Source organism: Brassica napus, chromosome C9 (assembly GCF_020379485.1).
Source record: "Brassica napus cultivar Da-Ae chromosome C9, Da-Ae, whole genome shotgun sequence".
Lineage (NCBI taxonomy): Eukaryota > Viridiplantae > Streptophyta > Magnoliopsida > Brassicales > Brassicaceae > Brassica > Brassica napus.
This window is the reverse complement of record NC_063452.1, coordinates 22643367-22787545: the sequence shown is the minus strand read 5'-3', so window position 1 is coordinate 22787545 and position 144179 is coordinate 22643367. Positions and strand designations below refer to the sequence as shown.

Sequence of the window (144179 nt, the reverse complement as noted above, 5' to 3'; positions counted from 1 at the left end):
CTCTTGTAAGTTACTGAGAGTAGTTGACTTTTAGATAAGAAAGCATGTGGTGCAGAATATGTTTCCACCTATAGTGGAGCCTCGTCTCTTACATGCCTGAAGCTGAGCCCCTAGAGCTTCATACACGCCAAGCATGTGAACTCTCTCTCATACATCTGATATTAATTTCCTTACCTTTCTCGCCCTCCTCTATTGTGCCTTTCAAGTTTCAACAATGCATTGTGGTATGTGTTGTTGTTAGCAGGAGCTGATGGTATAGTCTTCAAGGCTGGAGGTAAGCATGTGATTAAAGCACGATGGGATTAATGTTCTTTCGTGCAGTCCTTCAGATGTAGCATTAGATGTGGTAAGGAGTACCATTGATTCCTCTGGTTAGACGTGATAGTTTCTCATAGCTCACGGCGATCCTTTAACGCTGAATGTTTTTGGAGCTTTGAGTGAGTGGTCGGTTCTTCGAGGAGCGGTTTCTAGTCATCTTGTGAGAGAGATGGTGTTGTTGCAGTGAAGGATAAGAAAGTATGTTATGAAAAACACATGAACTGGTTAATAAAATGGGAGTTAAGGAATTCATATATTTGTTGGAAGCCTTTTGGGATTGCTTTTTTATTTAATTGCTTGTAGTATTTCTCTAATTGTTGGACGTGCCCCACTTGTCAGCTTTGGTACTATCAGAAAACTCAGCGAATGAAATGATAGTCTCATGTGAAAATAGTGGTTGCCTACTATGTAACTGAATCTCTCTAATGACCATATAATGGATTTAGACTGTTGTATCAATATTTATGATGGGTTTTGGGTTTGTATTTGACGTGGGGAGGCGCAATTTGGTAAACACTCTGATATGCGATTAAGGGTTTATGAATCAAAGAAGAAGAAGCAAAACGTGAAGGAGAGAGCTTAATTTAAGTGATGAGCTGGCAAATATTAGCTTTATAATAAAAAATAGAAAAGTTGCACATGAGTCTTGTATATAAAAGACGTATTAGTTTGTTTCATTCATTCATTATGTTGGTGAATCTTGTGGCTTGTTTCTCGGCTTGTGAGATTCAAGATTTGGCTTAGTCTCTAGTTTGTGGAGATTAAGAGTGGGCGGTTGGGCGGTTCTTGATCAATAAACTTCTTAGTTCTTATCAAATTGGTGCGTTGGATCGAACAATCGTGACGATGACGAGAGCGACAACGTTGGAGTCATTATCGCAGACGGTGGCGACGAACTATGCGGAGCAACAGGAATCGACGGTGCAGTTACGAGCTTCGATGACGAGTTTGGAGGAGAAGTTCACCTATCTTTACAATCTGTTGACGAAGGCTCCAGTTCCGCTGGTGATAGACGATCTGAATCGGAGTCCGACAAACAGCCAAAATCAGGTACGCGATTCTGAATTGGAACCTGGCCGTAGTCTTAGATCTGATGCGAATAGAGATAGACCGCGACTGATCGACAATCGTGATAGTTTGATTCGTCGAATCGAACTACCGTTTTTTAACGGAGAGGATGTGTATGGCTGGATTGCTTTGGCTGAGAGATATTTTTGGATTGGAGGTTATAGCGAAGCAACGAAACTCGAGTTGGTTTCAGTCAGTTTGAGTGGGGATTTATTGAGTTGGTTCAACAGTGAGATATTGAGGCAACAGTTTGTGAATTGGATGAATTTTAAGAATCGGTTGATTGCAAGGTTCAGTGAGGTGAAATTGAGGCATCCAAGTCAACTGTTCTTCAATGTTCAACAAAAGGGAAAAAATTCTGAGTATATACATAAGTTCGAGGATCTTTTGACTCATGTTTCGGGATTAACGGATACTCAGAAGGAAAGAATATTCATGAATGGTTTAGTGTTGTACAAAAGGACTCAAGTTCTCTGTTTAACGTTGTACAAAAGGAGATGCAACTACGTAATAACAAGAGCGTGGGAGGATCACCTACTATATCAAGATCATACTCTAGTTTCAATCCTCACAACGGTTGGAAACAGAAACAAAACTCACAAGAGAAGATTCAGCAAGATAAAAACCAGCAAACGAAGCAACAAGTTAACCGAAGACCAGCACTACATTTGAAAGAAGCTCAAATTGCAGAAAAGAAAAGGTTGGGGCTTTGCTTTACTTGTGATGCGAAGTGGAGTAGACAGCATGTATGCCCTAATGCGTCTTTGTGAGTGTTGACGGTGATTAATGGAGTGGAAATGGAATTGATTGGTGCGGATAATACAGAGGTTGATGAGGATGACATAGTGTGGGAACCTCAATTAAAGACTATCACATTACAGTCTTTCTACGGGATTTCCTCTCCTACTACAACGAAGCTGAAAGGGGTTATCAAGAAGCATACAATGGTGGTCATGTTGGATAGCAGGGCTACTCAAAATTTCATCTCACCGACGATGGTAAGACAGTTGAAATTGCAGATTGAGAGAGCAAAAGGGTTGGAAGTATTATTAGGCACTGGAGTGTCTGTGAATGGAACTGGAGTATGGAAGAACGTGCAGATAAGTCTTCAAGAAGTGTCTTTCACAGCAGACTTTATTGTACTGGAATTGGGAAATGTGGACGTCATATTGGGTATGCAGTGGTTGAGAACCTTGGGGAAGTGTCAGATCGATTGGGAGAAACACGAGTATGTGTTCTGATATAAAGGGAAGCAGGTGATTTTGTTGGGTTATCCCTTGCTACACGTACCAGTAAAATCTTTAAAGATGGCACAAGCTAGTGAAGACGTTCAAGAAGAGTTGAGAGCAGTTCTGGAGAAGTATAATAACATTTTTCAAGAGCCAACGGAACTTCCACCAGTGAGAGGTCGTGAGCATGTGATTACGTTGTACCCAGGGCTAGGTCCTGTTAGTGTGCAACCTTACATATATCCTCAGATGTATAAGGAGATTATGGCGAAGAGCGTGCTTGAGATGCTAGCGACTGCTATCATAAGACCAAGCCATAGTTCCTATTCAAGCCTGGTGCTTTTAGTAAAAAAGAAGGATAAAAGTTGGTGATTCAGCGTTGATTATAGGATGTTAAACCGAGCAACAGTTCCAGATAAATATCATATTCCCATGATAGACCAGCTTTTGGATGAACTGAATGGAGCCAAGTATTTTTCTAAGTTGGATTTGAGGTCATGCTATCATCAAATTCGAATGAGAGAAGAGGATGTGAAGAAAACAACTTTTAGAACTCATGAAGGTCATTATGAATTCAAGGTAATGTCATTTGGATTGATGAATGCTCCGGCGACAAATCCTTGATGAAAGAAGTGTTTCAAAGTTTTCTGAGGAAGTTTGTGTTGGTATTTTTTGGTGAAATTCTGATTTTTAGCTCAACGATGGAGGAGCATGTCATTCATGTGGAAGAAGTATTCAAGGTCATTGAGAAGCACAAACTATTTGCTAATAGAAAGATGTGTGCTTTTGGTCAACAACAAGTGGAGTATCTGGGCCATTGTATCTCTGAACATGGTGTCTCAACGGATCCTCAGAAGATTGAATCAGTTGTCAAATGGCCTACGCCGAGAGTGGTTAAGGATGTGCGTGGCTTTCTTGGTTTGACTGGGTACTATAGAAGGTTTGTACAAGGGTATGGGATGCTGGCAAAACCTCTCACTGAGTTTTTAAAAAAGGAGCAATTTCTATGGTCACATGAAGCAAACTACATTTGAATGTTTGAAGATGGCGATGACTTCAACACCAGTACTGGTGCTTCCTGACTTCACACAAGTCTTCATATATAGTGGAATCAGACGCTTCAGGGTATGGCATTGGCGCAGTATTGATGCAAGGTAAACACCCAATAGCTTATTTTAGCCATGCGTTGACTGATAAGGAATAAACCAAACCCATATACGAGAGAGAACTGATGGCAATAGTCCTCTCAATTCAAAAATGGAGGCACTATTTGCTGGATAGAAGATTTATTGTAAGGACAGATCAGCAGAGTCTGAAATACCTATTGGAACAGAGAGAGGTAACATTGGATTATCAACGTTGGTTGACAAGAATCATGGGGTATGATTTTGATATCGAGTATAAAGTGGGAAATGAGTATAAGGTTTGATAGACCATGAATTTGACCCACTTTTACCCATGGTTTATAAGTGTTTTAATTACTAATTATTATATTATAGATACGGTTTAGAGTATTTATTGGATCAGAAGTGATTTGGAGGAAAGTGATGATTTTGGAGTATTTTGGAGATATTTAGAGTAAGCACCTGAGATGACCATTAAGCTCGACCATCGGTCGATATTGAAGAGGAATAATCGATCGATGCTCACATCTTGACATCGATCGACAGCGAAGCGCGCAGAAAGCCCGTTTGGTCACAGCCGACTTAGAGCCCAAGTCTTCACCAATTTACAAGATTACCCATGACGACTTTTAACCTAATTATATAAGCTTTGCCAACATGCTGGAGGCAAAGTGTGCTTTCTTGTTTTACTATTTTCACAGCAAAATGTTTTCTAGGATTTTTAGTAGATTGGAGAGAAGATCCAAAGTTATTTGTGATTGGAACTCCATTGATACTTATCTATTATTCTAATGCAGTTTTCATACCTATTTACTGTTATGAATTGCTTAGCTATGTCTGAGTAGTTCCCTTGTTAGATTTTAGGGTTTAAATAGGTTATGAGGGATTAGCCCCAACTATAGATTGCTAAGTTGTGATATTAATCAATAGGATTGTCATTAATGTCTGATTCTAGATTAGCTACCTATAACTTGCCCTAGGATTGTTAGGTATAAGCGATAGCTTTCATCTCATCCTGAAACCATTCTAATTGAGCTAAGATCTTGCTAAGAGTAAGGCGAGAGCTGATCTAGTGAGCTTAGTGAGCACATTCAACCCGCGCATTAACGCTTGACCAACAGCGTCGATCGATATTAAAATAGAATACTCGGTCGACGTTTTGAATAGTGCATCGATCGATATTCATATAGAATCATCGATCGACATTGAGTCAATAGACAAACCTAGAAAGCGAGAGCGTAGTGGTTCGTTTATAAGTGTTGAGCTCTACAATATCATGCATGCAACTTGTTAGGCATATATAGGATTATAATTCCAAATTTTCTGAATAAAAACCCTAAGTCTAGCTATTTCCTTTTAAGCACCAAAACCTCAACCAATCAATCGAGCAATTAATTGCTCAAACAACTACAACTTTACATTTAAACAATTAAACCGTCTAGCTTAACAAGTCTGATTAGATTTATTAGGTTTCATAGCTCCTTGTGGATTCGATCCCTAAGTACTACAATTTAACCTCTTATTTGAGAGAGTAAAATCACTCTTATGGTAATTTGAGTGATATCAAGGTTGCGGATGGTCTCTCTCGAATCGTTCAGTATGCTGCTACTGAAGTGCAGTCTCGATGTTTTTCTTTAACACTGCCATCTTTGTTACAAGTTCATGATATATATGCAGAGATGGATAGGAGTGTACAGATTCAAGGGTTGATTGCTAAAATTAGTCGTGGTGAGACGGCAAAAATAGGATACGCAGTGATTCAGGGCAGACTGTATTATAAAGGTCATTTGGTTCTTCCGTCTGATTCGTTGTATATTAAGTTGATCTTGAAAGAATATCATGACAGTCTTTTAGGAGGACATTCTGGTATCTTGAAGACGTTGAAGCGTATTTGTGATGTGTTATATTGGAGGAATATGAGGAAGCACATTCAGGAGTATGTGGCGGCTTGTGAAGTGTGTCAAACTCGAAAGTATATTACATTGTCACCAGCTGGGTTGCTGCAGCCGATTGACATACCGAAGCAAATTTGGGAAGATATATCAATGGAATTCATTGTTATGGTCGACAGACTGAGTAAATACAGTCATTTTATGACTTTGAAGCATCCGTTTATAGCATCAGACGTGGCTCAGAAATTCATTCAGGAGATTGTCAGATTGCACGGATATGCTCTTTCTATTATATCTGATCGATATAAATTTTTTCTCAGTAGCTCTTGGAAGGATTGTTTCAAAGCATCAGGGACTCAATTGCATTTCAGCACGGCCTTTAACCCCCAAAACGGATGGCCAAACTGAAGTTCTTAATCGATGTCTTGAAACAAACTTGCGCTGCTTTGCTTCTTCACATCCTAAGACTTGGGCAAAATAATGATGTGGGCTGAACTGTGGTATAATACCTTGTTTCATACTGCGATTTAGTGCACACCTTTCAAGATGGTGTATGGGAGAGAACCACCGTCTTTGTTACGGTTTGAAGAAGGGTCAACTAACAACTTTGAGCTGGAGACTATGTTAAAGGAAAGAGATGAGTTGTTGGCTGATGTAAAGCAGCATTTGTTGCGAGCACTGTAAGTGATGAAGAACAGTGCTGATAAGAGAAGGAGATATTTGGTCTTTGAAGTGGGTCAGATGGTGTATTTGAAACTGAGACCATATCGTCAGCAGAGTGTTAGTAGGCGTATGTGTCAGAAGTTAGCAGCTCGCTATTATGGACCATACGAGGTACTTGAGTGGACAGGACAAGTGGCTTATAGACTACGATTGCTAGTTGATTCGAAAGTGCATCCAGTCTTTCATGTTTCGCAATTGAAACCAGTGATTGGTCAAGGGAAAACAATCATGCCACTTCCTCCGATCTTATCTCAGGAGGATGAATTGATCGTGGAACCTCACGAGTTGTTGGAAACACGTTATGATGAGGAAGGACAATTGGAGGTCTTGGTTTTTTGGAAGAATTTGCCTTCACACGAGAATTCATGGATGCTGCTGGGAAATTTTAAGAAGCAATTTCCCAGTTATGCGCTTGAGGGCAAGCTCGTTCTTCACCCTGGGGGGTATTGATATGCCATTAAGGGTTTACGCATCAAAGAAGAAGAAGAAAAACGTGAAGGAGAGAGCTTAATTCAAGTGATGAGTTGGCAAATATTAATTTTATAATAAAAAAAATAGAAAAGTTGTACAGAGTCTTGTATATAAAAGACTTATTAGTTTGTTTCATTCATTCATTCCGTTGGTGAATCTTGTGACTTGTTTCTTGGCTAGTGAGATTCAAGATTTGGCTTAGTCTTTGGTTTGTGGAGATTAAGCGTTGGCGGTTCGGCGGTTTTTGATCAATAAACTTCTTAGTTCTTATCACACTCATACTGTGGAGCAGCATGTATGCTACTGATACAACATTGCTGCAATATTAGTTTCACTCTTACTACTAAAAATATCACAGACGTCATAAGTCATAACAAACAATGCAACTAACTAATCAATGTTTTTGCTGGTAGTTCCCAGTTTGTGCTCGACGTTCTGCGTGTCGATATTCCTAAAGTTTGTTATTCAACTATATAAAGGCAGATTGTGTGTAGAGAATTTGAAGAAAGTTTTATTTATAAACATATAATGAACACCTTTCCTTTGTAACAACGACAACCAAAAAGAAAAATTTAAAACACAACCAGCAGCTGGTTTAATTTCAGGAAATGGTAGACAAAGTCAAAGTGGAAACATTTAAAAACAGAAATGCGAAAGAGTAGAGGTTGTCCATTCTGAGCTTTGGCTCTCCTTAGCCTGTGAAGTTAAGCCACATGTGGCTTCTTCCCTTCACGCTTCTCCTCCATAAGTGGTTCATTCTTATCTGTTGATTTATGTAGACAAAACAGTTGGAAGAGCAGGGTCAACATCACTTTCGTCAAGCATTCCAGCATTATCACCATCAGGTATTTTCTCAGGCGATGCACTGTTAAACCTATCAGTACGATTGGTTTTAACCGCTCCAGCTCCAAGCATGTCCACCAGGCTGGCTATCCCTTCCCTGCAGAATAATTAATAAGACAAGAAGGGTAGTTAAGAACAGTTTATGTCAATAGTTGAACTTACATGACCTCCAAAGTTTGGAAGTGGTGGTTGGTGGTGGCTAAGTTGTTAAAATCACATACGTTATAAAAGAGGTTGCTGTTTATAAAAAGTGAACTAACAATCGTTAATCATACCAGTAGCTTGCGATCAACTAAAGGAACCATATATAAAGGAGGTTGGCGAATCCATCCAAAACACTGACACCAACGTTTGGCCTCTGCAATATGGTGAAGGTGAGATATTGGAAAGTTAAGAGAACTAACAGAAGAGTTATTGATGAGAGACAAAGTTTAAAAGACACTGAGACTTTAACATACCCTTCAATCCGTATGTTGACCATAATCCTCTGAATTGTTTGGGTTTCATCATTGTATGTGGTTTTGATGACGAAAACTTCCCCAACAATATCTTGCATCAAAGAGCGATGAGTTAGGAATTATTAATTTTCTAGGAAATGTATTCAATCAAACCACTATAGAGTTTAAGTTTAGAGACAGACTTTGTAAGTGGGTGTTCGTGTCCATGAAGACCTCTGATGGTATAGGGTTGATGGTCTCTTTAACCTCGAGAAAGGTGGTTTGATTTGAAAACCTAATAGAGATGGGTGACGTGGTTAGTTTGGAGTACTGATTAGCCCTCGTAATATCGAATGAATTTAGCTCATAAATCACAATAAAACATAAGCAACCAAACTTTCTCCAATAAATCCACACCTATAAAGTTTTTCACCTTTTTCACATTCCTTGCTTCCCAAAAACAGTGTCAGAACAGTCTCCTTACACCAATCAACCTTCAACTCATACAAAAGAAGTTGAGTTTGCCATGGTTTTCGACGCTCTGAAATATATTATGACAAAGGGTTTGTCCGCGCTAAGCGCGGGCAAGTTGTAATTATTTTTATATTGATTTAGTTTTAATGTGTTTTCTTTATGTTAATTTGCTACGATGATTTAGTGTATTTTATTTTATAGTATAATCCTACTATGTTTGTTTGATTTTTATGTGTGTGACAATTTTTTTTTTCTGATTGTAGATGATCAATTTTAGTTTTGTATAGTGGTGGTAAAGTGTTTAATATTTTGCATTAGACTTTCATGTTGACCATAATGTTGCCAACACTGATCACCCTTAGCTTCACATTGTCGGCTTCTAATTTGTCTAAATATCTTTTCCGATATTCATTTCTCCTCTGCATAACATTAGTATGACATATACGTAGAAGACATTTATATACGAGCTTTTAGTAGCCAAGTGAAGATAATGAAGCCCTACATCAGTGTTTTGTGATGAAAATATTCTTGTACACCTTTGACATAGTGAGATTGTGGGTTACCAGATATCTACCAGATATCTACTCATTAGTCGATCAAGATTGAGAATTCTATTTATTGGTACACCTTGTTGTCTTTACCGGTGTGAGTTAACGTTGTAGACGATCGCATGATATCACTGACAGTTGACGTTGAAACTTTAACAACAAGTGATCTTATTTCAATTTGGATATCCTGTGGGAGCTTTTCTATTGTTGATATGGTATGATTTCGCCTAATATTTTTGTAATTTTTTCAAGTAATGTGATAGTTGTTTTGGATGGATGGGTTTATGCTAATTTCAGTGTTTTGAAATTGGACCGACCAGTCGGACGGGTTGGAATGTGACTTGCTACTCTAGAAGGTTTCGGGTTGTGTTTAAATTGTATTTGAATTAAACCGGTAAATCCGGTCAAATACCAGTCAAACCCGTTAAAATCTGTGATTCGATTCAATATTAAAACCCATTTTTCTCGAATTCAAGTTAAAAATAAATAAAAAGTTACAGATTTTAAAAAAAAAATCATAAAAATATCATCTTGTTTTTAGTATCTATCTAAATAAATTAGTTTTCATTATAGTTTAATATTATTTTTGAAGTTATCAATTTAATTTTCATGTGATTTTTAGATTTTAACAATGATATAAAGTTTTTGAGAAAAATAATTTTATAGTTATACATATATATAGTTAATAATTAAATTAAAATTTAAAACTCGGTTGAACCTGTCCGACTATTGACCCAGCTAAAATTTTGAATCATGTCCGGTCCGATTTTCAACACATTGGTTAATTGTTTAATTTATCATTTGTAATGCACATTATTGTTTTGTTGTTATCGTGAGAATATTTTTTTAATTTAGTGTATTTACTATTTTCATTCATATCAAGGGTTTGTAACGTTTAGAAAATATTAAGTTTGTATTTTCTTGTTTTTGGTCGAGTGATTAATATTGTCCATAAATTTCTACCAGGTCTTTTGTGATTTTATATGGTTTTGGATGGTTTCGGAGTGAGTTATTGTAAATCTACATTTTAAAAAGATTTATTTTATGTTGTTCTGATTCATAGTATTAGTTTGTAGCAATATCTTTAAATATTAAGGAGTATTATCTTCTAAAGTATGTTAGGATTTCTGTATAAATCATATGCTAAACTTGTAATTTTACGACTTTCAATCTATTAGATTCAGATATGTTAATTGTAATTAGTTTTTGATTATTCAATATCCATCGATAATTTATTATAGATTAAAAAATTTAGAATTTTCAAAAGATATGGCACTTGTCGCAAAAGCCTCCTGCCACTTGTTTTTTTTTTTGACATCGAACGGTCATTCTATTACTCAAGCTTGAGGTGGTCTGGTTAACCAGACCGGAATAGAACAACTAATGAAAAGTAACTCCGTACGAAAGGTCTTAACAGTCTTAGCTAAAAAATTAGAAAACTGGTTGCGCACTCGTGGCACATGGATGATTTTGAAGAAAAAACACTCCTGCCAGTTGTTACGAGAAGAGAAAAAACTAACTTTATAACTTTATATATATAGATAGACATGGAAGAAGGTGTTCAAATATTTATTTTCTGACTGTGCCTAAATAGCTTTAGTGGTGGGTCTATCAAACATCGAAAGAAATACAAAAGCATACAAAAGCTTCTATTGCTTACAACTATATTTGGATGTGAGTGATCCTTGAGAAGCTTAACTGTAACACCCGTCACCTCCTATATGGAGAACGGCGTGTTACTTACGGTAAAATATCGAATTAAACCAAATTATTCAAAATCGAACAAAATAACATAACATTTAATAAAAGAATTTCAAAAAGAATACATTTTTGAATTGAAGTATAAAAATATATCAAATAAATCGAATGTAAAATTCGTATAAATCATTAGTTAAAACCGAAATAAAATACGATCATCCCAAAACCCCAAACAGTCCAGATATCCAACTACTCGGCAAGCTCACCTGCAAAGGGAAGAAGAGGGTGAGCAACAGGGGAGTCACTCCGTGAGGTATGGGATGCTAAACACGCAAACCACTGACTTGAGTAAATAGAACTCCCACTATGGAAGTTTAGCTCTAACATGAACACACACGACGCCTAGCGCATCACACAAACCAAACAATGCGATGATAGCATAAAGCTAGTCCATACACCCCGCATCTCCTCATATGGATATATAATACGTAGCGTCGCTAGTACAGTATGTCTCTGTACCCCCGCCCTCTCAAGTAGCGTCCATGGTACAAACGTCTCTGCACCACACGCCCGCACAAGTAGCATCGCAAGTCCAGACGTCTCTGAACCCCTGCCCGCACAATCAAAGTAGCGTCGCTAGCCCAGACATCTCTGAGCCCCCGCCCGCGCACATAGTCCCTACTAATAACTATGTATGCATACATATATATATCGCATCTCTTAACATCACACAATCCAATCAACGGTTGAATCATCTAGACCCCTAGTTCCAGTTTACAATGGATGAACTAACTAACAATCAAGACTCAAACAGACACAATTCAAACAGACGGATCATGATTCGAAATCTAAACTAACATAGGAAGAATTCAACACTGGTACGGGATTTACGGAATAGACCCTCACCTTAGTCACTGGCTGGAATGATCGACAGGAGATGGTCAACTGCAACACGAGAGTCAATGACTTAGGCTAAGAGTCTCAGAAAATAAAGTTTCCAAAAATGGAAACTTTCCTAAAATAGAAATTTCCTAAAATAGAAACTTCCCTAATATAACTTATTTCCTAAATTAGAAACTTTCCTAAAATATTCCAATAACTAGAAATATGGAGGCGACAAACTTACTAGAAAAACCCGCCAGAAGCTCGTCCAGAAATCCCGTCGGAAGCTTGCCCAGAAATCTCGGCGGAAACTCACCCGGAAATACCACCGGAAAAATTCACTAGTGACTGGTCGTCGGATAATTCAACAACAACTCGTCACGCGCAAAAAAATACTTTGACTTGATGAGAATAAAGAGAAAGGGTTGAGTTCCTTATATAGGAGAAGGGAAGGAAGGAAGGTTTTCTAAACTTCCAATGTGGGACAAAATAAAAAGAATGGTTTTGGGTTTTAATTAATAAAAACAAATGGGCTTTCCCACATTGGGTCACGGTCGTTACAATTCTTCCCCACTTAATCGGGAAGTCCCGAATTCCAAGACGGAACCCGAGAAAAACTTCAACGAATACGAAGGAGAGAAGAATACGAGATGAAAACAAAAGGAAACAAACAGAAACTTGATTTTCATCCATACCAAAAGAAAAAGTCAGAAACGCTAACTTCTAAACGAATGATTCTGGACAGAAGGGTGTCACTTTTATTTTGAAATTCCCAATCCCCAACAAACATTGAAAACCGCTGAAATCCGAGTCCCATAAATCGCCGTCCCGGGTCAGAGCCGGGACGGAACCCCGCTCTGATACCAAATTGTAACACCCGTCACCTCCTATATGGAGAACGGCGTGTTACTTACGGTAAAATATCGAATTAAACCAAATTATTCAAAATCGAACAAAATAACATAACATTTAATAAAAGAATTTCAAAAGGAATACATTTTTGAATTGAAGTATAAAAATATATCAAATAAATCGAATGTAAAATTCGTATAAATCATTAGTTAAAACCGAAATAAAATACAATCATCCCAAAACACCAAACAGTCCAGATATCCAACTACTTGGCAAGCTCACCTGCAATGGGAAGAAGAGGGGTGAGCAACAGGGGAGTCACTCTATGAGGTATGGGATACTAAACACGCAAACCACTGACTTGAGTAAATAAAACTCCCACTATGGAAGTTTAGCTCTAACATGAACACACACGACGCCTAGCGCATCACACAAACCAAACAATGCGATGATAGCATAAAGCTAGTCCATACACCCCGCATCTCCTCATATGGATATATAATACATAGCGTCGCTAGTACAGTATGTCTCTGTACCCCCGCCCTCTCAAGTAGCGTCCATGGTACAAACGTCTCTGCACCACACGCCCGCACAAGTAGCATCGCAAGTCCAGATGTCTCTGAACCCCTGCCCGCACAATCAAAGTAGCGTCGCTAGCCCAGACATCTCTGAGCCCCCGCCCGCGCACATAGTCCCTACTAATAACTATGTATACATACATATATATATCGCATCTCTTAACATCACACAATCCAATCAACGGTTGAATCCTCTAGACCCCTAGTTCCAGTTTACAATGGATGAACTAACTAACAATCAAGACTCAAACAGACACAATTCAAACAGACGGATCATGATTCGAAATCTAAACTAACATAGGAAGAATTCTACAGTGGTACGGGATTTACGGAATAGACCCTCACCTTAGTCACTGGCTGGAATGATCGACGGGAGATGGTCAACTGCAACACGAGAGTCAACGACTTAGGCTAAGAGTCTCAGAAAATAAAGTTTCCAAAAATGGAAACTTTCCTAAAATAGAAACTTTCCTAAAATAGAAACTTCCCTAATATAACTTATTTCCTAAATTAGAAACTTTCCTAAAATATTCCAATAACTAGAAATATGGAGGCGACAAACTTACTAGAAAAACCCGCCAGAAGCTCGTCCAGAAATCCCGTCGGAAGCTCGCCCAGAAATCTCGACGGAAACTCACCCGGAAATACCACCGGAAAAATTCACTAGTGACTGGTCGTCAGATAATTCAACAACAACTCGTCACGCGCAAAAAAATACTTTGACTTGATGAGAATAAAGAGAAAGGGTTGAGTTCCTTATATAGGAGAAGGGAAGGGAGGAAAGTTTTCTAAACTTCCAATGTTTGACAAAATAAAAAGAAAGATTTTGGGTTTTAATTAAAAAAAACAAATGGGCTTTCCCACATTGGGTCACGGTCGTTACATTAACTTTCTTTGCCAGCTTCTGAATATGATGAACAAAAGTAGGAAAGTCATGAATAAATCAAATCATTGTAGATAAAGAAATAACTAAGATAATGTGATGAAAGAGAAGTCGGAGGACAATATCAACAAAGAAACATGTATGTTTATTAGCAACTAAAATCTAGTCAACAAAAACAACAACAATAACGCTAGAGTAAACACCCAAAAAAAATTTATAGAATAAGTGAGTAATCAAACAAATTAAGTTGATGGGATGTAGAACGAACGAGCTTGGAGAGTCCACAGATCACCGAAACGCATCTTAGGAATCAAACTTCAGGGAGAAAGGGGAAACTAAAAACAAATTACAGAGTAAGATTACAGTATTCAAAATCAGAGACGGAGTTTTCAAATTAACCTGAACAGGCAAGAGAGATTAATAGCCTAATATAAGTCGATGTAGAGTACCCATATTGAAACCAGATCAAGTATCAAAAGAGAAGATGTACCTTTTGCTGGAGCCATTACTCAAAGTCAGGCCCGGTCTAGGGCCCAAACTTTTTGAGGATTTTTAGCTTAAGAAAAAAAGCTCAAATGTTTTACCTTAAAAAAAAGGGTCCAAGACTTTAATTCTGAGTAGGGCCTTTAATAAAGATGGGCATGTCCATGCTCAAAGTGAGATCCTTTCCAGATAAATCACAGAGAACACAATCAGTTAGGAACTAATCACCATGAGCGTAGCGTAGCAAAGTAAAAAAAAAAAACACAAAACAAAACAAAGATTGAAGCTTGGGCGGTAAACAATAAAGATCATCGTTTGTTTCATATTTGTTTTGGAGTCATCAAACTCATCCTCATCGTAGACATAGAATCATATAAGGTCGCTCCTGAAAGCCAAAATCCACACAGAAAAAAATATCAGAAAATAAAAAAACTGATATGGAAGAGAAATCATCTTATAGCTAACATATATATTTTTGTCTATCAAGCTAGCCGATAACAGCTAACATATATAGACTCGACAATCTAAGAACATGGGTCTTTACATACTTCATTAGCTTCTCGTCGTCTACCTTCAATCTCTTGAATCTCATGATAACACAACGAAACAGAAACACTGGAAAGGGTTTCGACGGAACGAAGTGTAGAGCGGTGGGCATTAGATTTAAAAAGGAAACCCGATATATTGCTCGATTTCTGGTTAGGGCCTGACGAAAATCAAATAAAAAAGGGAGTTTTGAAGGAGGTGACAGGAAAGGGCAGAGCCATCTAGAAGGATATGAACCGAGATGATAGACTACCGTTTTCTCTACTAGGAGAAAACACATCTCTACAATGACGTGTTTTTTGCCAAATATTTTGATTGCCTAAGCTTTTTTGCCAGATGTCACAAAAAGCTCTATGCAAAAGAATGATATGGCGCACGGAGAAGAGAGAAATCTAATTTATTGTTATAGATTTGTAGCCAACACAAATTTACTTTTGATTTCAAGAAATTTGGTGAAATGGTCCATCACAAATATTAGAGGTGCATATAAGTAGCTAAAAAGAATAAAAGTAAGCTAACAGATTCTCTTAGCAAAATAAAGTAAACTAACAGATTCATATTCATAGCCACTAAAACCTAAAGTCATTTTCATTAGGGGCACTAAAACACTCATTTTAGTAATTTTTCCATAAACAACTTTCAAATTGGACATCTATAGTCATACCATTTTGTTATGAATGTAGAAAACTTCAGCAAATTTTGTGCTATAATACTCACAACACTGAACACTATTAACATACTGTCTTTAAAAAAGTATTAGCTTTAATGAATATCTGATATGCTCATAATTTTACTTGTTTACAAACATTCAAGATTTTGAGGTGTCTTTTGAATTCATTTAGAGGCCAAATAAGTCATTTGGTGTCTAAATTCATCAACTTATCATTTTAAGTTATAGTTTTCAGTTTCTTTGATATGTGACTAAGAGAAAAAATAAATCATTTTTTTGGAGTATCAAAATGGTCAAACTGAAATGGTCATTTGGTTTACTGTATATAATTTTTGCAGCAGTACACCGAGTCTCCTTGAAAAATTAAATGTTGCATTTGCCTCTTCATCTTCGTCGCACATGTGGTCTTCAGCTGGCTCATCATCCGTTTCCTTTCTTGGGCTTCTTTTTGGTTGGATCTGTTACTTTGTATTTAGTTATGTTTGTAGGATTGGTTGGGTCTGATGGGTTTCATATTGTTTTTTTTTACCTTTGTAATATTTGGGCATGTTGTAATAAAAAGGCCCAAAAAACAAAAGATGTAGATTTTGAAAGTGTACACGTATCGTAAAAGTCTACAGTCAAGTGGCAGGAGAAGATGCAAAGTTAACTTTATATATAAAGATTTGAATATCAGAAAGAAAAAAATTCATTTGTGAACTGTACATCTATTTAGAGTATGGACCCTTTTATAATTTCATAATACTTCAGGTTAATTAAAAAAAAAACTTGTCATTTTACATGTAAAACAAAAGACCATTGTTTTCACAGTATCCAACATGGTTTTCAGAGTCTGTTTGAATCCGTTAAGTTGATGACTAAAAAAAAAAACCATTTTTTTAATTCAAAACCAAACCAAACCACAGCTAAACTGAACTAAAATAATCTTCATCATTACCGAAATCAAATGTAGCCAAATAAATAGAACCCGGTTATCGTTGGACACATTTGGCTGATCGTACCAACTAATTTGTCATGTTTATCGACCCATCTTCCCATGTCTTCACCAACCACTTAAAAAAAAAAGGGAATAACAAAAAGCTTCTGTCTCAACGAAGCTTCATCTCCTCCTTTGTGGCGTAGAAAGCAGTTTGAGTGATTAAACTTTTTACGTCCACTTGAATTTTTTTTTTCTATATTCTTTTTGGACTTTTTCTGATCACTCGTTTGTCTCTGAATCTATCCCTTGCATCCGCATCTCAATTCGTTTTTATTTTATTTTAAGGAGAAGCTTTCTGAAATTTGAGATCCATTCTATATCGATTGCCCTCTCTCTAGTCAATCCCTGGTAAGCCAAATATCTCCTTACTTTCTAATTGATTCTTTTTTTCAAACTGATATCGAATATGTAATCTTTTATTGAATGTTTCATTGTCTTCTGAATCTTCCACATTGTATGTTATTTTGATAAATATTCAAACTTTCTCTGAAAAAAATCTAATTTTCTAAAAAAAAAATCACATCTTTTTTTAGAGAATCTGAGTTTGCGTATATTCAAATTAATCAGAAATATCCTTCATTAACATAAAAGTTTTGATTTTTAGATATTTGGTTGCTAATCTTGCAAGATTCTTACGCTTTTTGATTTTGGTTGATTTAAATTGTTTAGGCCAAAAAGCTCTTCATTAACCAAAAAAAAAAAAAGGTTTTGATTTTTGTTGGTTGGTCTTTTTGTTTTTTTTTACTGGAGATGGCGGATGCAGCAAAGGATTTAGCTTCAGGGACTGTTGGAGGAGCGGCTCAGCTCATTGTAGGCCACCCTTTCGACACTATCAAGGTCAAACTTCAGAGCCAACCTGCTCCAGCACCTGGACAGCCACCTAGGTACACTGGCGCAATCGATGCGGTTAAACGGACCTTTGCTGCGGAAGGACCTAAAGGTTTGTACAAAGGTATGGGAGCTCCTCTTGCAACCGTCGCTGCCTTCAACGCGGTTTTGTTCACCGTGAGAGGTCAGATGGAAGGGATGTTTAGGTCTGAACCTGGAGTTCCTTTGACTATTAGTCAACAGTTTTTGTGCGGCGCAGGCGCTGGTTTCGCTGTCTCGTTCCTTGCTTGTCCCACCGAGTTGATCAAATGCAGGTTAGCTATTCTTTTGATTTTGATTTTTTTTTTTTTTTTAATTTTAGAATTTTTTTTTTGTTGTTTTTTATATTACCTAATTATCTGGTCCAACATTTTCATTTTTTTTAATGCCCTATAGGCCTATACTAACCTAAACTTTGTGCCCTTATTGTTCATGTAAAATTTTTATAGTACCTTATATACAACTAAATTACTAAAATTATAGTTTAAAATCCTGATGTCCTAAGTGGTTGGTTCCTTTGCTGCTCTGTACTGGCCCTGGTACTGGCTAGACAGAACTGAAAGATGTCTCTTTGTGTGTGTTTGTTTAGGTTACAAGCACAAGGTGCATTAGCTGGTGCCTCTACCACAGGCTCAGTAGTTGCAGCTGTGAAATACGGTGGACCAATGGACGTAGCACGTCATGTGCTGCGATCAGAAGGTGGAGCACGAGGTCTATTCAAAGGTTTATTCCCTACATTTGCTCGTGAAGTCCCTGGAAACGCAACAATGTTTGCAGCCTACGAAGGTTTCAAGAGGTTTTTAGCTGGTGGTTCAGACACTTCAAGCTTAGGACAAGGATCATTGATCATGGCTGGTGGAGTTGCTGGTGCATCCTATTGGGGGTTTGTGTACCCAACCGATGTGGTGAAGAGTGTTCTTCAAGTTGATGATTATAGAAACCCTAAGTACGCGGGTTCGATGGATGCTTTTAGGAAGATTTTGAAAGCTGAAGGAGTTAAAGGTTTGTATAAAGGGTTTGGTCCAGCAATGGCTAGGAGTGTCCCTGCAAATGCTGCTTGCTTCTTGGCTTATGAGATGACAAGGTCTAGCTTGGGATAAACCGGTTTGGTTTTGGGCTTTGACTGTTGGTTCGATTTGTTGTTGTTCCATTTGATTAACGTTTCGGGTATTAAATGATTCTTTTAAATTTTAAGAAAAAAATTCATCATCTTATTACACAATTTGTTTCTGAAACACGGAAGAGGTTATTAAAAATGATCTTTAACAGATTAAATATATTAGACTATTAATTAATGAACATTTTACCAAACCGAATCCACACTTACGCTTCATTTAAACATGGGCTAGGCCATATAAACAGAGGCCCAACTAAAATATGTTACGTGGCGGATAACAAACTAGCGTATGACTAGTGCCTTGCACAGTAGAGTGTCAACAGGAAAAAGGAGGGAACTCATAACTGCTTCATCCTTTTTCTTCTTACATTTTGTTATTATTTGCATCTTTTTCACTATAAATCCGCAAAAAGAATATCATAGTACGAGAAAAAAATAGCAAGTCTGATGGAGACGATGGAGCAACAAAGATATTCACTCTCTTCATTGCCTATGCTCTCTAGGCTTGAGCATTTGGACTTCGTTGTAAATCGCTCTATTACCTTTGAACTTTATGTTAAAAGATGGTTTACTTTTGTGATGGATTTACTTTTCATTACATTGTTCCGACTACGATCTGTATTGTTTCTCATGCAGATAAAGAACTTAGAAAGACAACAGAACCTTCCGAAATGGAAAGATGAAAGTGCATCTACTACACGCGGATTAATCGATAGAAGCGCGGCTGTCAGAGAAGCTTATTTCAAAGGATCATTACTAGATAGAATTGCAGCATTGGAGACCAGACTTTTTCAGGTATGGTTTTACTACAGGTTTTAGACAAAAGTTCTTTACAAGTTGAGTAGTCTTAAGGTTTTTGTATATAATATTGTGTTTAATGGTTTATATAATGTTTATAAGATATGTTTGGAATTGGAATCGAGCAGTGCATCTTCTACTTCAACTGGAGGGTCCGGTGAAACATCAAGCCAAAGGATTAAGAGAGATTTGACAAAGACATTACCCATTTTCAGTAGCAACATTAATCCTTTTCATATTCCCTTACAGCATTCACTAGACCCTCGGGTATATATATTTATCATCTTGTCTATTTTCACATATATATGTAGTTAAACATATATTAACATATCATTATTTTTTATTTTTATTTTTATTTTTTAACATATATTAACATATCATTATGATATGTAGGAAACAGAAGAGAAGATTGAAGAAGAGGAGAAGGAAGAGGAAGAGGAAGTGATAAATATTGAGAAACCATCGCTGGAGAAGAAGGATGCTAATGAAACTTGCAAACCAAACAAGAAGAAGACAAAATCTTCCAAGAAATGGTCCTGGTTTAACTTATTGGGTTGCTAATTTTTTTTTTTATTGTTTGTACTATGCAGTATTTCATATTTCGTTTTAAACCTAAGTTTTCCTTCTAAACTATGCAATCCATCAAACTTAGAATTAATTAAAAATTTTGCTTAACATATTTACTTATTTAGCAAACATGATTATCTATAATAAAAAAAAGAATCTAGTGTGTCTTCCAATAATGCAGTTTTTTCGTTAACGACTAGTTTAGCAATATCATATATAAATTGATTACATATAAGGGTATTTATAGAAAAATACTTCCAAATAGTAACAAGAAATACTTCCAAATAGCAAAATGGTATATAAGAGTGAAAATCACAGAATAGCATTCAATTAAATTGTAAAATTAAATATATTTATATAACTTTAACTACATGATTAAATAATATATTAAAACTAAAAAACATTAAGAACTTGAATTTTAGATATAAATAAGGAACTATGCAATATATATATACATATATATATATATATATGTTATTGAGTTTATATTTTAAGGTTTAGTGTACTTTAATCTTTTTTTTTGTTTAGTGAGTATTATTTTATAATTTTTTTTTCGTGTATATTCTTATGACAAAATATTTTAGTGCATAAGATTTGTATATGCTCTCTATTATAGCTCCAAAAGTGTAAACAAAAATGTAATATGCCCTAAAATATTATTTGCAAAGTAATTTCATATCACATCTCTACAGTCATTCTCAACAAAGAAAAACGGCATGGCTTAAAAGAATGACATTATTTTTTTTGAAAAATGTGACATAAATTGTGACATGTACAATTTCTTATATAAAGACTTATTTTTTAGAAAGTTTTTTCAAATATGGTAATTACTAATAATACATATATGACATTAAAGTAAATTATATGTATAAATGTATGTTTTTGCAAAGATATTTAAAATATATTAATAACTCGTAATTCAGATATCACTGTTACAGTAAAATATGTCCTACACATTATTTAAGAATTTATTTTCAAAATTTTGCTTATGTGTCGTCACCATTTTTTTCATTAGAAAAAATATGACATGGATTAGTGAAAATGATGATATGCCTTAATTCTTTTTATGACATATCAAATTGCATTTAGGAAGTTTTCGATTTTATTATGACATATCAAATTGCATTTGATTTTAAGTTCATACTTAAATGGGTTCTTATAGGATCAGAACTTACAAAATGGTTTTATAGGATCCAGTTTAAAATAGAATAATTTGGAATCTATAGAATTTTAGATCAATTTCATTTCAGATTTTTTTGAGATGGTATAAAACTAATAAAATAGAATATTACCGTATCATTTCAACTGCTTTTAGGTTGTAGAAAATTAAATAGATATATACTACGATTTCCGATAATAGTATGGTGTTTGAATTGACAAAAAAAAGTAGGGGTTTTTGCCAAAACTAACCCACAACTTGATTTTAACCCCAAACTTATATCCAAACTTGAATCAAATGCAAAACTAACCTAAAAGCCTAGTGAAATTACAGCTCAGTCCCTTGTGACTAAACAAAAAAACAGAAGTCATTTTTACGAATATAGCCCTAGTAAATCGTCTGAGTCGTCTGAGATGTTGGAAGTCGTCTGGACGACTGAAGTGTAAGTTGTCTGGTACCGGTTTATTTTAAAAATAATTTATAAATCTTGTAAAAAAATATTTTGATGCGTGAAAAATAAAAATCAAGTAATTATAAACAGTTTTAAGTGATATAAATTAAGATATGATAAAATTGATTTGTTTTGAAGATAGATGAGTGGAAGTAGTGAATCATGAAATACTTTGGTTTAGGAGTTTGGCAAACATATGTTGTAGTATTGTATGTATTGTTAGGGTTAGATTTTGGAAAACTAAAATGTTTTTTTCAAAAATTAGTTTTCACCTATATGTGTTTATTTATGTGTATAGTAAACACTTTTCAAGTTTGATTTGATTTTATGAAGTCTTTAATTAGATAATTAAGTTTAGGGGTTATGTTTAGGGTGTGGACGACTTATATTTCAGTCGTCTGTTGAATAATTTACTCGGACGACGTATATTTTAGTCGTCTGTTGAATAATTTACTCGGACGACTTACATTTCAGTCGTCTGGTGAAGAAATTAAAACAGATGACTTACATGTAAGTCGTCCAAATATTCCCGCCTAAAATTTTTTAAAAAAATTATTTTCCCGCTTAAATAATTTAAACCAGTCGTCTGGAAAGTCTTCTATTTTAGTTTCCCGCTAAAAATATTTAATTTCCGCTAAAAATATTAAACTCTTCTGGACAACTTACATGTAAGTCGTCTGTTTTAATTTCTTCACCAGACGACTGAAATGTAAGTCGTCCAGGAAGTCGTCTGAGTAAAAAATATTTAATCTAATTGGATTTTTTGTCTCCCTATATAAAGAAAAATTTACACATTCTCTCTCCTCCTCTCAAATGGCTGCAACAAAAATGTAATGTTCATCATTCTAAAACTCTCCAACCTCTCTCTAATCTCTTTGACTTGAAAACACCAAACTTTATATGAATTTTTCAGTTTTGTCTCATGTATTTCTTACTAATCTATCTCTTTTACAGGTTTTTAATCAAATGGTACTCATCTTCCATTAATTTAAAGGTAAATCTATTAATTTTAGATATGTATTTTTGTGTGTTCTATAAATGTAGATTTATCTAATCTTCCACTCATTTTCTCTATTTTTAAGTCATTTGAACGTTTTTGGATATGCAGGTTTTTCAGATCTGGATTTGATATGCAGGTTTTTCAGATCTGGAAGACTTCTTGGACGACTTACCTGTTAGTCGTCTGGAAGTCGTCTGGACTTCTTGGAAGTCTTCTGACAAGTCGTCTGGACTTCCAGGAAGTCGTCTGGACTTCCAGGAAGTCGTCTGGACTTCAGGAAGTCGTCTGGACTTCCAGGAAGTCGTCTGAACTTCATGGAAGTCTTCTGACGAAGTCTCCCTTTCATAATAGATCTGAGCGTTTTGGTAAGTTCTTATGTCTGATTTTTCTTCATTTGGGAACTTCTTGTTGTATAAAGTTCTTACTTTTTTCCCAAACTAAAACTCTCCAAACCCACTCTAATCTCTTTGACTTGAAAACACCAAACTTTATATGAATTTTCCAGTTTTGTCTCATGTCTTTCTTACTAATCTATCTTTTTTGCAGGTTTTTAATTAGATGGTACTCATCTTCCACTAATTTAAAGGTAGATCTATTATTTTTAGATATGTATTTTTGTGTGTTCTGTAAAGGTAGATTTATCTAATCTTTCACTCATTTTTTCTGTTTTTAAGCCATTTGAACGTTTTTGGATATGCAGGTTTTTCAGATCTGGATTTAATATGCAGGTTTTTCAGATCTGGAAGACTTCTGGGACGACTTACCTGTTAGTCGTCTGGAAGTCGTCTGGAAGTCGTCTGGACTTCTTGGAAGTCTTCTGACAAAGTCGTCTGGACTTCCTGTAAAGTCGTCTGGACTTCCTGTAAAGTCGTCTGGACTTCCTGTAAAGTCGTCTGAACTTCCTGTAAAGTCGTCTGGAAGTCGTCTGAACTTCCTAAAAGTCTTCTGACAAAGTCGTCTGAACTTCATGGAAGTCGTCTGGACTTCTTAGAAGTCGTCTGGACTTCTTAAAAGTCGTGTGGTCTTGTCTACTCAAGTGGAATCCAAGCTTGTCTTTGTAGAGGAATGATCTATAATAGTTTTGTTTGTGGTCTGTTTTGTGAATTGCATGTCTACTCTTTTAGTTGTGAATTTTTTGTAAAATCAGTAATAATGTTTTCCAAGATGTATTAAATGTGCTAACAATGTGTTTACACATTTACAAATCAATGAAATAATAGACTTCAGTAGCATTTTTCTTATCTTTGGATCTCTCATATGCAATAATAAACTCCAATGGCCTTTTTCTCATCTTAATAAACAAGAATGTTGGTAGCTTTATATTGATACAACATTTTAAGAAGTATTTTAACCCTTCTTCCAACTCATAACAATAGTCATCATTATTGTCTATAACAATAATACTTAAGAGATGGAAACAAACAATAGTAACTAGTCAAAGCATATCATATTTTATTATAAGTTTGCGTTGAAAAACTTAGTCAAATTTAGTAAAACTAAGGGAGAGAACATATTTTGTAAATATGAGTTTTACATATCTTGAAGTTACTTATCACTCTTAAAAATACAAGTTATTCAAAAACTAACGTAGAAGACTTAAAAACTAGCGGAGAAGACGCGGACGACTTCAATCTAAGTTGTCTAGACGACTAAACTATACGTCGTCTGGTCAACACAGAGGTTATTTTTGCAATTGACTTTGAAATCTGTTATTTCGGACGACTGAAAAATAAGTCGTCTACTATTGTTTGGCTAAAAAAAACTCCAAAAAAGCTAGACGACTTACATTTCAGTCGTCATAGGTTAGTTTTGCATTTGACTGGATAATTTCAGAAGTTTGACTTTTCTGGACGACTTACATTTCAGTCGTCTAGTGAAAATTAAAATAATAATATTTTTTAAAAAGTAGACGACTTACAGTTATGTCGTCGTAGGTTAGTTCAAGATTGAAAAAAACTTCAAGATTTAATTATATACAGACGACTTATAATTCAGTCGTCCACGAGACGACTGAAATGTAAGTCGTCCAGGATTTACGAGGTTTGACCAGAATCTCAGAAAAAAATCCTGGACGACTTACAAGTAAGTCGTCTCGTGGACGACTGAAGTATAAGTCGTCTGTGTATAATTAAATTTTGAAGTTTTTTTTTTCAATTGCAAAACTAACCTATGACGACTTAACTGTAAGTCGTCTACTTTTAAAAAAATATTATTATTTTAATTTTCGCCAGACGACTGAAATGTAAGTCGTCTGGGGAAGTCAAACTTCTGAAATTATCCAGTCAAATGCAAAACTAACCTATGACGACTGAAATGTAAGTCGTCTAGGTTCTTTGGAAATTTTTTTGAAACCAAACAAAAACAGACGACTTAACTTTCAGTCGTCTCAGGTTACAGATTTCAAAGTCAATTGCAAAAATAACCTCTGCGTTGACCAGACGACTTCCAGGTAAGTTGTCTACAGCCAGACGACTTCCCAAGTAAGTCGTCTGACGAACAGATCTGGAAAAAAACTCGATGTCATACCTTAAATTGGTGAGATAAGTTCCTTAGCATACATAAGGCTTCTCCAAGCACACAGAATCACAAACGAAAGTAACCCACCCAGAATCGTTAGCTTCTATGACTCTATGAACCATAAAAAATTTAGAATCAAAATCTTGGGTTTTTTTAGCTCATTGTGGAGAGAAAGTGAGAGATATGTTGTGTTTAGTTCACAAGAATGGAAAAAGAAGAAGGGTAAATCGATTTTGGGAGCATTAAGAGCTTCAAATTGGTTGTTCATGGTGGTTGTGGTATTGATGACAATGGCAATCTTGTAATTACTTGAAGATGATGAGGGTGAGAGAGTAAAAATGTCATTTTCGAAAAAAAAAGAAAAAAAAATTGATGGCATTTTCGTAAATTATATGAACTTCTGGGGTGAATAGGGCAAAACCAATTTTCAAAAAAAAAGAGGTTAGTTTTGTGTTTGACTTTAAATTATAGGTCAATTATGCAAAAAGCCCAAAAACGTACGGGGTTTGACGATGATATAAGTTAACTTACAGTACGTCAACGGAACGAAGTTGTAATTTTTAAGCTACTTCGAATATCTGTACAATTTGAAAATGTTGATTTATTCACTGTTTTCGAAGGGAATAAAACAAATCCAAACTTCTAAATTCTGGTATTTATCTCACAAAAATCTAATAGGACTTTTAGTTTTGACGATATCTCCGTGCGATTCAAATTAATTATCATTTTAAAATTTTACATACAAATTAAAAAATTAGTTAAATGTTCAAATTTGTTCTTGATTGACCATTATAATTAAATAACATTTATTATTTATCTTAATTTAATTAGAAGTAAGAAAAATAAATTAATAGAAAAATTCATTGGAATTATTAAACGACATTTATATTGTAACCAAATTTATAAATAACAATACTGTAAAGTTTTACAAACAATCATGTAAAGATTTTTAAAAGTATCTGAAGTTCTCAACTAAAGTTTGATTACTTTTTGCATGCTACAGATGGTTTGATTTTCGTTTAAGAGGAATCACCAAACCAAGTACAAATGATTAATGTCTCCATACCGCCAAAAAAAACGATAGCCGATGGATTTTATGTTGCGTTTTTTTTTTCACGTTGCGTTTAGAGCTGCATTAGTAGTAAATTGAAGTATTGAATGGACCTAACAAATCATAAATAACTTGAAAAATTGTTATAAATTATATCGTGGATGTCCATAACCGGTCTGGTCCATGACCGGCCTAATACCTAGAGAGGGAGAGAGGCGGCCGCAGCAGGAGAGAGAGAGAGAGAGGCGGCTTAGACTTAGAGAGAAGGGAAAACCCTAGTTTCTTATTCCTTGTATTTGTACACTTTCCATATTTATGTCTTTCTATTTATCTCTTTGTAATTCTCATATATAAGGGCACCTTATGATTGAGTAATAATGAGAAGAACTTACAGACTCTAAACCATTAAGTTTATAACACGTTATATGAACGAAACTCTAAATCCCTGAGCTAAGAAACCAAATCTAAAAACCCCTAAAACCCTAACCTTAGCCGCGACCCGACGAACCCTAATTCCCGATCGCGTCTCTTGCATCCCAACCGAGGCGTTCCCGATCCGATAGCCTCAGCTCGCGATCCGTCTCAGCTCAACACTCAGACGACCTCAGCCTCAGCTCGCATCCCGGACGGCCCGCGTTCCCGATCCGACGTTCGCGAGTCGATAGGAGCGACTCGACCCATTCCAGCTCGTGTCTCCGATCAACTTCAATCCGCGCGTGTCCAGCCCGCAGTCAGCACGCATCCGACGATCAAGGCGTTCCCGATCAGCTCTTGTTCAGCGCGCGGATAGCTCGCGTTCGTTCCTGTTCGTATTGCAGCTCGCGGTTCATCCTTCTTGGTGGTCCGGTTTCAACAATCATCTAGGTTAAAAGGTAATTCGAAATGTAAGAACCAATGATCGAATTTGGATTGTTTGATAAAGAATGAAACCCTAAAATCCTAATCTTTATGATAAAAGCCATAGGATAATAGATCAAACCCTAATGAGTAAATCGAAGCTCAAAAGTTCGATACCCCAAACCCTAAATCGAGATTGATCTATTGATCAATTAAAATCAAAATCTTTGATGGTTTTGAATCTCAAAACAATCTCCTTTGATCTAAGATCAAAATCGAAACCCTAAACCCTAATTTGAAAATCGGTTTTGATTGTTTGAATTTGAATCTTGATTGATTGTTTTGATAACCTAGAACTGTTGCTAAGATTGTTTAAACTCGAATTTGGTATTGAATTGATTGAAACCCTAATATTGATAGCTTTGATAGTTTTAAATTTAAATCACTAAGACCATATCATCTTGTGGCCGTGCGGCCTTGTTGCATTCATACCTAACTTGATCACATTGATTGATTGCAATTACACTTAGAACCTTATGCTAGGATGGTATTGAATTGAAATCAAATAAGCCGTGTGATTGTTCTTTGACTTGGCCGAAAAGTTTTGATTGCATCATGAACTGATAGAAATCATCTATGCTAGGATTGCAATGAACTTAATGCATTAAACCGAACTGATTGCATTCATAGCCGTGCGGCTTGTTATCTGTCTTGGCCGAGAGGCTTCATTATTGGCCGTGAGGCTTCCTCGTTGGCTGTTAAGGCTTATTGCTTTGTTTGATCATTAGAACTGCTAAATTATGTAATCTATGATTTGAGATGTCGAAAATCAACCTGGATTTTGCTGCCCTAAATCTCTCTGGAGATAATTATTTACAATGGGCATTGGATACAAAGATTATCTTAAAGCCAAAAAAGACTTGGTGAATGTATCATAGAAGGCAATAATGCCAAATGAGAAAGATTGATACAGGGCAATATTAATTATTCGCCATCATCTTATTGAGAGTCTCAAAGATCAGTATTTGACAATTGAAAATCCTCTAGACCTTTGGACATAATTCAAATCGAGATATGATCACCAAAGAAAGTTGTTATTACCAAAAGCTATGGAGGAATCTCAGAATCCAGGACTACACGTCCGTGGATGAGTCTATTGCTAGTTAAGCCTCCAATACTGATAATGAATTGAGACCTCCTGGATCAACCCCATTACCTGAAGCCAATAAGGTCGCAAAAGAAAAAAAAGAATCCAAAGAATCTAACCACGTCCAGGATGATAGACCACACGGCCATGGCCGTGGAGGGTAGAAAGGACGTGGCCATGGCCACTATTATACATTTTTCCGTGGGAACCACTATGGCAAAGGCCGTGGGTATCAACCTAATTTGATACCATGGTCAAGGCAGAGACCGTGGTATATCCTTTAAACCACAAAGCTCGACCAAATCAGTGTACCATAGATGTGGAATGGGGAACCATTGGGCTAAGATATGTAGGACTCCCAAACATTTTTGTAACCTCTATCAAGAGAGTCTGAAAGGAAAGAATCCTGAAGCCCACTTGATATATAAAGATGATAAAGATGATTTTGATCATGAAAAAGATGATCTTCAGAATATGAAACTTCTGATTGCCTAAAAGAATAATGTTGATTTTGACTTCTGTGTTTGTTTTGCTTTTATACTTGCTTTGTTTTATCACTTTGAATTTATTTTATTGCTTTGTTTGTTCCGAACTTAATAAAAGGAACAAATGATTTTTCAAATATATAAGTTTATAAGAAATATAGTTGCAGGTATAGTTATTCTCATGATAAGCTACAACCAGACTAAATAAATTTAATGATTTATATTCACTCATAGAAGCCCATTGAGTTTAAAGGATATAAGAGTGGTTTCAATATTGAAACAATGGGCAAAGGAAATAAAAAGTTCCTTTATAAAATTCGCCCAAGACCATAAAAAAAAATGGTTGAAACTATACATGCATTCTCTACTGGTCTTTACTATGCCAAGATCAGGATGATAGAGGCTAAATGCCTGTGAAAAATATTCACTTTATAGCATAACCAGATTGGCTATCCTGGTTCAAACATGATGTCAAATTGATATACAAATGAGCACACATTGAAAGAAAGAAAGAGTTATCCCAAAGAATCTCACGTATGTAGCATGTACACAAGGGAAACTCATTGATAGGCCATCACCAGTCAAAGAGACTAAGTAAATAATAAACTGGTGAATACATGTCTCAAGCGTATAAATGATTATGGTATGTCCATGGGGGTAAGTGTGGACAATTCTGTGATACATGTCCATACCAAGTAAACACATACAGTTGATTGCTAGACCATTACTTATGAGGTCAAAACTCCCAATCACAGCTTGGGCCACATGAAATTTACATGCATCTAAGTTAATACGCATCAGGCCATTTGGTGAGCATAGATATTCCCCATCGATTAGATAACGGGTCAAGAGCCAGACATATCCCATCGTAAGACATTTGGATGTGCCGTCTATATACAAATTACTCCACCACCGAGAACTAAGATGAGACCTCAAAGGAGGATGGGGATATATGTTGGATATGATTCTCCCACGATTATTAAGTACCTTGAGCCAAATATGGGTGATCATTTTGAGGCCAGGTACACGGATTAGGGGGAGAAAGTAATAAGCTGGTAAAAGAGTAAAAGAAATTACATGGAATCATACATCCTTATATTGGCAAGATCCTCGGACTCAAGAATGAGATTTAAAAGTCCAAAATATTATACAAAAGCTAGCTTAAACAATTGCCAGATTCCGCTAATGACCCGAATAGAATGACTAAGTCATATATACCAGTTGTAAATGCACCAAATTTGAATTGATGCTCAAGAAGGACACAATCAAGTTGCTACTGAGTCTAAGGCACGTTTGAAACGTGGTAGACCAATAAGTTCCAAAGATAAGATCCCTCGGATATTAAAGAAAATTGCTAATAAATTTGTGGACAAGGGAATCCTAGACATGGTCGATCCTAAGATGGACAAACTTAAAAGCCACGGCCGTGGATGAGGAAACCATAAACATGGTTGTACCTAAGGTGCCTAACAATGAGGCTTGGGACGCCAAGCTTCAAGGTACTGAAGGTCATTATGAAACCTCAATAAATTATGTCATGTCCGGGACACAAATGGAACAAGAGAAAGAATGTCGACATTGATGATATATTTGCATGCAGTGTAGCACTTGAGATTATGAAATGAATGAGGATCATGAACCCACGTCATGAGTGCACTCAACAAATCAGATTAGATCAAATGGAAAGGGGACGTGGAGTTAAGTTCATTAAGAAAAGAGAGGTTTTGGTCCCATAGTTCGGACACCTCTCAATGTGAAACCAGTTGGACAAAAATGAGTCTTTGTGAAAGAAATGATACATGGCGAGATAGCAAGATATAAGGCACGGCCATATGCACAAGGATTCCACAAAGACCAGGAATCAATTATGGGGAGACATACTCTCCTGTGGTGGATACAACAAACATGTAGATTCCTAACAAGTCTGGCCATAAAAGAAGAAATATAGACTTGCGGTTAAAGGATGTAGAAACCGCCTACTTGTATGGTCCACTGGATAATGAGATATATATAAATGTCCCAGAGGGTATTGAGTTGTCAAATGCAACAGGTTCTCTAGAACTAAAGTATACAAGCATATGTTAATGATCTAAAATATACTAGGAACCTCTGGAGAGACTTTCAAACGATTATCTAAAGAAAGAGATTGAAATGAAAATTTGGGACAAACAAAGTATTGTTTAGGATTACAAATTGAACATCTTAAAAGATGGAATCCTTGTGCATCAAAGGACTTATAGAAAGGTATTCAAACGGTTTTAACATGGACCAAAGCTCGCCCATTAAGTTGTCCCATAAGGTCCCTTGGTCCGGACACAAACCCATTGTAAGTCCCAAGAAAGACATGGTCGTGAGTACCCCTGACTTGGACACGGATCCTTTGGTCCCAAGAAGGACAAGAAATATGTCCTTGGTCCGGTAAAGTCCCTTACCTAAGTGCCATTGGCGCCTTGATGTAATAGGCAAGCCATACTAGGCCGGACATGTGTTCTTGCTGTGAATCTCTTATATATGTTTAGCTCATGTTCGACCATGAGGCACTGAAAATAAAGACATACACGTCCCTTACCTTAAGTACTATTGGCGCCTTGCCCTGATGTATTTGTCATGTCATACACATCCGGACATGAGTATTGATGTAAACCTATTGTTTAGGTTTAGGTCATGTCCGAACATAAGGGACTGAGACAGGATAAAATACATCCTATGTTACCTATAAGGAACTAAAATTTGAGATTACATTATACTAACCAAAACCCAAAGAAGGGTTAATATGTTTTTGATTGATACAGGTTATCTCTCGGATCCACAATGACAGATCACAGGCAAGTTATGTCTTTGCAACACGGTAGCACTACTTTACCTTGGTATTGAGACCATTAGCCATTGGCGTCCATGAAGCTCAACCATCAGGTTGGGATGCGCCAACTTGAAGAACATATACGGAGGTACAAATCAGGGGGAGTATACGTGTTGTACTCTTTTTCCTTCACCATGATTTTTTCCTACTGGGTTTTCTTTGCAAGGTTTTAATGAGGCAACATCCAAAGCGTATTACAATCCCTGTATAGTTATGGCATCCAAGGAGGAGTGTTATAAATCATATTGTGGATGTCCATAACCGGTCTGGTCCATAACCGGCCTAATACCTAGAGAGAGAGAGAGAGGCGGCCGCAGCAGGAGAGAGAGAGAGAGAGAGAGAGAGGCGGCTTAGACTTAGAGAGAAGGGGAAACCCTAGTTTCCTATTCCTTGTATTTGTACACTTTTCATATTTATATCTTTCCATTTATCTCTTTGTAATTCTCATATATAAGGGCACCTTATGATTGAGTAATAATGAGAAGAACTTACAGACTCTAAATCATTAAGTTTATAACAGAAAATAACATTGTAATGTAACTATCCATGTTTTGAAAATTATGTTATAGAAAACTCTAATAGAGCACCTTTATCCCCGTCCCTTAACGCTTTTCTTAAGTTAATATTGGTTTAAAAAAAATAAAAAATACATAATTACATAAGAACCGTGTCATATTTCTTAAGTTAATATTGGTTTTAAAAATATATATATAATTACATAAGAACCGTGTCTTATTTTGGGTCAAGAAGAGGCGTCTCTTGTTGCCACGTGTAGGCATGTAGAGAGGGTCTTCGTCTCTCTCTCTCTCTCTCTCTCTCTCTCTCTCTCTCTCTCTCTCTCTCTGCACAAAGAATATGGCGAGCAAGGATCCGAATCGCGAGCAACCTCCTCCTCGGAGTATTTGAAATAAAAGCCACTCGGGATCAATTCTTTGGTAAGTGCCAATCCCTCGATTCTTGGATGATTACCTTTACTTAATTTAATTTTTCCGGTTCCCGATTTCAGATTACTCGGAATGATTTACAACCGTCGATCTAAGAGGAGAGATCATCATGCAGGCGATTTTAAATGAGATCGAAGCCGCCATCAACGAGCTCTGATGTTTCCCCTTGCGGTGAATTTCTTCTGTAAACGTATTCACTCTCTGATGTCAAGTGATCAACCACCCGAAACGTCGTTCCTCGATTCAAATCAAGAGCAACAACCTCTCTCCGGCGTCGTCGAGGACAAAGACGACGACCTTGGTCAAACACTCCAGTGACTCGAGACCTTTCTAACTCTCATTGGGTTCAACTGATATCTTGCATATTTGCATTGTTTTAAGTCCCCATTTTGCACATAATGATCATATAGATTAGGAATTTAGCATCTTTGGAATCCATTTTGCATTCATATGTCCTAATCAGGTAGTGGAGTGTCCTATGGAGTAACTGGAAGTGTTTAGAAGCATTATGGCTCAAGAACAGATGGAAAATGATGTTAGTTTGAGTTCAAGCGAGCACAACTCGGGTTGAGCCAACGCGGGTTCTCTTACCCGCGTCGAGGCATCGAGAGGAACCAACGAAGAGCTCCAACGCGGCTTGGATCACGCGGACACCGCTACCCGCACGCACCGGGAGAAACGAAGCATCAACGATCTCACGCGAGTTCGGTGACGCGGGGTCGCATACCCGCGTAGGAAGAGGAGAAGCTGACGTTCTGACACGGGATGAATCCACGCGGAGACGCCTACCCGCTCGTATGAAGAAAGAAGCTCGACGACCATCCGACGCGGGTGGTGTGACGCGGAGTATGCCCAGTCGTTTCAACCCGAGTTGAGATTTATCCTTAGTCGAATTTTAATGTTTTTAAGGGCTTTTAAGACTTTTTAATGGAAACCATTAGGTTTACCAAAGACATATAAATACTTTTGTAATCCCAAGAGATGATCTTATCTTGTTTTCTATCTAATAACAAAGAACTTTTAGGTGAAAGATCTTACCTTGATCATTTTCTTCTTGCGATTTGCTTGATTAATCTGATCATTAATCATGATCAGCACCACCAAATCTTCATTGATTCTTGGGCTCATCATGAAGAGTAGTGAGTAGTCATCTTTGGATTCATGGGTTAGGAAGACTAAGGGTGATTAAGCTAGATCTAAGGTGTTTTAGTATAGATTCATCTTGTTCCTTGCTAGTAGAGTGCTTTTAATGCAACTCTAGAGTTGGCCTCTCTAAAGTTGAGCTCTAGGCATTTCATGCCTGAAAGGTGTTTGATGAAATGTCTGAACCAACTCTCCTAAGCTTTTAACATTATTTACCAAAGAGATTTGTTGTTAAAGGTGTTAAGATGGCTGGTAGACTTGAGATTAATGATTACTTAGATAACATACAACCAAAGAGATTTGATGCTAAAGTTATCTTAGTAAATGAACATTCATCTAAAGATAGAGTTTGTTTAGGATGGTGTCTAGGTTTAAGGTAGATAGATTGGTTGAAAGTTAACACCTTTAAATTGAAACTTGATCACCCAAGGTCAATTCCTTTAGCTCATGAGTTCTCTTATATCATAGGAAAGAAAGCTTTGTCCTTAATTGCATTTTAGTAGCATTCTAGTTCAAAAAATCATCTCACCAATTGATAGCACTTAGATTAAGCATGGTCTTGCATTCCCTTTGCTTTAAAATCACTTAGAACTGGTTTGACATCCTTTATTCTACAACATTTGATTAGGAGCCTTGAAACTCCTATCATCAAATCGCTCCTATCATCAAATTGTGTAGAATAAAGGATGTCAAACCTGTTCTAAGTGATTCTAAAGCAAAGGGAATGCAAGACCATGCTTAATCTAAGTACTATCAATTGGTGAGATGATTTTTTGAACTAGAATGCTACTAAAATACAATTAAGGACAAAGCTTTTTTTCGTATGAGATAAGAGAACTCATGGGCTAAAGGAATTGACCTTGGGTGATCAAGTTTCAATCTAAAGGTGTTAACTTTCAACCAATCTATCTACCTTAAACCTAGACACTATCCTAAACAAACTCTATCTCTAGATGAATGTTCATTTACTAAGATAACTCAAGCATCAAATCTCTTTGGTTGAATGTTATCTAAGTAATCATTAATCTCAAGTCTACTAGCCATCTTAACACCTTTAACAACAAATCTCTTTGGTAAATAATGTTAAAAGCTTAGGAGAGTTGGTTCAGGCATTTCATCAAACACCTTTTAGGCATGAAATGCTTAGAGCTCAACTTTAGAGAGACCAACTCTAGAGTTGCATTAAAAGCACTCTACTAGCAAGGAACAAGATGGATCTATACTAAAACACCTTAGATCTAGCTTAATCACCCTTAGTCTCTCTAACCCATGAATCCAAAGATGATTACTCACTACTCTTCATGATGAACCCAAGAATCAATGATGATTTGGTGCTAATCATGATTAATGATCAGATTAATCAAGCAAATCACAAGAAGAAAATGATCAAGGTAAGGTAAGATCTTTCACCTAAAAGTTCTTTGTTATTAGATAGAAAACAAGATAAGATCCTCTCTTGGGATTACAAAAGTATTAATATGTCTTTGGTAAACCTAATGGTTTCCATTAAAAAGTCTAAAAAGCCCTTAAAACATTAAAATTCGACTAAGGATAAATCTCGACTCGGGTTGAAGCGACTGGGCATACCCCGCGTCACACCACCCGCGTCGGATGGTCGTCGAGCTTCTTTCTTCATACGAGAGGGTAGGCGTCTCTGTGTGGCTTCATCCCGCGTCAGAACGTCAGCTTCTCCTCTTCCTACGCGGGTATGCGACCCCGCGTCACCGAACCCGCGTGAGATCGTCGATGCTTCGTTTCTCCCGGTGCGTGCGGGTAGCGGTGTCCGCGTGATCCAAGCCGCGTTGGAGCTCTTCGTTGGTTCCTCTCGATGCCTCGACGCGGGTAAGAGAACCCGCGTTGGCTCAACCCGAGTTGTGCTCGCTTGAACTCGAACTAACATCATTTTCCATCTGTTCTTGAGCCATAATGCTTCTAAACACTTCCAGTTACTCCATAGGACACTCCACTACCTGATTAGGACATATGAATGCAATATGGATTCCAAAGATGCTAAATTCCTAATCTATATGATCATTATGTGCAAAATGGGGACTTAAAACAATGCAAATATGCAAGATATCAACTCCCCCAAACTTGTTCTTTACTTGTCCTCAAGTGACTTTGCAAGAACTCATAAGAGAAAGAGGTTTGAAGGTGGAAACTCATAGCCAAAAGTAACACTTCCTAATACTCAACTTAACATCCTAAGGAAACATAGCAAATAGCATGAGCAACTCCCTTATTATACTCTAGCTTCTCTAGGCCTATCAATACTCCTTATGCCTCTACACAAGTTGCAATACTCATCAACCAACAAGTTCTTTAAACCAGCTCTCACATTGATTCACACACACACACATGGTGAGTTCTCACAAATGGGCACATGATCTCAATCACTTGGCTAGGTAAGTATGGTCTAATATGAATGAAGAGAGAAGGGTTCAAATGTCATCATTTCAAGGTGGCTATCACTCAAAAACAAGGAGCTTGATCAGCAAAATTTATCTAAGATTAGAAGCAACTCATGCATACATAGATTCATTTTCATCATACTACCCCTTTTGTTATAAGTAATCACAAGTTCTACCCTCTTTTTATCATCATCTCAAAATCAAAGTAAACCCCTCACATCACTCACCCAATGAGCAACTCTCTTTTTCTTTTGACTAAACCACTAGAGATTTTAACTCACTTTTTATAAGCTCTAACTCTTTTTCATTCCCTTCCCCAACTTCTCCTTGATTCTTTTTTTTTTTCACTTAAAAGTTCTTTGTTATTAGATAGAAAACAAGATAAGATCCTCTCTTGGAATTACAAAAGTATTTATATGTCTTTGGTAAACCTAATAGTTTCCATTAAAAAGTCTAAAAAGCCTTTAAAAACATTAAAATTCGACTAAGGATAAATCTCGACTAGGGTTGAAGCGACTGGGCATACCCCGCGTCACACCACCCGCGTCGGATGGTCGTCGAGCTTCTTTCTTCATACGAGCGGGTAGGCATCTCCGCGTGGCTTCATCCCGCGTCATAACGTCAGCTTCTCCTCTTCCTACGCAGGTATGCGACCCCGCGTCACCGAACCCGCGTGAGATCGTCGATGCTTCGTTTCTCCCGGTGCGTGCGGGTAGCGGTGTCCACGTGATCCAAGCCGCGTTGGAGCTCTTCATTGGTTCCTCTCGATGCCTCGACGCGGGTAAGAGAACCCGCGTTGGCTCAACCCGAGTTGTGCTCGCTTGAACTCAAACTAACATCATTTTCCATCTGTTCTTGAGCCATAATGCTTCTAAACACTTCCAATTACTCCATAGGACACTCTATTACCTGATTAGGACATATGAATGCAATGTGGATTCCAAAAATGCTAAATTCCTAATCTATATGATCATTATGTACAAAATGGGAACTTAAAACAATGCAAATATGCAAGATATCATCAACCAATCTTCCACACAAAGCCTTGTCTTGTCTTGGATCGTGTTCTTGACCATCGGGTTGGTGATTTCGATGACAGTGTTGGAGCTAGGGCATTGCAAAGACTGTGAGAGGTATCAGTACAAGAGCTTCGAGCTAAACATTGTCGTCTCGCATGCGTGTTTAGCTGTCGTCTCTCTTCTTTGCGTTTCTCATAACTTGAGAAAGCATGGGATTCGAAAGTTTCTCTTTGTTGATCAGCTCAGTGGTCGTATGGGACGGCTCAAGGCTCAGTATATTCAGTAAATCTCGGTGATTCTTTCTATCTTTGGTTCAGAATCTCTGTGACAGATCATTAGTTGCATGAAAGTTGAAACTTTTTTTTTGTTTTTCCATATTACAGAACTCTGTGATAGTTCATGGGTTGTCGGAAAGCTGAAACCTTTTATGTGTTTCCTTATTACAGAACTCTGTTAGATTGCTTGTACTTTTGTCACTCCCCTGTTTTGGATTGAAAGCTGAAACCTTTTTTTATGTTTTTCCTTTATTAGAGAACTCTGTGAGACTGCTTGCACTTTGGTCTCTCTCCCCTGTTTTGGATTGAAAGCTGAAACCTTTTTGTGTGTTTTCCTTTATTACAGAACTCTGTGAGACTGCTTGCACTTTGGTCACTCCCCTGTTTCGGACTAAAAGCTGTTCGAGAGATTATTAGGATGCTATACGTACCTCATGACCAGCCATGGCTCTCTGTTTTGATTCTCTTGTCTATAATCTTGTCATGGACTTACTTAAGCACAATCTTTCTAGCCGCAAGTGCCATGTTTCATCTGGTCTGCAACTTGCAAGTCATTCACTTCGAAGATTACGCAAAGCTCCTAGACGGAGAGTCTGAGATCTCTCTTTTCATCTATGAGCACATATGTTTGCGTCATTACCTCTCTAAGATAAGCTACAGGTTCCGCATCTTTCTGCTTCTACAGTTTCTAGTCGACACTATTAGCCAGTTTACCACGTTTTTCCAGACCACTGCGTATAGCGGACGTATCACGTATATAAACGGTGGTGATTTCGCGGTGAGTCGAGCTTTAGTTTCTTCTTTGGTTTCTTGTTATACGGTGATGTTAAAAGCTTGGGATGATTATGTTTTCAGGTCTCTGCGGTGGTCCAAGTTGTTGGGATTATTTTATGTATGCACGCAGCAACGAAGATATCTCATAGAGCTCAAGCGATAGCATCAGTTGCAAGTAAATGGCAGTTGCAAGTAAATGGCACTCAGATAAGGACTTCTCCTAGTGGAGTTCACTTGGAAGCCACCACGAATCCACCCATCTGCTTTCAGAATTAGGTACGCCATTGCTGAATGACACCATCTTTGATCACTTTCTCATTTTGAAGGCTTCATTTACCTTGGTGCAGGATGTTCAGCTTGATCCTGAGTTTTTCAAAAACGTTGGACAAATTGTTCTTTTTGGTGGAGCATTTGCAGTAAATGGAAATGTAAATCCAGCATCAGAAGCTAATGTAAGTTCTTGAATGCGAACATGTGATCTCCATACACACTAGTGAACTAGTTTATATATCATCCCCACTATCTTTTTGTGTAAATTTTTGGTGATCCAGAAGCTGCAGATATTGTGTTCACATGTGGTGCCGATGTGATTGCTGTGGGAATCAACGTGACTCATCAAGTTATCATGACAGGTTATTTGGAAAAATATTTTTGCCTTCTTTGGTGTTTTTGCATATGTATACAAATGTTTTTCTTACATTCTTTCTTATCATCTGAACTTCTTGTTTCTTTGCTGTGTTTCTACTTGTACTTTAAATCTATGTTTAAAATATTATGTTTAAAATTTTAATAAATAAATTTGAAATTTAATAAATTAATGTTTAATTTTTTTAAAAAAAAATCCTTAAATAAGAGATTTGTAATATATCACATAAATATACCCGTCTCTTTACTAAGTCTCTTAAATTCACTTTTCCAACTAAAATTTATTAAAAAAAAGATTAAGAACCCAAATGAGCACGTACGTGGGATAACGATGCTTTTCGTGGTCATTGTTTATTTCTATCATTCTGGTTTAATCTATTTATCAATTTTTGGTTCAAATGGTTCAATTACAATAATTGTGTGATCAGTACACAGCCTTTGCCATTTCCACAAATTAATCGAGAATTTATTTTATTTTATTCAGCCTCTTTTATATCTCTCTCATCTTTTCCTTCCTCTCATCTCCATCTTCTTTCTCTAATATCATCTTCCTCGCAAGAAAGTTATAGACCTTGTTCAAGAGAAGGGTTAGTGATTCTTTCGAGAAGAAGAGTTCTGGATTAGTGTGAGAAGGTCTCGTTAAGCTGCTCCTTTAGGACAATCGAGGTTAGTTTGATCGATCTTGTCACTTAGATCCAAACTTGGGTCATAACTTGTACTTGACAGTTATGGTTCTAACTTATAGTTCAACTTGTGTTTGGTTTAGATTTCAATTCAACAAGTCAATGGTGGTTTCACAGCCAATCAGAGAAGAGGAAGAAGCAACCCAAACAGCCTCTACTCTCCATCACCAAATGATTCCTTCCGAGTTAACTCAAGACGAGTTCGCCGAGTTAACCGACTCAATCACCGAGTTCCACACCTACCAACTCGGTCCGGGACGCTGCTCTTCCCTCCTGGCCCAACGCATCAAATCTCCGCCGGAAACCGTTTGGTCCGTCGTGAGACGCTTCGACCGGCCTCAGACTTACAAACACTTCATCAAAAGCTGCTCCGTCGACGAAGGGTTCGAGATGCGAGTGGGATGCACACGCTACGTGGACGTGATCAGCGGGCTGCCGGCGAACACGTCGAGGGAGAGGCTCGACCTGCTCGACGATGATCGGAGAGTGACGGGGTTTAGCATCACCGGAGGCGAGCACAGGCTGAGGAACTACAAGTCGGTGACGACGGTTCATGGGTTCGAGAGAGATGGACGGATCTCTTCCGTTGTTCTTGAATCGTACGTCGTTGATGTGCCGGAAGGGAACACGGAAGAGGATACTCGTTTGTTTGCTGATACTGTGGTTAAACTGAATCTGCAGAAACTCGCGTCGGTTGCTGAAGGGATGGATCCTAACTCCGGCGACGGGAGAAACTCTCCGGTGATGTGAAATATTGGTGGAGAGAAATAAATGAATACGACAAAAGTTGGGGAATATTCTTCTTTTTTTCTCTTTTTAATTGTAATATTTCATTTGAAAGAACATTCTTACTGAATTTTAATTGGCTCCTTTGATTGCTATCATATTTTCATTTTTATCCCTATTGTTTTTGTTCTCTCCTAGATAGTTGGAATCTGGAGTTTAAATCTAATGTTAGATAGCATTTAGGGAGCCGTTCAAAAAAAAAAGATAGCATTTAGGGATAGTATCTTCGTTTAGCAAAAAACTGGTTAACAATGTATTTTTTTTGTGATCTGAATTTATACTTAACACAGAAATACATAAGATCGGAACCCTAGCCGACGATTACATTAATGCAAATCCAAAGACACAAGTTAACGGTTAAACAAGTAAGTACATACACATAAGCCGGAGACTTAATATGATCAGTCTCTAGAGCCAAAATGACAAAAAGCCTAAACCAGTCACCAGTCTACCATAATAAGAAAACCTTAAAGAGAACCACCCGAATAAACTACGAGAACAAAAACCCAAAACAAAAAAATGAACTCGGACTTGGTTACAATAGAATGTCGTTGCCACATAGTCAACTTCTTGATCCACCGAGATCACACGAAAGAGAGTCACCGAAGCTCCCACACGCCCACCCATGTGTCTCTACATGTATTTAACTCATGAGATAGATAAGCGAAGCACAACAGCCAAAAGATGTAGATCCATCACTGTTGCGGCCGGATCCCATTGAAAAACTTTTACCGAATTCAAAATTAACGAGATCTAAGTCGGTTAAGACATGTTTCCTGCCTCACATATATAAGAAATTACAGAAGAAAAAACAAAAAAAAAATAAAGCCCTCTCCTCACAGATCCTATCCTACACGACAACAATCATGCACGGATCACCGGTGGGAAATGAGACAATCGCTCACTTTTCCTCTCGCTACTTAATTTAATTACATTTATACTTGAGTTTACACTTTTAGTAAAAATTTAGGGATTTGTATTTTTTTTCAAGTATTGTTATATTTCTCATTTTATTGTATTGTAAGATGATTTATAAAATAGCTTAAACTTTGTAAGCCATATGAGAAAAACTTGATCTACTATACTCACGGCGCTTTTGACGTGTGCTCATGGAGCAATTGCACATGGCCCCACAATTTTTTTTGCAAATTTCTTTTATACACGATGGCCCTAGAATTTTAACTTCTTGCAAGAAAGGGCCCTAAATTTTTATGTGTACAAGAAAATACCCTAAATGTTTTGATTATGCACTGGGCCCATATATGTTTTGAGCCTATACTCGTAAAATAGCAAATGCGTAGTATAACTTTTCATCAACAACTAGAAAACTGGAACACATATTTATAGTACATGAAATGTGAAACTATTGGTCATTTGTCAATATATTTTCCCAATTTTTAAATTGTTTGAAAATAAATATTCTATTGATTATTTAAACTTTTCCATTTTTTTGTCGAAGCTATGACGGGTTACCTTTTTATCTTTTTTATTTTCGTTGGTGCTTCGTTTGTGGTTCTAAATTCATCTTGAATGCAGCTTTTGCGGTGAATATGGATTCTCTATACGGCTTTATCTAAGTAGTGGTTAAATCTATGTTTTCTTACATGTCCAGATTTATTGAGGATAAGCTCCAATGTATTTTTGTTCTTTTCTTACCGGTGAACATATTGGATCTTGGATTTTTCTTGTCAGTGGAGGGGGGAGAGGTGAGCCATAGGGGGTGTGTAGCTCGAGGGAGGTTTAGAGGAGCTTGAACTTCCATGATTGATGAGTATTCCTCTGGTGATGGCTGATTAAAGAAATAGTTTTGTTACGATTAACTCAGTTTTATCATATACTTTTCTTACTCAAGTAGTCATGTACTATAGTTTTCCCACTCATAGTCATTCGTCAGTGAGTGGTGGTTTGTATCTCTTTGGTGGCTGGTGCAAGTATATTGTCATTCTTCAGCGAGTGGTGGTCTGGATCTCTTTAGTGGCTGGTGCAATGGTGTATATTGTTCAATTCTTTCGAATTTATCTTGAGTTCTGTTGTTATGGTAGTTTTGGCGGCGGTGTGGTTGTTGACGACAGTTTACTTGTGTGGTTAGATTCTCATTGGTGTTTTTTATTTTGTGGCTTATTGTGAGTTAGTTGTAATATAATTTTTATTCTCGTGTGGTTTGGTTTCCATTGGTGTTTTTTTTTATTTTGTGGCTTATTGCGAGTTAGTTGTAATAGGACTTTTATTTTTTGAATCTATTACAAGTTTGGTTGGATATCATATTTTTTCTTTATCTTATTTTTTTTTTAAAAAATCTCTCTTTCAAGTAACAAACAAAATTTAATATGAAAACTTTTTTAAAAAATATCGGTTGATTCACTTTTCTCTTGAACGTATGTACTCAACTTGTTGGTAAAAAAAATGTAAACTTATCATGTAAGTTATGTCAATCCTTATTTATGTCAGTTGTATGCAGGCTTTGCAGCAACATTTTTTTCTTTTTGAAACACAGTCGCAGCTACAATAAATTCCGAATTTAATCGTGTATTTTCGGGGAAGAGAAGTTGGGCACTTAATGGGAAGGCCTTATTAGATAACTACGCCCATTTATGGATAAGTGATATTTCTACAAAGTTGGAGTCAGATTATTTTTCTCATTTAATTGGACGCAAAAGAAAGAGAAGCTAAACCAGAGCCGTTGAATCATTGCTTCTCGTATTATTCCACTAGGGAAGATAAGGACGAATCTAGTGGGTACTGAGAGAGAGCAAGTTGCCAACTTGGTTGATGCTAGGCATGGGACGGATTGGGTAGCCAAACAATTTTAAGGTATCTGGATCCGGATCCTTATCTGGCGTATCCATAATTTTACTATCATTATCCGGATTCGGGATTCTCGGATATCCGGGTGTCGGATATCCTTCTAAAAATTGTAATATCCGGCGGTTATCCGGATCCGGATTTGGATCCTTAAAATAAATAAAAAATAATATTAATATATATATATATATAATATTAATAATAATTTCAAAAAATATATATAATGTCTTTAATTATTTCTATGTATAATATTATAAAATTTACATAAAATTTATATATATTATTATAAAAATGAAAATATATTAAATAAAATTAATTTTTATATATAGATATTACTATTTTTGTAATATTTATAAATAAAACTTACGGATCCGGATATCCGAACTTAAAAATTAAGATATCCGGATCCGGCTTTGACGGATCTAACATTTTACTATCCGGATCCGGATTTAGTCCCTCCGGATATCCGGATTTTTGGATCGGATCCAGATCGAATCTCGGATCGAATCCAAATCGAATTTCGGATCGAATCTAGATCTCGGATAAAAGTCTCGGGCCTAGTTGATACCCATAAAAGAATGTCAGAAAGTGAAATTTTAGATTTATTGATTGGACAATAAAAACAATATAAAAAGGGAAAATCAAAGGCTCACACTCTAATGATAAACTTTAAACTTCTTTATTTGATACAGTTCTTTTAGTTTTTTTTATATCAACAGTGCTATTAGTTTTAACTTTTTTTTTGTTTAAATGTTAAATTTTATACCAAAGTTTTGCTTTTTGACAGAGGTTACAATGATGAACTAGTAGCAGAAAAATGGAAAACAAAACTAAACAACGCAAAAAGGAAAAGCAACCCAATGACCTAGAATACATGAAACAAATAACACTAGCTGACATGCTAGATAAGAGGCAAGACCAGGACCATGAGAAGAGCATTGCCAAATGGAGAGAATATCTTTGATATAACATGCGACCACGCTCGGTAATTTTGGGCTCCCCGAAAACGCTACTCCAATTGATTGATACCGTCTCATCCCGCACCCGAAAGCTAATCCGCGCTCTCTGGATAGTCACCACCAGATCACTGGAATCACTTTATAAGATCGACTTCGGAAGTAATGCGATCCAAGCATAAGACCTATTGTAAGTGCCACCAAACCCTCGACCTGAAGCCTTGTAATCTGCAAAGAGAGGAAATGCTGCACCACTGCACAAGAACAATTGACCCTCTGCAGAGCTGGGATGTGAGCAGAACCAAGCGAGCCACTGAGCGATCAACGACTGCAACCGAGAATCACCCCACACTTGAAGTCTTCGAGAACCGAAGAGCAACACTCTTAGCTGTAAGAGTCCATCTCCAGTGCCAAACAAAGACAAATAAAACATAAACCACAAGGTGATACTCCATAGAGAAAGCCGAGACCTTTACACAGAGAGCAAAGACAAGGGCCGAATAGTGGAGATTCGAAATTAGGAAGCACCGTGAGCAGCTATCGAGGAGCCATAGACGACACCTTTCACCGCTGCACACCGAAACTTACACGAGTCAGAGCTGAGCCAAGTATCATTTACCGCCTGCACACTTGACTCAAGACTCGCCACCGTGGTAGAAGAATCCACCGGAGCTCACCAGACGCCCGACGAAGAGGAGTCTGACTCGCGACGACACCGCCAGGAGCCGAGACTCCACCCACATGAGTCACCTATCCCCTAATCAAAACTGGAGAAACCTTCAGACCAAATTGACGAGAGAACAAGCGAATCAACCACCACCCGGGCAACGAAAACCAGAGAGACCCTAGTGGAAAACTGGTCTACTCCTACACCCAAAAGCCGGCCATTACCTCGAGCCACCGATCCAACGTCTCACCACGAATCCAGTAGAGACCGAGTCGCCACCAGAACCGTTGCTCCTCTCGAGCGGAGAACTTCCCGGAGCGAGATCCGAAATCCAAATACGCGAGTATATCGACGAAGACTTGGAGAGAAAGAGACAACAACAAAAGAGACGCAAGCAGAACGTTAAAAGTGAGCCTCCGGTGCCGGAACGCGCTCGTACGCGTCGTCGGACGCCGGAACGGACATGAGCGACTTTATAAACCGAGGAGAGAGGATAGAGCGTATGGGAGGAGAGAGGAGAGAGGAGAGAGGAAAGAGTTCCACCAACAGAAGCGAACTTGGTTTTAACTTTTAATTTTATATAGTTATATAACTTTTTACAGTAAAAGAATAATATAGTTATAGAATTTAGTGCTAGTAAAACACGGCCGGAAATATTCACAGTAAATTTTTCATGATGCACCCTTGTTTATAAAACAAAATAATTGTTTTTAACGATTTATTTTTGTTCCCAAGAATTAATCACGGTGACCAAATTATCAAAATAATTCCTAATTAATCAGGGCGACGCCATTATCATGGAGTTTTGAGAAGGCTAAAAGTAAAACACGAAGTTAGCCATGTCAAATGCACATTATTTTTCGAAAGTACGGAGTGAGAAAGTTAAGGCCGAATTGTAATGATGGTGTTCTTGACTTAAGTTGAGTGACAGAATATTGAAGATAAGCTTTGTTTTCTTTTCGGATTTCATTTGTTACTCTTTTTTGATAAATGGATTTCATTTGTTACTCTTTTTTGATAAATGGATTTCATTTGTTGTGTTGTTAATTGATAATTTTCTGGACGATAGTAAACTCCATTTCATTTTCAGTTTGAATACTACAAACGTATACACCAATATGTTGACAAAAAAAAAAAAAAATATACACCAATATGTGTCTAAGAAAGAAACGTAAACCAAATACGATTTACTGATACAATCATGGAATATGCTGATTTGAATTTTGATAACGACATATTGATTATCTACTTCTAATGCAAATCATTAGCCTATATATCATGGTCATCTGAACAAAATTTAGAAGAACTTGACATGTTATTTTATATGAATATTTAAATATTTTATTTATAATCATTTAATTATCACGAAATGCTGCAAAAAAAATTCTTTCAAAAAACATACCTATTAAAAAGGAAAAAATATATATACATAATTATTGAAAGATAAAAAATGTGATAAATGATAGGTAACATAATTTTTTGGTCAAAATAATACCATTATATATGTCACATATTTTACCATGATTTATAATCGAAAATCGGGATTCAAAACTGTATATGACATTTTTTTGGGCAAGTCAAAACTATATATAACCAATTTCAATTTTTCTTTCACAAAACCTTAGAATCATATAAACCACTGGTGACTATTATTAATCTTTCTCTTCTCTTTTATCAATCCTTAATATTTTAAATTCTCGAAACTTCGATTCCTTTTTATTCCACTGTCCCTAACAAGTTTTGTAGTTCGGATTGGAGCGGTCCATTGCTCGGGTTAGAACCAACCGGACCACTTAGCCTAATGTGATCAATCTTTATCACCTTCATTATCTTTATGAAGACGATCCTAATCATCCAATCTTTTCATGCATCCTAGTATTCAAATCTATGACCAAATTATTCTAGCAACGTGATCATCACAATGAATTTTACTCAAGACATGATTAATCTCCACAGCTGGTGGTCGGGACAGCAGAGAGAGTGAACTCTGTTGAAATATAATATGTTCGTGACAAGAAAGAGTGAGTTGGTTTTATTTGGTTAGCGACTTTATTATAGTAAAGACTAACAAAACTATTTTTTTAACAAACAAAACTAACTTTTTAACAAAGTAAACTAATTTGGTTGATGTCAAAAAAAAAAAAACTAATTTGGTTAAAATCTAGTTTTTTTTGTAAATTTGAGTTTTACGTAAACCTACTATAAGATATATTCCCTCCGTTTCTAAATGTAAATAGTTTTAGAGAAAAATTTTTGTTTCAAAATATAAATTGTTTTGACATTTATTGAATACTGTGTATTCATAAAATAATACATGTTTTTTTATGGTTGGTTGAATTTAAACGTTAAATGATACTTTTTAAAAATTAACAAATTTATTAAAATTGATGTTTTTAACTAAAACTACTTGCATTTAGAAACAGATGGAGTATTAACTTACACATTTATTTCAACAACTAAATATATAGATTCGATAAAGTTTCTGTCTTTGATCGTGGGCCAATTGAGACAAGTTTTGTAAGAATTAACAATAGTTGTTGTCATATTTTATAACAATATGTAGTGTGAACGAACGAGTGAATTATTTAGTAAACATAGCCAAAGATAGATCGAAAGATGGCTATTAATTAATATCCTTAAGAAAGGGATCAATTTGATTGTACTAAATTAATTTTCTGTCTACTTGATTGACAAAAGAATAAAACAAAGTTGGCACAGTTTTATTTGAAATCATCAATAATATAGAAAAGTAGTTTTCTAGATCTTCTTACTATATTACTATGAATAAATGCTCATCGTGCTTGTGGAAATATCAACAAAATGCCTTGACACTACAACTCACACTTGCGCAAAACTTTGGTTATGACATGATGCCAACACTAAGACAAACCACTAAAAAGTCTAAAATACAAACCTTGGTTTAAACATGCGTGTGTTCAAATCTTAGTTTCTTCCCCCGTATGTTTTAAGAATTATAAATCAGTCTTAATATTTTATAAGACTCTAAGTCACAGATAGATAGATCACACGGCTCTCTCAACATAGAGATATACTCAAACACACATAAGATAGACACTAAAAGGTTCTTACCCATAGCTTTAAACTTTAAACACTAAATCATTGCTTTTTATTGTTGTTAGATATACTATACATAGTTATAGACATATACAACACACATGACGCATGTTTCCACATTTTTGCACTACAAACAGAGTCTTCATATCCCCTCAAAAAGATGAGAGTACCATACCATCCTCTCCAAAACCCATTTAAGACCAATTATTTTCCTTTGCTTTTTGTTACGTTACAAATCATAAAGTTGGACCAGTATGGTCTATAATCTAATCTAAAAGTTTTCATAACATAAAAGTGTACACAAAACCTTCATTCACAGAACCGAATCCAATTCAATAGAAATGATCTCACTTATTATTCCATACATATATACAAACAAGTACAACACAAGATTTCTTACATTACTACCTCTCTCTGCTCCTCCAACTTCGATCTCGCCCTAAACTAAGAGCTAAACAGGTCTATTTCTCCTAGTGAACAACAATGTTAACAGCATGAAGCTGGAGGTGCATCAAAGAAAATAAGAGTTGCATCTAATCATGATTTTGTTCAACTGTCTTCTCCAACTTTCAACATTAAAGCAGCCTTGAGCTGATCATGATTGAAAAACTGGCTTCCCATCTTCACAGTAGCTTGTTGAATCATCAAATCATTCACCACAGATAAACTAGCATGATTCACTTCCAAATCCAACTCCTTAAGGGCTTCCATGAACCTCGCACCAGGATGATTCTTCTTGCCGCATTGTACACGTATCATCACATCCCAACCTATGATCTTCACATCAATCTCCATTTCCACAGAACTCGCGGAATCTCGATTCGATTTTCGCTCTTTCGCCCTCCTAGACCCGCCACCTTCCTTGCTCATCCCATCTAGCTGCTTCTGAACCTCTTCCTTATCCGTTTCCGCTTGCTGCAGCTTCGTTTTCAGCTCGTTGATATACGAAATGGCGTCTCCGAGAAGAGAAGCCTTGTCCATTTTCGAAACGTTGGGAACCACAGCTCTCAAAGAGTAGAATCTCTGGTTTAGCTTCTCTCTTCTCTGCCTCTCTGCTTCCACATGGTTCAACGGCTCTTCTCTTCCGTTAGCCGGTTTTCTCCCCCGTTTCCTCGGTTTCTTCTCCGGTTCGACGATAATTGCCTCCTTAACCACCGATGCTTCGATATCGGAATGATCAGAGTCCACTGACTTCGCCGCGGATCGAACCACCGTGCTGAAAGAAAGCATTTCTTCGTCTTTCGAAACCGGAGATCTCTTCTTGTTGCTTGACGAACCTTGCTTAAAGTTACCGTTTTGGTTCAAGCCTGAGCTCGAGAAGTTCAAATCAGCGGCGTTTTCAATCGCCGGCGCTTCCTGAACCGGTTCGATTCCGGTTATGTTCGGTTCAGATAGCCACAAAGAAGGATCGTTCTCTCCTTGATCGGGATTGAGATTAAACCCCCAAGAAGAAGCTTCTCCTCCACCGTTACCGTTGAAAAGACCGTTGACTTTATCCATCAGATCTGAGCTTTGACTTATCACCTCCGACGAACCAAGCTCAACGACGCCGTTTTCCGCAGCGATACACACTATCGTCTGCAACCCGTAAACCTCGCCTTGCCTCGCCCGCTCGCAGCCCGACCCGGTTAACGCACCCGACCCGGATAACCAAATCACGCGGGAGTTTAAAAAAGACTCTCCGGGGAGCCCAACGCCGTTTACGAAGCTCTGAGTCATCGAAACCAAGAAGAACCACTCTGTATCCGTAACTTCCTCGTCGTTGGCTTCGTCGGAAACTCCGGCTCCGCCGGCGATTAACGAGTTAAGCTCCCGGATTACTCTTTTCCGATGCTCCTGCTCCGCCGGATTCGAGCTCGAGCTCTGTTTCTTCTTCTTCTCTTTGTCTTCCTCTCCTCTGTAGTACCCGTCTCCCCACCCGAGAATCACCGTGCTCTCTCCGGCGGGAGAGTCGAAATCGTGCGAGATCTGCCAGAAGATCGCGTACGTCCATCTCTCACCCGCGGATTCGATTAGCGTTTGGAGACGTTGCTGGAGAGTATCTTCGTTGAACTGAGACAATGACGGAGGAGGAGGAAGGGATGGTTGTTGTGACCAGTGATTTGTTCCGATGAAAGCTTCCATCGAGGCGGAGGCGTTATCGTCGTCGGTGGCTGTTGACTGGTTGATGAAGTAGTTGCTCATGTGAGCATCCGGTGGAGAGAGAGAGACACGATTCCGATGATCATCCATCTGAAGCCTTGATCTTTATAGTTGACGAGAAAGGGAGTTTACGTGTGTTTCTTGTGTTCACGGGAAAGATGAAGATCTGGAAAAGAAGGGTGAAGAGGAGAACAGAGAGCTTAAAAGATAGAATAGAACAAAGGAATGAAAGTATGACTTTTTTCATTATTACCCTAAAATATATAATCAAAATGAATTTTCTCGCAATTAAGTCATATATACGAATTAATAAATAAATAAATGTTGGAATTATATGTTGTGTAGTTTAATTGTCTGGGTCCTGACTTGGCCTAGTTCTGTCTGCTTTTCATTATTTTCTCAACAATACTGACATTTTTATTTGTTAAAATCTAGTTGATTAGATACTCTCTTCGGTTAAATTGATTAATAATAGTTCATCGATGACAAAAAAAACTAGGCCAAGTTGAATAATATAATTCATCCTCCCTCCGTTTCATATTAAATGTCATTGTACATAAATTTTTTCGTTACAAAATAAGTATCGTTTTTGACTTTCAATACAAAATTTATTAATTTTATTCTTCAATTTATTTTTCTATTGGTTGAAATATAGTTAGATGTATAGATAATTGTATTTTTATATAGAAAATATACAAAATAATTGTTTCCTTAATTTGTATGCATAGACTTAAAATAACATTTAATACGAAAAGAGAGAGTAGATTACAAAAAAGTACTCTGTTCTAATAAATATCAATTAATAATATTTAATTAATTCAAATATTTTTAATTCTTTTAAAAAAGTATACAACTTATTAATATAAATTACTAAAACTATTTTAAATTTATATAAAAAAAATGAATTTATGAAACAAAAACTAAATATAAAAATCTTCTCTTTTCAGAAATAGAGAGTATAAGTTATATGTTATACTATCAGTTTTAATCCACACTGTAGTTTTTTGCCGTTTTAGTGCGACTTCCATGACCACGAAAATATCATTTTTGAATAGTTACACACGAAAACGACAAAACAACTGCACATGATATTCAAGAAAAAAAAAGAAGAAAAGTATTCAGTGAGAAGGACAATATATGTTATTTTAATACAGAATATCAAATGGTTAATCACGATGGCTAAACATGCTCCACTTCACGTGTTGCTCGTGGATGATGTAACTTACAACAAACATTAGACGCACTCATCATAGACTAACAGCATATGATTATAGTTATAACTTTTAAGTTATCTCATAATAAACATAATAAATTATTTGTATTCCTTCAGCATACTGGCCAAAAGGCCCAAAACCATTGTATCAAGTAAATTCGTTTTTAGAGAATTAGATGTCATAAACTCTTTTAATAACCTAGTTTACTTTTATCACAAATTTTTTTTTTGGATTTCATAAATAATTGATTTATTGTTTTAAATAAACTTTTTACATATATATTCTAATGATTTATCTCATATGATCTAATCTACAAGAGAATAGTTCCATACATACCACAAGATAGATCAAAACTTTTTCAAAAAAACAAAAAAAAAACAGATAGATCATAATGACTAAAAAGTAACACTTTTTTTTAAAGACGATATTGGATTGTATTCATAGAGCTAAATTTTGAATTCACGATTAAATATCAATAATATTATGATATTGGGGGCCATTTCACTTGTGGAACTAACGGACCACAACTTTTCACTTGTGTCCTTTTACTTTAGTATTTATCCGCTAATCAACTGTTAGGCTAAGATTACAACTTATAAATAGGGTAAAGATTGGTTGATATATAATTATAAATTTTTTCTAAAATTAGAAAGTAAGATTTTTTTTTATTTAATTGTATCTGTTTAGCTGTAAAATTTAAACTAAGAAGTAAAAGATATTGGTAAAGCAATATTTTTTCTCAGGTTAAAATATATTGCTTTTAAAAATAAACATTTTACAATTTTTTTTATTTGAAGGTTGTAATATTGAAAATCAATATAAAGCATGATTAATAAATTTAAAATTTTTAGTTGAAAAATAAAAGAAAAATTGCCAAAAAGGAACAAAAATTTAACATGGTTGTCCTTATGATATAAAACCAACATGAAATTGTTTCTATAGTATAATTTTTTTCATCCCAAAACTAACTATTTGATTAATCAAATTAATCAAAATTTAAAACTTTATTTGAATTTAAAAAAAGTTAATGAAAAAAAGGAAAAACATATTAGAAAAACATAATAAAAAGGCGAAAAAAAATTAAAACAAAAGAGGGAACAACACTCCCGTAACCCTAACCATATTGGGTTCTCTGCCTCTCTCTCTCTGTCGAGGCGGTCTTCTACGGTGAAATCGAGATTCACGTCTGGTGAAACCCCTTCGTCCGTCTCCGACATCACTGGCACCAAAGGTAAACACCAAAATTTCTCCTTCCAACATTCAGTTAATCTATGTTTAAGAGTAGATGCATACCATAATCCAATTAGATGCTAGATAGTAAGCACTAATGTGTAACATGTTAAATAGTTATTGATATCAAGTGACTTTCATCTTTCTCTTGCGGAAGCTATAGGCATAGTAGCTTTTGGACTTGTATTCTGGGGTTTTGTACTAAGTATAAAGTAACATTTTTTCGTTAATGACTCAATTGTAGGGCCGATGTTTAGCTCCGGGATGTTCACTAAAGTGTTTCCGTTCGATTTCTCATCAACCTCCGGAGCCATTATACCTGCATCTCCACCAGCCAACGTATCTTCTGAACACAGTAAGAACACCACAAACATGCACAAGGGAAAGAACAGAAAAACCCTTCGTGGTCTGCCCATTCCACTCCCAAGATCAGATTATAACTTCACCAAAGAGCACCAAAGAAACAGCTCTAGCAAAGAAATTAAGCCCGCTTCATCAATGGTTGTGTCAGTGCTTGTTGATCCCAGAGAAGGTGGTGATGGAGATGTCGATGGGATGATTGGGGGACCAAAATCACTGTCTCCATTTTTTGTTGTCGTGCATGTGGACAGTGCAAAGTATGTAACATACTCTTGTGTCCTAGTATGTAGAAGAATAAACAAGCTGCCTTCCTATGGAATCAAGTAGTATCCTTAGTTATTACCGTTTTGTTTCCAGATGTAGAATCCGAGTGATGTAACTTTTTTGTATATATACTTTTCATCAAAGAACGTTAGTACACATGTTTGAATATCTGAGCCACTTTTTACCTCTAAACTGTACTTGGCTCTTAACGAACTGCGGTAACCACAAACATAACATGACATAAAGAATCCAGGTAGACCTAGTAACATGCCACTGGTTGCAAAACACCAAATGTTGTTGACTAATGCCCATGAAATACAATGGGTTAAGCAGGGTCCCTACTTTCACATGACAGTTCAAAAAGAGGCACATTTAACAAGAAAGAGGCACATTTAACAAGTTTGGAAGATAGAATATGTGTGCACATTTAACAAGAAAGATGCACATTTAACAAGTTTGGAAGATAGAATATGTGTGAATATTTTCTTAACTGAAATTTCCATAATTTTCACCAAAACCATATTTTCTTATCCGTAGAAGGCACTTTCTACAACCGTAGAAAGAAGACAAAAATCTCATAAGTAGATTCTACTTTATGTAGCCGTTTGAGTAGTTTTTAGATTCTGCATTCCTACTATTGTAGAATACCTCATAAAAATAGAAACTGCATTCAAAGAAAAAGTAGCGAACTTTACAATTTGTAGAGTTCGCATTCTACATATTTAGAAACTTAAGTAAAAGTAGATTGTTCGTTCTAAAAAAAGTAGATGTACTTGTTTGATTTGGAATTCAATTTTTACTATCTCATTTTCTGTAGAACACGAATTCTACTTTTAGTAGAACGTAATTTAAAATTTTAATTTATTAAGTTTTTCAACAAAAAATAATATCAGTTTGTGTATATGAGTGTTTTATCAATTGTTTATATTTTTTGATTCATAAAACTATTTATTTCATTAATTTTAAGAAATGGAAAGGGTAAACGTGAGAAAAATGGACAAAATGGACAAAAATGGTTTTATACTATAGTAACAACCATGTTGACTTTTTGTTATGTTTTTGCAATTTTCCCAAAATTAAAGCTAAATACAGATCTTACAATCCAACTAATCATCCCTTAAATTTGACACTTAAAAAAAGCGAAATCATTTTTATTTAACAAAAATACTTAAAGTTTGAGTTTCTGAAGAATAAGTTTCAAAACAAACTGTAAAATCTATATAAAATTATGTTATTATGAACCGTAAAAAAATGTAATTTTAAAATAAAATAAAATACTCTGAATATAGTTAAGATCATTTAGTATTCTGAAAATTGCAATCATAAAAATATCATCCATAATCTGTCCATCACATAATCCAAGAATGTAAATATTAGTTAACTTTTAATATTTTATTTTGTATCAAATTAAAATATATTGATATAATTTATCAATAAAAAATTGTTTGTCAAATTAAATATTTGAACTTGTGCACTGCACAACAGTTTAGGATTTTTAAATATTTGACATTAATTTATTTGAGTAACTAGGTGTGGATCTGCACCTTGTGCGGACTAATATATAATCTCAGTATAAAATTAATATTATTATTTTTATTATAATTAAGCTCTGAAATTAGATATACATATTAAATTCATTTTGACATGGTTTCTTCAATTTTCTTTAGTTAAACTCTAATAGCTATTAATTGTTTTTACAGTTTTATACACAATTCTTCTATTTATAAGTTTAATTATTTACTTGATTGAATTCGATTTTAACGAAGTTTATTTCAATATCGAAGAGATGTGATATTTGTTTTTTTTTTTTTTTTGCTTAAGTCGGGTAGTTTCTTCTTTATATAGTATCTTCAAAAAAAATCTAGGGTTTATAAGTTCAACCCACATTCGATAGCTATAACCAAAAATATCTAATAAGCACAACATATTTCATTCGATACATTTATTCCACTTATATATTTATTGGATTTTTAAATAAAAATTCATCATATAAATCTACTTTTAAAGGTGTAGATTTTGGATCAAAGTATTCTCTAGAAATAACCAAATCATTAGGTAACTTTGATTTGAAATCAAATACTTCTTGTAATTGTGGATCAAAAAGAATTTCAGTGGCATTAAAGTTATTAGGGGCATTGCCTCCGCGCAAGCGCGGAGTTGTGGACAGAGTTTTTGTTTCATCTCAATATTTGTTAGGGTTATTGTAGTTGTGAATTTTACGTTTTGAGTTGTTTTTCAAGTTTTTTTTTATTGTTATAAGGTTAGAGTTGTGATGATGAATTGTGTATGCATTGTTCTCCACTTATGAAGTACTAAACTGTGTTAGTAATGTGATTGATATAGTTCGTGGTATTGTTTGTTGTGTCACTGAGACTTATTGTTTGTTTGTCTTTTTAATTTGTTTCTTGTACTATTAAAAGTATATAAATTATATTAAAGTTGTTGAGAGTACCTTTTGTTTCTGGATATTTTTTCTCCAGTATAGTTATGTAAGTTTTGTGTATTAAGTAATAATTTTTATTATCCTTATTATGTTTGTTATATGTTTCTTTTTTTAAAACTTGTTGCTCTTACCAGACCTTTAAAACAAATACATGAAGACTTGTAGAAATAACTATAAAATGAATGACAGTTCGGAGTATTTGGACCTTAATGGATTTTAAACGAATTTATGTATTTCTCATAAGAAGACAATAACATTGACCTGTTGACATTGGGCATGTAAGCTGTTTTTATAAGACAAGAGGAGTGAGCAGGTGGAGATGTTGTTGCCGCCTTTGTGTCTGTCGGGATTTTATCTTGTATCTTCTGGTTTGGTTGTGTTTGTTTCTCTTTTATTTGATGGGTAATATGTAAACAAAAATCATTGTTAGTTGTATTTATCAGAGTTCGTAATTTACTCTGCTTTTTTGTTTAGGTAATTTCACTGATCTTGGTTGTCGTCTTCGTCTTCTTTTTTGCGAAAGTAAGTTTGTAAATTGTTAAATAGTTGACCGTGTAGTTTGTATTTGTTTAGCTGACTCGATGTATGTGTCGTTGAGTTTTAGTTGAGTTGATTGATTTGGTATATTTGTTTTGAAGTTTATTTCTAAGATTAGACAAAAAAGAGAAGTGATCATTAATGATTTGTCTTTTTTGGAATTCTAGTTTTTGGTGTTTTGATTGTTTGGGATGTTGTGGTTTCTTTTAAGTTGTAAAATAAAGGTTTGTGTAAAATTAGTTTGATAAGTAAGGGAGATAAATAGATGACCACATATTTTGGGTAGGAAATATTTTTGATTATTGATGTTAGCACAATATAGATAATAATATAAAGAGAATTGTGTGTTGGTTTTTTCTTACGGATCAATGAGGAGACGGATAACGACTCGGGTTGTTTCTTTGGTAAGGTCAGAGCCCTGGACAGAACAGATTTGTCCAACCACATCTGCGAGTTTAAATATCACTTATGATATCGAAACATAATATAAACTCAGATGCAATATGATAATAAACCTGAGAGTTCTAGGTTTGTGTTCGCAATCACTTGTAAATTGTCGAACAATCTAATTATGACTGGAGATTGATCTTAGGAGCATCTGTGATGACTTCATCAATAATCGTTGGTGAGATGAAACAAATGAGGAATGAATGATCAGTTATCTTGTACATGCTTGAGCACCTATCAACCTCAAAACGATCGACTTACACAATGGAACCGGCTTTCAAAGATGACATGTAATGATTAGCACGTCCGGCGGGAATAAACTCATGAATCACAGAATCTGCAAATAATATTATTCAACAAAGAATCAGGAAATCAATTAAAAACAATCTATATTATTTTTCTTCTCTAGGTCCGGCCCACAGAGAAAGCCAAAGAAGCAAGGGTTTCCGACTTTCATAAATATATATTAGTTTCGGTCATCAATGTACAAAGTATCCTTTAGTTTAGTGGTACAAATGTTGGTGTTTATATGTTAATAACCCGGATTCAAACCATGGACTTGACATTTTTTCACACTTTTTAAAGTGTGACCCACAAAATGCTGACGCACTGAGGAGAAAGCAAAAACTCAATCATTATAATATATAGATTAGAAATAACACAGCTCTTGAAACATAAAAATTTAAAATAGCTGATAAACATAATATATTATCAGTAATTTCGATTTTTTAAAACAATGAAAGAAAAATAATACCTTTGTTTTCTCGTACAAAAACAAATCGAGCAACACATACAAACATGATACTTATTTTGCATACCCAGAAACAAAAAGAACATAAATAAAACACATCAATAAAAATACAATATAATATTGAAAACTCACCAACTAAGCTCCTTTTCATATTGACGTCCAATATTTCTTTAAATTATTTGAAATAATTATTTGGCAACTCTTTTATAAAATCATGATAAAGAGTGACTTTGGTTATTCTATAGAAGTGTAATTATAAAATCATGATAAAGAGTGACTTTGGTTATTCTATAGAAGTGTATCTTAAAAGTCAGATGATTCGTTTAATATTATGTGGTGTAGTTACCATGGTGAAATTACTCTGAATAAAAGAATCTTTTTAAGATAACTTAGATTAGAAGTTACCAAGATAACATTCATCAACAAACACATAAATCTTTGTTCCTAAATTGATTTTACAAAAATAAGTGACTAACAACAAATTGAATAATTAATGCAAATCAATAACGAAAGAGAAAAATACTATAGTTATAATGGTACCAACCGATACCAATTCGATCGAAAAGATTTTTTGAATTTCCATGTATTCCAAAGTTTCAATATTTAAATTTTAATTTTATAACAATCTCTAACCATATCTCCAACAAGAACAAGAGAAGCAGACTTCTTCTTTAAAAAGGATTCATTTTTTTTTTTTGACAAGTATTTAGTAAATGCCATATTTCATATATTTGTGTTTTACTTTATAAAAGATTTAGGGAGGTGTATTCAACCAAGAGTTTCAAGTGATTTATATTAAAATGACAAATCTACTGTTATTCAAACATGGATTAAAAAAATACTTTAAAATCTAATGTTATTGAATTTGTCATTTCGTAAAACACTCTGAAATCCACTGTTATTGAACAAAATTTAAGTTGGAGATTTTAGAGTATTTTAATTTTTTATAGAGTGTTTGAAGGGAGTTCCTTAGTTATAAAAATAAAAATCCAAATCTCACTGTTTTAGATGAGATTCTAGAGTGTTTTAACAAAAATCATACTAAATTCTTTAATTCTCCTGCAATCATCTACAAACTCATTAAAAATCAAATTACTTCAAATTTCAGATTCAATACAGTCCCCTTAAACTTTTTATCTTTCTTTATCGCGTTTCATTTTAAATGACTATTTATTTTTAAAAAAATTAAACTTTATTTTTTTAATGAATTAAATTGGTATAACTCTGATAAATTAATTTTATTATGTGGTTAATATTTTTAATAAAAATAATTATATACTTTTAATAAAGATTTATACTTTTCAATGAAAAAAATCAATTTTTTTTATGAATGCTTAAATTATATTAAGAAAAAAATAATAATTAAGAATGGTTGAAAAAAAATTATTTGAACTTGGACTCAATGGTCCAAAGGAAAAAAAATGTGAGAATTGGATCTGATTTCTTAATCGGCCCAAATGGCCCAAGAGAGATCTGATGTGGACAGTGGGCTGGATCCGAAAAAATGGCCCAATATAGATGTGTTATTAATATTATTTGATTACCCTAAATGAAATATGCAATGTTAGTAAAGAAAGTGTAGACTAAGGTAAAATTAATAGTATAAGATTGTTTGAAAGTTATTATTTTATGTTCAGAAGTTTTGTAAATTTTGTTTGTATTGTTCATGAATGATGACAATTGTATTTACTAAACATAGAGTTGATACAGTATTATTATAATATAAATTAAGGAAGATGCTAAAATATAATCGGCATTATAGATGGGTTCAATCTATTAGCACTTATATATTATTATAATATAAGATAGATTAAGATAAATATCACTTACAAATTATATCTATTCTATTATTTAACTATAATATAAGATAGATTATATTACATATGGAGTAACAAATATGTTTTTCTAAATTGGCTCTCAAGCAGAATAATTAAAATTTTGTCTTAACTGGTTACCTGAACTAAACTCCTTAAGATGACCGTTTTTTTTTTTTTTTGCTTTTGTTTTTGTTTGGAACACGATTACCAATTTTATAGAAGCTTGATTTATAGTATAGATTATCTACTAACTCTTACACATACTTATTTTAAAATAAAATATTATTTAAATAAATGAATTATGAGTCAACTAAAAAGTACTAAAAACATGAAAAATAAATAAAATTACCTAAAATTATAGAAAACAAATCATAGAAAATATGACAAATCAAAAAAATTACTTTTCAAATAATAGTACGAATATACTATGTTTTATCCAAAAAGTTTTGTGTTTGTTAAGTCATAACTTGGTAGTTCATATTGAGTAACTCATAAACTTGTTTGCTATCTCCTTCAAATATTGACCTTTCGATAACCTCTTATCAACGTATGTTGCATTGCGATTAATAAAGCTTGGATTTCAATCTCCAAACTTCCACCACTTGTTACTCTTTTGCTCTGTCATCCACCTAAATAGAAACCATGATCATCCCTCATATATAATCCAGCCTAATGTTGACATTAGATGATTTTGTCTCTTGCTCCCATCACAATTAACCTTAACGTAACCTTCTGGCGGTGGGTTCATCCATTGAGAAGTTCTGATCATTCTGTTGTCTTGAGTCGCCTCATTAACAACTTCATCATTGTACAACATTTCATCCCATTCATTCGCCTCATGTATACCTATAACAGTGTTTTTGTTAGCTTATCTGTGGAGGATCTAAGAAAGATAGTTAGATAGGTGATTCCAATACAAACCTATGTTAAGGCTTAACGAACTGATATGAAGGCTTTGTTCTTGTTTTGTTTGATTATATGTACAGCTGAGGAGAGGGCTATCAGTGGTGAAGTTTATCAGCCGAAGCTAAAGATTCAAAAACCATTTTTTTCCGAAAAGACAAGGTACTCTACTACGTGTAATTTAATAAGCTTTAGTCTAAAACATGTGGAAGAGATTACTAAGTAAGATTGGGGAAACTATGTCAAAAAAAAAGTAAGATAGGGGAAACATCATGAGGTCTGAATGTTTGTGCGACTCTGTATATAGGAACCTTTCAAATTCAGCGTCACCATTTTGCAAAGTAAGAAAATGAAAGAAGAAACTTGTGGAACAAAGCCGTTTAGAAGCATTGTTGTTGCAGCTTCTGTTGCAGATCCTAATGAGAAAGAACATATTGTTTCATTACTCATGAGCATGCCTCATTCGCGCTCTCGAATGTTTGCTGCAGCTTTGGGTGTTGAGGTCAAGAAGAAGAAAATCTCTAACATCAGAAAATGGGATCTTCACAGGAATCTCTCTGAACGGCTATCCAATGAGAGCTTAGGATAAAAACTGGAATCTGTTCAACTTTCTTAAACTTGTTATGAAGAATATTTAGCTATAGACAAAATGAAAAGTTCATCTTCTGGCCTTTTGTGTTTGTGGTTCTTGTGTATATCACTCTTATCAGATTTTGTAAAGCTCCAACCCAAAATCTATAAAACATTACTTTATATAAACTAATGTTTTTAATGATAAAATAGTAAAGATAATAAAAATATTTAATTATCAGGAAATACAACGTTCAATAATGGATATAAAATGTTTTCAACCAAGGCATTTTAATTTGTATACCCCTGTCTCCACAATCATCTTTTATTTCCAGCCTCTTTCTTTTTTGGTTATATCTTGAGTTGGTTTCTTCATGGGGCATGGTTTCTTCATGGGGCATAGCCTCCACCGCCTGAACCACCACCACCACCGTGACCGCCTCCACCACCACTTCCATATCCACCTGCTGCACCACCATAACCACCACCACTTCCATAACCACCTCCATGTGCTCCACCTCCCCCGTAAGCTCCTCCTCCACCACTCCCTCCACCGCCACCACCTCCATACCCTCCGGCTCCTGATCCACCTCCAGCTCCTCCTCCTTCACCGCCTCCATAAGCACCACCACCATAAGACCCTCCACCTGCTGATCCTCCACCACCTCCATGTCCGCCTCCACCTCCAGCTCCACCTCCATACTCACCTCCACCCGCGCCGCCACCTTCACCAGCTCCACTTCCGTAACCACTAGCATGCTCACCTCCACCACCATAAGCCGATCCTCCGCCGCCTCCACTGCCACCACCTCCCCCACCAGCATGACCACCAATTGCACCACCAGCTCCTTCACCACCACCACTTCCATAACCACTAGCATGATCTCCTCCACCGCCATAAGCAGCTCCACCACCACCACCACTACCTCCACCGCCGCCACCAGCATGACCACCATAACCACCAGCTGCTCCACCATAACCTCCACCTCCGCCTTCTCCTCCTCCACTAGCATACCCACCGGAAGAAGAAGCTCCACCACCCCCTCCACCCTGACCACCACCACCAGCATGACCACCATATCCACCAGTTGCTCCACCGTAACCGCCACCACCTCCTTCTCCACCTCCGCTACCGTATCCACCAGAAGAAGAAGCTCCACCACCGCCACCACCGTGACCACCACCACCGCCACCTGCATAACCTTCAGCTCCTCCATATCCACCACCACCACCTTCTCCACTACCGCCCCCATAACCACCACCACTCACTCCTCCATAACCTTCACCACCACCATGTCCTCCACCGCCACCACCATGGCCAGCGGGCATATCCCCGTATGTTAAGAGATTCCGGCTAGTGGCGTAGCAAATGCCAACGCCGAGTATAAGAAAAAAGACAGTTGAGAGAGCTTTGAGAGAAACCATTGTTTTGGAGTTTGATGAAGTAAAATGAAAGGGCTCAGTGAGGTATTTATAGTGATTGGGGTTTGGTATCTTAAGCCGCGTTCAGTGTAAAATGAGTGGTTGATGAAGCACATGCCTATGACTTGAAAAGTGAAGATTTACTGTCCCCACCATTACTCCTAATTTTGTTTTCAATCCCTCGATTTTTCTTCAAGTTAATCAATAGTCTTATAAGATGTACGTATTATAGACCAAGACGTCAATCTAAATCGTTAGAAACAAACCCTAGTTACAAATTAAAGGTGAAGATGTCATTACGGATCGGCCTTATTTAGCTAACACGCGAGTATATTCGACACCTAGGAAGAAGGTCTCCAGCTCTAACATCGACCATGAAGGAAGTGGGAATAATTTATTTAGTCCTCGGCCCAAAAATATTATAAGCCTATACATCTGTCATTATGTGGCTAAAAAGTGTAAAACAGCATATTTAAGTCCTTTAGTTACTGAAAACCAAAGAAGTATAGGATGGATTCCGGTTGAGAGGACATATTTTCCAGAGAGTTAATTGCATGGTTTGAAAATTGTCTTGAGAAAATGTACATGCTCATGAGCTTAGAACTTGTATAAATTAAGTCCGATTTTGGCATAAACCATACTCTAGAATGCTTCTTTTTTTTTAAATCAAACTCTAGGGTATCAACCATTGGAAATCTTCGACTAATAAAATTAATTTGGTTTTGGCCTAAACCATACTTCTAGAGTGCTTTTATACTTTTATTAACCAGTAGAAATCTTCAACTAAAACAAATTAGTTTGTTTTTTTTTGGCACTATGGATGTATTAAAATAGAGTGTCACTGATATACATTGTTAAAATGGATACAAAAGTATCCTTAACAAAAATATGGATAGAAAGGTAGTTAGAATATCATTAACAAGATACAATATCGTGAAGTATGGTGTTGAGTATTTCAATTTGACTTCTATCCTCCATTAATCAACTAAGAGTTTACCAACCCATTTATTCCCAAACCAAATCCTCTTTTCGATAATCTTTTACTTTCACCTAAACTTTTCTTTATTCTTTACTTTCACCAAAATGTAATTATGGTCTTGCGTTGTCATATAATTAATTAAACTCCATTGTTGCATAAACGACTTAGTCGTTTGGTTACTCTGAAGATGAACAATGCTTTAGTTTTGACTTTTGACGATAAGAGTGTCCAAGAAACATGTATTTAGGTAAAGTACAGAACCCAAACCTTTAATCACATATTTTACACAGACAGTTTAGACTCCAGTATACACAAATAACAAAAATCTGATTTCGACGGAAAATATTATATAAATTAGTCGAATTTACAGTTATGGGTTATCAGTAGTCCTTTGTATCATATTTCCTCCATTGCTCACCGAATTTTCAGAGGACCATTGTTTCTCAAACCAATTTATCTTTCATTTAATTTTATTGCAATTAAAATTTTGATTGCAATTTATCTTTTCTTTCTCTATCTTTAAATCTTTTGCTAAGACAGATATTGCATTGAGCTATAAAAGCACTTAGTTTCTCATCATTAAGACATATATCTTGCACTGACTGAGCTAATCTCTTACTTCTGTATCTTTTTTTTTGAACTGTCTTACTTCTGTATCTTCTAGATTTACCAAGTCTATATTCTATATTATTTTGATTACGTAAATACATGCTTCGTCTTTTGGCATGATCACGTAAAATATTAATCACCTATAGAAGAATGCGTAGGCTTATCACTCCAATGTGATGAGATCTCTCTTCTAGAAAGTTGAAATCAAATCATAATTATTATAACGCACAAAACATTTTTTTAATGCACGAAACTTCGGTACCGAAACATATACGAGTAGAACAAAGGTTTTTGTGAAAGACGTCTGAGAACATGATTAACCCGGAATTCTTAGCATGAAATTATTAGCGAAAGTTAAGAAACTGTTTCTTAACTTTTAACTAAAAAAACTTAATTTTTAACTTAAAAAAGTAAGAACCGGTTCTTAAATAAAGACTTTAAGAACCGGTTCTTAGTTTTTTTAGTTAAAAGTTAAGAAACAATTTCTTAACTTTCGCTAAAAATCCCACTCTAAGAACCCGACTTAGGTCTAACAATCAAAACACTTATTAATGCTTCTTAGCATTACCACTAAGATTAGAAGAAGACCTATCAAGATTTGAGACTTTGGTGCTGTCCAGCCAATGACCACTTCTCTATTATGTCTTAGAGATAACAATACAATGAAATAAATATTTACAAAAATAGATCAATAAGTGTATACATTACGCGTTTTCATTAAGAAAACTGTATGCATTACGAACTATCCAAATAACATTCATTTATTAAAATAAGAATAAAGATTATTGTTATAATATGAAATTATATGTTTGAAAATGTAAAGGCTAACTGGATAGTCTCTTGAAATTTAGTTTCTTTGATGATACAGTTACAAAGGCTACAATTAATAAAATTGCAGAATAATATATATATATATATATATATTGTGATGAAATATTTGTGGAACTATAGTACATGAAAGTTTTTTACTTTTTTTTACAAGATGGTATATTAACATATTTTTGATAAAAGGCACTATAGTAGAATGCCGTAGTGTACTTCAACACTGTAAAAATGTGATTTGTAACAACCTGCATGATCGCATAATCATATTTTCATTACGTGGATTACCAATCAACGTTTTGTTATTTAATCATATAATTTAATAGAACATAATTTCAGATGCGATCCATGGTTATTCAATAGCTTATTCTAAATTATGCGTAGTAAAATCTTGTGTTGTTAGACATGCTATTGCTAAATTATGTTTTTTTTTTTAATTAAGACTAGTTACATACTTCACCAAAGAATGGTGCTATTCAAACCTAAAACTACTTGTAAGATATTCGTCTTCTCTACCAATTGAAATGAATTTCAATGAAATTTCATACGTTAGTAATTATTTTAAAAAACAATCAGTGTATAAAATACACAAAGATTAGCATACACACTTGAATTCTTATGGATACTATAAGATTTATATTTAAAATTTTAAGTATAAAATAATTGATCAAATTACCTCCTATGATCCATACAAATATATCATGTTATCCCACCACATATATAGACGATAATATCACAAATAAAGACAAACCTTTTGTTCATTTGACTATGCTGATGGGGTAAAAGTTACTGTATATATAAATTTAACAAATATTTTTTTTTAACAAATGACAACTTAAAGAAACAAATAAGTTGTTCATTTCACTATGGTCATAGTGTGTAAGAACATTGACAAACGAAGAGCTCAAGCTTTTGGCATTGTCCAAAGATAAGCACCCAATTTACCCATAATTGGTTTCCAGCAAAATGCAGTTTTGTTCCATTGAGAGATGAAGGTAATGATGATACGTAGATACAGACTTATACATATGACTGGGTATATGTACAGTTTCATCCGCAATACAAAGTGGGAAAAAGCACACACAGTCGTTGTTGAAGATTGGCGTGGAGAAGTAGTAGGACCAGTACTAGCTAGTACCATAGTGCTACTTGTTCTTTCACTTATCTTCACACGCTTCCCCAAAAATGCTTAATTACTGTATTTTCTCAATCGAATCATAAATTCTATAGAGGAGTTGATGATCAAGAAAGTGTATTCATTTGAATCATTAATCATGAATCAGCAAGTTTGTCCGTAAGAGAGGTTTAACAATCTTTAAAACTCTTTTTCCTTTTGAACATACATTTTTTTTCCTTTTGAACATACAATCTTTAAAACTCCATCTACCAATATTGAGTACAATTACTATCAACTAATTAATACTAGACGTAACATGTTGGATTAGGTTACCATATGCCACAATTCATAAAACGTATTAATTCCTCGTGAATGGTGTGGATAGCATGTTCTGATGAGCTCGATCTAGTTCAGCTAACTAAGTCTGATATGTATTTGATCCGATGGTGATTTAGTGTGATCCTGATTTTACGACTCGGTTTGGTTTAACGGGGTTGGTCCAACTGTTAGGCCTATAAGTGAGGAACCGAGCCCAACCCTGGTTCTCTAAAAACATTACAACTTTGGACGTATCAGACTATGGGTTTTGAGTCCGTAATAACTCACCGATCTTTTGCTCCTCTCTAGCTCAAATCATTATTGGTCGGAACGTAGCGTTTTTGTATTTGAGAGTCTTACCGAAAATTGCACTAGCAAAAAAGCGTTTGGTCCCTCACCGACAATGGAGATCACGCAGCCTGACAACAACATACAACAACAAAAAGTCCACTACTTGATTTTATGGTTTCTCTCAGACATGACACGTACCGTTAAAACTTGAAACGACAAGAAAAAGAGAAAAAACAAAACAAAGTGCGTATAGATAGGATTCGTTTCGGGCTTTATAATGCCTAACCTATCCTATCTTCTTCTTTTTTTTAGCTACTTCTCCTACTACCACTCATCAATTGTCGTTTGGGGGTCTGTATATAAAGCTTTTGATTTTTATAAACCGAAACACCGAAAAACCGAAAAAACTGAACCGAAATCGAACCGATATCCGGATTGAACGTCCCTACTTTTGACGATAATTATTGTAACATCTTTCTTGTTTAGAAGCTTGAGCTTGAAAAATATGAGAATCACAGTACTGTTAAATTCTCTAAACCATAATCATCTAAACAATAGATCATTTCATTACAACTCTCTAGAGGTCTTCTTACTCCAAAATTATATCAAAGATCAAATATTTAGCTACACACATTATTTAAAGTTACAAAAGCTTCAGTTTTCATCAAGAACAGAGCTTAACATAATCACAATCATCGAAAGCAACCAATTATTCCAAAATAGAGATCTTAACTCCAACAGTAGCAGCAACGATCGAATTTTGAGCTATACGACGCGTTGTGTTATATTTGGAATAAACCATTGAATCAATCATTAGTAGAAGACACAAAAGCTTCAATTTCATCAATAACAGAGCTAAACCTGGGCCTATCCCTGGGCCTAACATACGAAACGCCGTCGTTTACACCGAACTCACACATCCCAAGCTTTCCTTTCTTCTCCCACAATCTCTCACCGAACCTACGATGAGCAAAGTAAGCCTCCGCCAAAACGACGCCGTTAGACTCCTCCTCCTCCTCAACCACTTCCACCGGCAGCCTCTCGTAGTGCTCGACTTTGATCCCTTCCAACTCGTCAAGCCTCACAAGCCCGCGTTTTGAAACCGAGTAAAGCTCGCCGCGGATCCGTTGACCCGACCCGGATTGGTTGATCAAGTAAGGGATCCCGTAGAGACCCGTGACGAGCGGGTACGATAACCGGGTCGTGCGTTGACCGACGTAAACGGCGTCGTTCTCTGAGATGAGATCCTCTAAGAGGAAATGGTTCGGATGGTTTCTTTTCAGCGTTCCGTACACGAAAATGTGGTTCGCCAGTGCTCCTCCTCCCATGGTTTCGCGACGCGAGGCTCGGGATTGAACACGGTGGCTGCCTTGTTGTAAAGCTTATCTTACTCGTTTATTGTGGGCTTTTTATTTATCTCTAATGGCCTTTTATGTCGTGTGATTCAAAAATGGATATATATGGGCTTAAAATCACAGTATTAGACTGTGTCATGCGTATGACATTTAATTTGTTTTACTCCCATTTCAAATTCATTTTCAGTTTAAACGTACTAAACACTGATTGAATTTGACTTGTGAAGAAAGAAAAACTTAGAATCTTATTATTAACATAATCCAAAATTAGGCCCAGTAAATGTTGCAGAAGCTGTTAAGGCTCTTGATAAAAAAAAAAAGCTGTTAAGGCTCATGCAAAATGAAATAACAAATACATAGAACAACGGCGAGAAAATTGTTAAAACAACTCACATGTTCTAGCTCAATTCAAACTAGGAGTGAAGGCAACCAGAAGACTATGGGGTTGATTTAAAGAGTCTTTAGCTTTGGATTTTTTGCTTTAAAATTTAAACCGTAGATTTTGTGACTTTAACTTTAAATTTTATTGCTGTAGGTTTATTTCAAAGTTTTAAAAGCACTATACCTAAAGCTCTAGAAAAATTGATTTCTAGAATCATTATATTTCTTTTTAAAAATTTTGGGCTCTAACTTTAGTTTTTATTAATAAAACTTGATTGTTTTGATTTTATTGTTTTAAAGAGAATTATGAATACGTAGAGCATTCACAGCCAACACGAGTCACTTCCTATGAGTGCCTATGCACTCAGTAATTTTCATTTTTGATTATTTTGTAAGGTAAATGAGAGGGAATTATTAGATAAGCTATATGCAATGGACCGATGAATAATTTTATTCAACAACTCCAGTGGTGAATTGAATAAAAATAAAATAGGACGTAGAATAAACACGGTGAAAAAATTCAAAAGTAAGGACAAATCAGACATGTGACAGTGATAGATTGGGTAGAAAAAAAATATTTTTTTGATTAAAAATTAAATGGATATATATGGTGCTTTTTTTATTGATTGTAGTGTTTTTGCTCTTTCTTTCTCACCTAAATCATTTGAGACCAACTTTTTGTTAGTAAAATATTTTATTTATTTATTATGTTTTTACCAAAATTTATTATTTTAAAAATTCTACGAATAGAAACTTATTTCATTTGATTTGGACACTTAAACTTCATCTCTTTTTATGAAATAGATTTAATAATAATTTTAAATTATCTTATGTTTATTACTTGGAAAATATAAAAAAATATTTATTGTAGAATTTATGTAGAATTATTTATTTCGATATATATATATTGTTAATAGAATATATGTTAACCAGCGGGGTTAGCCTAGTGGTACTTGAGGGAGCTTCGGCCCCGATACGGTCCCGGGTTCGATTCTCACTGGCCACTGGTGGATTTAAATGGGGTGATCACTAGTCCTCGTGGATGCCCTGAGGGACCTTTGGGTCCGCCCTACGGGGTCTGGTCTACCCGGAGTGTCATTGGGCGCTAGTCGGATCCCCTCGGGGCATTCGGATACCACGGTCATCAAAAAAAAAAAGTATTTTTAAAAAGTCGTGGAGTGTTTTAAATAGATAAAAGAGTTTTTAGTGATAAATCCCCTCAACTAAATATTTTTCGTAAAAAATCCCCCCAACTTATTATCTTGTAATTTAACCCCTCAAGTTCTTTTCCGTTAGATTTTGTTACCCTCCGTCTATTGTTATGTTATTTATGGACGGATATCGTTTACACACAAACCAAGAGTTTCATTTTAGTGATAAATCCTCCCAACTAAAGATTTTTCGTACAAAATCCTCTCAACTTATTATCTTGTAATTTAACCCCTCAAGTTTTTCTGTTAGATTTTGTTACCTCTGTCTATTGTTCCGTTATTTATGAATGGATACCGTTTACACACAAACGGAGAGTTTCATTTAAACTATAAAACATGTTTTCTTTATTAAATGAAATAGAGCAGACAATGAAACTCAAAATCCCAAATCGAAAGTTAGGTGGTCCAAAATAGCAATGCAAAGACCATAAAACATTGAAAAAAACCCATAAAACAGAGCATTGAAAAAGACAACGCTAATTTAGACACAAATTAGCGTTGTCTGCTCTTTATTTATGGTCTTTTTCAAAGCTCTGTTTTATTAGGGGTGGGCAAAAAAATCCGGACAGAACCGAATCAAATCGAACGAACCGAAACGAAAACCATTCAAACCAAACTAAACTAATTATCAGTGTTCTAAAATACGGTCTAGGCGCCCGCCTAGGCGGCGTTTAGGCGCTATAAGGTAGCCAACCATATTGTTTTTATGTTATACAATGTTTCAAGCGGATTTACATAATTCGGGGGAATAATAGCGTTTAGGCGGAAATTATGCGGTCTACGCGGACACCTAAGCGGATTTTAAGCATTAATATTCAAAAAAACTATTCATATTATTATATATTTATTAATGTTATTATTTATATTACTTTTACTTATTTTATGTGTTTATATGATTGTAGATATTAGTATAATTGTTGCAAAATTATTTTAAAATTATCATCTTTTACATATTTAAAATGAATTTAATTTTTATAATTTAAAACTATTCATATATGTTAAACTATATAGTTATACATAAAATTGGATTTAAAATATATTTATGTTTAAATTTTTCAAAAATAATGTATATATATTAATATTATACTTATATTTCGTGTAAAAATATATATCAGTATATACCCCGTTTAGGCGTCCGCCTATACGGCTAAGCGCTATACAGTCATCTAACGCGTAATGAAAGCCTAGCGCGTTTTAGAACACTCCTAATTATGGTTTACTTTGGTTGAAAAAAAATTCTAGAAACGAATTAACCAAACCAAACCGAATCTATAAAATAACCGAAATGCCATTCCTACAACTTATAATATTTATATTAGGTTCAAAGATAATAATCTAAAATAAGAAAATTACATCTTTATGTTTGGTTTTACATTTAAATACAAAACATTAATGATTTAGTGTCAAACGATGATTTCTTTTATGTTTTACAAATTAAATTTTCATAACTAAACTAGAACAAAAATAAAAATCAACTCGACTAAACACATTTAATAAAGAAAACATGTTTTTTTAGGTTTAAATGAAACTTCGCATTTGTGTGTAAACGGTATACATTCATGAATAACGGAACAATAGATCGAGGTAACAAAATCTAACAGAATAGAACTTGAGGGGTTAAATTACAAGATAACAAGTTGAGGAGATTTTCTTCGAAAAATCTTTAGTTGGGGGGATTTATCACTAAAATGAAACTCTGCGTAAACGATATCCGTCCATAAATAACGGAACAATAGACGGAGGGTAACAAAATCTAACGGAATAGAACTTGAAGGGTTAAATTACAAGATAACAAGTTGAGGGATTTTTTACAAAAAATCTTTAGTTGAGGGGATTTATCACTAAAAACCCTAGATAAAATAACAAAATATGAGAACTTCATTCATTCATTTTTAACCAAGAAAAATAACTCTTCATTAATCTGGGTCCACCGATCAGTTATCTCCACATAGTGAGAGTCGAGTGTGTAATGTGCGTTCACATGGCTTTTTCATCTTTTGAATAGAAGAGTGAAGAGGTCGGCAGAATTTGCTTGGAGTTTTGAAATTAATACATTATTTTAATACTAGAAGTTGATTGTTTAGCAGTGGCAGCATTTTCTCATTTTTATCACACGCATGTTTCTTTTCTTGAAAAGGCGCTGCAATAGATATTATATTTGTCCTCATTCCTCAAGCAAATCCAGTATCTATATATTGATTATCCATAATTTGTTATAGAATATAAATTAATGAATAAAAATTCTAGCATAGAAATGTTATTAAGATAAAAAAAATCACAACTAACGTTCCTATCCTATGTACATAATTGTTTTTAGTATTTTCCGGCCAGAAATATTCTATATAATCAAAATGATGGTGCAATAACATTTGACAACCGCCATGGTGGATACATCTTTGTTTTTAGTATAATATTCTTACAAAATTACCTCTTGTAACCAGACAAATGATTTGTTTGAGAACACGGATCATAGACAACACTGGTGTGTAGTTGCTGGAAGCTCATGGTGTTTGGGTTCTCTAGCTGCCGGTGGTGGTTCGCGAGACTCGAGCTTCCTTGACTAAGCTCGACAAAGCTGCGCGGGATCGATACCAATCAGTTGGAGTAGCGCTGCGGGCAAGCCAATATCTACCAAGGCGTGGTCTCATGGTATATCAAAGGTATTCTTCCCATGCGGCAATGTCAACTCTCGGTCAAGCTTCTTCTCTATTACCTTTAGTTAGTTCTATATGTTTAACTTTTTTAATTGCCTTTGCTCGCTGAGAACTGTTTTTTCTTTCCTTCTCTGATGTTGCTTTAGTTTATTTTGATCTGCTACTAATTTACTATGTAACTTCTGTCGCAAACAAAAATTGGTATAAAACTTAACATTTTTACCAAAAAAAAAAAAAACACTGAGTTACCAAGGAAACAGAAGTATAAATATACATGTCATAGTAAAAGTTAACAGGTGAACAGTGCCGATGACTTGTTTCCTCCGAGACATTGGACGCAGCCTCCATTGGATGGGACCGTTGGTAAGTTTTTTTTTTTCGCACTGAAAATATGATTATATTAGATTGAGAATTACAACATGGTCCGGCGAATCCCATCCCGGAAATGCAAAGGCCGGCGGACAACGAGAAAGTTCCCGGAAACAAGAGTCCACAAGTGGGAGATACATGAAACAAGAGACAAACATAACAAGAAACAACATCCATAACTAGTACAAACCTAAAAACAGATCGATTTAATTCCAGAATCTCAAGGAAACAAACAAGCAAGAGACATCAACGAGACATCTTTGAACTAAGGCCAATCTTTCGATTTGTGAATCCTCCTATGCTTTGGTCTCTAATAGCACATGCAATTAGAGACCAAAGCTTCAAATCACCGGCTAGCCAGAACCACTTTATTGTTCTTGAGCTTTCAACCGGAGACGGCGATGTCGGAGAACGACTTGAAACGCCTAAAGGAAGCGAGACGAAATGGAAGATCTCGATCTGACCTTATGGTTGATGACAAGGAGCGAAACAGAACACCACCAGATTCAGCCACTCTCGAGAGCTCGAGAAGGAAGAAGATCGAAGACCAGAGGTGAACCAACGAGGCTCGAAATCAACATGCAAGTGTTTCAATCGATCACTGGAATTAGGACAAAAGCAGATCTTGATATAATGAAATCAAGAACAGGGTAGACTAGTTAATGCATGCATCGGAACCACTGATGATCAACAAAAAAATAAACCCGACTCCGGCTCTGAGTGAGCAGCCGGAGTCGGAGAAACGGCAAGATCTATTTGGCGAAGTTAGAGAGAAGGCAGAGAAGAAGGGCTAGAGAGAAGTTTTTTTTCGACAGTTGGTAAGTTATAAGCGTTAATTTATCAAGTAATATTACACAAAATTTTCAAAAGAGTATCAAATAGAATGTGGAATTTCTAGTTAACTCTACTGAAATTTGAGATTTTAAGGTTTAACATTTCAAAAACTTTATTCAAATTAAATATTATAGATATATTTTGATGAAAAAAAAACAGAGTGGCACCTGTTAAGATGTGACGGCGAACAATAATAAAAAGACAAAAAATCGTTCATAGCTGCACCAAGTAATAAGTTGCGTTCGAACACTATTTCTGAATGATGACAATATAAGCTTTAGGTGAATTTGGACCGCTTTCAACGCTTAAAAACCCTACCATTTTACACGCTCGTACATTAGTTTAACATTTTAGTCCACCGAGTATACATTGAGAAAGGATGTAATATCCGTACAGAAGACTTGAGAAATAAGAATTGGATAGTAAGTCAACGGCCAACGCGTAGAAAGCTGCAAGTCCCACAACAACCAATGCCGGTTTGCTTAAACGGTTGGGTGGCCTATGAAGACCAGTTCGTTTGATAAGTAAATTCCACACAAGATTATTACTTAGGAGGTGTTACTCCTTGATGGATTTGAATAGAGTTTAAATACAAGGATAATCTACTGTTATTCTTTTTCTTTTTGTCAAGCAATCTACTGTTATTCAATAGTTGATTTTTTTTTTTTTTTATAAATCTAGTGTTATTGATTCTTGTATTTAAAATATTTTATTTTAAAAACTTAAAATACAGTGTTATTGGTTCTTGTACTTATAACTAGGATCGGTCCGCCCTACGGAAGGGATATACTTTATTTGTGATCTATATTATTATTTTGTACGATTTTATGGTTTGTGTTTTAGGTTTGCATTTGCAAAAAATGTGTATAATAATGATTTTTTTCTTTTGGAAAATTTCAGGTGAGGAGGAATTATATGTGATAAAGATATCTTTTGCTTGTTTACGATAGTTGTTTGGCAAAAAAAAAAGAACAATAGTTTTTTCTATATTAAAGCGATGTGGCATTATATGTTGCGAGTGCGTCAAATGGTCCTCATGTTGTTTCCATTTACAAAATTTTGATCCCATATTCGATGTGTTTGTGGTTTGTAATATATTAGATTCAGAAAGATTGGGTTGTGGGCAATTTTTTTTTTTTTGTATGTTATAAGAGTAATTACTTTATATGTTGAAATCATAGTGTCTTTTGACATGCTATTGGAGTGGAAGTGGTGATTATTTGAAGTTGTGTTTCTTATTAAAAGTAGAATGTTATATTGAATGCGAAGAAGGTAGTCAAGCAAAGAATAAAAAAAACATTGAAACTGGAAAACGTGAAAACTAAATAGTGGTCGATGAGTGTAGACATTTCTTACTCACCGTAAAACCAACTCAAGCACTTCTCCATTTGTGTATAGTAATAACAATCACGGCTTCGATTTTCCAGATTATTGAGATGACACTTTCTTTGTGGCATTATAAAGATCATATTAGTTCGTTCCATAACACTTTTTTTTCTCAATATAGAGACGTCGCGTATTGAATGTTTGGTTATTATTGAGATATACTATTTTATTAATTTAATTGTTTTTTGCTAAGATTTATATATTCAAGTTGTTGGTTAGTTTGTTTGTAAATAATTTTTGTTTTGAATTTTTGCTTCTATGGCATCACCATGTGAGTTTTTATGTCATTTGCAGTTGAATAATTTATATCTAACAACTAATGTATATGAATCTTTTTGAGGTTCTCGCCAGCCGTAAGACCTTTGCATATTTTCCGAAAATAAAATTTCAACTTTGGTGAGAAATTGGCAATCCAAACATTAGCCATCCAGTTGGGTTGGAATATGGTGTTCCTGGGTTGGGAATGTTGTTTATGGTGTTCATCGGTCTCATTTCTTAAGTTCATTATTGGGTGATATTCGGTTTTGGTAAAATAAGCTCTATTGTTTGTTAGGAACAAATATGAGCATCTCTGGACCATTTCTTGCTTGGTCTTAACTCTTACGCATAGGATTTCAGATTTTGAGAGGAGAGATTCATAATGGTTTCTATGTTCCATTCGAGATCAGCTACCAAGATGTTTTTGTTGTTAAGATTTGGAGGACCCATTTGTAAAATTTGGTTTCTTTGAAGAGATCTGAAGTTGCATTCGAACTAAATTAAATATTTTTTATTCTATAAACAGAGAGGAGGATTATTTTTCTAAAATAACTAACATACTTTTTTAAAAAACCTGAAATACATAATATTTTGATTTCCATTACTGAAATACTAAAACTTTTACATAATATTTTGCCGAGATTTAAATCTTATTTATAGCGTAAACTATGTATTTATTATGCACATATATGTATATTATTTTAGTCAAAGATTGTTGTAAAGATATTTTCATTTAAAATCATTTTATTTTTTTTTAAATTTTATTTATATAAGCTAGGAAAATATTTACAACCAAATAAATGGGAATATAATCTCTTATAAGATTTCAACAACATGACATAGAATCTACGTTTTGACACATCAACACAAATTAAACCTGATTTAATAAAATAATATTCTTTTATTTTAATTTATATGCATATATTTAACAAACTTAATATACAAATACAGTATTAACTCATTTTTATATACAGATAGAATTTGAATGTAATGTTATTTTAAAGCTAAATCCGGTTTGAATCAAGTTTCAATACCAAACCGAACAAATCCAATAGGACATCAATTAATCAACGCGTAAGCTAGAACGAATTACAAATGGTTCCACACATCATTTCATTTTATCTATTAAATCGATAAAACCAAAAACCATTAGATCCGATGTAAAACGAAATAACGTTAGATGATTATTGTTTAAAATGCTTATGTATCAACTTGAGGGATATGCAATGTTGAATTGACTCTCTAAGAAGAGACCGAATTTTATTTTATTTTTATAGATAAGATTGATTGTGTTTCTATTAACAATTAGCTAGATCTTGCATTAAATATACATATTTTCGACTAAATATAAATATTTATTATTTTATAAATTTAATGTATTAAAATTAATGAATTTTATATAATAAAATGTTTGAAATATCATTATACTATACATATAGGTTGAATTTAAAATTTATTATAGTTATATCAAAATATAAATAAATAGACATCAAGAATAAAAAAAGACTTCGACTCTGAAACCCTTTTTACTTTGATTGTCTGGAAAACAGGATGCAAACCTTTATAAGATGAAAAAACTATACATGTTTGTTTAAGTCCTAAATGTTTGAAAATAAAATAAATCATGTAATCTAAGTAACTCATGATTATAATTTTAAAAATAATGGTATTGGCAATTAGCATGGTATAATTCTTACACTTTATTATATATATACACTTAACATATTATATATTAAATAACATTTAGTTTTTATTATATGTTCTGATTTTACTTGAAATAAAGTATTTATATATAACATTCTAAAGTATTTTATTATAATTTTGGATTATATAATATTTATTTAATCAGATTTATTCTTTTAATAAAAATTTTGTAAACTTAAATATTAGAAAAAATATATTAGTATAAGTAAAATTATTTACTATATTATTTAATAAATTGTTTTTAATGTATGATCTATTCACTACAAGAAAACATCAAGGATTCTGAGGGAAAAAATCGTCGGAATTTCGTCGGAATATCGTTATTCCGACGAAATTCCGACGAAACACGTCGTCGGAAATAATTCCTCGGAATTTCTTTTTTCCTCTGAAATCCCTCGGAATTTTCCGACGGAATTCCGAGGAAATAAATTTCCGAGGAAATTCCGAGGATCCCTTGTTTGTCGGAAAATTCCTCGGAATATACCGAGGTAGAACTTCGTCGGGATAATTCCTCGGAAGTTCATCGATCGATGCGTGTTTGGACATATATACATCGATCGATAGGAGTATACCGACGGACTTTTTCCTCGGTTTATTCCGAGGAACTGTTCCCTCGGTATATTCCGAGGGATCCGTTCCTCGGAATTTTCCGAGGGAGTTGTCCCTCGGAAAATTCCGAGGGAAATGTCCCTCGCTATATTTTTTTAAAAAAACGGATCGATCGATGCTTTTTTGTTCAAAAACGCATCGATCGATCTAGTGAAAAATATAATTAATTTCCTCGGAATGTAAAAAATATTAATTTTTTTGAAAAAATAAAATTTCTGAAATTTAAATTCGAAAATATGAAATTAAAAGTAAAATTGAAATCATATTAATTAATATTCAAAGTTTCACAAATAAAAATAAAACATTCCGAGATTGGGGAAAAAAAACTACGGGTCTGGCACGTCCGGGAACACCTCGTTCGGGTACATCCTCTGCATCATTTCCATCATTTGCTGGTTCAGCCTCCTCTGTGCCTCATAGCCCGCCTGTTGAGCCGCCATCTGGGTCTCCAACAAAGATATTCGATCATCTTTGTCCTTCAACTGAGCCGTAAGTACTTCTGGATCAACAAAGGGCGGTGGTGCAAAAGAAGGAGGAACCGACCGGGTGCGACGACCCAAACCGAACAAACGTCCCTTCTTCTTTGGAACCGACTGAATAGAAAAAAACCAAATTTAGAAATTTAAACCAAGAAATAAATGAATTGAACTTTAAAAAAAAAAGAACTTACGGATTCAACGATTTCGTTGATTCGAAACCGGGACAAGTTGGTCGAAGCCGTCGAAGCGTCATCCTCGGTTTGAAGCTGAGACACTTCGTCTACCACCTGAGTTTGGACCAGGTCGACCACGTCCCTCACAAGACCGTCATCAATCTGGCCGGTCTTCTTGTTGGTATACGCCCTCCTCATTAGGGCGAGATCATCGACCGGCTCGCCATCATTTTCTTCCGCCTTGAAAAAAACATAAAATTAAAGAAACATTAGAAATTAGAAGAAATGCACAATAAATTTAAATTCTGAAACTCAAATAATTGAAGAAAAAGCGGTTGAACTTACCATGCGATCTCCGAGAGTGGCAATAGATTGAGCACCCAAGTTATGCTTGTAGATGCCCTTCCCTTTACGGTCGCTCCTGCGGTTGGTGGAGTTGGTGGAAGAAGTTTCTTTCGTCTCCTCCTTATCCCAATGCGCACACAACTCCTTCCAGACCGTGTCGTTCATCGACTTTGGGACCTTTTAATTAAAAAAAAAAGAAAAAGTTTAATAAATTAAAAAATTGTTTAATAAATTAAATCGAACCTTATTGATTTCCCACTTCTTCTTCCACTCGTGGATCTGCTTCCCATAGTTGTCCATTACTTTATGGACGAAGTGGTGATAGATAAAGAGCGTCTCATCGGAATTCCAGTTGAACTCTTGCTGAAAAAAAAACACAATTAGTAGAAAATTTATATTAAAGATTAAAAATATAAGTAAAAAATTAGAATACTTACCGCAAACTGACGAAACCACAGAACCTGCTTGTCGGTTGGGAAGTGAGTGAAAGTCGGATGTCCACTGTCGAGGGCCGAGTACATCATACGGTTGATCCATGCGCTGATCCCGTTCCCGGATCGGTTGAACCTTATTAAAAGAACAAACGGTTAATAATGAATCCAAATTTAAAGAAAAAAAAATGTTTAATTACCATGTTTGACCCCGTCCATGTGGATACGGAGTGAGATACGGAAGATGGTCACGACCGGGCTGTTGAACCAACTCCGCAACCCTCATCACTCCCGGAGGACCCGGAGGAACAGGAGCGGATGCAGCAGCGGGAGCGAGAGGAGCATGAGCGGGTGCAGCAGAGGGAGATGTATGGTTGGAGCTGTGGGGCGAAGGGGAATCCTGAAAATGGCTGGAATCCCGAGACTGGCTCCCCGTACCACCACGACCACGACGCTGTCGAGGCCGGGTCTGATCATCATGAGACCTGTAAATTAAAAAAATATATTTAATAAATACAGAAATATATAAATTAATTTTTTTTATAAAAAAAAATCCCAAATAATTTAATCACAGAAAAAGATTTATATATATTAAAGTTTTTTAATAAATATATAAAAATAGTTCTAATAAACAAAAAATAGTTTTAATAAATAAAAATTGTTTAATAATTACAAAAAAATAGTTTTAATAATATATATATATGAAAAATATTTTTAAATCCCAAATAATAGTATTTAATCACAAAAAAAGTTTTATAGATATTTAAAATGTTTTGTAAAATCCAAAAAATCAAATTTATATAGAAATTTTTTTTGTAAAATCCAAAAAAATCGAATTTATATAGAAAAATCGTTTTGTAAAATACAAAAATCGATTTTATATACAAAAATCGATTTTATAAATACAAAAAATAAAAAAATTATAAAAAAATTCTAAATCAATTCAACAAAACAAATTATTCAACCAAATCACAATTCTAAACCTATTATACAACCAAATCACAATCCTAACCAATCACCCTAACAAAAATCTATCAAAACTACACAAAAACCTAACAAATAGAACCTAAGAGAGTGGGATAGGGTCCTTACATGATTTGTGTAAGAGAAGAGGGAGATCGCCGGAGATATCGTCGGATTTCAGGGGGAAATCGCCGGAGAGAAAGAGAGGAGTCGCGCAGAGGAAGAAGAGAGAAATGGGGAAGAAGAAGGGGCTCGTGGTTATAAAACCTAGGGTCCGACGGACATTATCCGTCGGAATTCCGTCGGAATTCTAATTTCAATTTTCGCGAAATATTTGCCCGGTAAAATGAAAATATTCCGAGGAAATTCCGATGGATAGTAAAATATCCGTCGGAATTTCCTCGGAATATTCCGAGGAAATACCGAGGAACTAGTGTTTGGGGTTTCAAAACATCAATTTTTTTTGCCGTATTTCATTTCTTATACAATTGTAATGCATACCATTGAGGATTCTTTGTATACATGAGCATAAACCATGAAATAACAAATTTCAAAACTAATTGAAAGTATTCCCTTTACCGTTCATTAAAAGGTATAAGTGTTTCTCTTATGTTGCGAGATTTCGTTCATACAATCGGAAAAGTGTTAATTATACGGTAAGGAACAAATTTTTGACTTCATAATGAACGTTAGACACTTAATAAGGGTTATATAGGTGTTATTCAAACGGCAAAACGTTGTTTTCGGTTTAAAAACCCTAGTTCCTCGGAATTTCCTCGGATTATTCCGAGGGAACTCCGAGGAAACCCTCTTCTTCCTCGGAATTTCCTCGGAATATTCCGAGGAAATTCCGACGAACTAGTGTTTGGGGGTTTCAAAACGTATTTTTTTTTAAAAAAAACGCATCGATCGATGCGTTTTTGAAGAAAAACAAATCGATCGATTACTAAGATGGCCCGGGCCGTAAGATTGTGATTGATCGATGAGAGTATCCCATCGATCTATCGACAATCTGAATTGTTCCTCGGAATTTCCTCGGAAAATCTTGTATATTTTTTTAAAAACGCATCGATCGATGCGTTTTTGAACAAAAACAAATCGATCGATTACTAGGATGGACCGGGCCGTAAGATTGTGATCGATCGATGAGAGTATCCCATCGATCTATCGACAATCTGAATTGTTCCTCGGAATTTCCTCGGAAAATCTTGTATGTTTTTTTAAAAACGCATCGATCGATGCGTTTTTGAACAAAAACAAATCGATCGATTACTAGGATGGACCGGGCCGTAAGATTGTGATCGATCGATGAGAGTATCCCATCGATCGATCGACAATCTGAATTGTTCCTCGGAATTTCCTCGGAAAATCTTGTATGTTTTTTTAAAAACGCATCGATCGATGCGTTATAGAACAAAAACGCATCGATCGATTACCAAGATGGCCCGGGCCGTAAGAATGTGATCGATCGATGCGTTATAGAACAAAAACGCATCGATCGATGCGTGTTCGGAAAACAGAATTATAAGGCAAAACCCGACCTTTTTTGGATCTAAACCTTAGAACTCTCATCCCCTCCGATTTCCCCTATAATTCGCCCCCCCTTTCTCTCTCTATAATCATCCGATTTGAACAATTTTGGGCTCTATTCCACTTGATTTTTCGAGCTCTACCTGATTCCTACACTCGTCTTCACCCTAAAACAGGTATACTCCGCGAATCTCCACATTCTGAAATCGTGTTCTTGAGCAATTTTTTGGGTTTGTGAATTTCTTATTTCCGTGTTGATTCCTTGATAAAATATGCATGAAACAGATGTTTAAACATGGAATAGAACACAATTGTCTGTGATCAACGAGTTTGGAACATGATTTGAGATGATTTAGGGATAGAGAATTTTTTTCAATTTCGTTTTTTTTTATCACAACTCGATTTCGCTTTTCATTTTCATGTTGCTTTGAGTTCTTAATTGATTATAACCATGTTGAGAGCAATGATTCTATTTTGTAGAGAATGAAGCGCACGAAAATATCAGCAAAGAAAAACACACAAGAAGAGGGTTCGTCACAGCTGGAGAAGCAAAGGCCAAAGAAGTGGGATAAGTCTGATACCACCCACTACAACAACATGAAGAAGGTAGCCGTTCCGGCTACACAACTAGCATGTCCTGAGACGATGACAATATTGGGAATCAAAGCAGACATTGAAGGACTGTTCCAGAACATGGGTCTAGGCCAACTATGCAACCTCAAGGAACCCACTTATCCGGAGTTGGTACGCCAGTTCATAGCATCCGCATACGTCACCCGTCCCGATGATAGCCATCAGGAAGGTTTTTTGGCATTCGTAGTGCAGAAAGTATACTATGAGGTATCTTTCACAGACCTCTGCGGACTATTTGGATTGAGTGCGGGGGAGAGGACATCTGGTCTTTATTGGACTTCAGAGCTGTTGAACTTCTGGGAAACGATTGGCACAGGGGTTTATAGATCTTCTCAGGCAAAGGAGTCACTTATCCGGAGCCCAGTACTGAGATATGCGACACGCCTCATTGGCTCATTGCTATACGGGACAACCACAGCCGCATCAGTCACGCAATGGGAGTTGTGCCTCCTGTACCAAGGTGTGAGGCATTTGCTACCGGCATTTGGAAACTCTACATTCCCACCTGCTACTGCCTTCAACATGGGAGCGGTGCTGGCCGCAAACTTAGCAGGATACAAGGGGAAAGTAACCAAATCCAAGAGCAATGCATGTGGATTTGGTGCAGTGATTACTCGGATCCTTAGACATGTGGGTGTAGACTGCGAGAACCAGCAGGTAGCACTGGACAGATCGAACAACATTGCTTGGAACTACCTGGATGTCATTTCTCTAGTAAGTAAGGAGTTCATAGCTGGTCCCCACTCGAGGATCCATCGGGATGGTCCTTACGTCTACGTATTCCAGGACCGAGCGAAGAAAACACTCTACTGCCACCTGCCTCAGATCGGCCTGACTGCTCTACTTTCAGAGGCTGCAGTTGAGTTCCTACCCCCTGCTACCGCACTAGTAGACAAGCCATCCTTCTTCACGCCAAAATATCAGACCAAAGGCAAGGGCGTGGTTGATGAAGAAGGACAAGATGAGGCTGCACAAGCCATTCCAGATGATTCACAACCCCATCAGCTACTCCCATCAGACTCCAGCCAGTACAAGCTGCAAGAGCTTCCACCGAACGCCACTTCGCGCCAGCAACAACATTGGAGAGATCAGAGCATAAAGACAAACAACGACATGCTACACAAGATCTGGGCTGCCATTTCACGTATCAGGCCGTGTCGTTGCCAAAAGGATGATGTAGTTCATCGGGACAACTCTCCATCCAGCTCTGGTTCGGGTTCGAGTGGTACACACAGGGTAAGAAAGAGGTCCAAGAGACCCAACGATGCAGGAACATCTGGAGCAGGAGACGAGGAGTAGGAGCTATCACCGGCTATTTTATTTTCTTTTCTATTCTAACGTTTTATGGTCTTATTTTCTGTTAATTTTGAACTGAGTTTTTTTTAGGTTTCTTAATTATGAGTTCGTATTTCTTTTACATGGTTTCTTTGTTTTATTTGGTTGTGTTTTGTGTAGCTTTTAATTCGTATTCAGCTTTGCCTTGCTAGATAAACCAAATAACTATTATCCGAGGAAAGAGGTTATATCAAGTGTTCCTCGGAATTTCCTCGGTATTTCTTAAAAAAAAAAAAAAATAGGTTCAATGGTAGTCTGTTTCCGAGTCATCATCACCAGATGAATCTGAATCTGGATCTTGGTGAAACTCTCCAATCACTGGTTCATCCTCTACGTGAACGACGGCTTCCTCTCCAAAGTCGGTTAAATCGACTACAAGGCCAACTCCAGCTAAATCTTCTGCTGCACTACAGTTGCCGGATGTGCTTGGTTGTAGTGGGTCTTCCAGCTCAGAACTTCCCTGAACTCGGCCTCTCGGGTTGAGTCTTGTAACAGTAACCCATGGATCATCTCTGTTCCTTACCCGGGGGTACTTGATATAACAAACCTGTAACATTTAGAAAAATTATAAATTAATACACATGATGATGAATCATTCTGAATAATTAACATTTAATTACCTGATCGGCCTGGGAAGCAAGAATGAAAGGATCATAATATTGCAGCTTTCGCCTCGAATTTACTGATGTAACACCAAATGCATCTGTTCTCACACCTCGATCTGGGGTGTTGTCGTGCCAATCACAATAGAAAACAGTACAGCGCAATCCAACCATGCCCAAATACTTGATTTCCAAAATCTCATGTATGTGTCCGTAGTATACATCATCTCCTGATGCAGAACAAACGCCAGCATCATAAGTCGTACTCGAACGTCTCCTCTTCTGAGTTGTGAATGCATATCCTCGAGTACAAAATCTCGGATATGACTTCACAACAAAGTTTGGTCCAACGACCATCTCACGTATCCAATCGTCAAATGTTTCACCTCTGGCCAAACCAGCAGACACCTATTAATAGCACATATATATATATTATATCAATAAATGTGAATTAGTATAAATATGTGATAAAATATATTTTAATTTGTTTAAAGCACTCACATAAGTAAACATCCATCCAGTAAATTCTCTCTGCTTCATTTCTTCTAGTTCGTCCTCTGTGGCGTATCTATACTCGAACCGCTTTTCTGCCATGAAAATCCTGTATATGATGACAATAATGTAATTAATTAAGATTTAAATTTCAACTTGTTAAAATAAAAATTTGTAAGCTCATTTATTTACCTCTCATATTGAAGAACGTCTTCGCAGTTGGTGAGCAAATATGTTTGCAAATGACTGCGCTCCTGCTCAGTAAGTCGACGGTCCTTTGGTTTTCCGCTAAGTCGTCCAACGTCTGTGAAAATGTCTGGAACCGTAACATGATATGTTGCCCGTTCGCCTCTATCATCATGCCGAGCAGGTCTTCTGTTTTTGGTCTGAACTTCTGCTGGAAAGTAGTACTCGGCAAAGTTTGAAGTTTCTTCATTGATCATCTGTGCGACTATAGAACCTTCCACCCTACTTAAATTTTTCACCATCTTCTTCAAATGGAACATATACCGCTCATACAGATACATCCATCTATACTGCACAGGACCACCAAGTTCCAATTCTCTTGCCAGGTGAATAACAAGATGCTCCATAACATCAAAAAATGAGGGAGGAAATATCTTCTCAAGGTTGCACTGAATCACGGCTATGTTAGTCTTCAAATTTTCAATACCTTCAAGAGTCACTGATCTCGTGCATAAATCGCGGAAGAAACCACTTATCCCTGCAATTGCTTCATGAACATTTCGTGGTAATAGTTCCTTGAAGGCGAACGGAAGGAGGCGCTGCATCATTACATGGCAATCGTGGCTTTTCAAGCCAGTAAACTTTCCTTCCTTTCTGTCGATACAGTTACGCAAATTTGATGCGTAACCGTCTGGAAATTCCACATCGTTTGAAATCCAATCAAAGAACGCATCTTTTCCCGCTGCATCAAGTCGGTATATGGGAAAAGGAGCCCTACCATTCTCATCAACATGAAGTTCTGAACGAGCACATATATCGACTAAATCCAGTCTTGACTTCAAATTATCCTTTGTTTTACCTTGAACATTAAGGATCGTGTTCATGAGATTGTCAAAAAAGTTCTTCTCAATATGCATGACATCTAAATTATGCCTTAGCAGATGATCCTCCCAGTATGGCAGATCCCAGAAAATACTTTTTTTGTGCCAGTTATGTAGTTCTCCAACAGCATCTACCGGAAAACGCTCATGTCCACCGACTTCTGGCGTCCTTTCTGCACCAAAATCTCTTAGTTGTATCTTCAAATCTTTCCCACAAATTTCCGGAGGTGGACTGTCAAACACCCTCTTGTTCTTCGTAAACAAATTCCTACTCCTACGATATGGATGATCAGGTGGTAGGAATCTCCTGTGACAGTCAAACCAACACGTTTTCCTTCCGTGCTTTAGTTGGAAAGCATCAGTGTTATCTTGACAATATGGACATGATAGCCTTCCATGCGTTGTCCATCCAGACAACATACCATATGCTGGAAAATCACTTATTGTCCACATTAGTACTGCCCGCATTTGAAAGTTTTCTTTACACGAAACATCGTATGTTTCAGCACCTTGAGCCCATAGTTGTTGCAACTCATATATTAGTGGCTGAAGAAACACATCAAGTGATCTCTTAGGATGCTCTGGTCCGGGAACGAGAATCGAGAGAAACAAAAACTCTCGTCGCAAGCACAAGTTTGGGGGGAGGTTGTATGGTGTAAGAATGACGGGCCATAGAGAATACTGTCTTCCACTCTTGCCAAACGGACTGAAACCATCAGTACATAATCCAAGGTAGACATTTCTTCTCTCATACGCAAAGTCGGGATACTTTGATTGGAAATGCTTCCACGCTTTTGCATCTGAAGGATGTCTGATCTCACCATCTGTTGAGTGCTCCGCATGCCATCTCATTGGTTGCGCTGTGCGTTCAGACAGATACAACCTCTGCAACCTTTCCGTCAAAGGTAAATACCACATCCTTTTATATGGCACTGGAACTCTTCCACTCGTATCTTTATAACGAGGCTTTCCACAAAATTTGCATGTAACCCGCTGTTCATCCGCCCTCCAATAAATCATGCAGTTGTCGCTGCATACATCTATTACCTGATACGATAAACCAAGACCAGCTACGAGTTTCTGAACCTCGTAGTATGAACCAGGAGCTACATTATCCTCGGGTAGAATACCTTTTACAAAATCAGCAATCGCATCCACACAGTCTTCAGCCAAATTATAATCTGTTTTAATGCCCATCAATCTTGTAGCAGATGATAAAGCTGAATGACCATCTCTGCAACCTTCGTACAATGGTTGCTTTCCAGCATCCAACATATCATAAAATCTCCTAGCTTCTGCATTGGGTAAATCTTCCCCTCTAAAATGATCATTTACCATCTGCTCAGTACCTACACCATAATCTACATCCGTTCTAATTGGTTCTTCTAATCTAACCGCTGGCTGAGGTTCACTAGTACTACCATGTTCATAATCAGTTTCCCCATGATGATACCAAATTTTGTAACTTCGTGTAAACCCACTCAAATATAGATGAGTCCAAACATCCCACTCTTTAATAACCTTTCTATTTTTACAATTAGAGCAAGGACATCTTAACATACCTGTTTTTGCTTCCGGTTGTCGGTGAACTAACCCCATGAATTCAGTTATACCTCGTTGGTATTCTTCCGTAAGCAATCTCGTGTTCGGATCCAAATGAGGTCGATCGATCCAAGAACGAAAATAATTTGAAGAAGACATATTTTTTATGAATCAAATTCGTGTGTAAATAGAGTAAGAGGGAGGATGAAGATATGAAGTGAATGAAGAGGAAGAGGAGTGCTTGTATTTATAGTTTAAATCCTGCCGACATACCGAGGAAATTCCGACGGAATTCCGACGGATAAAACTAGTTCGTCGGAATTTCCTCGGAATTTTGTAAAATCCCCCAACGGCTCTCCAACGGCTATAATATTTCCTCGGAATTCATCAGTTTTTTCCGAGGAACACAGTTTTCCTCGGAAATTCCTCGGTATATTTCGAGGATTTCATTTTCCGTCGGAATGTCCGTCAGAATATCGCTGTTTTCTTGTAGTGATTGTAAAATGAAAAATGACTACATCTCATCTCATCCATATATTAAAAAAGAAGTCAGCATTACAATTATGAAATGGTACATTCCATCAAAAAACAAATCGCAAAGATGCTCATGAGACTTGCAAAATTAGTCACATAAAAATCCAATAAGATATCCAAGCAACAAATACTCTTCTTCACAAAATAAACTTAAAACGAAAAAGGCGAGAAAACAACACCAATCCACACTTTTAGTTTCTTTAGCTGCTTGCTTTGGCTAGTTGAATCTTTGATCTTATCAGCATCTGGAAACCATTCCTGCAAACAAATAATGGTGATAATCGTTGGTTTCAGAGAAGAAGCTATCTTCCCGAGTGATAACCAGATACTCGGATATGACCTTCACTTTGTGACCTGTCACAAAGTAACAGCTTGCAAGATTAAGAGTAGATAAATATTTAAGAGAGACTTGAATATTCACAAATCTAGAATTAGAGTAGAAAAATATTTAAAGTATAAGTAATCTAGAATTAGTTCATGAAACCTTATTTGTTACCACCATCAAATATCAAGAGAGACTTGAGAGATTCACAAATCTCTGAAACTTTCAGCACAACCACACCAACAATACTTTTTTGGATCGGAATGTAGGTTTCCGTATACGTTATGGATATTATGAGTTTTGGTGATATCATTTTGGATCGACGAATGCACCGATAGCATTTGAGAAGCTTATGAATGATGTCTTTCGCGAACACTTGGACAAGTGCACGATTGTACTCATTCACGACCCCTTTGATTTATTTTTGTAATAGAGGGAGCATGTTGAGCGTTTGTGGATTGTGTATTGATGCATAAGGATCAGTTCATTGCATATGCATCGCATCAGTTGAGACCTCATGACCCACTACCCTATTCATGATTCGGAGTGGCTGCAGTGGTATTTACGTTATAGTTTTGTAAATCATAATTGTACGGGAACGAAGTTCAGATTCTCTCGGATCATTAGAATATGAAATTCATCTTCATTCATTAAAAACTTGTACTTGGACAGTGCAGTTGGATTGAGTTTGCAGCAGGCTATAGTTTGGATATCGCATACCATCTGGTAAGGACAACCAGGTGATAAATGCCTTGGGTAGGCGTATGAGCTGTATCTCAGGAACCAGGGAGGTTCATGAGTTTACTAGAAGATTTGCTAGTCTCAGATTGGGTGTCATTACTGTCAATGGAAAGATAGATGTCCTTGGGACTTTGGAGCAGGCAGTTTTGCTATGGAGGATACACAAGCACAAGTTAGCATTATGGATTTAGTTGAGCAGATCGAGATTGAGAGTATTGGATATCATACAGCTTTGAGCAGAATGTACTTGTACTGAAACCGAGTTTGTGTGTTGGACGATAAGCTGTTAAGAAAAGAGATCTTACGGCAAACACATCACTCGTGTTTCTCTACCTATCGGGAACACCAAAGGGTACAAAGATATGAAGAGTTAACTATAATTGGTGTAGTATGAAGAGAGTGTAACTACATTGCGTCGCGGTGTCAGACATGTCATATGGCTATTACAGAGGAGCAGTTATCTATCATATTATTTTTGAGCTTGCTTTTGCCGGAGTGGAAATGAGGCATGGTGATTTTGGACATTGTTATTGGATTTTAAATCACCATATGTGGAAAGGATGCCACATGGGTAGTCATGGATAGACTTACCAAGTCAGTCTATTTTCTAAGTAATTAAGAAGACAGTCAGAGCTAATCTGTTAGAACAGACCTACATTATTGAGTTTGGGAGGTTTCATGGATGTCAACATTGTATCGGATTGGGAATCGAAGTTCACGTCCACATTTCAGAGAGCCTTTCGGAAGGCGCTTGGGACAAAGGTCATATGAGTACAGCTTATCACCCGTTGACAGATTCTCAGTCAAAGAGGACTACTCAGAACTTAAAGGATATGTTAAGGAATTGCATCTTCCGGTGGGATAGAAGTTCGAAAAGCATATACATCTAACAAAGTTGCCTACATCGACAACAATCATTGAGTAATGAGATATTGCTATAAGGGGTTATTTATGGTAGACCTTATCGTATACCACTTTGTTATACCAAAGTGGGGGAGCAACATGAGTTAGGAGTATGAATGGTTCAAGAGACGGTAGAGCAAATGGACATACTCAAGGATTGGCTTTGGGAAGCCCATGATGTCAGAGGATTTATGCAGCTAAACGCCGTGAGGATTTGGAGTTACATATGGGCGATTTAGTATACCTGAAAATAATGACATTTCAGAGAGGAATTAAGACCAATAAGTTGAAGCAACTTAAACCGAGGTACATTGGACTGTATCCTTCGGTGGAGCAAATTGAAACAGTTGATTGCAGTTATTTTATCAGTAGTATATCAGCCTTCCATGACTTGGTTCGTATGACAGCATTGCGAAAGTTGAGAAGGCGCCATAATTTATTTTGTAGTAGACGTCAAGTGACTTCAGAAAGATTTTATGGACCTTATCATCTATTGGAGATTTTGGATCATCAAGTGAAAATAATTCGGGAAATGTCGACCGTGTTTGTCCGAGTTCGTTGGGAGAAAGAGAAGACTCAGGAGGAGACCTGAAAGGCCCAGCGAGGATTAGTATTCGAGGTTTTGTTATGACGACATTGGGCATATCAGCTTATGACTTGAATTCGGGACGAATTCCTTGTAAGTGGGGGAGAATTGTAACGACCTTAATACTCCCCAAAGGCCACATTTGTTTTTTTTTAAAGTGAGAGAGAGAGAGAGATAGAGAGAGAGAGAGAGAGAGAGAGAGAGAGAGAGAGATTGGAGCCACCTGAGCTCGCCCTAGAACCACCGTACATTGAGACTTCACCAAGCTTGTCACCACCGTTCGCCACAGCTGAGAATCGCCAGAAACCGCTGCCTCTTAAGCTTTGTTTTCATCCGTTCAGTAAATCGGCCATAACTTCTTAAACGCTGCGAATATCGTGCATCCAAGGCCATCATCATGTTCCTCTCGACGAGACGAAGCCGTAGCCGCCGACTGCGCCGCAATCGGAGCCCAGATGAGCCCGCACGCGCCTCCGCAAGTTTCGTCGTCCGAGCGCTTGACGGCCACGCGCCGCTGTCGGAAATCGTCTCCGCCGCCGTCCTCCGCCGTAGTTCCGCCGTCGCCGCCGGGCAACTTTCCGGTAAGCCGCCGCAGCTCCGCCTTGGCCTCCGGTGACCGACACCGGTGACTCGCCGGTGACTCGGTCAACTCGGCTGAGTCAACTCAGCGAGTCAACTCGGCTGACTCGGTAAACCGGTGGGTTGACTTGTTTGACCGGTTTAAATTAATTTCGGTTTGGTTAGGGTAAACCGGTCGGTTTAATCAAATCGATTTCTGGTCCAGGGTTGACCGGGTTGACCTTTGACCAGCGAGTTGACTTTTCCGCAAACCGTGACCAGCTCCGTTTTTGACCGTTCGAAAAGCGTTCTGACTCGAAATTTTGATCCGATTTCAGATTTGGAGTCCTTTTGAATAGCTGGAGTTCATAGATACCACTTCTCTTCATTGCTAAGGTGAGTGTCTATTCCGAACTTCTCGTTCACGGCTTAGGATCCCGAATAAATATAATTTATTTCTAATATGTTCCGTCTGCTTGAATCGAGTCTGTCATTACTTGTTTAGTTATTAGGTTCTTTGCTTAAACCAGAACTAGGGTGGTAGATGGTTCAACATTGATTGATTCACTTGATATAATTCTTAGTTAGGGATATGTTTGAGGCGGCTACAGGAAGGTGTTATTGTATGTCAGATTGTTTGAGAGGGTACGGCCAGTTCAGTCGACCGGCTGGACCGTATTCTGGAGAGGTCGATAAATCGTCTGAGGGCGGTGTTACCGAACACTTAGGTCGGTGTGTTTGATTTGGCCTGTTAGTGGGCAGCGAGTGCGCACCTCGCTAGGACCATTGTTTGTTGCTTGGGTACTTTACGTACCGTGTTTGACATGTATTAGATTTAAATTATAATTATTTGAAATGTTATGTTCGTGTTCCCGGACTTCGGGATAGCATCCCATACCTCATTGGGCGACTCCCCTGTCGCTCACCCCTCACTCTTTCCCCCTTTTAGGTGAGATCGATGAGCAGGAGTGATCTTATCGGACTTGGGCTTCTTGGTGCTATTTGGGCTTTTGGGCTTTTACCACTATCGGGCTTTGGACTTCTATCACTCTTATCGTTTTATCGCTTTTGGGCCTTTGGGCTTCTATCTATCGTTTATGTTTATTTCTCATTTCAGACTTTCGGTTTATGTCGTACTTTATATTTCGGATGTTATCGTTATCGGACCTTTTGACCTTATGCTATCGTATTGACTTTTATATTATGATGGAGATTATTATTATTATTTGAGTTGTATTATTATTTTATTTCTGCTTTTATTTATTATTATTTCTCGAAAGTGACGGGTGTCACAATACTTCTACATGTCCAAAGCTCAATCTCTTCAAGATTTTACAGGCACAAACAGAAGAACTATGTTTCTCCAATGGCTCCACATGATTCCAGACTCAATTTCATTAGCTTTCTGCATCTCTTACATAACCAGTTAACTATAGTATCATCTGACTTGATTTCAGTTAACTAAACTGACTCCAAACCCAATTTCACTAGGTTTCTGCATCTCTTACATAACCAGTTAACTACAGTATCATCTGACTTGATTTCAGTTAACTAAACTGACTCCAAACCCAATTCGATCGACAACTTACGGGTATGGGTTAAACCTGGTTAAGGAACATGAAGAGTCTCTGTCCTTGAGAGACGGAAACAAAGCAACCCAGAAATGGGTCCTAACCGGTAAACAATCGAGACATGGCTAATCGAGTCCGCTTCCTCTTGGTGTTTCTCCCTATCCGGCGAGAACTTACACACTGAGAAGATTCTTCCGATGGCCTTTTCCTCCGACATCTCCAGCCAAAAACATTAAGCTTCCTTGATCAAATGGCTTGGAGTGAAGCATAAGGAAGGTTCGATCCCTGAGGAGGGAGGAGCCGAGACCGAGCAGTCGGCTTGAAAGAACAAACTAAACAAATTAAGGTTTACAGAAGTGATGACGTGGCTTCCAGAATCTGAACAGCCTCACCTCCACGGTGGAAAAAAAACGACCACTGGCCTCCTTCATATCAAAAAGTAGAACAGAGTAATCTATTATAATGATAAATAAATTTCTATTGCTATTGGAATTGGTGAGGATGATTCTCAAGGATAAGGGCTTACCTTTTTATAATTGTAGATACATCGCTTGAAAAAGGGGTAAGAATCATTGAATGAATGATCGTTGATGGTTTTGAATCAATGCAAGTTGTTACGCCTGTGAGTACACGAAGAAGTGAATCGATACCGAAACACGTGAACCGACATAGATGCGACGATTACAGACGGAGAGCTTCTTTGCTGACGTGGCTGATGACGTGGCGCGACCATAAGAGAGAAAATCTTACTTTATAATAATATAGATATTATTTTTTAGTGGAGTTTAAAATTAGTGTTATTCAATGTAATGTAAGACTTAAAGTGATCAATTAAAATTTAGTGTTATTCATGTATGGATTGGATTATCAATTCATTGTGAAAGGAGTTTTAAAACAGTTGAATGATTTTGTGAGTAAATTTTAGCAATCACAATCCTAACTTTACCCAAAGATTTTCAGTTGAAATATCAATTCTCATAGTTATCAACTCAACTTTTACGTGTGTTTCCTTCTTTGATATTATAATTTTCTTCTTCCTATAATAAAACAGGCGTGAATGTTTTCATGGTGAAGCCATATATCCAATTAATATTTAATCAATCTCCAATAATCTCCTTTGTTATTTATTGATTATTTTTCATTATCTCATAGTTATTTTTCATCGCCTATATTTTTCAATGCTCTTTTGATTGCCAACAATTACATGATTACATTTTAATTCCAAAAGACTCACGGATCTATTGTTTCTTCTTTTCTCTCTACAGTTTTTTCATTCTTTTGTTTACATTGAAAAGAAATTTGTCAATGATAATATTCGATTGTTTGGGATCTGAACATTCTTATAATATCTATAAATTGTTATGATAGAAATCATATATAATTTATAAATATACTGATATTTATTCAAATCAACAGCGAATTATTCTAAAATCTTATATATTTGAATTGATAAATCAAAATTAATAATTTTTAAATCTTGCCTACTTTAAAATTCGTTGGTTTTGAATGTAACAAAACTTACAAATCATTAATGAAGCATTCAAAATAATACACATTTTAAATCTGATGGATTAGAATTTAATATCTACAACCAATAACACCACCTTAACCACATGTACAGTTTCACTAAATCTGAAAAAACCTTCATTAATTTGATTTGGATTTCTAAGTTACGGTATATATCTTACTCTCGAGTCCATTATGAGGCACATTGTGTGTTTATCTTAATATAATTACAATTTTACAAAACCAATATTCCGATTGGTCCCATAACCATATAAGAGAAGAAAACCATACAATATGGGACTAGTGAGAAAGTGTGAATATTCCTGAGTCAGAAATGGCGTGGCGTGTCCAATTGCTTCACTTTTTTTCTTTCTTTCAAGGGCCACCGGTTTTTCTATGATATTTTTTGCTAGCTTTATCATAAGATACAAAAAAGTTGCTTATATAAACTTGAATTTTGAAGTATCTTCCAATCGTTTACAAAAATAAAATGAAAGACATCATCATTATACATATAAAGATTATGAAGCTAGTTCACGGAGATCTACTATGATTTCGTAAAATGATTAACTATTATAGATGTCACATGACAAAATGATATTTTCTTCTTATATATTCCTAGGATTGACTAATTAAATTTCAGTCGATAATCACATGAATTCAAAAACAAAAATTGTTTATCAAATGCCATGAAAAATGACGATAGGCTTTTATTATCATGACGGATTAATAATGCACATAAAGTATCTTTTTCCTTTAGTATAATAATCGTTTTGCCTTATTTCATTTATTTATGATGCATGTCTCGACAGATATTTAAGCATGATGACTACATATGTCTATGGCCTTTAAAATCTAAAGAAATATCAAAAAATTATGGTGTGATTCATGTAAGTAAGAATGTTACTTCCCCATCAGGACAATAAATGTTACAAGTGTGCATGCTTCATGGAGGATGAGCCTACACAATTAACTTGATATTTAACTATCCATCGATTAATTAATAAAGAACTGGACTACGTATATCTTTTTTTTTGAAAAGGACTACGTATATCTTGTGAGACAAATATATGAGTGACTCTGGATTTCGGTGAGATCGATATAGTTAAAATTTGTTTTCTGTCCGCTTAAAACAACTAGCTAGTGACCAAAGTAAAATATATTAGTCAGTATATCAATTTCGTAAGGATTTAATCGGAAGTCTAATTAATCAAACACTTAAAAAAAAATTGTCGGAAGTGAAGTTCTCATTTTGGATTTGTGTTGGATTTAGTTATAATTTTTATATTTTAGTGGTAAAATTATTATGAACAAATTAAACCTGCGTCGATTCCAATTCAATTTTCTTTTGGATTGAATATATTATTTTTGTTTTATTCGAATTGAACATCTATGACTAGGAAGCTTATAATATGTATGTCTAACTAACAACTAAATTTCTTATATGATTTTAGTTCTTGTTCAATTTTTTTGGAATGAAGCTCATCATTCATTTGGAACTTCCAGAGATCTTTCTTTGTAGGGGTGGGCATATCGGTTTAGTTTCGAATTCGGTTTGAGTTCGGTTTGGTTTGGTTAATTTGGGTTTTATAAAACTCAGCCCAATTAAAACCAAAGTAGCTTTGGTTTGGGTTCGGTTTGGGTTTAGTTTGGTTCGGTTTAGTTCGGTTTGGTTTAGATTTATAGTTTGGTTCTTTAAAAATCTATGAAACAAAAAAAAATTTAAAGCTCGATGACAAAACTCTTAACCACGTCAAAGGAAGAAATATATATTAAGCAAAGAGCAGACTATTTGTAATCTAATTAGCGTAACAAAGACTTGTAAGCATTCCAAAACCTATTAACTAAAAGACTATTTGCATCTACCTTTTTGTTTTTATTGATCCTATAATAACTTTATTACATAATTTAGAGAATGAAAATTAGAGAAGATGAACGAAACGAGATGGCTATGATTTAGATGCTTATAGTTTTTAGGTTTTGTTTTCAGTACAATATCTAGGTATTAGGATTATTTGAATCGTATTTGGATTATTTTAAAAATATATGGAAGTTAAGAAAAAAATAGAAAACGAAACTTTAACTAAAATTTACAATATGTTAATATATATATATATATATATATATATATATATATATTGGATTATTGGTTTGATTTGGTTTGGTTCGGTTTGAACCCAAACCAAACCAAACCATTCGGGTTGAGTAAAACATGAACCAATTGGGTTATGTAAAGAGCACGGTTTGGTTTGGATCGGTTTAACTTTGGTTGGTTTGGTTTGGATCGGTTCGGTTTGGGTTTTTTGCCCATCCCTATTTCTTTGTATTCGTTTGTCTGAGACTTAATTTCAGTTTTCTATAGCATTTTTGTTTTTATATCTTAACGATAATCAAAATAACCTAAAACAAATATAATTTTATCTAAAAATAATATATATATATATATATATATATATAATTTTATCTTCTTAATCAATGTTTTCAGTTTGGTTTATTCTCGTTCATATCGGTTAATTGCCCACCTATAAAGTTTTTATAAAAGAAAATATTGCATCAAGGACGGTATTAGTTTAAATCGAAATTCCCTTTCAGTTGATACCTGCTGGAATAGTTAGTATTGACTTTGCGATTTAAGTTTCCTCGTTGATTAATTAAATTAAAACATCAACCAAGCAGGCTCAAACACTAAAACGTAAATGGGCAATGAGTAATCACTAATCACTAATCACTCATCTTCAAACCTAGATTTGTGGATTAATCTCTTCCTTTCACTAAAATAATATATGGATTACGTTAGTTCTCCAAATTAAGAAGCTTATCTCTCTTTGTATATCTACCACATACAAGTACACAACATTGGTCCCTTTCTTCCAGTATCAGTCTCTTCGTTGTGTAAGTATTACTTAATTATAAAGTGCAATTCACCCACTTTCCAACTCATAGTTATGATTAAGCGTATAATTAAAATTGAACCTAAACACTTTCATATATACAAAAGCATAAATGATTCATGACGTAAGCAAAAATTATTTTTAAAAAGATAAAGTAGAATATCAGTAGATTAATAATGTTGAGATTTTGAAATTTTATTAATACATAAAGATATTAATTTACAAAAATTTCCTTATTTAGATTTTTATTTTAAGATATATTTATTTTAAGATATATTGGGATGTCACCACATTGTAGATTCGATCCAGCCATGCGAAACTAAGTCATATTTTTCTGGTCATATAAGTCACATTTTCCTGGTCACCCTATACGGATATGGGCTACTGCTTTTCGGCCCATTTGAATACTCGGGAAATGGTCTATCCGTGGACTGCATCTCCCATTTAGAGGTTAGGTATGTGTCTTTAATAGACTAGGATTTAACCCTTTTGGTTATAAAAAATATATAAATAATAGGGGTGGGCATATCGGTTTAGTTTCAGATTCGGTTTGAGTTCGGTTTGGTTTGGTTAATTTGGGTTTTATAAAACTCAGCCCAATTAAAACCAAAGTAGCTTTGGTTTGGGTTCGGTTTGGGTTTAGTTTGGTTCGGTTTAGTTCGGTTTGGTTTAGATTTAGTTTGGTTCTTTTAAAATCTATGAAACAAAAAAAAATTTAAAGCTCGATGACAAAACTCTTAACCACGTCAAAGGAAGAAATATATAATAAGTAAAGAGCAGACTATTTGTAATCTAATTAGCGTAACAAAGACTTGTAAGCATTCCAAAACCTATTAACTAAAAGACTATTTGCATCTACCTTTTTGTTTTTATTGATCCTATAATAACTTTATTACATAATTTAGAGAATGAAAATTGGAGAAGATGAACGAAACGAGATGGCTATGATTTAGATGCTTATAGTTTTTAGGTTTTGTTTTCAGTACAGTATCTAGGTATTAGGATTATTTGAATCGTATTTGGATTATTTAAAAAATATATGGAAGTTAAGAAAAAAATGGAAAACGAAACTTTAACTAAAATTTACAATATGTTAATATATATATATATATATATATATATATATATATATTGGATTATTGGTTTGGTTTGGTTTGGTTCGGTTTGAACCCAAACCAAACCAAACCATTCGGGTTGAGTAAAACATGAACCAATTGGGTTATGTAAAGAGCACGGTTTGGTTTGGATCGGTTTAACTTCAATTGGTTTGGTTTGGATCGGTTCGGTTTGGGTTTTTTGCCCATCCCTAATAAATAATTTCATTGAGAACGTAAAGTAAACAATATAATAATAAGTTGTTACTTATATAAAATATGTACACATATAAACTATTAATTTATAATTTTAATGGGACCATATATTTATATAGAATTTTCTAAAAAATTATTATCTTATTATCTTATTATTTTATCGATTTTTGTTAAATTTTGAACCGGTCAAGTTGAAACCGGCAAAATTTATTAATTTATAGAAATTATTAATTTATCGAGTAGGTTTACTGGTTAATTTAATTGTTTTTTATATTAAGATTAATTTAAAGAATGTAAATAAAATGTATATAAATAAAAATAAAGTAACATATTAGTTTATATTTATTGGGTTTATCATGTATTTAAATTTATCAATATATAAAGATATAATCAACTATAAATAATATGTAAGCATGCATTACATAGTTAGATACTTATTTGAATTTTGAGCGTTTACTGGTAAATTTTGATTTTTATAGATACACTCCGTTCCAAAAAGAGAAGTTATATAAACTATCAGTTTAATATTTTGAAAGAATCACTTTTAAATTATTTAAAGTTCTGAATATAAAATAGTTATGATCTATACACGTTTTAAGCCATAATTATATAGTATTTTTATTTTTAAAATCGTGGTAGTTAGAAGATAAATCTAAAAACTTGTATAATATCCCAACAATAAATCCATGCATAAACAAAATTCAGGAATGACTAATCAACAACGTAACGCATGATAAAATAATAAAATAAATTAATGAACACATTTAGGCGAACAAAATTTTGCTGAATGACGATCACAAGACACTAAAATCTAGATTTCGTAGATAATTTATTTTTAGTTTTTATGTGCAGAAACTTTAACATAATTGTTTTAGATAACATAAAACATTAAAATCTGAAGAATGTTATGAATAAATAAAAATAGATTTTTTTGGTTCAAAACGTAAAAATGTAAAAAAATTGGAATGTTATGATTTAGAAAACCCAATTTAAAAATAGAGAAACACACACATATATAATGAGGAAACAAAGAATCATGTAATGGAAATTAAGGATAAGACATGAGATGTCAAATTGCAATAATGGAGCAATACTTTTCTCAACTTTTTCAGAAGAAAAAAAACCACGTTTGGTAACGCGATAGGCGCTAGTCGAGCGGTTGGGTTGGGCCTAGCGTCTAAAGAGAAAATCGGGGATTAATCAGAAATTATGCGAGGCAGAATTTTTAGATGGTTTACTATGTTATAAAACATGTTAATCTTTAATTATGTATAACATTAATACATTTTTATGTTTAAGATTGTATAAAACACACAAATAGAATATATAAACTTAATATAGTGTAATTTTCATCAAAATTATGAATATAAATGATATTTATAAAATTTTAAATCAAATAAATAAATAAAAATATTATTTAAAATAAAAATATAAAAATAAAAATAATAAAATAATAAAAAAATAGATTAGGCGGCCGCCTAGGCGGCTAGGCGGTCATTTAGGCGGTCTAGGCGGAAAAAATCGGATATCCGATTTTTTAAACCGATTTGACATAAATCGGGGCGGAAGAGTGACGCGTATGCGGTTAGACGGCCGATTTTTAGAACAGGGGAAAAAATTATCAAAACTTTGAAAGACTAAAATAAACTCTAACAACCAATAAATGTGATGACTATATAACAATTTACAATGGAAAAAAAAAGTATATAGTTATGAGAGATAAGACCGAAGGAGGACAAAAAGATATTTTAAAAATACAAAAGGAATAATAAAAGAGAAGAGCCAAGGAGAGTTCCTTGAAGCCAACGCATCTTACGCTCGGAGTGTAGGTTCGGAATTAGGTTCGATTTTAAAAACCAAAACATCTTAGGCTCAGATGCTAGGTTCGGTTAGTCGGCATAGGGAGTAGAATAAGGAGGACTCTTTCTCTTTCTCCTCTTCTTCTCTCTAAAACCCACTCTGCAAGAAACCCATCTCTCTCTCGCTTTCTTAAACCCTTTCTCGCATTCTCTCTCTAGAACCCCTTTTACTCAGAAAAGTCTACTCTTTTACCGCATTCCGACAATGGCCATTGAAGACCACGAGAACCCAAATCGAGTAATCAATCCTAAGAACAGAACAATCATGGTATGTCTTTAAAAAAAGTCACCTCTTTTTAGATTATTACATTGTTGGTTCTGTTTTTTTCATTGTTAACTCATTGTTCTGCATTCTCTGCTCGCAATGTTCCTTCAAGTTCTGTCAATTCATTATTTGATTCTAAGATTTGTTTCAAAACTAGATTCACGGCTTAATATTCGCTTCTGTAATTATCGCCATCCAAAATGCTTTTCTTTATTTGACATAATCATATGAAATTTAGAAAAAAAACATTAACCATAGTAATGTCAAAGCTTGAGAGAATCAGTCAACAGTCTCCTTAAGTTTATAAAGGAGAAGACTTTATGATATGTTTGAAGTCAATGGTGTTTCTGGTAGATAAGAAGCTGACGAATCATGTTGTTAATGGTTTTTTCTTATCAGGGAGGTGGTGGAGAAGAGAAGTGGTGGCCTTCATGGCTGAAACCTTTACTTAAAGAACCCTTTTTTGTTCAATGCAACTTCCATGGACACTCTCCGAAAAGCGAATGCAACATGTATTGTTTGGACTGCACTAACGGCTCGCTCTGCTCTCTCTGTCTTGCCCATCACAAGGATCATCGTACCATTCAGGTGCGTTTGCATTTCATATTTCAGACTGCTTTTGGAGAAGTTTGATTTTTGAAATGTTGATGTTCTTTGTTTTTTGCAGATAAGGAGATCATCTTATCATGATGTGATAAGGGTAAGTGAGATTCAGAAGCATTTAGATATCTTCAGCATTCAGACGTATGTGATCAACAGCGCAAAGGTTGTGTTTTTGAATGAGAGGCCTCAGCCTCAGCCTAGACCTGCTAAAGGAGTTACCAACGCCTGCACTGTCTGTTATCGTGCCCTTGTCGATGATTGCTTCCGCTTCTGCTCTCTTGGCTGCAAGGTACATTTTCCCTTGCTCACATTCCAAGTCTATGGTTTATTTACAGAGAAAAGTTTGAAACTTTTGATTTGGGTCTTCCTTTTCTTGCACATATATAAAACTCTGAGCAAAGAGTCTTTCTTCTGATGAACGTTTTCTAATGGCAATTGCAATCAAAAGGTAGCAGGAACTTCTAGAAGCTTTGAGAAGAGAGTGAAGAATACAGCAATGGAATCAGAGAATTCAAGCAACAGCTCAGGAGTAGAGGATCTCATCCCAAATCCACAGAGTTTGACCCCATCAACACCTCAACTTCCTAGTTCTACTTCTTTGAGAAAAAGACCAAGGAAGGGAATCCCTTACCAATCTCCACTGCAATGAGGTTTGGTCGCAAAGAAGAAGAAGGTTGTGTTAGACTTCAAGGTTTCTTGTTACATACAGATATCCTCAAAAAGAAGGGGTATAAAGCTACACAACATAAAAGGTTACCAAAGAAGGGCCTTAGTTTTGTGTGCTATGAAGTAGTCAAATAACTAGTAAGTGCATATATATGGCCATCTTTTTGTATATTCTTATGCCATTGAGGCATGGGGCGGTTTTAGGGAGTTAAAGTGGGAATAAGACATGATATTGAGGGCTATTTAGTAGTTGTTTTTTTTTGACAAAGTGCACATTTGGTTTTGATTGATTATATAACACAAATAACATAATTTATCTACTTGGTTTTTGAACTGATTATTGGACAAATCGGAAATTATATGCAAACGTAACAATTCCTAGACAGTTTGAAAACCAATTAATCAGCTCAAACTTCTTTGTAGTACACCTAACTCGATAAAATTGGCTACAACCATCACAAATAGGCCTAGTGATACTATTGTTGACTCAACATGTCTTGCATGTCTAGTACCAATTATTGTTGAATCTACTTGTTTCTCATATATGTCACTTCCTAGCTGCGGTTTCTGCTCAGCAAATGGAGAATGCTCGTCGTGTTTGTAGGGTGCCTCATTAGGAAATGTAGCACATGGATGGTGTTGACATGTAGTAGATGAGTAGCCAAACAATGTTTCTTGCAACCCTTTCATATGCTCTTCTCTTTGAAGCGGAATTTCTAAATATGGGGGGAGACATTAGGGATGTCCATGACTTTTGTGGGTGAAACAATCACATTGTATACAATTGTAGAAGTCATGCGAGTGGATAAGAAGAACGCCTGACATATCGACATTGCTTGTCTGCATCTCGAACATTATTTTGTACTTCTCTATTCTCTTAGATGATGTTCAGGATAAAAATGTTTTATCAAATTAACACCCCGATCTTACAAAGTTTTCACCATGGTCTAGTTCTTCGTGCTCCTATTCACGTTATTTACCGTTCCAGACTTCCCTATGATGAGTCCGCACATACGGTGTTCTACATAAGAACAACCTTCATCTAGTTGACAACATTCTTGAGACATCCAGCATGACCAAATTTCAGGAGAAAGGTAGGGAGTGTGAGAAAGATATATGACTATGGCACGTAATTTTAATAACGCATGGTAAGTTGTATACAAGCATAACTCGAAACCGATTGATCAATCAATCCACAATCATCATCACATGGAATTGATAGTGGTCGTTGGGAAAAAAAAAACAAAAAAAACAAAAAACAAATGTGATGCAATGTGGTTAGACAACGAAGTGTGAACAAAATAAAAATATTGAGGGTTTTAAGTATTGGTGGTCGTCGGCAATGTCTCATGGATGTGAATGTGAATTCGGTTTTGAAGATTATATAGATAATCACAATATATATAATAATATTAATTAACAAATGCAAAGTTTTGCAAACTCAAACCAAAGAGATGCACCAAACATTCTTCCCGTTACACCAAACGTTCTGGTCATGCGTACATATAAAAGATAAAACTACAAAGGCCGAAACATAAAGAAACTAAAAACTTAGGAACCCAATAATTTAAAGAAACATTCTTCTCAGTTTTGCCACCAAACTTCTCAACCCGATCATGTATAACCCTGCCTATATTTCCTGAAAATATCTTCAGTTTTCGCGTTTCGAAACGCGCAACAGCCGATTATATAAACGATTATCAACCCGATGAGCGCCAAAAGGAGAAAGAGATCGGCTTTTAGCCAATCCACCTTAAGATTTGCGAGCAAACCGGCTTTGCAAGAATCACAAGCGTAGCACAAAGCGTTTTGGTCATTGCTCCACTGTAGACAATCCATATCTGCAGACATATCTATGGGACTTATCCAGTACGTAGGGTTCACGAATGTGAATCCACATTTTGTTGGGGGCTTGCAGCAACCCGACTGAAAAATAAACAAACAGGGTTAAATTTAAAAATTATTTTAAATATGGGGAAAAAAGTTGTTCCGCGTGACTGATTAAAGTTCACCTAATGGGAAAGATCTAGAAAAGTTGTGGATTTCATTTTATTTTAATCGAAAGTTTAAACTTTTCCAGTTCTCGTTCCGACAAAAGCCTATAAGCTAAGAATCAATGTCTCTTTTGGAAGACAAACCTAAACAGCAAAGCACCAATTCTATATACATTTTACCGCCCCGTTTCTTTCATTTATTCGGTTTTCAACCCCAAACTTATTTTTTTATCCTATTTACACCATATTTTTCCTCGATTAACGAGTTACACTAATTAAACGACAAGGATGCGTAGATCGCGGCAAAGAACTAAGAATCCTCCAAAACTTAAAGAACAAAAACTAACAAAAAAGTTAATCAAGAATAAAGAAAAAAAAAGAAAGAAAGAGATACTTACTTGAATGGGAGTAAGATGAGCATTGAAGAAATCTAGAGCCGTAGAGAATGTCTGATTCAGTTCAGAACAAATAGTAGTAGTGCTCAAACAAGTACGGATCCTATCCCATTTGTAAGATCTCTGAACTCGTCGACGTAAGTAACCAGAGAAATCTTGAAGACTATACTCAAGATAAGCTCGGCTTGGTTCCGGATGACCTGAGCCTCCTTTAATGGTGACCATGTAAATAAATCCGACAAGAATACCTAAAAGTACGATGAGAGCAAGCATGGCAATTAAGTAGACAACGAGAAGCCAAGTGATTCTCCAGAACCCTCCTATGAAACCAGCAAGACCCACAAGGAGGATCAAGATTCCGAGGATTATAACTGGCCATTGAAGGAGCTTGACGCAGGAGTTTACTGCTCCGGTGGTGAGCCAGATCCCGGCGCCGATGACTGGAATAGAGAGGAGGACGGAGATGAAGTTTATGCAACCGATTACATTGTTGCTTAAAGGCATTTTTCTGGGAGGAGAGGAAGGAAGATTAACCCTTTTGTGTTCTTGAAATTTACAATAATGGTAATAACTTAGGGAGAGAGAAAAATGGAGAGAAGAAGGACAACAGCGAGATAGATAGAAGCTTTCACATTCACATGTGTGAAAAAGTGTTATATAAAATCTTTTTTTTTTTGGTTAGATATAAAGGATTTAGGGGTAATAATAACATTTGAAAAAATGAATTGTATTTGAACATAAAAGGGAAACTATTTGAAAATAATAACAAGGTGGAAGGTACTTTGACTCTGGCTGAAGTGGGTTGCTAAATTTTTTGAATGAAATTATTTGGAAACACTAGTTCTGTTGATTCCTTAGTTTCTTTACAATTTACAACCATTCCAAAAGATTTACAAAAAAACATTCTTAAACATTCCTCTACAATTTTGATTTAAAATAAATGGAATGAATCTGTTCCATTTTTTTAAACTAGTTCCATTCATCTTATTTCATCTAAATTGATTTCAATTAATTTCATTTCATTGTAGTTACCATTTAGAGTTTTTATCTCCTTTCTCAAAAGAGAAAAAAAAAATCAAAACTTATTTATTAAACATTTGAATACATTTTTCAGAATCAATATATTCTTTTTTTTTAAAAAAAATGAACATTATAATACTTGATTTTAATGAAATCAGAAAGAAAAAAAATTAAGAAGATGGCAAACAAAATCAAGATATGCAAAGTGTTTGGTTTTTAGTACTCTTATCCTATTTAAGGTGAATAAATTGTAATCTTTCTTCGAGTAAATTAATATATTATGAGGGAAATTAGTGTAAATAATAGGAAATTACTTGAAAAATAAATAGGAAGTTTCATAAAAATTAAAAATATATCCATGCATTAATATACTGATATATTAATATATTGATATTAGTGATAATTTGGTACGAAAGTGAATGACTTCTTTCTTTTCCGCGTGTGACGGTTTGTCAATTCAATGTTCGATTAGCTACTATACTATATTTGTTAAGTGTACAGTACTGAACAATCAATTCATAGAAACAACACATATCTAAAGAGATTAAATATTAATTTATATTCTATTGTTCTCAAATAGAATAGCACAAAACAAAATACTATATTTCAAGTTGAATCGTCGTTTTCCAAAAGTGAAAGATAACAATCATAAGAAGTAAGAGAACATATGATTTGCAGAGAAGCAGATGACATCGTTGTTGTCAATCTTTTCCAATTCTGAAACTTAATACCACATATATTCTATACTACACCACATTCTTTATCCAAATGACAATATTTGATACCCTTCTTGGCCTTTGTCGGTTTTCAAAGATATAGTATTGGTATGTTGTTGTTTCTAATTGCTTAGTCTTGATAAATAAATATAAGCCATTTGGTTCATAAAAAATGATACACCAACAAAATATAACACTTGGTCTTTACAGTAAAGTCAAATTTATATTCTATAATCGCTAAATAGAATTGAACAAAATAAATTTATATTCTATGTTGGTTTTTTCTTCTCATCAACTCTGACAACTTAAACAGTTTCTCTACTAATCATATATATATATATATATTTATTTATAAAAAATATTTCATAATATATATTTATTTAAACTTTAATTATATATTAATAGACTGAATTATTCTTTAAATTATAATTTTTAAAGAATATATTTAAAAACATAACTTCAAGAAAACTTGAGTCAATTAATAAGGTAAACTTGTACATATTTTTTATGTTAAATGCTTCTTATTAGTTATTTTAATATAAGTATTAAAAATAATATTGATAAATATAATTGGTAAATTAAAACTTAACTAAAATAATTTATATTGTTGAAAAGGTAAAACTAATATTAAAGTAAAGGAAGAAAACAAATCTTTTCCATTAGATAGCAAGAAAACAAAGGAGAAAAGAAGACTTATTTTATAAAAATGTGACTAAAATAGAATAAAGTGTACAAAAATTTGAAGAAAATGGAGCCCTTGAGATTCGAACATGGGTTGCACGGAGGGCTCTTGTGACTTTCAAACCATTAGAGATGACAACGTTAATATTTCTCTTTTTACAAGATCTTTCTATAATTTAATATGCGGCACGTGCGACATCTTCTCAAAGAAAACTCCACGACAACTACATAATTATATTACAAAACACCACTGTTTATTCTAAATTCTGAATTAGTGATGTTTAAAAGAAAAATTTTTCTAGGATAACATTACAAAGGTTTTATTATAAATACAGCAAACAAATGGTAAAATAACTAAAACAAGTTTTATTAAAGAGGTAAAAAACACTTATACCTTAGGTTTAACTAATTTAGACTTAGAATATAGATTTTGGGAGTACAATTTGAGGAGAGTTGAGGTTTAGGATTTTTTTTATAACATATTAATATTTAAAATAATAATTTTTGAAATAGTTTCAAAATAATTTTTGGATTTCACAATAAAATTTCGAAAACAAGTTTTCGTACAATTTGTTTTACGAAAAATATAAAAAATCAAATTGAAACAAGTTTTCTATTTTGTTTTCTTATTTATTTATTTGTAAAATAATGATAGAAAGATCTTTTATTTTTTAATAAAACCTCTTTTGATTGTTTTCCCCCTTCTGGTTATTGACTTTATCTTTTTTTTTTTGTATTCTTTATGTAGAAAATAGGCTGACTCTCTAGCTAAACATGTTTATCTTTGCTTGCTTCTTTTCATTCAGCCGGAATAAGCTTATTTAAGGTATTCATGAATGGTTGAGCACACGAAAAACTAAAAAAAAAAATATGTATTTTTAATTGTAAACTTAAAGAGAAATTCAAAGTGATATAAAGTAAATTTATTTATAAATTAATAATATTAAGAATATAATAATTTATTAATTTATAGAATTATTTTTTTAACAAAATAATTCTCTTATATTTATATTTATAAAATATTTCAAGTTTTAAAAGAAGAAAATTTATTTTTGATATTATATACTCTATTTGTTTCTTGTTACCCAATGAATGTCACTTAAAATTTTCAATGTAAATTTTAATTATTTTAAAATTAAAATAAAATACAAAATATATTTATTTTATAATATTTATTTATCTCAAATACTATTGGTTAAACAGTTGTAATTATTAAAAATTTAAATGAATTTTAATTATTTTCTTAATTTGTGTAAAAATTTAAAGTGACACTCTTTAAGAAATATAGGGGGTACTAATTAATTTCTTATAATTGAATTTCCTTTTAATTTAATTATTTTATTTATTCGAAGTCGAAATTACATATCCTATAACATAATTATGTTTTATATGTAATGCAATAAAATAACACAAAATGCTGAAATGAAAAAATATAAATATAAATTTATTTTAAAAGGAAAGCAAACAATACAATATTTGTTTATGTCTATGTAACCTTTAAACCAGTTATATATATAAAATTATTAATTTATAATTTTAATGGAACAATCACTACAAAAAAAAAATTTCTTTGGCATCATTTATTTTATATATTTACATTACTTATAAATGATGTAAACAAACTTTACATCACTTAATTAAATGACTTTGAAAGTAGTGATATAAATAAGTTGCAACATTTTTGTAATAACTGATTTAAATATTTTTATTATTTACATCAGTTAATGTAAGTGATGTTAATATGTAAGTGATATTAATACCTACATCAATTTTTTTTAAATTATGTTACTGTTAGTATCAGTTGAAATAAATGGTTTCAACTTTTTATATGATTTATTAATAATTAAATTAAATCAATAGAAAATTATTTTATTAATTGTATAATTTAACTAAAAATTATTAGTAATTGTAAATAACTAACGTAAATTTTATTTCTGAAGATAAATAAATTAAAATATTTTATATTCATCATTTCCATTAATAATACGAATAAAAAGAAGTAAAAATAAATAAAAGATATACATAGAAGCCCTAATAAAAACGAAAATATGAACTGATAGAAAAAGATTGTACAACAATTATAAAAAACTGTGATGAGATTTCTTCAACCGAGATTTGGCTTCTTCTTTTTCTTTTCTTCTGTAGACTTCCATCTTCTATACTTCTGGACATTCATGATCAGCCATTTTTCCAGTAGAATACATAGTTACTTTCCTCCTCGAACACCTCGTGCTTCTGCTGAAATCAATGGCATATTACACTACAAAACAAATGTCCATTCTTAGCATAAGAAAACAACTATCATATACTATTGTTAGCGTTATTGAAACCGCTATGTCTGCCCCAGCTATCTTAGGTCCCTCCTATATTATAGCATTTTTACAATGCTATTATATCGGAGACATATAATAGCATTGTTTTTAGCTTGTTATGGTTAGTCGAACTTTGTGATAGCTTTTGTTTTGAACGTTATCATATGTTTTGTTATAGTGATGTATCAATGCTATGTTTATTATCGATTATGTACTATTAGAGCTTGTTCATAGAAATATGTTTTGTTGCTAATTATATTTAAATAAAATAATATTCAATTTATATTTCATTAATAAACCAAAATGTACTTACATCAATACCACAAACATGTCTACATTTTCATCAAATCTTACACAAACATCATTATAAAATCAGAACTAATAATAAAGGGACTAGAAAACAAGGGAACTAAATCAAAACCTTGCTCCTATTTTCTTCTTGGCCTTAGCCTGTATCTCACACAGAGCATAGGGGGATGCACCTTGATAATCTCCAGAGTTGGTGTTCCAAGAACCTGTTAAAAACAATCAAATGAGTTCAGCTGTTTGAGCTTTTGAATTAAGAATGAATCATATGTTCACTTCATAGCAAGTTTAAGACATGTATACATTATACTTACTTCTTCTTTAGAACATACAAGTTAAGAATATAAGAACATTTCAGAAATGCACCTTAAGGTTTTATGCAGTTAGAGCTTTCTCGTCTACGGTTGTATAAGCGTTATACGTATTAAACCGCCTACCACTGCTGAGATTCAGACACAAATCTATAGTTAGATGAAATTTAAAGATTCAGAAACCAAACTTGTTACTAAACAAAAACGAGAAAAGACCCGGTCATCTTGCTGAGGGACTGTCAGAACTGTTACAGCATAAGATGAGACGGCAAGTGTGCTTCTCGTGAGAGCTTCTCAGCTTCATTTAGTACCAACACTGACAGAACCAGAAAGAAACAAACACACAGCATTACCTTGAGGACTGAAGAACAACAGTATCAGTACACGAATATGAGTTAATGAAAAGAGTGAAATGTTAACATTACCTTGAGAAAATTCTTACTAGAGAATCACTTCAGTATCTTCTCCAGGTGCTCGTCCTGTACTCGAACCATCATAAGAAATGAGATAAAAAAACATAGGCCACACCACTCATTGACAAATCAGGTCTATGAAAAAATTACGGGTTATAAACCATACCAGATGTACTCAGCGGTGATCCGGTCAGTAAAAGGTTTGGTGTTTTTTGAGAAGACTCTCAACTCTATTGACTGTGATGTTATCAGATTGGAGAGCCATCAATTTGAAGTTTCTGACTTTGTTGCTGCTCTGAAAGTAGTCCTTAATATGTTCAATTAACATAAACTCTTGATTTAATCATTGAAAGACAGAGACGTACCTGCAAACAGAAATGTACAAGGCACAGTCAGTAATAAAATCATGTTACACAAACCAAGGAGCAAAAGACACTAGTAAACCATAGAATAAAAGGTACTTCCTCGCCAACTTCTTCACTCGCCATTCCACCAGCAGCAGGCATTCTTACTTCCTAACATATGAGATAACACAGTCAACACTAAGCTCAGAATCTAGCCCTTGAACACGAGGACTTAGTGAAATATTCCCTAAATCATAGAGTACGAGTCCTATCACATACTGGTTTGTGTGGAAAAGAGCAGGAAGTAAGCAAGGACCTGGTGAAGAAGAGATGAGATGTCAGAATGTACAATGTAGAGTAGATTCAGTTCAACATCATCTCCATGTTTGTCTTCTTCTTCTTCTACTTTATGTTTCACTTCTTTAACTGCAAAAAAAAAATCAAACACTACTAAACCGCAAACAAGAAGGCAAGAAGACTATTGAAGATTAATATATCCAAAGAAGAATGAGATGACCACTACTTACTAGAGAAGAAGAAGATGGGAGTTAGTAACAGAGAACCAACAGCAGCATAAAGTTGATTCTTTAAAGCAATTAAACAAACAGGTCTTGAGAAATCAACAAAGCTTCCTCATAAGAATCAAGATCTTGTGTATATTCATAACTTCTCGCAGACACACGCCTCTAGATCTTAAGAAAAAAGACAGTGAATCAATGAACAAGATATCAAACTTGTTAAGTTTTACAAAAAAAGAAGAGTTTTGTTCAAGACAGACTCTCCAAGTACCTGAGTTCCTCGCCTACAGCCACTTTGTCATTCTCATCTTCTTCTTCCTGGAAATACGGAGAAACCCTTATAATCCTAGTGACAATGGTATACGATTATATAAGAAGATCGAGATATACCTTGCTCTTGTGTTTTCTCTCGTTTTGAATCTGAAACTCCACCTCTGTTTTCTCCGGCTCTTCTTCTTCTCCCCGTCTCCATCTCCTCTGTATCTTGCAAACACATACCACAAATCCGCCGTCAAGCTCACTTCTCTATATCAAGAACACGAGAGTGGAGACAAACGTACCTTAGATTGCCAGCTCGAGTGGCAGGGTGTCTCTTCCATTGTCTCCATCGTCTGCCTTCTCTTATCGCTTGACTCAAACTCTTCTCTCGAGACGAGTGCTGAAAAAGGTACAAGCAGCGGCGGAACTTGAACACGGCGGATCTATGAAGCTGAGGCAAAAACGGCGGAGACAAAGCAAGACCCCACCCAACCCAACCCAATCTATGGTTATCGGGGACGAAGCAAGACACGACCGGAGCTCTCTCTCCTCTCTATCTCAATTTCGTCTCGTCTCTCTTTTCTTCTGTCTCTCGTGTCTCAGACCCTAGGAAAGAAAGGGAATGAGAAACCCTAGATTTATTGAAACACAGAGAGAACACAATACCCTAAAATGATTTTTGAAAGAAGAGGAGAAGTGAGAATTGTTGGAGAAGAGAAGTAAGATCTGGAGAAAGTGAGAGGGAGATATACATCGGAGAAGATAAGAAGTGAGATTTGTCGAGAGAGAGAAGTTTTTTTTTTGGGAAAACTGTTTTTTTAGAGCAAAAAAATAGTAACTATGTTCCTTTAGACTAATCTATATTTTGTGTCATATTTTCCTATAATATCCTTTAATATTTATGAAAATAATTTTAATAAATAGTTTTAGAAACAAAAAAAATTTGGAAAAATAGTAACATTTGTTAAAATACCTATATGAACTTAATGGTATATTTTCCAGTTATAAAAAAGTTAAAATTATAAATTTCAGATTATGTTCAAAAAACAGTAGAAATGGCATTCTACGAAGTAGAAAACGAAATCTACTTTTTTCATTGAATCTACAATGTTTAGAATACGTGATCTACGAAAATAGGAGTATTCTACAAATATGTAGAATACACATTCCGCGCTTAACCTACCATTCTAAAATTCTTAGAAATCAAAATCTACACATTAATCTAATTCTAAAACATGTAGAAACCGACTTCTACAGATTTACTATAAATCTAAAACATGTAGAAATCAAATTCTAAACATTACTATAATTCTAAAAAACTGTAGAAACTGATTTCTACATATTAGTTGTATTCTACGGATAAGAAATCAGTTCCTAAAAATATGGAAACAAAATATTTGAGAATATTCACTTTTATATTTTTTAAAAAATCGATTTAAAAAAAAAAAAAACGAAAAAGGAACAAAAAAAAGCGACAAAAAAACCTTGGCACCTTCTTCGCCGTCTTCTATATTCCATTGATTGTTCACAAAATTTTCACAAAATTTTCACATTATTTCTACCATGATTCATGTCTATGCTTCATGTGGTGTTTGGGAATTGGTTGTATCTTCAGGTTGGAGTTTTAATGTTGATAAAAAGAAAGGGGGAAGGTTACTTGCTTTGGAATTGAAGTCTTCTCTGGAAGAGTTACAGAAAAACGTTATAGAGGATTTTGGTTTTGAAGAAACAGATGCTGATTTGGAGTTGAGTTACCTTCCTATTGGATTGATCAATTCATCAAAATGTCCACCAGTGATCATTGGAAACTCAAGGCAAGTTCAAAATTTTCTAGGGTTTTGTAAGAAGCATCAGTCAACTCAATTGTATGTCAGCTATAAAGCAAAGCAAGGAAATCCAAATAAGATCGACATTGATCTTAATAAGATGCCAACTGATGCAAGTACTAGTGAAGAGAACGAGCGAAATCCTTGTGACATTGGGACCGCTTCAAATATTGTTAAGGGGGCTAAGCATAACGAGAAGAGGAAAGGGAAGATGAAGCAAAGTGAAGTTGATGGAGATGATTATGATGCTGACAAGCATAACGAGAAGAAGAAAGGAAAGATGAAGCAAGACGAGGTTGATGGAGATGATTATGATGCTGACAAGATCAATTCTGAAAAAGAAAACAGAGAAAAATTGGCAAAGAGTCAGGTGGTGGAATTGGTTAAGACGGGAGATCTTTTCCTCAACAAAACAGTTTTGAAAGCGAGGTTTGAGTTATGTGCAATGAAGCATAACTTTCACTACACAGTTACCAACTCCAATAAATCAGTTTGGTGTATTAGATGCGCTGATAAGGTGTGCTTTTGGGGTGCTCGAGCTGAGTGTTTGAAGGGCTCCACATATTTTATTATTAAGAAGTATGTCGGTGTACATTCCTGCGCACCTTCAAACAAAACCAGTGCCGGAAAGACAGCTTCAGCGAAAACGATAGGCAGTCTGCTAATGCATAAATATGAAGGTATCAAGGAAGGGCCTAAAGCGAAAGATATTGTTCAGATTATGCGTAATGATTATGGATGTGAGATCTCTGATTCTTTAGCATGGGATTCCCGTGAATATGCTGTCAACGCTGTTAGAGGTATTCCAGAGGAAATCGAGTTTAAAGAGTTGAAATCATGCTTGGTCGGTTCAAATCAAGTGGGAATCAATCCGGATATAATCACACAAAACCAAAAAATTCAATTTGGGATTCTTTCCTGGGCACGGGATCGATCGATCTATCCTTACAGATCGGTCGATCCGTGTAAATCGACCTTCGCCGATCGAGTGAAATGAACCAGGTCGATCAGTATATATTTCGCCTTTTTTTTTGTTCTGAATAATGATCGGGATCGATCGATCCACTATACCTTGTAAAGTGGGATCGATCGATCCCCCTTGTCGAACTCAATATATATCTTTTAAAAAATTTACAATTTTAAGGGCATTACTGTCATTTTGGAAAAAAATAGTCTAGTAGGACATAAAGTAGTATATATTAGTCTAAAGGGACATAGTTACCATTTTTTTGCGTTAAAAAACAGATTTCCCTTTTTGGTGACTCTATTTTTTTGTTGTCAAAACTAAATGTTGCACCTTTAAGTAGAGAATGTGTCATAGTAAAGAGGGAAAAGTTTGGTATTTCGCGGTTTTGTCTCAATTTCATCTAAGTATAGGCGGTATGCGTCATTTTTTATTCCCGCTTACTAATTTTTCACGATAGCTTTAATTAATTGCTATTAATGTATACCAAAATCGAAAAACTTATCTTTGATATCAGTTTGAAAAACAAATCCATCACAATGTGATATCAATACGCCTTTTTCTTGTAGTGTTACATAATCAAACCATCTGAACCCTTTTTCTGGAGATATGCGAAAAGTTTGATAACCATGTGTTTCTAGTATAATTTGTAATGGTCAGAAGAGCAGAAGAGAATGAATTTAAAAAAAAATAAAGATCTTTAAAAAAAAAAACAGAAGAATAAGAAGAAGAAGAAATAATAATACCTCGATAGATTTTTTTCATCAAGTTCGTTGGATTAGCAAACGTTAGTTTTCTCTCGAATCATGCAAACGAAGAAACATAATCATCATCTCATCATAAGGAACCAATGGGTTGCTAATGAGACGCTAATGAGACGTCATCCTTACTCATTTAAGAAAAAGTTTGATTGCTTGTAGAATATTTGTTTCTAATAACAATAGAACTGTTAACGAAGTCTAAGCACTAGAGAGATGAAGTGGGGATCTAGATCATGCGAAAAGAATATGCTTTTGGATAAAAATAAAACTGTTAAGAATAAAAATGTTATAAGAGCATCTCCAACCCCACTCCATAATTTACTGCAAAATGGAGTGAGAAATAGAGGGATGAACAAACAAAAAACAAATTACTCCATTTATGGAGTAATCACTTTTTTGTTTGTTTATTACTCCATTTCCCACTCTATTTTGCAGTAAATTATGGAGTGGGGTTGGAGATGCTCTAAAACACGATTAAATTAGAGCCACAAAAAGATACTAAAGCCACAACATCTAAACTACATCGTAATCTCTTTATTTTTTTTTAAAAAATAATAAACTTTATACCATAAAAAAATTAAATGATAAAAATTAAAATAAAATAACATCTTTTTTTATTAAATTGACGTCAAAATAAATATATATTACATAATTTGCATTAGTATCAATTTTTTATCGATGTAAGTTTTGTATTGAATTAATAAATGATGTTAAAAAATAAAGTAAGTACATCAATTATTTAACTGATACAAATGTATATAATAATATCAGTTATGTTAAACTGATACCAATGAATAAAAATTAGGGAAATTGGAGCCTATAACCACGAAAAAACCGTAATTCATCCACTAGTCATTTTCCCTAACAATCCTATACACGCCGTTAAATATATATATCTATACTATTAAAGCATGATCCTATTGTCCTTTTTACCTTAGTCTGGCTTTTCTTTACTAACATTGTATGTTTCATTAAGGGCAATCAAGTAATATTAATAACACATCTATATTGGACCATTTTTTCGGATTCAGCCCACTGTCCACATCAGATCTCTCTTGGACCATTTGGGCCGATTAAGAAATCAGATCCAATTCTCACATTTTTTTCCTTTTGGGCCATTAAGTCCAAGTTCAAATAATTTTTTTTCAACCATTCTTAATTATTATTTTTTTCTTTTCTTAATATAATTTAAGCATTCATTAAAAAAAATGATTTTTTTCATTGAAAAGTATAAATCTTTATTAAAAGTATATAATTATTTTTATTAAAAATATTAACCACATAATAAAATTAATTTATCAGAGTTATACCAACTTAATTCATTAAAAAATAAAGTTTAATTTTTTAAACATAAATAGTCATTTAAAATGAAACACGATAAAGAAAGATAAAAAGTTTAAGTCTTTTATAAAATAAAACACAAATATATGAAATATGACATTTACTAAATATTTGTCAATTGAAAAAAAAGGAAAATAAGCGCGGGTCAAAATCTAGTTAATACTTTACTACCCCTTCGTATAACCAGCGCAACCTGCAAAAAATTAAATTAAAATTATGAATTATTAACTGCAGAAAAGTAAAACGTGTCTTCCCCTACTTCACATCTCCCCTTTTATACTTCATTTGGTAACTTTCTCGAAGTCGAAAGGTCTCCGGCGCCGATTTCCTCCAACGCCTCGCATCCGCATGCAATCGAAAGCTTTTACATATCCTTCGTACTCCCTTGTCAATCGTCTTCCGCGTTAGTGTTTCACCGGCGGTTAGTAACACAACCTTCCTCTCCAACTTCACTAACTCGATTCTTCTCAGATCTTTGAAACTCCTGTAAATTCTTCGTGTTTTCCTTCGATTATCTTCACATTCTCTTTGCATGTGTCCAAATCAACTATTCCACTTGTGTTTTTATCTGATATGCATAGTAAATGGTGTAGTAATACTGTTTCGATATGGAATAGCATCTGCGTTACATACGGGTTTCACCGTCTAGAAATGACATGATCTCCGCTAGGTATATTCCATTTGACTTGGAATAGAATAAAATATAGACGTTTATATTCCATTTGACTTTGAATGAAATCAATTTGGACGTTTTATATCACCTTCTTTAGATTCTGAATTCATACTTGTATTTATATTTACTTATTTTTATACTTGTATTAGGGTTTACATTTCCGTGTAGGGTTTAGTGATGATTGGAGAGGGGTCTGTTTTTGGAATATTGAATTCGTCATTGCAAGATTGGGGTTGACATTGAATTAAGTGTCATATTTCCGTGTAGGATTTCATGATTAGTTGATAGGGTTTCTTATATATTCCCCTGTGTGGTTTAAGATCGTGAGCTATGTATATCGTTACGTCTTACAGAGTTTTCATTCCACATTATTGTTATACTATACAATTTATTTTACATTTACTTTGTTATATGGATCTTAACACCTTTATCTTTCTCTTGTTTCTCGGGTTACAAATGGAAGATTTAGGCTGTCAGTTAAGTAAATTATTCAAAATTGGATTTGAGCCATCTGGTGAATATATTTTCATTTATATGTAATGATGCAAAGACCATTCATGTGAAATGGAGTATATAATCTTTATTATTAATTTGTTGTATTCTATTCTATACGCAGAACATATAATAGAAATATGATTGTACAGTGCATAAGCATAAGTTATGTTTTGTTGTTGTATTATTGCTATATCTTAGTTTATGTGTATTGATCAAAACTAAGAATTTAAAACTCAGTTTTATCATTTCGTTAACCCAATCCACATAAGTGTAAACTTCACACAAATTTTGTTAACCACATCTACATTTGTTGTTTGGGTTTAAGGTTTATATTTGAATTTAGGGTTTAGTAAATAAAGTTTAAGGTTTAGAATTTAGAGGGTGAGTGAGATTGGGGGTTAGGTCTATGATTTAAGGAAATTAATTACTACATACTTTTAATATTTGGGTTTATGGTTTAGGGTTTAATGATTAAGGTTTAGGGTATAGTATTTTGTCGGTGAGGGGATAAGGTTGGAGTTAACATTAACTTCTAACATTAACTTCTTCCATGATATCATAAACATTTCATAATTTTACCAATATGTACTATGCTATTTATTTAGTTCCATTCTATTTAGGTTGAAGGTTTATATTTGAGTTTAGGGTTTATATTTGAGTTTAGGATTTAGTGATTATGGTTTAAGGTTAAGTATTTAGGAGTTTATGGTGGGATTGTTATATGGTTAATTATTGAGGGGTTGTATGGGGTTGGTGTTATATACTATTTTGGTGGTATGGAATAGAACACTACTGAACTTTCATATTATATTATTTATTTTGTTCCATTCTATTTGAATTTATGGTTTATATTTGAGTTTAGGATTTATATTCCCATGTTTGGGTATAGTGATTACTTGAGAGGATTTGAATTATAGTCGACTTGTGTTGACATTTGGGGCCAGAATTACCAGCTTCCATAAAGCCATATCCATATCAACATACTCTTTGTGTCTACAATATTGGCTTTGTCATTTGTACTTGGCAGTTTTGAATTTTCTTATTCCACATGGGTCATATAGAATAAAAATTCATCAGCCTGCTAGTTCATCCTTTCGGTTGAGTTTATATTCGACGCTTTAGGTAGACTATGAATGCATCTGCCTGGAATTTCACACTTTCGGTGACATGGGTTCATATTGGATTAGGTGTAGCATCCCCGATCCTAGATAGGATCGTTGGGACGAGCCATGGTGCGAGGAGACGCACCAGTCAGGTCATCAGACCTAAGGACAAGCGTATCATGGCTCAATGACAAGGTTAAGGGCATCAGAAAGCTGAGACTTAACCATGATAACGTAAAGGAAAACTTAAGAGAGTTGGGCGAGTGATCCGGTAGCTGGGCGAGGCCGAGAGCAAGCTCAACCAGCTGGGGATAGTGTGGAGTTAGCTCACTCAGTCTTGGGTAGCTCACTGGAGCTGATAGACTAGCTCACTCAGCTGGGAACAGTTGGTGGCCAGCTCGGTTGAGTGTTATGGTCCGGGCCGGTGTGGTCGGGTCATGGGCGGTTATGGGCTGGTGGGATCTTGGCATGAACCACCAAGGGTCCGTGGGTCTTGGCCATTGGACAAGGGACTCAGGATGATGTACTGGGCCTCATTTTCGGACAGCCCAAAGGAGAGGAAGAGCAGTTGGGCGGTTATACCGAAAAGGTGCAAAAGGGGCAGTTTGTGCCCTTTCCCTTTAACTGCTTGTGCCGGTTTCTTCAGGCCAGTTGGGCATGGCTTTCTCTATAACCTGGCACAGAAAATGGCACGAAATTCCTTAGGCAAAGCTCTGCCAAAATCACACCAGAAAGATAAAGAGAGAGAGAGAGAGAGAGAGAGAGAGAGAGAAAGAGAGAGAGAGAAAGAGAGAGAGAGAGAGAGATCGGCGGTTAGAGAAGAGAACCGTGTGGGGTGGTGTTGTCTTGCCGGCGTGTTCTGATCGTGGGAAGGCCAGGCCGTGAAGATGGATACCAGACAGAAGGATAAGGAGAAGGAGAGGGACGAGCATCCAGGGGAACGAACGCCCAAGGTTAGTGGTGTAGACTCACTACAAGAAATATGTACATTCTTAGCTCACGAAAAACGCTATGGTAGAGCTTTCACAGCGTTTTCTGTTATGCTATGTCACCGGGAGCCATCATATGTACCCTTTATACGATAGCATTTTTTTTTTTGACGCTACGAAATGCGTAGATACGATAGCAATAATTAGATGATGTTATTAACTTAACTATAACACTATTTTTGTGTTACAAATTGATTATCAATTTATGTTTCCTGCTATGATAGATCCTTATACAATAGCAATCATATATTTCTATTATATTTTTTTATTTATAGCACTGTAAAATACTATAAAATTATATGTATTTAATTTACACAATTGAATTATAATATAAATTAAAACTAAAATTAATCCAAATTTAAAATTAAAATTGAATTATATTTATTAATTAAAATCAATTTACAAATATGATTAGTTTTACAAAACTAAACCAGAAAAAAAAACTAAGTAAACCAAAAACTAATTAACCAAAATATATACTTAATTAACCACACCCTAATTAACTCTAAACCTAATCTTTCTGCTGCTGTCGCCTCCTTCCTCCTTTGCCTCATTCTTCTCGATCTCTTCCTCTATTCTGTCTCCAGTTGACGCATCTCAATCTGGTGATGATGGTGATGATATATGTTGTAGATATCTCAATCCAATTGACGCATATCAATCTGCAGCCACAAGAAGAAAAAGTTCCACACTTTAAATAATGTTCCATTGCAATTATCGAACAGGTTAAAGGCAAGAGAAAGTGAATAACCTTCTATATCTCAGCCTTGAAAACGAAGGATCTTCACCATCGACCTTCGACAGCTTCTTTGTTGAGCACACAGTGCGCAGATTAAACTCACTTTCTATAGCTCACTCCTTGACCTCATATACCCTGTACAAGTATCAAGGAATACAAACAGACTTACAATCCTAATCTCCAATGGTGAGTTTAAAGAGAAGTACAAAGTGAATGGATGAGGAATACCTGAGAAAATATTTGGCTCGTCGAGCCATCTTACGCCGTCGTCTTCCATGGTACGCTCCACCTCCACCATCTCATGCCGCCGCTAGCTTCCAGGCACCACCACCGCTGCTAGCTTACTCTGTCAACACAAAACAGAAAATATCGGACAATGAAGGAAAGGAAGAGAATAAGACGAGAAAAAGAGAAAACAAAATCTGCATTTAGGAATATACGAGACGGAGAGGAAGAGAAAGAGATAGACAGGAAGTGAATAAGAAAAGAGAAAAAAATCGATTAACTATATCCATTGGATTGAGATCGATAATGGTGAGGATTAATATTGATTTTTTTACTTTCTAAGACACTTTACGTCTTATGTATTGCACAATAAAATACTTTCTACTGGCCAGACACTTTATGTCTGTTTATTGTCTTTCACACCCTCATTCTTAACCAGACCAAACTAACCTAACCAGAAACAATTAACCATGATTACATTTTTTTTAATCAAAATTCAATTTCTCTCGGAGAAATCAAAATACGATATCTTTCTCTTCAATTCAAAACGTAGATCCACTTTAACTTTACCAAATCTCCAACCCTAATTTCATATACCTCTCGAGTGCGACGGAGAGATATCACACAAAACTGACGAACAATGTCGAAATCGAAAGCGAAGAAGAAATCCAAGGTCTCAATTGCGGCTCTTTCGTTTGAGTCACTTTTTCTGGTTTTGGATTTAATGGAAAAGATAGGCAACCATTCAAGTCGAACTATTCTTGCAAACTTTCCTTGCGATATTCACGAGAGCGGAGGTGAAGATTTTTTCAATAAGATATAGATTTTGTTTCCGCTGATTCTTCAATTGGTTTACTGAATGTTGGATCTGATAAACATTATTTTTGTTTATGGCAGTATGGTTCTGTTCTTCAAAGTCGATTTGAAGATCCTGCCATGTTGCCGTTCCGCATCGTCTCTGTCAACCACGACCACCGTGAAGAGCCATCTTTGTCTTCAAGTCGATTTGAAGATTCTACCATGTTGCCGTTCCGCCTCGTCTCTGTCAACCACGGCCACCGTGAAGATCCATCTCTGTCTTCTGAGTCTAGACTTTTATGAGTTTATAGAAAATTGATGCTTAGGTAGCCATTAATTATCCCATTTGGAGTGGGTTTATAAGCCTGATTTTGTCACTTTCTCATTGTTTCTTTGATAGTTATATCTGATCAAACACGCTACCACTCCCTTTATGTATCTAGTTATATATATATGGCTCTTGTATTCTCCTGTGAAGATGTTTCTTGTCTGACTTGTGATATGAACAGATTGTGGAGGTGATGATCAAGAGATCAAACAGGAAATGGAGAAGCAGTTTGTGGACCTTCTATTAGTTGGATATGTCAATTCTTAACTGAACGATTATAGTTTCTTGATATTCTATCAGTTTTCCACATCCACAAATGGCAACTGTGAAGTTTCGTCCACATCCACAAACGATAACCATTTTCAGCATCCACAAACACATATACACATATGCATATCAGAGAGACTCGCTTCAATACGGTAACTCATAGACATATTCTCTTTTGTCAAGGTTCAAAGATTCAAGGAATGTGTTCGTTATTGGAGATTCGGGTTTGTTTTCAAATTTTGTTAGTTATTGCTTGGTTTAGTTTGGTTAATTTAGTCAATTGTGGGTTGCAATTCGAAGGGTTCAAACTTTTAGTTTGGTATGTTTGTTCTACTGTCCACATATGATATCCACATCCATTCATATTCACAATACTAGTCATTCTATGTCTAAGACTCAAGTGGGTATTCATTCCGTCTAAGACTCAACTGTGTACTTTTTTTTATTCTCTACGGTTTGTTTGTCCATATTTTTTTACTTTTTCTTGTTAGCATTTCTTGTCCACGTTTTTTTTTGTATTCACAAGTTTGATTTACAAATTATGTAAAATATATCAAAATGGATGTTAAAATATAAATATTTTTTTATATAATTTATTATATGAGAGAAAGTAAACTAAATGTTTATTATAAAAGAAAAAATCAACAAACAAATACATGGGTGATACAGTTATTTAATAATATTAAAAAAATAAAAAATGGCCCACCGTTAACTAGTCTCTTGTTTCCCTTGACCAAGCGAAAGGGGTAGTTATGTACAAACACAAAGGGAAAAAGAGAATAAAGTGTGCCTCCAGTTACAAGTGCCTTATCATGACAAAAAAGAGAAAAATGTGTCTAATAAGGTAACGCACTCATTAATATTTTAGTTATCCTCACCATTTTCCCTCATTGGTCGAGGCTTTTTCTCCTTTTGTTTTTTTTTTCGTCTTCTTTGTTATTGTAGTTTCTCTTATTTTTTATTGGAAACTATTGTAATGTGTAAATATAATTGTGTTTAAGTTAAAATTTAAGATAAAATATTTGAAAATAAACTAATAAAGTTAAATTATGAAAATATTGAAGATTAATTTTATTTAAAAATTAAGATTTAATGTTTTATGACTTAGGTTAATGTGAGGTTTGTGGTTTAGGGTTTAAAGTTGAGCTTTAAAATTAAGTATATGGTTAGAGCTTTAGAATATACTTGGAGTTTAATTTTTAATTTTTTATTATAACTTTGAGGTTTAGATTTTAAAAACATTAGGGTTTAGAGTATATGAAATGAATATGGTTTATGAAATATAGTTTAAGGTATCAAATTATTGTTTGGGAATCTAGGAATAAGTATATAATTTGAGATTAAATTCAAAAATGATTAGATTTAGAGTTTATATTTAAGATTTAGAATTTAAGCTTAAAAATATTATTGTTGAAATTTGTATTTAGGATAGAGGGTTTGAGGTATGTAGTTAGGATTTAGGGTATGTTTAGGGTTTATAACTTAAGATAAAAATATTATTTTTAATTTTTTATATAATTTGTTCTACTGTGTATTGTGATGTTATTGGTTTGATTCAGACAGGGAACACTGAACCTAGGCCTTGGCCGGTTCAGGGACAAAGTCTTTGGCCTTGGCCGGACTGATCTATGGTCGGATCTCACATCTCGGGTTGGGTTTGCTGAGAACTGATTATGGGAATCTCTTAGTTGGGAATTATCATGAATTGTCATGGTTTTTAATTAGTTTTTGGGAATTTATTTGAGTATGTCAATTTTGGACAGAACCTAGTTCTTAGGACCGAACCATGTGATTCTAGACTTGTTGATTAGGTTATCGGTCTTATGTGTTTATGATGTGGTTTGTATGGTTTCAGGATCAAACTTGGACCGTGGTAAAAGAAAGATAACGTGAAGACTCAGGCCCTGGGAAGATGTGTGGTGAATGAGTCATCATTGATAAGTGTGAAGTATTGATAGCCTATTGTGCAACTTGTGAACTTATGATAGACTAAGTGTGTAATCTAGTAGTATGAATCTAAGATTGATGTTTGGATCTCATTTATTATATATATACAATCGATTTGCCCCTTATATTCACTTGATAGGATTGTTTGATCTTGAACCTCACTTAATGAAATTGGACTTAGCATCTAAAGACTTAAGAAAACTGGAATCAACTATATAAGCGTGGGATGTTAAGGCCGCAGATCATGATTGGGCTTAGAGCCGGGATCGGGCCTTACAAGTTGGTATCAGAGCGGAGTTGATTTTAGGATTGTTTTGGGGTTATCGGGAATCACCACACATCTGGCTGGGTCTCATGGTAAGGTCTGATTGATTGTGTTGTTAGCCTTAGAGATTGTGTGATTGTTTATACAGATGTTGCTGGAACTAACATTTGAGTGTTTGATTTGAATCTCAAGGGTACAAAGAAGTCTAAGACTTCTCGGAAAGGGAAGGAAGCAGCTGGTGTGTCCAGCCAAGTGGAAACAGATAGGGCTAACCCAACCGTGTTGTTGCCAATCCATACGGATGGAACAAATGTGGGGACCGGACTGTCAATTGCTCAGCTTAATCCGACTGAGGTTCGTATGGATGGAGCTGGACGCCAGCTGGAACTGGAGCTGGAACCAGTTGATGGAGCTGGACGGCAGCAGGAAAGAGGGTTAGAGGATCAAGGAGAGTCCTCACATGCTGGTCGCCATGATGACCAGGTGGATGGAACAGCAGGCCAAGTGAATCAGGCTGCTAAACCATCCATGAAGGAGGTGCTTGAAGCCATGCAGGCTATGAGGACTCAGATCTTGGCCTTGACCCAGGCATTCACACCAGTTAGGACAGCCATTCCCATTGGGAATGATCGGACATGTCAAGTGGTAGCAGCTCAGGCAGCTGGCCGAGCAGCTCAGAACCAGGTGGAGGAAGTGGCTGAGGTGATTGAGATCGATCCCCCAGCTAGAACAACTAAGAGGATGGATTATCTGAAGCCGTTAGAGCACATATCCAAACTGGGCACTAAACATTTTGCTGGAAGTGTTGATCCATTAGAGGCTGACGAGTGGAGGAGTAGGCTGGTCCGTAACTTCAGCTTAACTCGTTACCCAGATGACTACCAGAAGGACATTGCGGTTCACTTCTTGGAAGGTGATGCTCACAACTGGTGGTTGGCTCTAGACAAGCATACCAATGGCACCATTGAACGCTTCTCTGACTTCGAGGTTGAGTTCAACCACAAGTACTTTCCAGCTGAGGCTTGGGATCGTTTGGAGGCTAAGTTCTTGGACCTGGTCCTGGGTCGCAGGACAGTCAGAGAGTATGAGGAGGAATTCAACCGACTCAGGTGTTATGTGGATAAGGAGTTAGAGGATGAGTCAGTTCAGGTTCGTCGGTTCATAAGAGGCCTAAGAGTCGAGCTCTGAACCTACTGCTCAGTGCGTACCTTCCACACCGTGTCTGAGCTGGTTGAGAGGATGGCCATGCTGGAGACCAACCTGGCCGAAGAGGCTAAACTGAAGACCAGGAGCCACACGGCTTCTACTGGTAGTAGCTATGACCGGAAGAGGAAGAGGGACCAGGCTGAGGAAGGTAAACCTTCAAGTGGTAGGCCTGAGTGTCCCAAGTGTGGCAGGCATCATGGAGGTGAATGCTGGAGAGCAATGGGAGCTTGTCTTCGATGTGGCAAGATGGATCACTCAGCTCGTGACTGTCCTAGACAGGAGCAAGGGGCTAGTGGTGACACCAGGACTTGCCACTACTGTGGTAAGAAGGGACATCTCCGTAAGGACTATCCTAAGCTGTCATCCTGGTCAAGCAAGAGCCGAGGAGAGGCTAGCAGGCCGGATCAGAACTGTGGGCAGACCTCAGCATTACGCATCTATGAGTAGTCCAAGGATGAGGATAAGGCTAGACCATTCCAAGCGATCACTGGTAATTATCTGACCTTGTTCTTTTCAATTCAGTAGAATTGCATGGTACGAAAGAATGGTTAGACATTTAAATTGGTTCATGTGTAGGGACCTTAAGTGTTGGTGGTGTGGAAACACACGTACTTTTCGATACTGGAGCTACACATAGTTTTGTGAGTCAAGTGATGCTCAAAAAGGGGTTGTTCCAGTTGGGAACAGGGCATTGTCCTGGGGTAGTGAACGCGGCCGGAGGGAAAGTTATGAGTTCACTAGGGGTGATTCAGGACATCCCAGTGGTGATCCAAGATAGGGTCATGCATGTGGATCTTGTGGTAGTCCACCTAAAGAATCACGAGGTGATATTAGGTATGGACTGGCTTGGAAAGAATCGGGCCACTCTTGACTGTCACCGGGGGCGCGTGCAGTTTGAGAGTGGGTGTGGATCTCCAATCAGGTTCCAAGGTATACGTCCGATCTCTGGATGCTTGGTGGTGTCAGCAATCCATGTTGAGAGGATGCTGAGGAAGGGTTGTGAAGCTTATCTGGCCACAATCGCCACTAAGGAGGTCGTAGGGGGTGGTGACCCAGAGGGAATACCGCTGGTCCAAGAGTTCCATGATGTGTTTAGGTCACTACAGGGCATTCCCCCTGATAGGTCAGACCCATTCATAATAGAACTGGAACCAGGGACGGCCCCATTATCCAAAAGTCCCTACAGAATGGCTCCTGCTGAGATGGCCGAGCTTATGAAGCAACTCGAGGAGTTGCTGGATAAGGGTTTTATAAGACCTAGTGTGTCACCTTGGGGAGCACCAGTTCTTTTTGTGAAAAAGAAAGATGGTAGCTTCAGGTTATGCATTGACTATCGAGGGTTGAACTGGGTTATTGTGAAGAACAAGTACCCATTACCTCAGATAGATGAGTTATTGGATCAGCTCAAGGGTGCAAAGTGGTTCTCTAAGATCGATTTGGCTTCAGGGTATCATCAGATCCCTATTGAACCAAATGATGTTAGGAAGACAACATTCCGAACCAAGTACGGCCATTATGAGTTTTTGGTCATGCCATTCGGATTGACCAATGCACCCGCAGCATTCATGAAGATGATGAATGGTATCTTTCGAGATTTCTTGGATGAATTTGTAATCATCTTTATAGATGACATACTAGTATATTCCAAGAGCAAGGAAGACCATGAAAGGCATCTAAGGGCTGTGCTGGGACGGCTGAGGGAACAACAACTCTCTGCTAAGTTGAGCAAGTGCAATTTTTGGCAAAGGAGTGTTGGATTCCTTGGACACATCGTGTCTGATCAGGGAGTCTCAGTTGATCCGGAGAAGATCAAGGCCATACAGGAATGGCCACGACCTAAGAGCGCAACGGAGGTCAGGAGTTTCTTAAGGATGGCCGGATATTACAGGAAGTTTGTCAAAGGGTTTGCCAGCTTGGCTCAACCAATGACACAACTAACTGGGAAGGATGTAAAGTTTGTATAGTTTAAAGAATGTGAGAAGTGTTTCTCTGCCTTGAAGGATATGTTGACAAGTGCACCTATCCTAGTGCTGCCAAAGGATGACCAACCATATGTGGTATACACTGATGCATCCATCACTGGATTGGGATGTGTATTGACCCAACACGGTAAGGTCATTGCCTACGCCTCTAGGTAATTGAGGAAACATGAGGGAAACTACCCAACCCACGATCTGGAGATGGCCGCAGTGGTGTTTGCCCTTAAGATATGGCGATCATACTTGTATGGTGCCAAGGTTCAGATCTTAACCGACCACAAGAGTCTCAAGTACATATTCACTCAACCTGAGCTGAATTTGAGACTGAGGAAATGGATGGAGTTTGTGGCCGATTATGATCTGGACATTGCATACCATCCAGGCAAAGCAAACCTAGTGGCAGATGCTTTGAGCCAGAGAAGAGCTGAGGTATCGGTTGAAAAGGAAGCGGATGTATTGGAAGGGATGGTCCGGTCTTTGCATCTGAACACTTTGGCCAGCGAGGACGAGCCTTTGGGTTTAGAGGCGGTAAACCAGGCTGATCTCCTTACCAGGATCAGGCAAGCACAAGGCTTGGACGAGAACCTACAAAAGGTTGCTCGGAACAAACTGACTGAGTACCAGATCACATCCGATGGAACCATTCTGGTACGAGGGCGAGTCAGTGTACCCAATGATAAGAGTCTGAAAGAGGAGATTATGAGGGACGCTCATAAATCCAAGTTCTCGATACATCCTGGTGCCACAAAGATGTATCAAGACCTTAAGAGGTATTATCATTGTATACGAATGAAGGTGGACATAGCCGAGTGGGTGGCCAAGTTTGCTACTTGCTAGTTAGTCAAGGCAGAGCATCAGGTTCCAAGTGGGTTGCTACAAAGCTTACCCATTCCGGAATGGAAGTGAGATCACATTACCATGGATTTTGTGACCGTTTTTCCCACAACCAGGAAAAAGAATGATGCAGTTTGGGTGATAGTGTATAGAATCACCAAATCAGCACACTTCCTGCCTTTGAAGAAATCATATGGAGTCGACCAGATCGTGGTCAAGTACATGGATGAGATTGTGCGGCTACATGGTGTTCCACCTAGCATTGTGTCTGATAGGGATCCGAGGTTTACTTCTCGTTTCTGGAAGGCTTTTCAAAAGGCCTTAGGACCGAGAGTGAACATGAGTACAACTTACCATCCACAGACGGATGGGCAATCATAACGCACAATCCGGAAACTGGAGGATATGCTAAGGGCATGTGTCCTGGATTGGGGTGATTCATGGGAAAAGCACCTGCCATTGGTGGAGTTTGCATACAACAACAGCTTTCATCGTAGTATTGGTATGTTCCCCTATGAAGCCTTATATGGGCGGCCATGCCGGACACCATTATGCTGGACCCAAGTGGGGGAGCGCAGCATGATAGGGCCAGAGATAGTGGAGGAAACAACTGAGAAAATCAAGTTCATTCAGGATAAGATGAGGACAGCACAAGACCGGCAGAAGCATTATGCTGACAAACGTCGGAAAAAACTTGAATTCGAAGTTGGTGATATGGTGTACCTGAAGATGATTACCTTTAAGGGAAGGGTAAGAATCTCAGGCAGGAGGAAGTTAGATCCGAGACACTTGGGTCCATTCCGGATTGTTGAGAGAGTGGGGACAGTGGCGTACAAGTTAGATTTGCCGTCCAAGATGGATGCATTTCACAATGTGTTCCATGTCTCTCAACTAAGGAAGTGTCTGTCGGATCAAGATGTCTTCATTCCAGAGATTCCTTCTGATCTAGGGACGAACCTCACCTTAGAAACAAGGCCGGTTCGGATCATGGACAGAATGGAGAAGGCAACCAGGAATAAAACAACCCAAATGCTCAAGGTGATTTGGGCGTGCAATGGGCGAGAAGAAATAACTTGGGAGACAGAGGCAAGGATGAAAGTTGAGTTTCCTGAGTGGATGAAACAATTAGAAGAAGAAGTACTTGGTGCGGATTCGAGGACAAATCCATATCAAGTGGGGGAGACTTGTAGCATCCCCGATCCTAGATAGGATCGTTGGGACGAGCCATGGTGCGAGGAGACGCACCAGTCAGGTCATCAGACCTAAGGACAAGCGTATCATGGCTCAATGAAAAGGTTAAGGGCATCAGGAAGCTGAGACTTAACCAGGATAACGTAAAGGGAAGCCTAAGAGAGCTGGGCGAGGCCGAGAGCAAGCTTAACCAGCTGGGGACAGTGTGAAGTTAGCTCACTCAGTCTTGGGTAGCTCACTGGAGCTGAGAGACTAGCTCACTCAGCTGGGAACAGTTGGTGGCCAGCTCAACTCAGCTCGATGGAGTGTTATGGTCCGGGCCGATGGGGTCGGGTCATGGGCGGTTATGGGCTGGTGGGATCTTGGCATGAACCACCAAGGGTCCGTGGGTCTTGGCCATTGGACAAGGGACTCAGGATGATGTACTGGGCCTGATTTTCGGACAGCCCAAAGGAGAGGTAGAGCAGTTGGGCGGTTATACCGAAAAGGTGCAAAAGGGGCAGTTTGTGCCCTTTCCCTTTAACTGCTTGTGCCGGTTTCTTCAGGGCAGTTGGACGTGGCTTTCTCTATAAATAAGAGTCCCTGGCACAGAAAAAGTCACGAAATTCCTTAGGCAAAGCTCTGCCAAAATCACACCAGAAAGATAAAGAGAGAGAGAGATCGGCGGTTAGAGAAGAGAACCGTGTGGGGTGGTGTTGTCTTGCCGGTGTGTTCTGATCGTGGGAAGGCCAGACCGTGAAGATGGATACCAGACAGAAGGATAAGGAAAAGGAGAAGGAGAGGGACGAGCCTCCAGGGGAACGAACGCCCAAGGTTAGTGGTGTAGACTGCATGGGACGGCCCGAGCATGCGGATGAACCGTATGGACTTGTGGTCGGATCGCTTTGCAGATGCATCCATTCTCTTTACTTCCTCTAGATCGCCTTTTCTACTGTGTATTGTGATGTTATTGGTTTGATTCAGATAGGGAACACTGAACCTAGGCCTTGGCCGGTTCAGGGACAAAGTCTTTGGCCTTGGCCGGACTGATCTATGGTCGGATCTCACATCTCGGGTTGGATTTGCTGAGAATTGATTATGGGAATCTCTTAGTTGGGAATTATCATGAATTGTCATGGTTTTTAATTAGTTTTTGGGAATTTATTTGAGTATGTCAATTTTGGACAGAACCTAGTTCTTAGGGCCGAACCATGCGATTCTAGACTTGTTGATTAGGTTATCGGCCTTATGTGTTTATGATGTGGTTTGTATGGTTTCAGGATCAAACTTGGACCGTGGTAAAGGAAAGATACTGTGAAGACTCAAGCCATGGGAAGATGTGTGGTGAATGGGTCATTATTGATAAGTGTGAAGTATTGATAGCCTATTGTGCAACTTGTGAACTTATGATAGACTAAGTGTGTAATCTAGTAGTATGAATCTAAGATTGATGTATGGATCTCATTTATTATATATATACAATTGATTTGCCCCTTATATTCACTTGATAGGATTGTTTGATCTTGAACCTCACTTAATGAAATTGGACTTAGCATCTAAAGACTTAAGAAAACCGGAATCAACTATATAAGTGTGGGATGTTAAGGCTGCGGATCATGATTGGGCTTAGAGTCGGGATCCGACCTTACATTAGGAGTCATATTCCCCTGTAGGGTTTAGTGATTAGTTAATAGGTTGTAACATATATTCATTTCTGTGTTTTATTTCCATGCTATTTAGCCTTTACGTCGTTTCCTATTCTATTAAGTCATATAGAGTTGTAATGTTAATAAATTGGTTTCTCTGTTACGTTTCCATAAGTTGTAAAACGTGTAAACTTAGTATCCCCTCATTTTTCTTTATAATGTAACTATCATACGTGATAAATAGCTGGTCTCTCACCTTCGTATATGTATGTGCGTGTTTATATTCCACAGAAAAGTACCACGTCACCTATTTTAACCATTGTAACTGACAACTTGTAACTTAAAGGAGTATAACCGGCTGAAAAGTGAGCAGAAAGACAAACATTAAATTATGTCAAAATCAGTGCTAGTTACCTAATTTGTCTCTGAAAAATGGCTATTTCTCCAATAAGCCCTAAAAAGTATATCATTTTATTGAATTGATGCAAAATAAATTAATAATAACATTTCTTCTTATAATTGATGCTGAATTAGATATATTTGTCTCATTTGTTAATAATTAATTTAAAATAGAATCATTTAGTTTTCTGATTCAATTTAAGTGATTTAACTCACATCTTTTTGGTGGTCTTGGTGGATAAGAAACTGTTGAAGGGGAGAAGGTGAAGGAATATTTTGATGCAAGTCGAGTCAATGGAATGAACAGATACTCTGTGAGATGGTTATTGATGAAGATGTTGATCGAATCCTAGCTATCAGAATCAGTCTTGTGGCAAAACAAGATTTGTTGGGTTGGCATTATAATGAAGATGGTTTATATACTGTGAAATCTGGATATTGGTTGGGCACTCACTTACCAACTAATGCTCCTCCTCAACCAACTCATGGAACAACAGAACTGAAACATAAGATATAGAAAACAAAAGCTCCTATGAAGCTAAAACACTTCTTGTGGAGATTGTTGTCTGGATGCTTAGCGACTGGTAACAATCTCAAGAAAAGGCATATCACTCAGAATGATTTTTGTCGACAATGTTGCAATGTAGAAGAAACAGAGGAACATATTTTCTTTGGCTGTCCGTATGCTGCAGGGGTTTGGAGAGCTTCTGGTGTCTCTAATTTAACCATCAATAATCCAGCTACGGCACTTGAAGAGAAGATAGCAGCATGTTTACAATACTCTCTCTCTACAAGGCTCACTCATTTTCAGGACTTACCGATTTGAATTCTATGGAGAATTTGGAAGAGTAGAAACATATTGGTGTTCCAACAAAAAGACATACCATGGAGGGTTTTGTTGAGGCAAACGAAGGAAGATGCCAATGAATGGAAACAGGGTGATCTTTTGGATATATCTAACCAAACAAAAAGAGGAGGAGGCTTGATGAATGGTGAAAGCATTAAATGGGAACGACCACCTCTAGGATGGATGAAATGTAATACTGATGGATCTTTCCGACAACATTTGACTGAAGCTACTGCTGGATGGATCTTTCGAGACGAGAATGGTGTTTATAAAGGATCAGCTCAAGCACTAGGCAGAAGGGTACAAGATGCTTTGGAAAGTGAACTACAAGCGATTCTGATGGCCATACAACATTGCTGGAGTCTAGGCTTTAAGCAGGTGATCTTGGAAAGCGATAGCCAAAAGGCTATTGATATCCTCAACAATAAGAAGCTCAATTTTAACCACTACAATTGGATACGAGACATAATATGGTGGGCAAGGAAATTTCAGAACATCAAATTCAAGTGGATTAGTAGGAATGCAAACAGAGTGGCTGATCAGTTAGCATAAAGGATTGAACAAGGAGTAGTTTTTCAATTTCATTACTATGCACCTCAATATTTACATGCTCCTTTGCATATGGATCATTTTCATTCAGCATAAGTAATATTAGAAAAAATAAACTCACATATTTTTTTGTAGTGAATGTATTTATCTTAAGGTTTTAAAAAAATTATTATCTTATTATGTCATATTCTAAACTAGCATAATTTGGAACCAAAGAAATGTATTAATTTATCGTGTATATTAATTTATTGATAATTAATTTATACAGTTTCTACTTCAGCATGTAGCAACAATATTACTACGAAAAAGTTATTTAATTTCAAAATATCACAAAAATAATAATTTTGAACATTATTACCATCATTAATTTGCATCGCTTCAAGTTTTACAAAACTGTAAAGTAGTACAAATAAATATGTTTCTAATGATATTTTTCGTTAGATTTTATGTTTTGCACTCCAAATTTGATAACAATCTCCATAAGGTATCATTTAAGTCCTAATTTTATATTACACTTAAAATATGTTTATTCTACTACAAAATTCAAGATCGTGAGTCTTCCTGAAAATTATAATGAGTGATAAATAAGAATATAATTATATAGAAATACAAACCTATTTCAAAAAAAAATCAAATTATATAAAAAGGATTTAAATCCCCAAAATATGCTATTTAAAATTTATTAGAAAATGAAAAAAAAATGTAAGGAGGGCATCTCCAATGGTGCATTTTGAAAACATCGAAAATAAATAGTGTGTTTAAAAAAAGATAGATTGTATTTTAAAATCTAAAATTTTTAAATAAGTAAAAATATTTTTACATTCTATCAAATAAATAGTGTTATTTGCAATAAATAAAAATTGAAAAATGAATATAATAAGAATTGGGAGAGAAAATGATGGGAACCATTGCAGCAATTACAAACTCATTTTGAGTTTATTTTATTTTGAAGAAAAAAATGAAGGAAACCATTGGATATGGTCTAAGAATTCACGTTAGCCTTTACATAGAGTCAGAAAAGAACCTAGTAAACCAGAAAATAAAAGAAATAAACTTTCTTTATTCCGAAAGAAAAATGCTGAAAGATCTGCTATGTGATAAAATTAAAAAAAAAATAATAATAAAAAAGGAGGGAGATTTCTCAGAGAAAATGAGTGGCATTTGAGTGATTTAATGGGAAACCGATGGATAATTATGGTACTAATGAACAACAAAAAGGCTCCTCTTCAATGATACTTAGCATGTGATGAACTGCTCCTGCAATGTCATCTACTGAACTTAGAGGGCAACTGTCTTCCACCTTTCAAAATCCAAAAAAGTATGATGTAATTACAATTATCTCTAGAAAAATGACATCATGTAATATTTGGAAGAAAAAATAAGGTAAATTATATTCACGTCGCAGTAATTGAACCTCTTTTCGAGAAATTGGTGAAAAATTAGAAAAGGGTTCATACTTCATAGACATTCCTGTTCTGTGATCTGTCTCTCTGTTTTCTGACCGTTCATGATGTGCTGTCTAGCTCTAATTCAATTACAAATATTCTTCAAATAGTTATAGAATAAATCCGGTCTAGTCCGGTTTAGCCTCCGGGTTAGAGTTTATATACGATAATGAAAGAGTTCTAGTACCCTTGTGCTGATAGAGTGAAATAACACATGTATGTCCAAAGGTGTACCATATTTACCTAAATACCACTAAAATTGTGTTGAACTAATCATACTTTGTCCCGTTAAGTCCGGTTAAGATGATAGGGTTTTATTAAATACCTTAGTGCTGATGGAGTAGATAGCAAAAGTGTCCAATGTTGTTACACTGAGGTGAACCACGGAGAGGGAGACTGATTGTAAGGCAGCCATCAGCTTCAAAAGTTGTGGTGGCCCGGTGGTGGCCACCGTTGTCCATCGGAAACCTCTTCTTCTCGACAAGATTTTTATGTTAGCATGAGTTTCGATTAGGGTCACTTCGAGATCTTCCATAGCGGTTCTCACGGAGCTTGTTGTGCCATTTCTATTCTCCTGGCTTGGGTCGTAAGAGTGGAGAAAGAAGTGTGAGAGGGATAGCGAACATGGTTGACGGGCATTCTCCCGTTCGCCGTCAGAGTCTTGACTTGTTGAAGAAGTAGCCGTCTAGTTTGTTTGAGCCTTATGAAGCTTTTGAGCTTCAAGAGATAGTAATTGTTGTTCAAGTTCTTTGATAAAATCTATGGCTCCACCAACTATTGAAGCTTGATCGCCCTTTCCTTAAAAAATAAAAACGCATAAAAATAATATGCATACAAGTAAATAATAGGCATATAACTAGGGGTGGGCATATCGGTTTAGTTTCGGTTTCGGTTTGGGTTCGGTTTGGTTTGGTTAATTTGGGTTTTATAAAACTCAATTCAATTAAAACCAAAGTAGCTTTGGTTTGGGTTCGGTTTGGGTTTAGTTTGATTCGGTTTAGTTCGGTTTGGTTTAGATTTAATTTGGTTTTCTTTAAAAATCTATGAAACAAAAAACAGTTTAAAGCTCGATGAAAAAACTCTTAACCACGTTAAAGGAAGAAATACATAATAAGCAAAGAACAGACTATTTGTAATCTAATTAGTGTAACAAAGACTTGTAAGCATTCCAAAACCTATTAACTAAAAGACTATTTGCATTTACCTTTTTGTTTTTATTGATCCTATAATAACTTTGTTACATAATTTAGAGAATGAAAATTGGAGAAGATGAACGAAACGAGATGGCTACGATTTAGATGCTTATATTTTAAGGTTTTGTTTTCAGTACAATCTTTAGGTATTAGGATTATTTGAATCATATTTGAATTTTTTTAAAAATATATAGAAGTTAAAAAAAATGGAAAACAAAACTTTAACTAAATTTTACAATATGTTAACATATATATATATATATATATGTTTATAGATAAAAATATATTGGATTATGGGTTTGGTTCGGTTTGGTTTGGTTTGGATCGGTTCGATTTGGGTTTTTTGCCCACCCCTACATATAACAACCAAAAATGAAAATTTAAACCTTACAAAAACTCGCCATACAATTGATTCACAAAATCAAAGGTTTTTTATTCCCTTTCAAATAATTTTCCATAAATAATGAAACTCAATTAAAAATCTTACACCTTTTACAAGAATTAATTTTCATAAAATTAGAAACCAATCGAAATAAAAAGTTAAAACCTTGTAAACGGGCTATCCATAAAATTGAAACCTTAGTCGATATTGTAAGAAAATTTAAAATATATTTTTGAAAGCACAAGAAAATTTTATATATATATATATATATATATATATATTTTAATATATATATGTATATATTATATTAGCAATTGAACCTTCTGAGCAAAAGGTTGAGGCATGAGAGATCTTAAAACAGAAAAATGTTGATTCATCTGTCTTCTTCGATTTCTTTCTACGGCGATGTGAGTGATTCGTTGATTCTCAGATTCTTCTTCGTTTTTGCACACTGTAGAGTTTGGGCTTCGCAGAAGAGTCTAATGGGCCAGCAGAAGCACACCTCCTTGGGCCAAGTCAGCGCTGGCCCACTCCAAGCTTGTACCACCTGATCACATACGAAGCATATATAATGTAATGTTAGTATGGTGATTAGGTTACGACAGATACAAGCAACAACAGAAGGTTACAAGCAACAGGAGATCTATCATACAGAGCAAGGGAAAGGAGACTTCAACAAGGAGAAATAGCTTAGGCTTAAGTCTATCTTCTTACACTAAGTTGTTGTATTCTCTAGCTAAAGGCTGAGGTGATCTTATTAACCAACCTAATCCACACTGATTTGGTGTGGTTAGTAACTCTTTGATCTAGTGAAGTTTGGGAGCAGGAGTTCTCCCACGAGACGTACCGTGCCGAGGGCCGGGAACTCGTTAAATTGATTGTGTCATTACTTTCAGTTTAGTCCTAGGTCTAAAGTGAACTTGGAACCTAAGTAAACCTAGAGAATAATCTCTACAAGTGGTATCAGAGCTCAAGGTTTTTTCAAAGGTTGCTTAGGAAGAGAAATATATATCCAATACCTGTTCGATGGTGTCATCTAAGGAACGCGTGGATATAGATCGATTCGAGGGTGATGGAGATTTTGCCCTTTGGAAGGTGAGAATGCTTGCTCACTTTGGAGTGCTTGGATTGAAAACTATCCTCACAGATGAGAAGCTTCTAAAGGATGATTCTGATCCAAAGGATGAACCCGAGTCAGCGATGAAGGACACGGGAAAGGGGCTAGCTGGACTTGTTGCTCCCACACCTGCAATTGACCCTGTAAAATTCGAAAAATCTGAGAAAGCCAAGGACCTGATTGTGCTGAACGTTGGGAACAAAGTCTTGAGGAAAATCCAACATTGTGAAACTGCTGCTGCAATGTGGAGTACACTAAACAACTTGTACATAGAGACTTCTCTACCCAACAGGATTTATCTACAGCTCAGGTTCTACACTTTCAAGATGGCAGATTCAAAATCCATTGATGAGAATGTGGATGACTTCCTAAAGTTAGTGGCAGACTTAAACAACCTGCAAGTTGAAGTATCTGAGGAAGTTCAAGCTATCCTACTGCTAAGTTCTCTACCTAACAAGTATGATCAACTCAAGGAGACTCGCAAGTATGGGAGAGACACTCTGAGTCTAGCTGAGGTCACTGGGGCCGCCAGGTCCAAAGAGAGAGAACTGATTGAGAGCGGTAAGTATACCAGGTCAGGTGGAGAAGGTCTGATGGTGGCTGATAGAGGAAGATCAGACCAGCGATCTGGAAAGGGCAATGGAAAATCCTACAAAGGAAGATCCAAAAGCCGGAATGGAAGATCTAAATCACGCCCTAGGAACAACAAAAACAACAAAGGATGTTTCATATGTGGCAAAGAGGGCCATTGGAAGAGAGAGTGCCCTGAGAAGAGACCTTTCAAACCGCAGGACTCAGCCAACGTAGTAGCAGAGTCTACAGAGCCCCTGATCCTAAGCGTTAGCACCCAGGATACAAAAGATGAGTGGGTGATGGACTCATGCTGCTCCTTTCATATCACTCCTGACAAGAGCTTCCTATTTGACTTGGAAGAATTCAAAGGAGGCAAAGTGTTAATGGCAAAGAACACCCATAGCAACGTTCAAGGAATTGGAAAGATTAAAATTCTTAATCCAGATGGTTCTCTGGTTATCTTAACAGGAGTTAGATACATGCCAGATATGAGCAGAAATCTGATTTCATATGGAATGTTGGAAACATCAGGCTGTTGGTATGAAGGCAAGGACCTAAGAGCTAACTTCTACAAAGACGATAAAAGGATTCTCTCAGGGAGATATCATTTAGGACTATATTATCTTCAAGGAACAGTTTTGAGAGGAGAGGCAAATTTATCCAGACCTGAAAGGAATATGACTAATGTTTGGCATTCACGCCTCGGTCATATGAGTCTCAAGAATATGTCTACACTTGTCAAGAATGGATTTATAACTGACAAGGATGTTAAGGAGTTGGATTTCTGCGAGCATTGCATAATTGGTAAGTCACATAAGCTGAGCTTTCCTAAGGCCAAGCATGTGACTAAAGGAATTCTAGAGTATATTCACTCTGATCTTTGGGGTTCTCCATCTACACCAGACAGCCTTGCTGGAAATAAGTACTTTGTTACTTTTATTGATGATTTTTCAAAGAAAGTCTGGATCTATTTTTTGAAGACTAAGGATGAGGTATTTTCTAAGTTCAGAGAATGGAAGGCTGAGGTTGAGACTAAGACAGAGAAGAAGATTAAATGTTTAAGAACAGACAATGGTTTGGGGTTCTGCAATAAGCAGTTTGATGAGTACTGCAAGAAAGCCGGGATTAAGAGGCACAAAACCTGCACCTACACTCCACAGCAGAATGGGGTTTCAGAGAGGATGAACAGAACTATTATGGATAAGGTGAGATGTATGTTAGCCGAATCTGGCTTGGACCAAAGCTTCTGGGCAGAAGCTGCAGCGACTGCAATCTATTTGATTAACAGGTCACCTAACTCCACGCTGGAGTTTAAGCTACCTGAGGAAGTTTGGTCGGGATTCAAACTTGATTTGGGACATCTCAGAACGCTTGGATGTTCTGCATATGTTCATGTGACAGAAGGAAAAACTGGACCTAGAGCCATCAAGGGAGTGTTTGTAGGATATCCTATGGGCTCTAAAGGATATCGAGTATGGATAGAGGAAGAGGGGAGGTGCAGAACAAGCAGAAACATTGTCTTTAATGAGGATGAGCTCTACAAGCACACGCTTGCCACAGAAAAGAAAAAACATAGAAGTGGCAAAAGAGAAAGACAATAAACGTGAGAAACGAGCTAAGAAGAGAGTATCATTCAGTGATGAATTGATAAGGGGTCCTTCCCCTTCTCCCGAACTCGAAGATACACCTGATCAAGGTGGAGAAGATTCATCATTTGAGTCATCGTCTGACAGTTCTACAAGTTCTAGTAACCAGGAACATGTTGAGGAAGGGGAAAGTGAGAATGCAGGCGGTGACTCCCTAGACACCTATGTTTTGGCTCGAGATAGAGAAAGGAGACAGAACGTGAGGCCTCCATCACGTTATGAGGATGGAAATTTTGTTGCCTATGCCCTCAATGTCATCGCTGATCTGGAAGTTCAGGAACCTAAGTCCTATGCTAAGGCAATGAGAAGCCCACAAAGGAAGCTGTGGAAGAATGCGGCTGGAGAAGAGATGGAGTCACACAGAAAGAATAGAACCTGGGATCTCATTGACAGGCCTGCAAATTCAAAACTTGTTGGATGCAGGTGGCTATTCAAAATAAAGCCAGGAATCCCAGGTGTTGAGGATAAATGACACAAAGGCACACTAGTTGCTAAAGGTTATTCTCAGACTGAAGGAGTTGACTACAACGAAATTTTCTCACCAGTTGTGAAACATGTTTCCATCAGGCTTATGCTCAGCATTGTAGTGAACCTAAACCTAGAACTAGAGCAGATGGATGTTAAAACTGCCTTTCTACATGGAAGCCTAGAGGAGAGGATCCTAATGGAACAGCCAGAGGGGTTTATAAAGCCAGGAACAGAGAACAAAGTTTGCTTGTTGAGAAAGTCTTTGTACGGCTTAAAACAATCCCCAAGAAGATGGAACCATCGGTTCAACAGTTTCATGAAGGATCAGTTGTTTGAGCGCTGCAGCAAAGACCTGTGTGTTTACATGAGAGATGTTCAAACGGAGAAGGCTATCTATCTACTTCTCTATGTCGATGACATGTTAATTGCATCAGGAAACAAAAAGGTAATAAAAGAACTTAAGGAAAAGCTGAGTGGAGAATTTGAGATGAAGGATATGGGAAAAGCCTCAAGAATCTTGGGCATGGATATTACAAGAAACCGAGAGAAAGGAACCCTGATCCTATCTCAGAGTAACTACATTGAAAAGGTCCTAAGAACGTTTGGAATGCAGGACGCTAAGCCAGTGATTACTCCTACTGCGTCACATTTCAAACTCAGGAGTCTGACTGATGGTGAGTGGAAAGTAGAAGCTTCACACATGGAGAGAGTTCCGTATGCTAGTGTTGTGGGGAGTCTTATGTACGCTATGGTAGGTTCTAGACCTGATCTAGGTTTTGCAGTGGGCTATGTATGTCGTTTCATGAGTAAACCAGGGAGAGAACACTGGAAAGCAGTTCAGTGGGTTCTCAGGTACTTAAAGGGAGCGACTAAGTCTAACCTAACATTTAAGAAATGTTCTACTTTGCACGTTGAAGGATATTCAGACTCAGATTATGCTACAGACATAGACAGGAGACGCTCAGTTACAGGCTATGTATTTAAATTTGGAGGCAACACTATTTCTTGGAAATCTTGCCTACAATCAGTGGTGGCTCTATCTACCACAGAAGTAGAATACATGGCTATGAATGAAGCAACTAAAGAAGCAATGTGGCTAAAAGAAATATGCTCAGAGTTGGGGTTCAAACAACAAAGTATTAACCTACACTGCGACTCTCAGAGTGCACTAACTCTAGCAAGAAACCCAGTCAATCACGAAAAGACAAAGCACATAGCTACCAAGTTCAACTTCATTCGAGACCTAGTGGAATCAGGGGACATCATCCTAAACAAGATTCATACTAACGTCAACCCAGCTGATTTCCTAACGAAGACAGTACCTGGTCAGAAGTTCCAGCTTTGCTGTGAGCTTTTGAACGTCCACTAATAAGGTGGAGAAGGCTCCAGTTGATCCCATTCGAATTGACTCCACCCTCGCATAACACAAGCAGTTACGTATGTAAGTATGTGTAATAGGAGTCAAACAGTAATAAGGAACACCGTGATAAGGGAAATAGGAGATACCTGGAGCACAGACAGGGTCGAGAAGGGTTCTCGACTCAGGTGGAGGAACGTGGAAAGGTCAAGCAGTCACGGGCTTGACAGCGAGGAGCACTCAACAACCATGATGTGCCAAAATAAGTTCTACGGAATCAGAAAGCGTCATTAACCACCTACAACTAGCTACAAACCATATGTGTCAGGGACCTACACCAGTATGGTACAAGACAAGGTCTGTGAGAAGCAGAGTTGAAGGAAAGAGGAAAGCGTGTCAAAAGCTCACCGAGCTGAGGCGAGTCACTCAAATCGAGTTTCGTCAAGATCGCTAGGGAGGAACTCGGCATCGAGTTGAAATCGATCCCTGCAATGAAACAAGGGTTAGATTGGAGCAGATAAAAGACATGCATAGGAGGACGAAAATGTATAAGTACATACCTTGGTGTGGTTAGTAACTCTTTGATCTAGTGAAGTTTGGGAGCAGGAGTTCTCCCACGAGACGTACCGTGCCGAGGGCCGGGAACTCGTTAAATTGATTGTGTCATTACTTTCAGTTTAGTCCTAGGTCTAAAGTGAACTTGGAACCTAAGTAAACCTAGAGAATAATCTCTACACACACCCTAGGCTTCCTCCTCTTCCGCTTCTTACCTCTGCTTGCCGGTGGTAGTTGCCGTGACGATGGTTCTTGATGAGATATCACTGGAACTGTGTTCTTGGCGATGATGATGTCATTTTCTGGCGGTGGCTCGAGAACGACGAGAGACTTGAATGAGGTTGCTGAAAGAGTCTCGGAGAGAACAAAGTTTAAGAGACCGTTTGATGATAAAGCTTCCCGTGTCATTGCTCTTTAGGACGTTTCTTATTGAATTACTAAGTGTCATTGATTATATAGCAACATTCAAAATTTTTAATTTTTTGCTTAAAAAAAGAAAATAGAGTTATAACATTTGTTTTGGGCAAACGACATTTTCAGAAAAATAAATGGAATGATTAAAAAAAAAATTGTTGAATATATGAGTTTTCTAAGTTTGGACATGTGAGACATTATTTGATTTTGATTTTTGGTCGGTACTGTCATGTACTTTGGAAGCTAGCTTATCTATGAAATTTGCTAATGACATGTAGACAAACGTTTTATCATTAATTTTCTTTTTAAAGTTTGACTACACACTACAAGAAAACAGCGGTATTCTGACGGACATTCCGACGGAAAATGAAATCCTCGGAATATCCCGAGGAATTTCCGAAGAAATTCTGAGGAAACACAAAATTTGTGTTTCCTCGAAATTTCCTCGGAATATACCGACGAAATTCCGAGGAAATACAAATCCGTCGGAATATTCTTATGGAATACCGAGGAAAAACGTATTCCTCGGAAAAAACCGATGAATTCCGAGGATATATTATAGCCGTTAGAGAGCCGTTGGGGGATTTTAAAAATTCCGAGGAAATTCCGACGAACTAGCCGTTTCCGTCGGAATTCCGTCGGAATTTCCTCGGTCTGTCGGCAGGATTTCAACTATAAATACAAGAACCCCTCTTCCTCTTCATTCACTCCATATCTTCATCCTCCCTCTTACTCTCTTTACATACGAATTTGATTCATAAAAAACATGTCTTCTTCAAATTATTTTCGTTCTTGGATCGATCGACCTCATTTGGATCCGAACACGAGATTGCTTACGGAAGAATACCAACGAGGTATAACCGAATTCATGGGGTTAGTTCACCGACAACCGGAAGCAAAAACATGTATGTTAAGATGTCCTTGCTCTAATTGTAAAAATAGAAAGGTTATTAAAGAGTGGGATGTTTGGATTCATCTATATTTGAGTGGGTTTACACGAAGTTACAAAATTTGGTATCATCATGGGGAAACTGATTATGAACATGGTAGTACTAGCGAACCTCAGCCAGCGGTTAGATTAGAAGAACCAATTAGAACGGATGTAGATTATGGTGTAGGTACTGAGCAGATGGTAAATGATCATTTTAGAGGGGAAAATTTACCCAATGCACAAGCTAGGAGATTTTATGATATGTTGGATGCTGGAAAACAACCATTGTACGAAGGTTACAGAGATGGTCATTCAGCTTTATCATCTGCTACAAGATTGATGGACATTAAAACAGATTATAATTTGGTTGAAGACTGTGTGGATGCGATTGCTGATTTTGTAAAAGGTATTCTACCCGAGGATAATGTAGCTCCTGGTTCATACTACGAGGTTCAGAAACTCGTAGCTGGTCTTGGTTTATCGTATCAGGTAATAGATGTATGCAGCGACAACTGCATGATTTATTGGAGGGCGGATGAACAGCGGGTTACATGCAAATTTTGTGGAAAGCCTCGTTATAAAGATACGAGTGGAAGAGTTCCAGTGCCATATAAAAGGATGTGGTATTTGCCTTTGACGGAAAGGTTGCAGAGGTTGTATCTGTCTGAACGCACAGCGCAACCAATGAGATGGAATGCGGAGCACTTAACAGATGGTGAGATCAGACATCCTTCAGATGCAAAAGCGTGGAAGCATTTCCAATCAAAGTATCCCGACTTTGCGTATGAGAGAAGAAATGTCTACCTTGGATTATGTACTGATGGTTTCAGTCCGTTTGGCAAGAGTGGAAGACATTATTCTCTATGGCCCGTCATTCTTACACCATACAACCTACCCCCAAACTTGTGCTTGCAACGAGAGTTTTTGGTTCTCTCGATTCTCGTTCCCGGACCAGAGCATCCTAAGAGATCACTTGATGTGTTTCTTCAGCCACTAATATATGAGTTACAATAACTATGGGCTCAAGGTGCTGAAACATACGATGTTTCGTGTAAAGAAAACTTTCAAATGCGGGCAGTACTAATGTGGACAATAAGTGATTTTCCAGCATATGGTATGTTGTCTGGATGGACAACGCATGAAAGGCTATCATGTCCATATTGTCAAGATAACACTGATGCTTTCCAACTAAAACACGGAAGGAAAACGTGTTGGTTTGACTGTCACAGGAGATTCCTACCACCTGATCATCCATATCGTAGGAGTAGGAATTTGTTTACGAAGAACAAGAGGGTGTTTGACAGTCCACCTCCGGAAATTTGTGGGAAATATTTGAAGATACAACTAAGAGATTTTGGTGCAGAAAGGACGCCAGACGTCGGTGGACATGAGCGTTTTCCGGTAGATGCTGTTGGAGAACTACATAACTGGCACAAAAAAAGTATTTTCAGGGATCTGCCATACTGGGAGGATCATCTGCTAAGGCATAATTTAGATGTCATGCATATTGAGAAGAACTTTTTTGACAATCTCATGAACACGATCCTTAATGTTCAAGGTAAAACAGAGGATAATTTGAAGTCAAGACTGGATTTAGTCGATATATGTGCTCGTTCAGAACTTCATGTTGATGAGAATGGTAGGGCTCCTTTTCCCATATACCGACTTGATGCAGAGGGAAAAGATGCGTTCTTTGATTGGATTTCAAACGATGTGGAATTTCCAGACGGTTACGCATCAAATTTGCGTAACTGTATCGACAGAAAGAAAGGAAAGTTTACTGGCTTGAAAAGCCACGATTGCCATGTAATGATGCAGCGCCTCCTTCCGTTCGCCTTCAAGGAACTATTACCACGAAATGTTCATGAAGCAATTACAGGGATAAGTGGTTTCTTCCGCGATTTATGCACGAGATCAGTGACTCTTGAAGGTATTGAAAATTTGAAGACTAACATAGCCGTGATTCAGTGCAACCTTGAGAAGATATTTCCTCCCTTATTTTTTGATGTTATGGAGCATCTTGTAATTCACCTGGCAAGAGAATTGGAACTTGGTGGTCCTGTGCAGTATAGATAGATGTATCTGTATGAGCGGTATATGTTCCATTTGAAGAAGATGGTGAAAAATTTAAGTAGGGTGGAAGGTTCTATAGTCGCACAGATGATCAATCAAGAAACTTCAAACTTTGCCGAGTACTACTTTCCAACAGAAGTTCAGACCAAAAACAGAAGACCTGCTCGGCATGATGATAGAGGCGAACGGGCAACATATCATGTTACGGTTCCAGACATTTTCACAGACATTGGATGACTTAGCGGAAAACCAAAGGACCATCGACTTACTGAGCAGGAGCGCAGTCATTTGCAAACATATTTGCTCACCAACTGCGAAGACGTTCTTCAATATGAGAGGTAAATAAATTAGCTTAAAAATTTTTATTTTAACAAGTTGAAATTTAAATCTTAATTAATTACATTATTGTCATCATATACAGGATTTTCATGGCAGAAAAGCGGTTCGAGTATAGATACGCCACAAAGGATGAACTAGAAGAAATGAAGCAGAGAGAATTTACTGGATGAATGTTTACTTATGTGAGTGCTTTAAACAAATTAAAATATATTTTATCACATATTTATACTAATTCACATTTATTGATATAATATATATATATGTGCTATTAATAGGTGTCTGCTGGTTTGGCCAGAGGTGAAACATTTGACGATTGGATACGTGAGATGGTCGTTGGACCAAACTTTGTTGTGAAGTCATATCCGAGATTTTGTACTCGGGGATATGCATTCACAACTCAGAAGAGGAGACGTTCGAGTACGACTTATG

At 36.0% G+C, this 144179-nt stretch overlaps 9 protein-coding genes and 4 long non-coding RNA genes across 31 annotated transcripts; 6 read left to right on the top strand and 7 right to left on the bottom strand.

Annotated features, from left to right (window-relative positions):
- Positions 1 to 14088: 14088 nt before the first annotated feature.
- LOC106449621 lies at positions 14089 to 16578 on the bottom strand. The gene is made up of 2 exons (XR_001289209.3): positions 15052 to 16578; positions 14089 to 14888 (listed from the first exon to the last, which is right to left on the bottom strand). It is a non-coding gene; the product is annotated as an uncharacterized LOC106449621 (long non-coding RNA).
- A 134-nt stretch (positions 16579 to 16712) lies between these two features.
- Positions 16713 to 18779, top strand: LOC106446151 (mitochondrial carnitine/acylcarnitine carrier-like protein). The gene is made up of 3 exons (XM_013887834.3): positions 16713 to 17046; positions 17449 to 17840; positions 18155 to 18779. The coding sequence occupies exons 2-3, from the start codon at positions 17449 to 17451 to the stop codon at positions 18663 to 18665; spliced, it is 903 nt and encodes a 300-aa protein (XP_013743288.1). The 5' UTR covers positions 16713 to 17046; the 3' UTR covers positions 18666 to 18779.
- A 140-nt stretch (positions 18780 to 18919) lies between these two features.
- On the top strand, positions 18920 to 20175 carry LOC106450379. 2 transcript variants are annotated; one of them, XM_013892029.3, is made up of 4 exons: positions 18920 to 19207; positions 19319 to 19477; positions 19583 to 19747; positions 19874 to 20172. In XM_013892029.3, the coding sequence occupies exons 1-4, from the start codon at positions 19130 to 19132 to the stop codon at positions 20039 to 20041; spliced, it is 570 nt and encodes a 189-aa protein (XP_013747483.1). In that variant the 5' UTR covers positions 18920 to 19129; the 3' UTR covers positions 20042 to 20172. The 2 variants fall into 2 exon arrangements, with proteins under 2 accessions (XP_013747483.1, XP_048624423.1); XM_048768466.1 differs by having other exon boundaries at positions 18920 to 19477; positions 19874 to 20175.
- Positions 20176 to 37060: 16885 nt separating this feature from the next.
- LOC106448323 lies at positions 37061 to 38710 on the top strand. The gene is made up of 6 exons (XM_048767773.1): positions 37061 to 37353; positions 37603 to 37630; positions 37693 to 38124; positions 38202 to 38312; positions 38468 to 38572; positions 38672 to 38710. The coding sequence occupies exons 1-6, from the start codon at positions 37061 to 37063 to the stop codon at positions 38708 to 38710; spliced, it is 1008 nt and encodes a 335-aa protein (XP_048623730.1).
- A 447-nt stretch (positions 38711 to 39157) lies between these two features.
- On the top strand, positions 39158 to 40352 carry LOC106446153 (abscisic acid receptor PYR1-like). Its single transcript, XM_013887837.3, has 2 exons — positions 39158 to 39431; positions 39532 to 40352. The coding sequence occupies exon 2, from the start codon at positions 39551 to 39553 to the stop codon at positions 40196 to 40198; it is 648 nt and encodes a 215-aa protein (XP_013743291.1). The 5' UTR covers positions 39158 to 39431; positions 39532 to 39550; the 3' UTR covers positions 40199 to 40352.
- A 7713-nt stretch (positions 40353 to 48065) lies between these two features.
- Positions 48066 to 50206, bottom strand: LOC106446156 (transcription factor MYC3-like). The gene has a single exon (XM_013887839.3). The coding sequence runs from the start codon at positions 49964 to 49966 to the stop codon at positions 48284 to 48286; it is 1683 nt and encodes a 560-aa protein (XP_013743293.1). The 5' UTR covers positions 49967 to 50206; the 3' UTR covers positions 48066 to 48283.
- A 10372-nt stretch (positions 50207 to 60578) lies between these two features.
- LOC106448327 (glycine-rich cell wall structural protein 1.8-like) lies at positions 60579 to 61930 on the bottom strand. The gene has a single exon (XM_048768465.1). It carries the CDS (start codon positions 61835 to 61837, stop codon positions 60803 to 60805), a length of 1035 nt encoding a protein of 344 aa, XP_048624422.1. The 5' UTR covers positions 61838 to 61930; the 3' UTR covers positions 60579 to 60802.
- Positions 61931 to 66513: 4583 nt separating this feature from the next.
- LOC106446157 (putative gamma-glutamylcyclotransferase At3g02910) lies at positions 66514 to 67445 on the bottom strand. The gene has a single exon (XM_013887840.3). The coding sequence runs from the start codon at positions 67296 to 67298 to the stop codon at positions 66777 to 66779; it is 522 nt and encodes a 173-aa protein (XP_013743294.1). The 5' UTR covers positions 67299 to 67445; the 3' UTR covers positions 66514 to 66776.
- A 20548-nt stretch (positions 67446 to 87993) lies between these two features.
- LOC125592882 lies at positions 87994 to 91192 on the top strand. Its single transcript, XR_007328602.1, has 3 exons — positions 87994 to 89990; positions 90306 to 90363; positions 90917 to 91192. It is a non-coding gene; the product is annotated as an uncharacterized LOC125592882 (long non-coding RNA).
- A 7946-nt stretch (positions 91193 to 99138) lies between these two features.
- LOC106449623 (protein RGF1 INDUCIBLE TRANSCRIPTION FACTOR 1-like) lies at positions 99139 to 100967 on the top strand. The gene is made up of 4 exons (XM_013891360.3): positions 99139 to 99372; positions 99769 to 99957; positions 100037 to 100261; positions 100421 to 100967. Exons 1-4 carry the CDS (start codon positions 99310 to 99312, stop codon positions 100619 to 100621), a joined length of 678 nt encoding a protein of 225 aa, XP_013746814.1. The 5' UTR covers positions 99139 to 99309; the 3' UTR covers positions 100622 to 100967.
- Positions 100968 to 102023: 1056 nt separating this feature from the next.
- Positions 102024 to 103678, bottom strand: LOC106446158 (protein TORNADO 2). The gene is made up of 2 exons (XM_013887841.3): positions 103031 to 103678; positions 102024 to 102564 (listed from the first exon to the last, which is right to left on the bottom strand). Exons 1-2 carry the CDS (start codon positions 103529 to 103531, stop codon positions 102253 to 102255), a joined length of 813 nt encoding a protein of 270 aa, XP_013743295.1. The 5' UTR covers positions 103532 to 103678; the 3' UTR covers positions 102024 to 102252.
- Positions 103679 to 108025: 4347 nt separating this feature from the next.
- LOC125592881 lies at positions 108026 to 110713 on the bottom strand. Of its 18 annotated transcripts, none has more exons than XR_007328600.1 (11): positions 110209 to 110712; positions 110039 to 110125; positions 109920 to 109966; positions 109658 to 109822; positions 109447 to 109556; positions 109231 to 109297; positions 108953 to 109151; positions 108799 to 108852; positions 108590 to 108689; positions 108429 to 108501; positions 108026 to 108271 (listed from the first exon to the last, which is right to left on the bottom strand). It is a non-coding gene; the product is annotated as an uncharacterized LOC125592881 (long non-coding RNA). The 18 variants fall into 18 exon arrangements; XR_007328593.1 differs by having other exon boundaries at positions 109231 to 109301; positions 109410 to 109556; positions 110209 to 110711; XR_007328599.1 differs by having other exon boundaries at positions 108953 to 109081; positions 109231 to 109301; positions 110209 to 110711.
- Positions 110714 to 116030: 5317 nt separating this feature from the next.
- LOC106449624 lies at positions 116031 to 119237 on the bottom strand. The gene is made up of 3 exons (XR_001289211.3): positions 119026 to 119237; positions 118810 to 118932; positions 116031 to 118720 (listed from the first exon to the last, which is right to left on the bottom strand). It is a non-coding gene; the product is annotated as an uncharacterized LOC106449624 (long non-coding RNA).
- Between the last annotated feature and the right edge of the window lie 24942 nt (positions 119238 to 144179).

Excerpts from the sequence above, each read along its gene's own strand:
- LOC106449623 (XM_013891360.3), top strand. The coding sequence starts at position 99,310 with ATGGCCATTGAAGACCACGAGAACCCAAATCGAGTAATCAATCCTAAG. Across the intron at positions 99,373-99,768 it reads CTAAGAACAGAACAATCATG|GGAGGTGGTGGAGAAGAGAA; the intron begins GTATGTCTTTAA and ends TTTTCTTATCAG. Across the intron at positions 99,958-100,036 it reads AGGATCATCGTACCATTCAG|ATAAGGAGATCATCTTATCA; the intron begins GTGCGTTTGCAT and ends TGTTTTTTGCAG.
- LOC106446153 (XM_013887837.3), top strand. The coding sequence starts at position 39,551 with ATGGTGGTTTCACAGCCAATCAGAGAAGAGGAAGAAGCAACCCAAACA.
- LOC106450379 (XM_048768466.1), top strand. The coding sequence starts at position 19,130 with ATGGAGACGATGGAGCAACAAAGATATTCACTCTCTTCATTGCCTATG. Across the intron at positions 19,478-19,582 it reads TGGAGACCAGACTTTTTCAG|ATATGTTTGGAATTGGAATC; the intron begins GTATGGTTTTAC and ends AATGTTTATAAG. Across the intron at positions 19,748-19,873 it reads AGCATTCACTAGACCCTCGG|GAAACAGAAGAGAAGATTGA; the intron begins GTATATATATTT and ends TATGATATGTAG.
- LOC106446158 (XM_013887841.3), bottom strand. The coding sequence starts at position 103,531 with ATGCCTTTAAGCAACAATGTAATCGGTTGCATAAACTTCATCTCCGTC. Across the intron at positions 102,565-103,030 it reads CTCATCTTACTCCCATTCAA|TCGGGTTGCTGCAAGCCCCC; the intron begins GTAAGTATCTCT and ends TTTATTTTTCAG.
- LOC106446156 (XM_013887839.3), bottom strand. The coding sequence starts at position 49,966 with ATGGATGATCATCGGAATCGTGTCTCTCTCTCTCCACCGGATGCTCAC.
- LOC106446157 (XM_013887840.3), bottom strand. The coding sequence starts at position 67,298 with ATGGGAGGAGGAGCACTGGCGAACCACATTTTCGTGTACGGAACGCTG.
- LOC106448323 (XM_048767773.1), top strand. The coding sequence starts at position 37,061 with ATGCAAGATATCATCAACCAATCTTCCACACAAAGCCTTGTCTTGTCT. Across the intron at positions 37,354-37,602 it reads CTCAAGGCTCAGTATATTCA|AGAACTCTGTGAGACTGCTT; the intron begins GTAAATCTCGGT and ends TTCCTTTATTAG. Across the intron at positions 38,125-38,201 it reads TAAACGGTGGTGATTTCGCG|GTCTCTGCGGTGGTCCAAGT; the intron begins GTGAGTCGAGCT and ends TTATGTTTTCAG.
- LOC106448327 (XM_048768465.1), bottom strand. The coding sequence starts at position 61,837 with ATGGTTTCTCTCAAAGCTCTCTCAACTGTCTTTTTTCTTATACTCGGC.
- LOC106446151 (XM_013887834.3), top strand. The coding sequence starts at position 17,449 with ATGGCGGATGCAGCAAAGGATTTAGCTTCAGGGACTGTTGGAGGAGCG. Across the intron at positions 17,841-18,154 it reads ACCGAGTTGATCAAATGCAG|GTTACAAGCACAAGGTGCAT; the intron begins GTTAGCTATTCT and ends GTGTTTGTTTAG.